Genomic DNA, 144179 nt, shown 5'->3' on the forward strand with positions numbered 1-144179 from the left:
ACATGGTGTGGGCATATTATACTGTCTTACAAGGTAGTCATTCTCAGCAAAGATAAAGATTAAAATTCCAGACTTACAAAACATAAGGCAATCCCTATTAAAGAGAGAGAGTTGTAAGCAATCACTTTTTACCGTATGGTTCAGTACGGTTCTTAAGAAGGAAGAGGGTACTTATCACCATATTGAAAAACTAATGAAGGACATGCCTGAATTCCTCAGCCCAGGAAAGGTGTGCCTCTCCTCGGGAATTAATAAGGGCCAGAGGATTCCTGACAGATCCAAAACAGCACACAGGAAGACTCCTACTAAATGCTTCCTGACAGTTGGCAAAGTAATGTCTCTGCTTTTTAATATGCTGTCTAGGTTGGTCATAACTTTTCTTCCAAGGAGCAAGCGTCTTTTCATTTCAAGGCTGCAATCACCATCTTCAGTGATTTTGGAGCCCAAGAAAATAAAGTCTGTCATAGTTTTCATTGTTTCCCCATCTATTTGCCATGAAATGATGGGACCAGATGCCATGATCTTAGTTTTCTGAATGTTGAGTTTTAAGCCAACTTTTTCACTCTCCTCTCTCATTTTTATCAAGCGGTTCTTTAGTTCTTCTTCACTTTCTGCCATAAGGGTGGTGTCATCTGCATATCTGAGGTTATTGATATTTCTCCCTGTAATCTTGATTCCAGCTTGTGCTTCTTCCAGCCCAGCGTTTCTCATGATGTAGTCTGCATATAAGTTAAATAAGCAGGGTGAGTGACTATAAAAGTTGGCTATAAATACTAAAGTCTGAAAGCCTGGGATCAATTCTAGCAGTCCATCTGTCCTCCCACTGACCTCTAGTTCTTTATGGAATGATATTCCATGTACACTTATACATGTTGAAGTCCATCCATCCATCTGTTAGGGGAAGCACACTGATTGAAACCACCCACCCTGGCCAGGCACCATAGTAACCATTTGCATGAGTTGTTTTATGACAGGAGATCCTGATAAGGCATATGGAACTAGTAAGCCACCACCAGCCGGAAGAGTTCGGGAAAGGTCGAGAGGAGACCCTGCTTGTCCGTCCACTTCCCAGAATCCCTCTTGCTAGCATCCATCTTGGCTGAGTGATGCATGCACCACCAGGAAAGACTCTGAATTAGAATGATTGGACAAAGACCACCCGGAAACCAATCCCATCACCATAAAACCCAAGACTGCGAGCCACGCGGCAGAGCAATTCTCCTGGGTTCCCTTACCCTCCTGCTCTCCACCTGGGTGCCCTTCCCAATAAAATCTCTTACTTTGTCAGCACATGTGTCTCCTTGGACAATTCATTTCCTAGTGTTAGACAAGAGCCCAGTTCCGGGCCCTGGAAGGGGTCCCCCTTCCTGCAACAGTCACACTTTATTAAACATGAAAAAGTCAGTTGAAATAAATTCTAGTCTTGCTTAGAGGCCATCACTAGTGATATTCTGGTATATTTATTTCCAGACATTTTCAGCTCTCTCAGAAACACACACATACACATTCACTTTTACAAAAATGGAAATATACTACACATACTATTTTAGAGTTTGCTTTCCCATTTCATATATGATGGCCATCTTTCATTAAATATATATTTGCATTATTATTTAATAGCTACAGAGAATCTAATGTATTGACAAAACAATTTTAAAAAAACAACTTCTCATTGATAGACATTGAAATCATTTCCTTCCCAGCATTCTCCTTATTCTAAACAGTGCTAGATGCATATCCTTGTAAGACACCCATGTGCACTTGTCTGATTATTTCTGTTGGATATAGTTTGGGTTTTAGTCTCCTTTTCTGTAAAACAAGAAGTTGAATTGGGTGATCTCTAAGGTTCTTTTTAAGAATCTATATTCTGAAAGATATCTTAAGTTATAATGTGATTTCTTGCTTTCCCATAAACATTTCTTACACAAATCAGGTAAGCAAAAATTTACACTATTTTTAAAAGTAAGATAATTAAAATTGATTCTATTAAAAGAAAAGAAACCTCAACATTTAGAAATCACTAGAGATTCCCTTATTAATATGTTTTAGTGCTGAATTATGATAGTCATCGGTTATCTTTTTGCCTAGTTTAAACTTGGTATTACCATGTAAATTTTAAAAATATATTAATTTATTTATCTAGCAGCACCAGGCCTTACTTGTGTCATGTAGGATCTTCGAACTTTGATGAGGCATGCAAACTCTTAGCTGTGTCTTGTGGGATCCAGTTCCCCATCTCGTATGGTGTTTTATCCTGCTGGGATGCTCAGTTATTTTAAACTCTTTGCTACCCCATGGACTGTAACCTGCCAGGCTCCCCTGTCCATGGGATTTTCCCAGGCAAGAATACTGGAATAGGTTGCCATTTCCTCCGCCAGAGGATCTTTCTGACCCAGGGATTGAACCCAGGTCTCCTGCATTGGCAAACAGATTCTTTACCACTGCACCACCTAGGAAGCCCTGATCAAGGATCAAACCAAGACCAGAGCATTGGGAGTGGAGTCTTAGCCACTGGACCACCAGGAAAGTCCCTATTGCCATGTAAATTTATTTAAATAAACTTATTCACCAGTGGAGCCTCTCTGAACCGTCTGCCAAAGAATAATGCTCATTATATATACTTTCAAGGTTTAACAGTTCAAACTTTCTCTTCTATAAATATAATTCTAGCTTTTCCTGGAGAAGAGAGAGATTGAATTGATAAAATACCTGGTATCATAGTCAATGAGAGTTATCATTATTATTACTATTTTGCCTACATTAAGGGAGATTCTACAAAACAACTCGCCTTTACTCTTCATTGTTCATATTCAGAAAGAGGAATCAAAGACTAAGGGACTGCTCCAGAGTAGGAGAAACTAAAGAAACCCATGGCAAGCAGAGGCTATGGATGATCCTAGACTGGATCCTGGATTCAGATTGGGAGGGGTGGAGTTCTGTACATGACATTGTTTGGCTAACTGGAAAAATTGGGAGTGGAGTCTTAGCTACTGGACCACCAGGAAAGTCCCTATTGCCATGTAAATTTATTTAAATAAACTTATTCACCAGTGGAGCCTCTCTGAACCGTCTGCCAAAGAATAATGTTCATTATATATACTTTCTGTATGCCAAAATTTTGAGCTGTGGTGTTGGAGAAGACTCTTGAGAGTCCCTTGGACTGCAAGAAGATGCAACCAGTTCATCCTCAAGGAAATCAGTTCTGAATATTCATTAGAAGGACTGATGCTGAAGCTGAAACTCTAATACTTTGGCCACCTGATGCAAAGAACTGACTCATTGGAAAAGACCCTGATGCTGGGAAAGATTGAAGGCAGGAGGAGAAAGGGACAACAGAGGATGAGATAACTGGATGGCATCACCGACTCAATGGACATGAGTTTGAACACACTCCGGGAGTTGGTGATGGACAGGGAAACCTGGCATGCTGGAGTCCATGGGGTTGCAAAGAGTTGGACACGACTGATCAACTGAACTGAACTAAAGTGATGCCAAAATTTCTGAATTTGATCATTATGATGTTGTTCTGTTAAAAAATGTCTCTATTTCTGTGAGATATACAATGAAGTAGTTAGGGGTGAAAGGGTGTGACACATGCCATTTATTTCAAATGGTTTAGAAAAAATACAGGTACTCTGTAGATAGAGAGATGAACAAATGTGGCAAAGTGTTAATAATTGAAAAACATAAATGAAGAAAACACAGGGGTGGTTCCTAGCATTCTTGCAACTCCTGTAAGTTTGAAATTAAAAATGAAAAGCAAGCAAGAAAAAAACAACCCTTTAGAGGATGATTTTTTTTTCTTTTATGAGAAATCTTTTTCACATTCAATGTATTAAGCTCCCACTTGTAATCTGGAGTTCTGCAGGGTGGGATGTGTCCAAAGACAGTTATAACTGTAAAATTTTAGTCAAATATGAGGTCAGGCTTTTTCCTCCATTCAGGTGTCACAGTTTTTATATACTGAAAGGGAGCCAAGGAAAAGATAAAAGCACAAAAAAACTCTTTAAAAAGATATTTACATGTAAAAGGAGTACGTGTCACTTTTCCTCAACAGTTTTTCTTTTACTATGAAAATGTAAGTCCATAGAAAAATAGAATAAGTGAAATAAACACCTGTAAATTCATAAGCTAGAGTGAACAATTGTAGCTATAGTGTCACATGTGCTTCATTATTATTTTTGCTAATTTTTTAAGAGATGTCTTAACATTTAATGCCTAACCTTCAGTGAGAGACTCTAAAAATTAGAAAAATTTTCTTTGTAACTACAGCACCACTAACACACCTAACAAAGTTAGCAATAAATATCACCTAATCTCTAGTCTATATTGAGATTTTCTCATTTACTCCCAAATGTGTCTTTCACTGATTTGTTCAAATCAGAATCCAGTCATTACACTTGTTTATTATTTAAGTCTCTTTTAATCTATAACTGTTTCTTTTCTTGCTCTGTGTTGTAATCTCTTTCCTCTTGTGTCCAGCAAATATAATCTTGGGGGGAGTGTTAATTAAGAAGTGAATAAGGCTGCCTTTGTATACAATATGGGCTAATCATAGAGACTTAATTAAAAAAAAAAACAGTGATGTTTTGTTTCTTAGAGACAAACTGATTAGAGACAAACTGATTACTGATTTGAGCAGTCTAATATTTGAACCTCACTTTTCTCATCTATATAATGAGGATGATAATCCTTGTCATGTCTATTACATAGATGTGTCATGAGGATCAAACAAGACAGAGTTTGTGAAAGCGCTCTTTTCACAAGTATGTGCATGTAAGTCAGGATTATTATTATTATTTTATCCAGCATAATGACTTTTTAACTTGACAGTTAGCAGGAGACATTAATTCTAAATGCTGCCACAGGCAGAGGAGAACAAAAGAAGAAAAGTCCTATTATGACCAAGTAATCCCTCTGTCTCCTTATCCCTTCAGAATCCAAACCCCAAATCTAAATCCATGAAAATAACTCTTCAAACCATAGTTTCAAATATGTAATGTGGGCACCCCAAGCTCCCCTCCAAACAGCCTGAGCCTTGTAGGAGCAGCCAGCAGAAGTGGCCCGGGGCCGGAAGAGAGATGCAATTGAAACGTGTCTGCACAAACCGCCTCTCTCACCTACTCCTTTTCCGCCCTGCGTGCGTCAGCACCCCGCAGTGCAAGCCGGAGCCGCAGCGCTGCTAACAATGTTATTTCCTGTGTGAACTGAAAAGTGCAAAAGAATGGAAGGATGGCTGGTCGCCCTGTCACACGGTAACACCTAGCGTTTGGCTTTAGGAAACATTCTTGGTTCACTGCTCTGTCTCCTAAAGCCTGAGCCAGAGTGAGTGGCATGCTCTCCCGAGCTTGGAAGATGTATGCTGCCTTTGGCCCCCACCACTGGGTGGGCATTCACTGCTTCTTATTTTAAACTCTTTTCTCCTGTCTGTCCAGGTTGAATCCCTCTTTGTTCATCCCGTACTAAGATTAGGAGCTCTTGGGATCTCTGTGATGGAAGGAACGTCAAGGTCTTTGATGCCAGCACCCACCCAATTAATAGTCAAAGGTCCATCATACGATTGCTTGTGTATACTTAGGTTGGAAGAGCAAGACTCCCTGAGTTCAAACTCCTGGCACCTACTAGGTGTATACTCACACAAATTACTGAGTTGCTCTTAGTTATTCCATCTTTAAAGTGTGGATAATAACAGCATTTACGTAGGGTTCTTATATGAAGATCACCAGAATTTATCTCTCTCTATACATCTCTGTCTCTATCTATCTATACCTGTAAAACATGCATAGCAGTCCCTGGCTCATAGGAAGCATTACATGTGTTAACAATCTACATGAAGCTGTCCAGCCTCTGCACAAACACCTCCAAGGATGGAGACCTCCCTACTTTATGAAGCAAGTCATTTAATTGTTGGTCTATTCCAACTATCATGTAAAAGCTTCTTATATTGTGGGGGGAGGAAGAGAAAGGTAGTGCCAAAAACGTACTAGGTCCTGTGGAATTATTTATCCTCATTTTACTGCTTTATATATAACTAAACCAAAGTACAGAGGATTTAAGAAATTTGCCCAAGCAATGATCCTGTCAGAATTTGAACTTGGGCCTCTTAGAGGCTCCAATATCTTTAATTATTGGAAGGTAACTGCCTTTTTCCCACTGAGACTCTGGTTTTTCACAGAGGTTGGCACATAGTGAGTTCTCAAATGATAGGAATTATCATTGTTAATTTCCATTAATACTTTATATGTTTGAACCATTCTTTCCCTCTTTTTTTTTTTTTCTTGCTGAGATAGGCTGCTTACAACATCTACTTTACTAGGTTGGTTTGTTTGCCACCCCTTTTGTTTCAACTGAAATAGGGTTGATTTACCATGTTGTACCTTCTTTACTGGGCTTCCTGGTGGTGGCTCAGCGGTAAAGAATCTGCCTGTAATGCAGGAGACCCAATGTTCTATCTTTGGGTGGGGAAGATAGCCTGGAGAAGGGAATGGCAACCCACTCCAGTACTCTTGTGGAGAATCCCATGGACTGAGGAGCCTGGAGAGCTACAGTCCATAGGGTCGCAAAGAGTTGGACATGACTGAAGTGACTGAGCATGCACGCCTTCCTTCCTAAGTTTTACCTATATGAAATATCAGTAGCATAGTCCTGCCCCAGTCACCGGTGTCCACAGAGAGAATGACTCACCAGAAAGAGAAGTATTTGACAAGAATCCCTTTACAAGTTAGTTTCTTCTGTTGTACAGAAAGTTTTAAAGTCAAAGGTCAGTCCCTAAGTGGTTCTGAGAAGAACTTCTTTTTTTTTATTTGCACTAGGGTCATCTTTCTTCCTGAAGACTCAGCTAGAATAATTAGATGTGCTGTGCTATGCTTAGTTGCTCAGTTGTGTCCGACTCTTTTCGATCCCATGGACTGGGACCTGCCAGGCTCTTCTGTCCATGGGGATTCTCCAGGCAAGAATACTGGACTAGTTTGCCAAGCCCTCCTCCAAGGGATATTCCCAGCCCCAGGAATCAAACCCAGGTCTCCCGCATTGCAGGCAGATTCTTTACTGTCTGAGGCACCAGAGAAGCCCAAGAATACTGGAGTGGGTAGCCTATCCCTTCTCCAGGGGAACTTCCCGACCCAGGAATTGAACTGGAGTCTCCTGCATTGCAGGCGAATTCTTTACCAGCTGAACTATCAGGGAAACCCAGGATAGTTAGATACCAATAGGTTATTCTAACTCTCCATCAGATGCTTAGCTGTAGCTTCTTACATGTGACTAGAATGTAGTGCTTCTGAGGTAGCCTGTTTCAGTCTGGATACACTTATTATTTCATTCATTTATTTATTCATAAATATTTATTGAGAGCTGTTGCCAACCAGCTAGGGACTAAGGATACAATGGAAAGTCAGAATAGCCGTTTCTTCATAAGACTGGACCAGATTCTGCATCCCTTGACTTTCTACCTGTTGATACCACTTTCCCCTCCAGTTAATTTCTGGTCCTTACAGTAACCCTTCATATACTTGAAGATAGTTTTCCAGTTGCTTGTGTAACTAAGACTTTTTTCCTCCATGTTTCCTTGTAAAGATAGTAATTTCTTTAATATTGGAAGGTGATCTAAAGGTGATGAAGAAAAGTGGGTCTTATTTACTTTGTCCAAGCCTCAGTTTCCTTATTTGTGAAATGAAGATAAGTATCCACAAGAGGTGACTGAAATTTTGAGATACTGTGTTATCTGAAATAGAGTGTGTGTGTATATTAGTACATATTAATAGCATTAAATAACTGTATGCCTATATGCAGGTACTCTTCTAGATGCTTCACATTTATTATCTCATTTACTGTCGTAACAGCTCTGTGGGGTGGATGTGATTATTCCCATTTTACAGGCAAGGAAACAGGCACAGAGAGCTTCAATACCTTGCCCAAACAGCTAGTCAGTGGTGCTGCGAAGGATCTGAAACGGTATCACTCCAGACCTTTGTTTAAGCGTCCTTGGTTGGTAGCTGTTTTTAAATTGGGAGGGGCTGGGAGAGAGACAAGAGTCAAATGGTCCAGAAGATGAAGTGGAGCTGAGACTGAACTGATCTTTTGCTTGTGGTATCATCTACTGTTTTAAGTAACTGCTTAGAGTTTGAAATTTAGTCTTGGGTTTAGCCTCAGAGGAGGCTCCCTCCTTCCCTGAATGCAGATCCCTGTCCATTCAGCCCCCTGTTCACATGTGCTGGTTCTTCTGTGCCCCATTGTGTGGTTCTTGGCAGCAAATGGTACTTTTCTTTCCTCAACACATCATTTGTTAGTTTCTGACACTGGTTAAACTGCAGCTTACAAACATATTTTTTCACTTAAGTGTGGTTTTTTGGTAATGTTTGGTTTTTAGCTATTTACTGTTTCTAATTCAGTCTACTAAACTGGGAAATCATAGTTTCAACTCAAATAACAAACAAAAGGATAATCTCCTTAACACTTATAGAGCTCTTACAAATTAATGACAATAAGAGAAACAGCCAAGGAGAAAAATAAGCAAAGGATATGAACATAAAAGTCACAGACAAGGACGTACAAATGGCTCTCATATATGTGAAAAGACACTAATCCATGGTTGAAGTGAAGCGAAGTGAAAGTCGCTCAGCCATGTCCGACTCTTTGGGACCCCGTGGACCCAGGGAATTCTCTAGGCCAGAATATTGGAGTGGGTAGCCTTTCCCTTCTCCAGGGGATCTTCCCAAATCCATGGTTATTATTAGGTAAATATGTATTAAAGTTATAATATTGTTCCTATGGCAAAGATGGGTGCATATTTCTACATCTATATTTATATCTACATATCTATATAGTGATACTGCCAGTGAGGTAATAGGAAAAAAGCTACTCTCATACATTGCTCCTGGAAAAATGCATTGGCATAGCTTCTATAAAATAGTCTGACAATTACCTATAAAATCATAAATGCACATACTCTTGTTGAAGTCAGAGTTTCTTAGCCTGGGCATTATTGATCTTTGGGAACAGAGAATTCTTATTCTGGACATTGCAGGATATTTAGCAGCAGGCCTGGTCTCTACTCATCTACTAGATGCCTGTAGTACCTCGCCTTCCAGTGTGGCAATGAAAATTGCTTCCCAGATTTCTACTGGGGGACAAGATTTCCCTTTGTCAAGAACCACTGGTTGAGGGCTTTTTATTTTATTTATTTTTGGCTGTGCTGGGTCTTGGTTGCTGCTTGGGGGCTCTCTCTAGTTGCTGAGAGTGGGGGCTAATCTCTTTCTGTGGCGCACAGGCTCCAGGGCTCGTGGGCTTCAGCAGTTGCTGTGTGGGGGAACGGTAGTAGCAAATTGCAGGCTCTGGAGTTCGGGCTCAGTAGTTGTGGCACACAGGCTTAGCTGTCCTGTAGCATGTGAGATCTTCTTGGGCCAGGGCTCAAATCCTGCCTGCATTGGCAGGTGGATTCTTAATGACTGGACCACTACAGAAGTCCGAGATATTTTTTTTATTACTGCATAACAACAAACTTAATGTCTTAAAATAACAACTAGTTGATTTGCTAATGATTCTGAAGTTTAGATTGGGCTCAGTTGGGCTGTTCCTCTGCTGTTCTTGCCAGTGGTCACTCATATGGCTGTGTTTATTTGGTGAGGTAGGTGGGGCTGACCTCAGCTGGGATACTGAGGTGGCTGGGTCTTTGTCTATAAGATCATCTCTCGTCCTTTTACCCCACACATGGTCTCTCAGGATAATGAGAAGTGGAAAGCAGAGCACTCTTTCTATGTGACTTATCCAGCAGGGTAAACAGATTTTTACATAGTAGCCCAAGGATTCCAGGGACAGAAAGGTAAAAGCTGTCAGGTCTTCTTAAAACTGTTGCTAATGTTCAACTAAGCAATTTTCTACATTTCTATATAAAGTGAAGAATCTGTTCAGAAAATCCTTAGACCTTAATGATTTCTTTTGATTTAGTTGGTATCTGGATAAAGCCAGTCCAAGCAGAAATTATGCAAAAATTTCCCCTGAGTTCATAAAATTCTAAGCTTAGATTCCCTGGTCCTCAGGGCTAAGCCTGCTCTGGTTCTTCCTTTTTCAGCATTGTAACTCATCTTCCTTCTGAAGTTTCTGTTCTTAGGGTTAACATCCTTAGATCTTGATTTAACTATTACTTCCTGCGTTCAGTTGGCCGTTTAACAGCTCAGAGGTTAGAGATGCTCACCCTACACGCAGTTGAAAATTCTGATATAACTTTGCAGTTGGCCCTCAGTACCCCAAGGTTCTGCATCCATGGATTCAACCAACCTTGAATCATGTAGTACTGTTGTTGTTTAGTTGCTCAGTTGTATCTGACCCTTTTGGCACCCCACAGACTGTAGCCCACCAGGCTCCTTTGTCTATGGGATTTCCCAGGTAAGAATACTGGAATGAATTGCCATTTCCTTCTCCAGGGATCTTCCTGATCCAGGGATTGAACCTGCATCTCCTGCATTGCTGGAAGATTCTTTACTGCTAAGCTTCTGAAGAAGCCCATGTAGTACTGTCAGTTCAGTTCAGTTCAGTCGCTCAGTCGTGTCCGGCTCTTTGCGACCCCGGCTCTTTGCGACCCCATGAATCACAGCACGCCAGGCCTCCCTGTCCATCACCAACTCCCGGAGTTTACTCAAACTCATGTCCATCGAGTCAGTGATGCCATCCAGCCATCTCATCCTCTGTTGTCCCCTTCTCCTCCTGCCCCATATCCCTCCCAGCATCAGGGTCTTTTCCAATGAGTCAGCTCTTCGCATGAGGTGACCAAAGTATTGGAGTTTCAGCTTCAGCGTCAGTCCTTTCAATTAACAGCCAGGACTGATCTCCTTTAGGATGGACTGATGGATCTCCTTGCAGTCCAAGGGACTCTCAAGAGTCTTCTCCAACACCACAGTTCAAAAACATCAATTTTTCGGCACTCAGCTTTCTTTACAGTCCAACTCTCACATCCATACATGACCACTGGAAAAACCATAGCCTTGACTAGATGGACCTTTGCTGGCAAAGTAATGTCTCTGCTTTTTAATATGCTGTCTAGGTTGGTCATAACTTTCCTTCCAAGGAGTAAGGATCTTTTCATTTCATGGCTGCAATCACTGTCTGCAGTGATTTTGGAGTCCCCAAAAATAAAGTCTGACACTGCTTCCACTGTTTCTGCATCTATTTCCCATGAGATGATGGGACCAGATGCCATGATCTTAGTTTTCTGAATGTTGAGCTTTAAGCCAACTTTTTCACTCTCCTCTTTCACTTTCATCAAGAGGCTGTTTAGTTCTTCTTCACTTTCTGCCATAAGGGTGGTGTCATCTGCATATCTGAGGTTATTGATGTTTCTCCCGGCAATCTTGATTCTAGCTTGTGCTTCTTCCAGCCCAGCATTTCTCATGATGTACTCTGCATATAAGTTAAATAAGCAGGGTGACAATATAAAGCCTTGACATACTCCTTTTCCTATTTGGAACCAGTCTGTTGGTCCGTGTCCAGTTCTAATTGTTGCTTCCTGATCTGCATACAAATTTCTCAGGAGGCAGGTCACGTGTTCTGGTATTCCCATCTCTTTCAGAATTTTCCACAGTTTATTTTGATCCACACAGTCAAAGGCTTTGGCATAGTCAATAAAGCAGAAATAGATGTTTTTCTCAAACTCTCTTGCTTTTTCAATGATCCAGCAGATGCTGGCAATATGATCTCTGGGTCCTCTGCCTTTTCTAAAACCAGCTTGAACATCTGGAAGTTCATGGTTCACGTATTGCTGAAGCCTGGCTTGGAGGATTTTGAGTATTATTTTACTAGCGTGTGAGATGAGTGCAATTGTGTGGTAGTTTGAGCATTCTTTGGGATTGCCTTTCTTAGAGATTGGAATGAAAACTGACCATTTCCAGTCCTGTGGCCACTGCTGAGTTTTCCAAATTTGTTGGCATATTGAGTGCAGCACTTTCACAGCATCATCTTTCAGGATTTGAAATGTAGTACTGTAGTATGTATTTATTGAAAAAAAAAATCCACCTATAACTGAATCCACACAGTTCAAACCTGTGTTGTTCCAGGGTTCACTGTATTCTGTGACTATATTATCTTAAGTATTAATACCTTCCCCCTACCTCACCTCCAACAACTTGCACAAGCACTTTTGAAGCCTCTGCTGACATCATTCTTCCATGTTGCATTGGCCAAAGCAACCCACATGGCCAAGTTCAGAGTTATTATGGAAGTGGACCTTGCAAGGACATGAATACCAGGAGATGTGGTTCATTGAGGACTATTGATGTAACTTCTATCCCACTCATTGTTCATAATTTTGTTTATCTCCTTTAGAGAATTTATCATAACCTATATTATCATTTGCTTATTGACTTGTCTGTTTCATAACCTATATTATTTGCTTATTGACTTGTCTGTTTCTTTGTATTAGTGAGAGAAATCCATACTGAAGTGCTTTGGTATTGCTATCTTGTTCACTTCCAAAGTCTATCACTATTTGCCACACAGGCCAACAATAGGCATTAATATTTGTTGAATAAATAACTGAATTTTCTAAGCTATGTTCAGCTGATTTTACAAAAGACCCTGTGGTGATATGACCATGGAGATGGTTGAAATTCTTTATTCTATTTTGAAGCACATTGTACATTTTAGCAGTGTTTTTCTGAAAATAATGCCTCAGTTTAAAGATATGTGGTAAATTTTTACATCTGAATGGAACATAAAATCAGATTTTTCAACTTCTGTCATTTTGGCCATTTTTCCTTGTACTCTTAGAAATTGGGAAACAGTTGATTACTTTTGTTAGTTTAGAATAATAAATATTTCAAGTAATCTTGATTATCTTTCAGAACAGTCTCATATTCGTTTCTTTAGAGAGGAATGTAGACATGTTGCAAAAGGGATTTGTGGAGTTGAGCTGGACTGATAGTAACTTGTGGCAAGTTGTTAATTGTGGATTTTCAAATCACTGGTGATTTCAAGTTTCCTGAAGAGGGCTTTTTTTTATCCAGGTAAAACTACAGGGATTTGTTTTTTTTTCTTGTACTTTATTTAGCCTTTAATAATAACTATGGGAAACACAGAGAGCTTTTACACAATATACTTTGGGGAATTTGGCAGCTATAAATTTATGAAGATAAGGTGCTCTTAATCTTGCTTTTTCTTTCTAATTCTACTCCTTTGAAGAATTCACAGGATTCTTAATCTTTCAGTGTAGAGTGAGTTTATGCATCTTTGCTGGTTGCCTGGAAGGGAAGAACAGGAAAGAAGGGATAAAACCCAAGAGACAATGTATGATTTCAGGGTATTGGTATTATTTCACATTAAAATCTATATACATAACCAACTTTCTCAATTCTTACACAAATTCACTATTTAAGATCTATCAGTATACATCTATATATGAATATAATTAAAAGGTGCTATATTTCTCATGTATATTTTTTGAGTTTACTTATATCATACAATCCTCATACAGCAAACATAAGGTAGTGGTAGCAATACTGTATATATTTTAGACATTATATAAGAAAATTTTAATCCAAAACAACAGTAGCAACTCTTTTTTAAAAAAAAATTTATTTCTTTATTTGGGTGGGCCAGGTCTTAGTTAGGGCATGTAAGATCTTTTGATTTTTGTGGTGGTGTGCAGGATCTTTGGTTGTGGCCTTTAGTTTTGGGATCTTAGTACGGCATATGGGATCTAGTTCCCTGACCAGGAATCAAACCCAGGTCCCCTGCATTGGGAGTGTGGAGTCTTAGCCACCTGACCACCAGGGAAGTGGCAACCCTTACAGATTTAGCAACTTCATTCTAGTTGAGTGACCTCAGGCTACTCATCTCCTTTCTTAGGGACAGTGTCCTCAATTGTGAAATAAGACAATTGGGGAAATGTTCCTTCTAGTTCTTGGGTTTGGGTGCCAGCAGCAAAGCATTATCACTTATATAAAGATGCCTGTAAAGGCCTTAAAATAGAAAAATACTAATGGTATATAACGTAAGAGGATTTTGTACAAAATCTGAAGGAATCAGGATGGGATATCACTTTTTTCCAGAGTAAAAAGTCATGTTATTTAATAGAAAAAAGAAAAGATAATTAATTCCTACTTAGTTAACAGAATTTAGAGGCTTAAAAGAAAATAAATATATTTTTTTTCCTGTCTCTGAAATGACTGTGTCAGAATTTTAGCTATATCTGAATTGCTTACATCATATTGATACTTTAAAGTAAGTATCTAGGGGAATTCCCTGGCAGTCCAGTGGTTAGGACTCTGCAGGGGACTCGGATGCAATCCCTGGTCGGGGAACTAAGATCCTACATACTGCAAGGTGTGGCCAAAAAAAAAAGAGGGGGAAATAAAGCAGGTATCCAGAGAGTTGAACTGAAAGTATATACAGTTCTCATAACAAGCTGATGAAGTGTGAGAATGAGGTTGGCTCGATGGAAGGACATAAAGAAAGAAAAGATGGTTTTGTAGACACTCGGCTGTATTAGAGCAGAGAAAGGTTACACTAATATTCTGTAATGTTATTGCACTGGGTCACTGGGGGGAAAGTTCCTCTAAGACTTTTAGTTACTGTGAGGATGGCAAACAGCATATCAATGCCTTCCTAGTAAAGCATGAGTCATCTGGAGAATCATTTCCATACCTTCCACCAAAATGTAACTGGGAACAAGTATGGACAGAAAAACATGGTTTAAAAAAGATCTGTTCAGACTCTCATAGAATGAACGGCTGTTTGTAGGAATTAGTTTCTACAGCCTTGGGGAAAACAGAAAGGGAAAGAGTGGGTGATAGTCAAGGGAGGTTCTGTCTTAAAAGGGTTTGGAGCTGGAAAATGCAGAGCAAGAAGAGGCACTGAAATGCTGAGCATGAAGCTGTGCAGACTGTTTCCAAATCATGGTGTTTGGTTCTCTGCTCTCCTGCCCTCTCTGGAAGGGCTCTGTGAACTTTGTCATCCACTCAGGGAGCAGTGTCACTCAACAACTGATGCCCTGAGGATTTAAAAATGAATAAAGATCAACCTCAAATCTCTGAATCTTCAGGTCGCCAATTTAGCAGCTGTGAGGGAATGGCTGGGATGGGAATAGCTGGGAGGGAGTCCTGTGTAATAATCGCAGTGCATTGTGGTAATGGTTGTAGCAGATGAGTGTGCAGAGCCAGTGGAGCTGAGAGGAGGCCCTCACTGGTGACCCTAGAATGTTCTCAGAGAGGGTGACACTTGCCACAACTCAGGAGAGGGAAAAGGATAGCAGCGAGTATAGTAAACGGTTGGGCCAGTCAAGGTACTAGCTTCCCAGGTGGCTCAGTTGGTAAAGAATCTGCCTGCAATGCAGAAGACCTCCTGCAGGAAACCTGGGTTCAATCCCTGGGTCAGGAAGATCCCCTGGAGAAGGAAATGCCTGGAAAACCCCATGGAAGTCAAGGTACAGAATAGGAGGACTGGCATTCCAGAGATATGTGAAGAGGGAAGCCAGAGAGATTTGCAACAAAAAGACGTATTTGGAGTCTGACAGCTATTTCTCATCATTTAAAAGAAAGTTGTAGTGTCCTTTAGGTCTGCAGTCCCAATCTTTTTGGCACCATGGGGTAGGAGGGATGTTTTGGGGTTGATTCAAGTGCATTACATTTATTGTGTGCATTCAGTTTCCTAACCCCAGGTTGTGATGTAAGATTCCAATTTAGCAAATCATGGAGGGCTAAAGAAGAAATGACCAAAGACACCCATAAAGCAATTTGCTGAAAACTTGTGAGGTGTGCAGCTAAACTCTTTAGAGCATTACCAGATTTTAATTCTCATAATGATTCTATGGGCTAGGTACTATTCAGTCACTAAGTCATGTCCTTGCGATCCTGTGGATTGCAGCATGCCAGGCTTCCCTGTCCTTCACTATCTCCTGGAGTTTGCCCATGCTCATGTCCATTGAGTTGGTGATGCCATCCAACCATATTGTCCTCTGTCTATTCCCATTTTTAAATAAAGAAACTGAGGCACAGAGGCATCATGTTCAGTTGAGCTATGCACCCTGCTTCTAACCCAGACAATCTGACTGCAGGGCCTCAAGGCTTAGCCAGTGTGCTATCCTTCCTCATGACTGTGAGCACTGCCACCACCAGGAATCAAAAAATATCGGATGAGCATCATCCCACTCATCCTGGGGCTTTTCCTCCTCACATGGGAAGGAGAGCACAATGGTGAGAATGAGGGTGTCACCATCATGTGAGTGGGTGACTCGGGGTTCACCAGCCAGATCTGCCTTCAAGGGAGGACACGCTGTTGAGCTCTGGGTGCCGTCCACTGGCCCTTTCAGGGACTGCCCCAGCTGCTGAGTCACCTTCCTGAGGCCACACTACTCCCCAGGATGTACCAGATCCAATGACTAATTCAGAAGGCTGTATAAGGCTCCAGCCATGTAGGTCCAATACCTCCTCTGAGTCAGGCTAGCTGCAGGGCCTCAAAGGGAGGTCTGCTGAGCCTGTTGTTGTGTTTACGTTGACACTCCACTTCTCATTCTGTTCCATCCTGCTTCCTGTTCCACCCTCCACAGGTGTCAACCCCATGGGCATTCTTTCCTGACCGTGCTACCCTGTCTCAGAGCCTGCTTCCCTGGGGACCCAGTCGGTGATAACATCAGTTCCATTCTGTGACCCCTCACTTTGTCTCCTTTGTAATGTCCTTTCACATTAGTTTCAAAACCATCCTTTGTTTTTTTAAGGACCTTTAATTTTTCATATTTCAGATAAATATCCAAGAACAAAAGTTAATAAAATTCTCAAAGATAGGTTACACAAAGATTTAACCTGCTCCCCCCCCTTTTTTGTTTTTGTTAATTGAGTTTATTTAGAGCAGCATTTGGCTCAGAACACAAAGCAGAAAATGCCATGAGTCCCCCTATATCCTTTGCCTTCCTTTCACATGCACAGCCTCCCCTACTGTCAACATCCATTTTCTTTGGTTTTGGCAATATATATATATAGGTTATAGAGGGGCTTCCCAGGTGATACTAGTGGTAAAGAACCTGCCTGCAATTGCAGGAGAGATGTAAGAGATGTGGGTTCGCTCCCTGGATCTGGAAGATCCCCCGGAGGAGGGCATGGTAACCCATTCCACTATTCTTGCCTGGAGAATACCATGGACAGAGGAGTCTGGTGGGCTACGGTCCATAGTGTCCCAAAGAATTGGACACAACTGAGCAAGCATGCACACATAGGTTATAGAAATAAGATCTTTTTAAAACCAAAGCTTTCATTACAATAGCTTATGTAAACTTTTAATTAGTATTTTTGATTTTTGAGTTGTTGGCTGGCTTTATTCCAATAAGCTCTTGCTGTGTGAACTTGGCAGGCTACTTACACTTTGAGTCTCAGTATCTTCATCTCTAAAATTGGGAGGATTATATGAGATGTCCCAACTTTAAACAAAGTACTCAGCACATAATAAAGATTCAGAAAATGGGCATTTTAATGTAAAGTTGGCACTGGCTATATTTGTTCCCTATGGCTGCTGTAATATATTACTACAAATGTGGGGGCTTAAGACAACAAAAGTTTATTCTCTGAGGTTCCTGGAGGCCAGAAGTCTGAAATCAAAGTGAGAGCAGGACTGCTATCCCTCTGGAGGCTCCAGGGGAGAATCTTTCCTTGTCTCTTCCAGCTTCTGGTTACTGCTGACATTCCTTGACTGCATCACTACAATCCCTGCCTTCCTGGTCAACATTGCCTTTTCCTCTCTGCCTTCCTTTTGTAAGAATACATGTAATTGCAGCTAGGGCTTACCCTGAAAACCCAGGATAATCTCTTTAACTCAGGATCCTTAATATGTATAGACTCTTTCTATATAAGGGGACATTGCCAGGTTCTAATAATTAGAATCTGATTTTTTGGGGGACCATTTTTTAGCCTACCACACAGGGTGACACAGATCCTGTCCTGTCTTTACAAGGCATGGTTCTGGACATTTTACCTTTCAGTTCAGTTAAGTCACTCAGTCATGTCCGACTCTTTGCAACACCCATGGACTGCAGCATGCCAGGCTTCCCTGTCCATCACCGACTCCCAGAGTTTACTCAAACTCATGTTCATCCAGTCAGTGATGCTATCCAACCATCACATCTTCTGTTTTTCCCCTACTCCTCCCGCCTTCAATCTTTCCCAGCATCAGGATCTTTTCAAATGAGTCAGTTCTTCGCATCACGTGGCCAAAGTATTGGAGTTTTAGCTTCAGCATCAGTCCTTCCAATGAATATTCAGGACTGATTTCCTATAGGATAGACTGGTTGGATCTTTTTGTAGTCCAAGGGACTCTCAAGAGTCTTCTCCAATATCACAGTTCAAAAGCATCAATTCTTTGGCGCTCAGCTTTCTTTATAGTCCAACTCTCACATCCATACACTGGAAAAACCATAGACAACTAAAATTGTCGTTTGTTACCCCAGTTCGTCCTTGGAAAACATCTGCCTTATTTTAAGAACCTTCCTCCCTCTGGCTTCCTCGGTAGCTCAGCTGGTAAAGAATCTTCCTGCAATGTGGGAGACCTGGATTCAATTCCTGGGTTGGGAAGATCCTCTGGAGAAGGGAACGGCTACCCACTCCAGGGAGTCGGGCAGGACTGAGCGACTTTGACTTTCACTTTCCCTCTGACAGAAAGGCCCGTGGCCATCAAATTTGGATGGTTTCTTTAAGGCCTCAGCATTAGACCGTGTTGCTATTTTAGAGACATCTTTACAAGGTTTTGTTTAATTCCAGGATGCCCTCTAGCACTTTTCCTCAAACTTGCACATTCCCGGCACCTCTAATTCAGTAGGTGGTGCTAGGTCCTGGAATCCAAAACTTTCAGTGCCTCTCGGGAATTTTATCAGCCAAAATTTAGAAAGATTAATTCCAACAAAGTCCTGAACCAAAACCCTCGAAATAGGGAATTCCCTTTCCCGCCTGCTGGATGTGTCATAGCTACATGACTGAGTTTTTATTAAAAGGGCGGAGGAAAAAAAAGGCAAGCCTGAAAACCAAACAATCCTATCTGTACAGTATCCACTGAAAGAGTTCCCTAGAGGGAAAACTTCCAGTTCCGAATTAAGTGGCGGATGACGACAGCCTGGATTTGGCAGTCCTACTGCTGTCATTAGCCCGGGACCTCGTGGGTCTGACTGATCAAGCGCTGGCCACGCCCTCAGCGGGAGCCAAGGCTTTCCTCGACCGGAGCAGCCCCAGGTGTGGTGGCCTCAGGGTATCCCAGCCTTGTTATGGGTGTCCATAAGATAGGGACAGCGTTGGGGTGGGCCAGGGAGTGGTTTTCAGCGCCACTCCCGCAAGCGACAGCCGCTCCAGAGTGGTGCAGGCAAGGGAAGTGGGGGAGACGTAGGTATATTTATACTGAGCTGGATGCCGAGATCACTCTCTGCGGCCGGAGGAGCTGTCCCGAGTTCTCCCGAAAAGGCTAAGAAACCAGCGCCAGTGATTGGCCAGGTGGGGGCAGCCTTGGTGCAGTGGCGGAGCGCACAGAAAATTTTCGGGAGTTGTGAAGTCCCTTCGGGGATGCTAGGCGCAGTTTGGCTCAGCCAGGAGCGATGAAGGAGCCTTGTTCGGTTCAGCCTTAAGAGGCTGCGGCGCAAAGTCAGGCTCAGCCGGGAGGTGATAGGGGTAAAATGTCCAGGTCAGCCGTGGAGTGATGGATGGCTAAGTGTCGGGTTCAGCTGGGAGTGTCGGGGTGCCGTTGTCAGGCTCAATGGGGATGTGATGGAGGTGCAGAGTCAAGCTCAGCTGAGAGGCGATGGGGGCTCAGGTTAGGCTTAACCCTGGAGGTGATGCGTGCCGCAGCGGGGGGCGCTGGTTGGGAGGGTTGCTCTGGCAACCGGGCGGTCAGGCGCTGTTCCTGGGCGCCGCAGCGAGAGGCGCTAAGTGCTGTGTCCGCAGCTGGAGCGAAGCTGGAACAGCGGGCGGAGCCCTCCGCAGCCACCACCTCCTCCGGCCGCAGGCTCCTCCTCTCCCCCCCGCCTTCTTCTTCTAGCCCGCCCGCGCGCCCAATCCGTAGCTTTCGGCCCCGCAGAGCCGGGCTGCTTGTCTGGCCGGCGGAGGCAGAGCGCGACTTGAGCGAGCCGCGGCGCCCGCCGACCAGGGACGAACCCGACTCCCGGGACCCCGCTCTGTCCCCGAGCGGCCGCCTTCTCTCTGTTGTCGCGGGGACGCTGCGGCCCGAGCCACGATTCTCCTCCTCTTCCTCCCGAAGGGGAAGGGACGGCGAAAGCGGAGCGGCTGAGCTGGAGAGAGCGAGCCGAGGCCCTTGCCCCGGAGGCTCGGGACTGGAGGAGGAGGAGGCGGAGGCGGAGGGAAGTGCGCGTCATTCCCGGGAGGAGAGTATTTCACCTCTAGGCAGAGGCTGCGGCTGCCAGTTGCGTAAAAGCAGCAGCAGCGGCGGCGGCGGCGGCGGGCTCCGGGGCTGGAGGGGCTCCCTGGCCATGGAGGCAAGATCCGGACCTGGGGACGCCAGGAGCTCTGCTCAGTCTCTTTGGACTGCTGTGTAGGCACCTGAATTAGCCAGCGCTAAGCGGGAGAGGGGAAGGTAAGAAGCAACTGGGTCACCAGCCCCCTCTCCTGCCTGGTCTCCCTTGCTCCCCGCTGGGGGCCACTGCCAGGGCGCGGACGGGGGTGCTCCGGTCCTTCCTGGCTCCCCGGAGTCGCATCTGGGCCTTTATGTTGAAGCGGCAAACATCCTCCCGCCCCCCAACAGCACCCTCCCGCCCTGCCCCCGCGCCCCGCCTTTCCCCTCTTTGGATCAAGAGTAACAAGGCTCCCCAGAGTAAGTCCTCTCCATAAGAAAGGGTCTTTGGGAACCGAGTCTTGATTTCTTTCTCTGCCTCTCTCTCTTCATTACTTTTACGGGGAAGGAAACAATGGACCTTTGAAAGTCGGTGTAAACTGCCTTAAACTTTTTGGAGAGCGCTGGTTTGGGGGAGTAAACCCCACAGGAAGCCGACTACAGTGAAAGGTTGGTGGAATGTGCATTGCAGACTTGCGGCTTCAGTGCGCGCGCGCGTACTCGTTTGGGGTGATCTTTGTCTCTATTCCCGTTGGGTTGGTTCCCACCCCCATTGTCCCCCACCCCAGTTTCTGTTAGTTATGGTGGGGCGACTCTTTAAGATCTCCGTGTAGCTTTCTTTAAAGCTGAGGAAAGGCTTAGCACTGGATCCCCCACTTCTGGCTTTCCTCTGCAAAGTTGGGAGGTCTTGGCAAAAGAAGGGGTTCTGGTTCTGCGAGGACCCCTGAGTGCTGCAGTTAATGCTGATTGCTACACTCCTTGCAATAAAATTAAGGTTCTGACGTCCCTGGATGCTCTCTGCTGAGGGTTGATTTGTGTCACCAGAGTTCCCGTGGAGCGGAAGCCACTCACTTAAATTCTCCGCATTAGGTTAGGAAAACAGACTTTGATATATGTCTCCTTTCATCAGCACTAGGGGTTACGGATAGAGTGCTTCATAATTCTAAGAACTTTCATTCTGCACAGGAGCCACTCACTGGTTTGTATTCACTCCCCTTCAAGTGTGATTGTGATGTGATAGTGCATGATTTCTTGTGTTGAGAGTGTGCAGATGCTGCCTTCTGTAGCTCTTCCCAGAACAAAGTGAGAATGATTTAGAGGAAGGGGGATGAAGGGAAGTTTCACCTGAGCTGAGGGAGGACTGAATCCTCGAAACAGCCTGCTTACCTGTTGGAAACGTCTCTGTTTTTAAAACCAATACATTTAAAATATTAGCTTTATGGTTCTTTGGTTGGCTAGAATGGAGCTATTAATGTTTGCTTGACCCTTGAAGGAAGCTTGCCATTTTCAGAATTGGTCAGGCATCACACTTTGGTTCTGTCTTTGGTTAGCTACTCAAAGTTCCAAAAGAGTTTGCATTTCTGGGCGAAATAGAAGATAGTGCACTTCTGCTTAGTATGGGCTTCCCTTAGTAAGGGCTTCCCTTGTGGCTCAGCTGGTAAAGAATCCACCTGTAATGTGGGAGACCTGGGTTCGATCCCTGGGTTGGGAAGAGCCCCTGGAGAAGGGAAAGGCTACCCACTCCAGTATTTTGGCCTGGAGAATTCCGTGGACTGTATATAGTCCATGGGGTCGCAAAGAGTCAGACATAACTGAGCGACTTTCACTCACTCACTCATTTTCTTAGTAAATGTTGGGTAGCGCCTTCTGGTGCTTTATCCTGTGCAATAAAATCACACCTCTCAACTTTTTGCCTGTCTGCGCTGCAGGGTGTGTGTGTGTGTGTGTGTGTGTGTGTGTGTGTGTGTGTAATTTAAAGTCTTGTAGTTTTTTCAGTTCAGTCCCCTTGATGCTGTTTTACCTGAATGTGTTTAGAGGCCCAGAAAAGTAATGTTAAAAGTGAATTCTGAGTCATCACCTGTTTCTCTTTAACAGTCTGTGAATGAGCAGGCAGGCTGAGGACTGGGCACTGTGTATGTGAACAGGAAATTTGAATCAATAAATTCTTACATGGTACTTGTTTAGATTTCCTTTGTCACAGCTAGTTGTCTGAGTCAAGTCTCTTTTCTTGATCTGGCTGATAACCAACCCTTCAAATTTTCAAAAGTCTCAGGTTTCACAACAGGAAATAAGAATGGGACACCACCTTATTCATGTTCCAATAGACATAATCTAGCCTGTTCTCAAACAGTTATGTTTGAAATGAAAAGGAAGCAAGGCAAGAGAGTGAGGTAGGCTTGTGGGCAATTTCTGAAGTTGAAAAGTTACTACTTCTACCTAGGTGCCTCTGGGCAGGTTTCTGCAATTGAGAATGATGAACCAGATGTTGGGTAAGAAAACTTAAATTTTCGTGATCAAATTAACAGTTTTAGACTCACAGGAGATGCTGTATGTAAATGCATACCTTGTAAAGTGCTGTAAAATATTTACAAGTATTGCATCACCCACCATCCACCACCCACCATCCCTTCAACTAACAATTGTTAACCACCTATTGTGTGTCAGGCTGTCTGGAAGCAATCTGATTGCCCACTCTTTTGGCCGAGTATTCTTTTTGGTAGAGAGAGGGAGTTAGATGAAATGGTTGAAATTTGAGAGGTCACAAGGAGCAAAGATAGTCTGTGGTGGCCTCCATCTGTAAAGAAAGATAAAACAGTCTCTGCTATTGAAGAAATGAGTCTATTCAGGGGCAAAAGGAAGTGAACAATTAGAAGGCCCAGTAAGTGGAGAATCATGCATAGAGTGCTTTAGGAACCCAGAGGAGGATCCGATCAGGAATGGGAGGGGGAAGCAATTTAGTGAAAAAATAAAATTTGCCAAATCAGACAAAATAGTAGGGGCTGGAAACTGATGTTAGAGTACCATTTTGAAATATAAAGATTGGAGGACTTGAAGTCAGAACTGAGTTGAAAACTAGGCTCTGAAAGTTGATCGTTTGCTTATCGGGCAAATCCCCTGATTCTTCACATAATCGTTTCTTCATCTGTAAAAGGACTTTATGGAATTCTTTGAGGATTAACTTTGATTTAATTTGGTATATATATAATAAAGTACCGTATCAGTCAGTTCAGTTCAGTCGCTCCAGTGCTATTTGGTACGTTCAAAATATGTTCTTTTTGTAACAGCTGTAAATAGATCCAGTTTATATCTTAGTGTAATTGGTCTCAGTCACAGATGTCTGTTTTATTGGCCCTTTCCTGAGGGATCTGAATCCCATCTTGAGTGTAAGTCTTCAGCTGTTGTCGTATGGTGAAGCTCACTTGTTCCCACCATCTTCATCTCAGCCCTGGGAAATCTTTTCATTGCGTTTGGGTTGTGAACACTAATTAGACATATAGGCTATCTAGTACAGTCCATCAAATGAGAGGGGCTTGTCTGGGTGTGTACTGTAACTTCCGTGCTCTCCTCCCTGCCTCCCAAGCCAGGCTTGTTCTTCTGCTTTTCTTGATCCTAACAAAAAGCTATGCATCTGTGTTTCTGAGACCATGAAAATCACCCTTAATAGTTTTCTCCATTTGTAAAGAGGTATAATTTTCAGCTACCCTGTTAAAGAAAGGCTGTGCTCTCAATAGCAACAGCTGCTGTCTAGGTGAAACTTGAATCTGTAAACAGTACATGCTTTAATACATGTGCCTTAATTCTCCACTTGAAATAGACTTAAGCTCATCTGACATTTTAATAAATTGCCTTTGATAGAAATCCATACTCAGATATTTAAAACTGCCATGTTACATGTGACTTTTTAGGGGGAAGGGTGGCATGACTATAAATCAGTTTTCAGGACAGTTACATGCTGAGTCTTGACATGCAGTTTAATGGGCTTCAAAAATAATATTAAAATGAGGAAGTTGAGACCCACAGAGGCTAACTAATTAGGTAAGGTCATGTAGTAAATTAATGGCTGAGTGGGGACAAGAACCCCTTTGTCCCTATTTTCAGCCAGCATTTTTTCTTTTTCTCCAATATACTCTAATATGCTCCTGTTTGGTTTTGTTAGAACTTAGTTATTTTAATGTTTTAATAGTGAAATAACTTGCATTTGGGCTTAGAAACCCATTGCGCCCAAGTTTAAAGCAGACACTATACCTTCTGTTTCATTTGCGAAAATCTAGATGTGGTATGGTGCACAGAGGGGGTGAAGCTACTTGTAATAAATTTGTCAAATAAGGAACTAAGTGTAAAAGTAATGTTAACTTTACTTGTATTTTCCATAAATAGTATACCAGCTTAAAGTATTGTTGAAGTGCACATTTTTAAAAAGAAGCAAGTTCCTGGGAACATTATTCAGATTTGTGTTTGAATCATATGATAAAAACATGTTAGAAATAGGTTTGCATGTTCTTTTGTTTTCCCTGTACTTGCTTTGAGAAGACTTTAATGCTGCTTGTTAGAAATTATGTTCGGCAAATATCTGATTACATTCCCAAGATGTACAAGGCACTGGTAAGTTGCTGTGAATGATACAGAGATGTATGAGGCATAGGGTCTTTATTAAAATGTCTCTTTATAAAAAGTGAAACAGACTCGAAGCTGTGTATGACCTGAAACATAGAATTCCTATCTCCCAACAAATGAGTCCTTTGATCTAGTAGACAAATCTGCTCTGAAATTATTATTAGACCACTCAGGCTTATAACAAGATATTTCTTTTCATTACATGATGACAAGTGATTAATCTTTTACATTTATTTTATCAGTGCTTCATCTTCATTTGGACTACAAATAAAAACTTGGCAGAATTTGATGAGATTTTATATTATGACAAGTTTGCCTAGGAGAGCTTGGGGTGATCTTAGCTTTGCTTTGCTTACTCGCTCAGTCATGTCCAACTCTTTGCGACCCCATGGACTGTAGCCCGCCAGGCTCTTCCTGACTTTAACATTGCATTTAGAAGTGTGACTGAAAGGAACATTGTTGTTGCCTGAAAAGGTTGCAGTTTGAGACAATCTATATGGAGCAACCAAGAAAAGAATTGTCCTCATTGACTCTGAGTTTGATGTAACTATTAGAACATATGCGTTTTCTCCACAAACTAGATGTCCTAGTCATGTCTGAATACTAAGTGTCTCTGAAGAATAAAATTATTATTGATTTGGGGGCTCCTGCCTAATTACTGGTTTGTAACTTAAGACTGCAAGCCTTCTCTTATCATGATGGTCTCTGTTTATAGCGACTCATTTTCCTGAAGAATAAATGAGCTTTTCTTTTTTAAACACACAACGAAGTTAGAAAATTCATTTTAATATTTTAGGGATTGGAAAAATTAAGTGTAGCATAAGGACAAATAAATGCCTGATTCCTGTTTCAGAAGGAATGAAAAAAGTGAGTCATTAAAAAAAAATGTGGCTAAAAAAAAAAAAACCCACACATATAACATCATTTTTGCTTCTCCGGTGGCTCAGTGGTAAAGAATCTGCCTGCAATGCAAGAGACCTATCTCTGGGTTAGGAGGACCCTCTGGAGGAGGGCATGGCAAGTATTCCTGCCTGGAGAATCCCATGGACAGCGGAGCCTGGTGGGCTACAATCCATGGGGCCGCAAAGAGTCAGACACAACTGAACATACACACATGAGGATTTTAGAAATATTATATTTCATTAATGCAAAGGTATGGCTTTAATTGTTTAATTGGTGCTTAGTCATAGCCATCCCCTAACCATCCAGTTCATACAATGAAGTGCCAGTAATGCTGAGAAGCTAGCAGTTTGGCAGGCACAGGGCTGAGTATGAAGATATAGGTGAAAAGGCCAAATGAGAGGTGAATCGTCTTCTCTGCATGTTTAATGACATCTTTCAATGGATGTTAGTTGCTCTTTTCCCAAGTGCCTGCTGATTTAGACACTGTCCTTACGATATGGCCACCCTTGACAATATATGGTCAGTTCTTGGATAACCTTCCCCCAGCTGCCTGGTCGCCATGTCATCTGAGCTTGGCCTAGCCTTAAAGTATTTCTTCTTGCTTCTGGTCTGTGTTTGTGGCACGTGAGCTCATCACTCAGCCCCTGTTGGCCTTCTGCTGGCTGTAGTCTGTCCCTGTTCAGCCGTGCAGAGTCCAGTCTCTGCTCTAGTTCTGAGTAATTGCTCGTTCAGTGGAGGTCCTACCTTTTGACTGTCTGATACTCTTGAATTCGATGAATGTCAAAGAGACAGTGGAGGAGGTGTAATATGGTCCCTATAGTTTTCACAAGCCCTAGGAGGACAGGGGCTGTAATTCTTTTGTATTAATATTTTGGCCAGAACTCACCTGTGGATGACACCCACCAGTCAGCCTTTCAGAGAATACGAAAGACCTCATGAGTTCGTTGTTTTCTCCCTATATTGGTTATTGCCAGACAATGTGTTGTCATTTTAGGGGCAAAATTCAGTGGTAAATTTTAGTTCACACATACAAAGGAAGCTATTAGTAGTAGTCTGATGGTGTACATTTGGTACATACATACAAAGGAAGCTATTAGTAGTAGTCTGATGGTGTACATTTGGATAAGTTTGGAATTAAATAAAACCGGGCTATCACCTCTTTAGACACACCAGCCCAGTGTCTTTGCCTCAATGTGTATTGTTATTACTTGTTTACCTGTGTCAACCCCAACCCCCACCTCCAACACTAGACTATGAGCTCCTTTAAGGTAGAGCTGCGTATATTTTTTGTATTACTGGGTCCTAACCTTCACAAAATCTTTGTCTCATAAGTGATGCCCAAGTCCGTACACATTCTCTGTTTGATAAGGCTTTTCTCTTAGATATACTGTGTTAAAAATAGACTATGTTGTATAGGTAAAAAGATTACACATTTGGATTATGGTCCTAGCCCTATCGTTAGGAGAAAATTTGCTTTGTTACTGAATTGAATAGCCTGGATCACTTCAGTCTGGTCATCGCATTATTCATCTGGAATATTTCTTAGTTTGAAAGGCATGTCAAAACATACTTGTTACATATTTCCTACTGTCATTGCATTTTGATGTCTGTATGTCACGGGATTGTAAACTTTTGGTACAGTTGTGCTTATTTATCAAACACATCTCTATTGTCTTTTCTTTTTTCCCACCTTTCAACATTCTACCACCACGACTTTCTTGAATTTCTCTTCTGGAAGAGCATCTTAAAGCTTCGTCCCTGCAGCCCACAGGCAGCTCTGTCCTTTGCTGTGATCTTAATGAAATCGGCCTCCCTCGGGTCAGGCCTAGGCTTTGGTTCTTTCTCTCAGAGGCCAGCTGCGAGGCTGATGACGTGCCCGCGCCTGCCATTGTGTGCCTCTGCACGGCCATCCTTCACTGTCAGCAGGTTGGGAGTCTCCACAAGAGTGCAGGGGGATGGTCTAAAGACTTGAGAGGGAGGAGGAGAAAAGAGAACAGCTTTTCAGGAGAAAGAATTAAGGAGAAAGAGGAATCTGAGAAACAATACGCAGAAGGAAGGAGACAGAAGTGAGGAGCGGAGGACTGGTAGGTAAAATGACCCTCTCATTCTGTCTTCAATTTTCCAAGTTGAGAAACAGTCATTCTCTAGTTTTATCCTTTTAGTTTTTTTTCTTTTTTTACATCCAACCAGAGGCCTACGTACTTTTTTTTTTTTAAATTTTATTTTTGATTAGGCGAGGAATGCTCAGTGTTCCTCAGTTGTCACCCTTTCTTCCGCCTTGGTATGTAAATCTGTATTTTTTGCTCCCTTTTCTTCTCTTTTGTTTCCTGGGATAACGTTCTCCAGCCTTTTCACTCTTATCAGCCATCTTGGCTTTAGGGTCAAGCCTTGCTTTTCATGGATAGGCTAACAGATTTGAAAAAAGACAGGATTAATGAGTATATTTGGTGGCAGACAGATCAGACATCTGCCTCCTATGTTTTGCATAAATGAGAGGGGTGAAATAGTGAATTAAACTATTTCTTAAAGGTCACTCACTTAACTTAGCTTTAGAGTGGGAAAGTGTTCACTGGGTTTACTTTGGGCATTAGATAGTATAAATACTCTTTGTTTTGAGAGATCTATATTTTAACAAGAGATTCCGATAGAATTTGCCAAGGATATGGACATTTCAGTGGAATTGTAACTAATTAGCTAATCTGAAATCCTTAGGTACAGGCCCCATAAGCATGTATTGTTTTCTTGTTTTCCATGTAAGCAAACTCGTGGTATTTGTAGTTAATTTTTCTTTGCCAGGGATTTACTGTTTCCTGATTACAGTTTTCTAACAAAGAGAGTATAGGTTAAATGAAAAGTAAGTTTCTAAGCAGGGGAAAAAAATGTCTTCTAACTTTAAGTAATAATTATTCCAATGCAAATGCTTAGTGGCAAAACATTTTTTAAAGTAAATTTAGTCTTTTTAGGACTATCCATTTGAAATATTCCATATGATTTCTCTGTATTGTAGTTTAATAGAGTTAATGTATATTAAGAGAGTTATTTCCCTTTGAGGGGAGAGATGTGAGCAATATAGGATGCCAAACTAGAAGGCAAGAGTCTATGGATATTTATACATAATAGTAGGTTAACTTTTGAGTATATGATTCATCATATGTATCTATATTGACCAAGTGGAGAAAGAATAGGATTAAAGAACCTCAGTCCCTTATCCTTTCACTTCATAGGAAGCTGTTTATCATTAAGGTTTAGTGCATTCCCCTTCTACTTCTGAACATTGATTCGGATAATTAGCAAAGTGAACAGGAACCAGTGCAGGTAAACTAACTGTGCACAGTGTCTTGTTTCTTGGGAATGTACCGGATGATAGTGACTCATCATGATTTTGGGAGTTGAAGGAAAAAGACAGAAGGGCTGTGACAAGTGCTGGGCAGTAAGGGAGAATGTGAATGTGACAGAGTGAAGGCACTGTTCTGTTTAGACATCTCAGGGTATTCAGTTCTTTTAGATTCTGCTTACATAAAACCAAGCAGGTCTCTGAATGAAAGTGAACTTAATTTTTTCCCAACTTCTGTCTGTTTTCTCTCAAATAGTTGTAGGAATAGACCAGCATTTATGCTGAATTCCTTTGCAGTGTTTGTTGTAGAAAACTGTATTTTATCTTGTGTGCTCTGATAATTGACTATAAAATAAAGTATATTCTGCTAAACTATGTAGAAGAGAATTCCCCCTTCTGAAACTTTCTTTGCTTTATTCTTTGCATTTGAAAATCTTTATATGAGAATATTGATAACACTTAAATATTTGACAGTTTGTGAAATTAAAGATCCTGAAAGTCAGCTTTGCTAAGTTTGTTTCTTACTGAATAGTTTTTGTATGATTGAAGTATTGAGCTCGTTGTTTATCAGTGACATAACCCGAATCTAAAACAAAACTAGATAAAATATCCTACTTCTCCCACACAAAGCCCAAACCTGAAAATCACCTTGATATTATTCTTTTTTGTCCTTTTCCTATAAATAGGAGATTGGAAGTTAGAACTATTAATCGAAAGCCCAAAGCCATTAGAAGACAGTTAAGAATTTTATTAGGTCATGATTTGTTGTTCAGTCGCCCAGTCGTGTCCAACTCTCTGCGACCCCATGGACTGCAGGACACCAGGCCTCCCTGTCCCTCCCCATCTCCGGGAGTTTGCCCAAGTTCATGTCCATTCCATCGGTGTTGCTATCCAGCCATCTCATCCTCTGTCGCCCTCTTCTTCTTTTCCATTATCAGGGTCATTCCCCATCATTACTAGTAATTATAAACAAAGTTATCATTTGTTTTCATGATAATTTATGAACACCTCTTTTTCCTGGTGTGTTTTACTTTTTGCTGTGACTGAGCGTATCAGTCAATGTGTTACAAAGACGTACTAAGATATTAATAAAAGGAAAAGTTTCCTTAACCAGGTTTTGGCCAGTTGTACTGAAACTGTTTGAAAGTAGACACACTTGTAAAACTGACCTTTAGCTTGGATACTGTTTCACCAGTTATGTCCTTACTCCAAGAAAGTTATGCTTGAGGAGATCATGCCAGCTTCTCGACTGTTCCTACAAACCTGAATTTTCCATTCAAAAATAAGCTTTCATATCAAGTGTAGGCAGGATTTAGGAGAGCTTAAATCAGTCAAAATGCTGCATTTTCATTAGGAGTTGAGTATGTTGGGGCTAAGAGCTTCCCAAGTGGTGCTAGTGATTCAGAACACACCTGCCAACGCAGGAGACTTAGAGACTTGTGTTTGACCCCTGGGTGGGGAAGATCACTGGGAGGAGGGCATGGCAACCCACTGCAGCGTCCTTGTCTGGAGAATCCCAGGGACAGAGGAGCCTGGTGGGCTGCAGTCCGTAAGGTTCCCAGAGTAGACACGACTAAAGCGACTGAGCACACATGCACGTATGATGGGGCCCATATGTATGGCATAGCAGTGGGCTTTCGGTCTCTCTCAGCATTGGGTTGGAGGGGCTGGATGATTTTGCTGACTATGGGGCAACTGTACTCAACCACTGAGTGATGAGCACTTGTGGTAGGCAGTTGGTTTTATGTATTAACAGCTCAGCAGTAGAAAGAAAATGAAAACTCAACCTTTATAAAGGAGTTTTCAATTAATTGCTGCTATCTGTATTGAGAAGATTTTTCCTCTGATAAAAGCTTTACTTGCTGTCAGCATAACAATATAAAGTGAAATGGAACGGTTCCTTTTTCCTAAGTACCTACTGCATTTTATAGTGTGTGGTTAAAATTTACAAAATATTGTGAAAGGTTGAGCTTGTCTAGATGGTTTGCTGCTCTTTATCTTTAGAATTCCTATTTGCATTTGTTAATAATACCTTTTAGTCACACACTGGGTTGCATATTAGGGTTGCATTTTATAAAAATTAATGTGCTGACTTTTTTGCTTGAAATGTTCTCAGCTTTCTCTAAATTAGGGCAACTAATACAGAGATTAGACAGATTTCCTAGAGCCTCAAGGATGTTGAAAAAGGAGTCCATGGGAAATTCGTCTGTGTGTATGTGTGTGTGCAAGAGAGAGAGAGAGAGAGAGAGGAAAACTTTTAAGTTCTAAGTTCAGTAAGCACTTAACTGAGTCCCTACTGTATAAGCTTCCATGAGAATGCCAAGAGTAAGATATTGTACCTGCTCTTAAGAGGCTTCTGGTCAACTGCAGGAGAGGGATATGTACTTACATCAGTTGAAACGTAAGCTAGAAAGCAAGGTGATTCAATAAGAGTTTTAAACAGAGTACCGGGAAGAACAGGCAGGGAGCTTATTGTGGCATCCTGAGAAGGTGTCATGGATGAAATAGCACAATGTTTGAAAATTTTATAGGGGAATATTTCAATTTTCTTAACATCATGCACTTTTTTAATAAATCATATAAACCCAAAACTATGATCTCCTTTAATGTTATTGAAATTTCAAAATAAATTAATTACTTTCTGAGATTATTTTAACTTATAACTAAATACATTAATTGAATGCTCTTACCAACTGCATAAGCCCCTCCCGCAGTTTCTGTTTGAGGGTATACTTTTTGTACAAGAGAAGAATTTTATTTAAAATAATAGCAAAATTTTAAGATTTTTGTGTGTGTGTGTGTGTGAGGGCAACTGAGAATTTGACAGAAGTACTAGGTTTTAAAATGCTTCCCTTTTTTCTCAGCGTTTATAAATCTTTAAGTTGATATGATTTTTTTCATATTTTTAATAATTTCTTTCATTATCTACTTTAAGTTTTGCCTAAATCCCCTGTGCAGATTTTTAATTGCGTAATTTTATTTTTAATTAATTATTACCAAGCTTTTTGGGCTACTAGGTTTTTTAATCATCCAGGAAATAAATAGTCACAAGATAATTCTTTCAAGGAACATCTAAATACCAAAAATTATGCTCCAAAACCTTTTTAGAGTGTATTTCCAAATTTGGTATGAATGACTTGGATTATTACTCACTATGGATTGTCTGCATTTAGAAGTTTAGCACAGTCTGTAATAACTCTTAAAAGCTTGGTGTGTTCCTTCTGTATTCTGTGTGCTTTCCACTAGAAATACAGTCCTTTTCAAAGTGACAGGTGGTATAAACAAATGAACAGTGTATTAAGTAGAAACTTCAGTCTGTAGTAAAAATTTTAAAATGACACCTAATGCTCACTTTGAATAAAGCTTGAAAGACGGGGAAACTCTTCATCCTCTTTCCTCTGTTAGGTCTTTTCTTTGTTTTGGGGACCCCATACTTAAACTAATGCAACCAAAGATAACAGCCTTATGGATTGAACAGTATTTTACAATATTTCCTTGGTCAATTTCACTCTCACAGTATTTTACCTCTCACAATATTTTACAATATTTCCTTGGTCAATTTCACTCTTCCTTCAAGCAAGTGATTTAAAAATTGGATTTAGGACTCTATGTATAATATTGTTTAAAATTTTATACTATTTCACTTGTATATTTATATATATATATATTATATATAATATATATAAATATATTTATATTTAATATATTTGTTTTATTTAATTTTTTTTTTACAAATACTCTTAAAATAGATACTTGAAATAATTTTTAAAAGTAAATAAATAAAATTGAATTTAGGAATTGCATTTCTTGGGGATGCTGTGTATCTTTTGTCTTTATCACCCATAGTTCCTACCACAGTTCTCTAATGACAGCAAGAGCTCACAATTGTTTATTGAATGAGTGAAATGTCATTTTTTCCCATGAATTATTGAAATCTATAACTAGCAATTAATTTATTTTATTTTTTAATATATTTTAAAGTAATAAATTTATAATACACTCCTAAACTAAACTCGTAAATGTAAAGTGGAATCCTGAAGCAGTGTATTTGTCTTATATATTCTAAAATCATAATAGAGAGGATAATCTGCATATAATATGATTATTTTCTTGTAAATTTACTCTTAAATATAGTTGCAATAATTTATTATTTAGGAAAATAATGATTGTATTTATTACTATGTATTTTCATGTTTTTCAGTAAAATAGAGCTAATGGGCTCAGAATATATAGAAAAAATATATATTGTTTTAGAGAAAATTTATGACAAAAACACATCATGATTATTTTTGACTTATTGATCATGTCAGTTTGTGACTGACACCGTGTGAAATTTCATGTTAGGATACCATTTTGTGAATGTGAAGACAAAAATTTTTCCAAGTGGGATGGTGATTTCATTGAGCCTCTCACTGCCTTTGTTGTTGTTGTTAGGGGTACATCTGGAGACATTATCTCCTACAAAAGGGGCCTCCAGCCTGTTAAGTAATAATAGCCTTTCTCACCCTGAAACAATGAAGTTTCAGATGATTGCAGCTTCAAATAAAAGATTCCCACTCCCTTTCAGAGGAGATTATAGTCTGATTCCCCTCTCACCCTGGTGAGCCTGGCACTCAAGAATATCTAGTTTAGTCCTTTCTTTGTTAATAGACGATCATAAACGGGTCTTTGTCATACTGTCTCATTTATTCCAGCAGGATATATCCATTATTTTGTTCTGCTGCTTGGCACATGCAGCAGTTTCTTCAATAGCACCTGGAATCCTGTTGTTTTCCCTTTGTTATGGACTTAAGCTTCATCTAAATAATTACTTTTGTTCAGAAATCAAACTCCACAAACCAAGTGCTTTCGACAGACACACTGACTCTCAGAATGTTCTTTGCCCTCTGTAAAATCAGCATTAATTCCTGATTAGATTCCCTTTCTGTCCCCATTAATTTCCAGGTCGTTTGGGTCCTGGGAACACTTATTTGTGGCTTCTTTAATTGGTCACATTTTGTGTTTAGTGGATTTGCTGTAGTTTAGAGCAGTTTAAAGGTACCCTTTTTTGTTGTTTTGGCAGGAGATGAGGGGGATTAATTGTAAGAGTATTGAATGAAGTCAGGTGACTCTGAGATGCTACAGTTGTTAAGGAGGGGAAATAGTGAACATCATGGTTCTTATTTATCCACAGCTGTTGCAGTGAGAACATTAAATGACAATGCTTCTTTCCCTTTTTTCCCTCCCTTCCTTCTTCCATTCTTTCTCTTTTTCTCCCTCCTAGCCCCCTTCTCTTTCATTTGGCAAAATTGAAGTCAGGTTTCATTTAAAACTTATTCTTTTATTCAAAAACTAAGTGCTTAATATAAAGAATATAGAAAGTAAAAAGGACTGCCGTTTTGTGTTTGGGTCAGGTTCTCTTAGATTAGAAAGAATCATATACAGTCTGGTAAACTTCTGCATGAAGAAGTTCTGAGAATATTAAAGTACCCTTTCAGACTCAACACAGTTCTCGTTATACCCTTGCAGAATTGATTCTTTGAAATTACTGTCTCTCAAGTGTTTTGGAAGACACCTTAGTGTAACTGTTAGTCATCATTCTTGGGTTCAAATCCTGGTTCTCTGTAAACTAGCTAATTAACTTTTCTAGTCCTCAGTTTTCTGGTGTGTAAAATGGGGATAATGGTACCTACTCATAGATTTGTTGCATTAAATGTGTTAGATGAGTTAACACATGTAAGGTGTTTAGAACAGGACCAGGTAGTAAGTGCTCTAGCAGTGTTAGCTATTTTTTAAAACAATCTTAAACATGATATTTGAATGCCTGCTATTTTTTAAAAGAAAATTTCAGTATTTAAAAAGATAGTATAGACTTTCTCATTAAATGAATTCACAGTCTTATTAAGTGATACCATGGTTAAAAATAAGTTATATTACCAAGATAACTAGGTGTGATAACTCTAGTGATGCCAAGATAACTCTAGATGTGATCATTCACCTAGAGCCAGACATCCTGCAGTGTAAAGTCAAGTGGGCCTCAGGAAGCATCACTATGAACAAAACTAGTGGAGGCGATGGAATTCCACCAGAGCTACTCCAAATCCTAAAAGATGATGCTGTTAAAGTGCTGCATTCAGTATGCCAGCAAATTTGGAAAACCCAGCAGTGGCCACAGGACTGGAAAAGGTCAGTTTTCATTTCATTCTCAAAGAAAGACAATGCCAAAGAATGCTTAAACTACTGCACAATTGCACTCATCTCACACACTAGCAAAATAATGCTCAAAATTCTCCAAGTCAGGCTTCATCAGTGAACCGTGAACTTCCAAATGTCCAAGCTGGATTTAGAAAAGGCAGGGACATGAGAGATCAAGTTGTCAACATCCACTGGATCATAGAAAAAGCAAGTGAATTCCAGAAAAACATCTGCTTCATTGACTATGCTAAAGCCTTTGACTGTGTAGATCACGACAAACTATGGAACATTCTTCAAGAGATGGGAATACCAGACCACCTTACCTGCCTCCTGGGAAATGTGTATGCAGCTCAAGAAGTAATAGTTATAATGGAACATGGAACAACAACTGGTTCCAAATTATGAAGGGAATATGTCAAGGCTGTATATTGTCACCCTACTTATTTAACTTCTATTCTGTATACATCATGTGAAATGCTGGGCTGGGTGAAGCACAAGCTGGAATCAAGATTGCAGGGAGAAATATCAATAACCTCAGATATGTAGATGACACCACCCTTATGGCAGAAAGAGAAGAGGAACTAAAGAGCCTCTTGAAAGTGAAAGAGGAGAGTGAAAAAGCTGACTTAAAACTGAACATTCAGGAAATTCATGATATCTGGTCCCATTACTTCATGGCAAGTAGATGGGGAAACAGTGGAAACAGTGACAGACTTTATTTTCTTGGGCTCCAAAATCACTGCAGATGGTGACTGCAGCCATGAAATTAAAAGACACTTGCTCCTTGGAAGAAAAGTTATGACCAACCCAGACAGCATATTAACAAGCCAACAAATGCCCGTCTGGTCAAAGCTTTGGTTTTTCCAGTAGTCATGTATGGATGTGAGAGCTGGACTATAAAGCAAGCTGAGCACCAAAGAATTGATGCTTTTTGAATTGTGATGTTGGAGAAGACTCTTGAGTGTCCCTTGGATTGCAAGGAGATCCAACCAGTCCATCCTAAAGGAAATCAGTCCTGAGTATTCATTGGAAGGACTGATGCTGAAGCTGAAACTCCATTACTTTGGCCATTACTGAAGCTGAAACTGAAACTCCATTACTGATGCGAAGAACTGACTCGTTTGAAAAGACCCTGATGCTGGGAAAGATTGAAGGCAGGAGGAGAAGGGGATGACAGAGGATGAGATGGTTGGATGGCATCATCGAGTCAATGGACATGAGTTTGAGCAAACTCTAGGAGTTGGTGATGGACAGGGAAGCCTGGTGTGCTGCAGTCCATGAGGTCGCAAAGAGCTGGACACGACTCAGCGACTGAACTGAACTGAACTGAAACATGTATGCTTGCCTGTTGAAACTTGTTAGGACCACCTTGTGGTCCTCATATGACAGATGGACTTCAACTTCAATTTGAAGAGCTTTACAATAGTTATACTCACGGGTGAACACCTGATTCAGTGTCACCAAGGTACATTTTAAAAATATAAACTCCAGGGCCCTCTTTCCACCCACTGAGCCAGAATGAGTGGGGTGGAAAACCTAGGAATCTACCTATTTCACAAGCTTCCCTTGGGAATCTTATGCACAGTTGAGAAAAGCTGCCCTGCAACAGTGGTTCTCAACCAAGGTGCCCATTAGAATCACTGTATCATTTAAAAGATGCAGTTGCTTGCCTCCTGACTATTTTTGGGGTGTGGCATTGGGCATTAAGTTATCAAGTGATTATAGTGTGTAGGGTGGAGAAGCAGTGGCATTAGAAGAGGATCACTGAAGGTGATTGTTGACACAGTTTAATATATCAGGATGTAAGCTGATGATATTTTCAAAAAAGTCATTATAGTGGTGACTGGGGAGAAGGAGGGAAATGTTTTTGCTTCATGGGTACAGAGTTTCTGTTTGGGATGATGAAAATGCCCTGGAAATAGATGATTGTGATGGTTGTACAACATTGTGAATGTGCTTAATGCCACTGGATTATACATTTATAAATGTTTAAAATGGTAAGTTTCATGTTATACATATTTTACCACACTAAAAAAAAGGCATTGCAGTTCTCACATTTCTGAGCCTAAAGTTTTTTTTGTTTGTTTCTTTTCACAGTGCCAGTGTATCATGCATGCCACTAATTCCAGGGGACACTCCCCTGCTTTCCTGCAACCTCAGAATGGAAACAGCCATCGTTCATCTGGCTATGTTCCAGGGAAGGTTGTCCCACTGCGTCCCCCTCCTCCTCCAAAGAGCCAAGCTTCAGCCAAACTTACCTCCATCCGACAGGAAGCCCAGGCCAGCTTTGCTTTTTCATCTGAGGAACAGCAAGTCCAGAGAGAGCGCCGAAAGCAGAAGAGGCACAAAAATACTTTCATTTGCTTTGCTATTACTAGTTTTTCATTTTTTGTTGCACTTGCCGTCATTTTAGGAATATCCTCAAAATATGCTCCAGATGGTGAGTACATATAGGAGAAGAAAGAAGGGAAGGAAATAGAATAAATTCTGAAAAATCTTTTGTTATCTTAACTTGGCTCTAGCTAACTTATATATAATGTAGATAATAGGAGCTATAACCTCTTATGAATGAGAGCAATTGTTAAAGGAATCCATTGAAAATGATAAAAGATTGCTCTTCCTTTCCATTTGCCACTTTGCCCTAGGACTCACAGACCTTCTTGGAACATTTCTTTTCAACATGGTAATTTTAAGAGTCTTTACTGAAATCTTGTGGTGGCACAATTTCATCTTTTGTAGTAGGTATGATTTTCAGATTGCCACAAGTTTTTAGTAATAAGAATTACTAAATGCAGTGATAAAAAGTACATTTAATTGGGGGAAGAAAGTGAAAGTGATAGGATTTGTGTTCTGCCGTTTGAAACCAGTTGAGGGGACAGTTCCAAAAGAGAAGCTCCCAGTATTTTTGAGTAATAATGTGTATCCTTAAAGGAAAATATCCATTAGTAGGTGTAAGTTCTGGTACACTTGTTTTCATAGTTAAACTTCATTTAGGAGGATTTTAATTTTTTAAATGGTTTTTGCTTTTCGAGTTGGTGACATCGCAGTACTTTGAATGATATTGTCAGTCAGCCTCAGTATAGCACTGCTAAAATGTTTGTGTGTTTAGTCGTGCCTGACTCTTTACACCCCTATGGACTGTAGCCCGCCAGGCTTCTCTGTCCATGAGATTTCCCAGGCAAGAATACTGGAGTGGGTTGACATTTCCTCCTTCAGGGGATCTTCCCAACCCAGGGATCGAACCTGCATCTCCAGCGTCTCCTTCATTGGCAGGCGAATTCTTTGCCTCTGAGCCACCTGGAAAACCCCAGTACCAATGAAGACTGGCCTCAAAATACACCCCATCCCTCTCTCAAAATCAAAGGGCTCAGAGCTGTGGAGAAAGCAGACCAGGCCACCATATTGGTCTGCATTATTTTATCATCTGCAACAGATTTTTGCTGAATTAGTGCCTTCTTAAATGGATATAACATTTGAGAAGTATTTTACTGGTTATAGGCGTCCCTGGAATGAATCAGATGGTAAAGAATCTGCTTGCATTGCAGGAGATCTGGGTTTGATCCCTGGGTTGGGAAGATCCCCTGGAGAAGTGAATGGCTACCCACTCCAGTATTCTTGCCTGGAGAATTCCATGGCCAGAGGATCTTGGCGGGATCCAGTCCATGGGGTTGCAAAGAGTTGAACATGACTGAGTCCCTAACACACTTTCACTTACTGGTTGTAAGACTTGGAAACATTAGTCTATTTAGTTTTCATGGATGATTTAGGGGTCTTAGAGACTTAAAGGTTTAGGGGGAGATAATGTCAATACTTGTAAAAAAGTAGACCTGAAGAAAGAGAGATGTTCATTTGACTTTTTTTTTTAATGTATATGTGTTTGTTTTGTTTTTTTTAATGTAGTTGCTTTATAATGTGTTAGTTTCTGCCATACAGCAAAGTGAATCAGCCATACGTATACACGTATCCCCTCTTCCTTGGATTTCCTTCCCATTAGGTCACCATAGAGCTTTAAGTAGAGCTCCTTGTGCTATACAGTTGGTTCTCATTAGTTATCTATTTTATACATAGTAATTATGTAGGTCAATCCCAATCTCCCAGTCCATCCCACCCTACCTTCCTTCCTTGGTATGTCTTTATTTCTGCTTTGCAAATAAGTTTCATCTATGCCATTTTTTTTAGATTTTATGTTTTGTGTTAGTATAAAATATTTGTTTTTCTCTTTCTGACTTATACTTCATTCTGACAGAGTGATGTTGAGGTGTCTGTCAACAGCTTTGTTGGCCAAGCCAGTGGACCACGTAAAGAACTTGCAACATTACTTTTTGTTGCATATACCATTGACTTTCTCTCCTCTTTTCTCCAGAGAAATAACCAAGTTCACTGCTGTTGATTCATTCTTTCCAAGCAATCTGCAGTAAATGGATGCTAGATTATGGAAAATCAGAGCTAAAATCTGTGGCTTTAATTGACATTTTCATATTCCAGCTAAGACAGTGAATTGGTGATGTGGTTCCTTGAATCAACATTTTTTAGTTTCACATTTTGGCAGTAAAGGGCAGAATATCAGTGGAAAGACCTGGTATGCTAAAATATTTCAGAATCAGCCCTACTGTGGTTACTGCTGTTACATAACTTTAAAAATGAATCCCACTACTCAACAAGTGGGTAGCCAAGAAGGTTGGGCTGGCTAACCTATTTTTTGATGCTTTCTGCAGACTACATGTTTTCTCATTAAATGTACTTTACTAGAAAAAAACAGATTAGAATTTTGGGTGATAAAAATTTTTTTGTGAAGCATGCTTCCCTAGGAAATAACTATAAACAATTAAGAGGAATTATATAATTATTATAGTAGGTTTTAGATCTTTTGAGGTTAGATTCCTTCTGGATTTTCTTCTCTAACTGGGTCCATTGCTTGTTTCTTGGGACCTACATTTGCTTGTGATATCATGGAGAACTCCAGTTAAATGTTTTATGGGTAGAGAAGGTGGTACAAGAAAAGCTCAAGAAATCCTCAATATTAAGTCTGAATGAATTCAAGACGTTTCTTGTTTTTTTGATAGAAAGAAAAGTTTGACTATTCTTCGCATATTAGTGATGATCATTGATTTATCAGAATTAAATATCAATGATTATGAAGCTGCTAGGCAAAAATTAATTCCATGAAGTAATTGCCAAGGTCTTACCTAGTAGGACTAATTTTAATGGTAGTGGTTACTATCACCTCAAAAAGAAAGCATAAACCAACATGAATGCTTAGAAATAGATGTTTGCATTAGTGGTGTGCAAGTTCAAAATGAGGAATCATAGTTTACTTCCTATAAAAAACTATATCTTTGTGATGTACGCAGTATCTCTCCTTTTTCTCACATTATCCTGTAGTATGTACCTTCCACTTCATACAAGTGTACCCTGTCCTTTCTAATCTTTGCTTAGTTTAAATGTAGGTGACATCTGATTATTCTAAATGAGCAACCGAATGGACTTGGACCATAAGGGATGTTTACATCGTTAATATTCATATCTCCCCTTCATGCTCCTCTTTTTTAAATCCTGTCCACTCTTTGGGGGTCTAGGTCTGCTCCGTTGAAGCTGTCTGAGTTACTCTAGCGCCACCTCTCCTTTCTCTGAGCTTTTTTGCATCTAAAGAATCTACCGTATTTTTCAGTATTAGTTCATACAAAACTAGATTATATACTCTTAAGGGCTGTGAGCTCATTATAAATTTTATATATTATAAACTTTATGAATTTTACACTATCTAGTCCAGAGTGGACAAATTTGTCCTCAATAACTACTTGGTCATTAATTGGTCAAAATTGGTGTGATAATGGAGAGAGTAGCATGGAAACATATACACTAACATATGGAAAATAGCCAGTGGGAATTTGTTGTATGATTCAGGAAACTCAAACCAGGACTCTGTGACAATCTAGAGGAGTGGGATAGGGTAAGAGGTGGGAGGCAGGCTCCAGAGGAAGAGGACATATGTATATCTGTGACTGATCCTTGTTGATGTATGGGAGAAATCAACACAATATTGTAATTATCCTGACATTAAAAATAAATTTTAAAAAATTGGTGTGATATTTTTTCCTCTCTCCCAAATTTTATATATATATAAATGAAAGGTCTCATGCATTAAATAGCTTTGGCAATGCAAAATACTTTTTGTATTTTCATCATCATCTATTCAAGAGGCAAATTCTAGCAAAGGAGCACTGCAAGGAAAGTAAACCTCATTTTTTGTTGTTGTTGTTGTTAAACCTCATTTCTTAAAGGGGAACTTTCATATCACTCAACTTGCTGAGTTGTCTTGGGTTTGGCTTCTCTAATCTGTAGTTTCCTCATCTCTGAAAATGAGAAGTCATGGTTTTGGCTATTTGCCACTTGCAGTTTTGTTGGGAAAATGTACATGTCTGAAGATACCGCTATTTATCAGCAGCTGCCTTTGTGATGAAGGAAGTGCCGTTATCACCTACTTTATGATTCTCCATGCATAGGAAGGAACCTGGGAAGACCTAATATGCATATTGCTTAGCAATTTTCCTTTTTTTTTTTTCATTTTTTTATCTATCAGTATGTTGTGAACTTATTTTCTTTTCTAAACACAATTCAGAGTTTTGCCTCTTACTGTTGATTTGTTTCCAGAGTAGATAGTTCAGGGGAACTCTGTTTTTACTGGACTCTGACCCAAACTAGATGAGAGCAACTTGCTTTTGTGGTGAAACCTTTTTTATGTTTTGAGGAAGTAAAGGATTTGACATAGCTCTGCTTGGTGGGATGGGATAGGAATTCCATCCTTATGGAAAGAAATTAAAATATGTCAGCCCATTACTTGCAAGTTGCAATAAACAACAGTAGTACTTGAATTTGGCTAAAGGTATTTTTGTGTCTTGTTGGTTTAATGGGGTATTGATGTTGCTTTGTTTTATAGAGAATTGCCCAGATCAAAACCCCCGTCTCAGGAACTGGGATCCAGGACAAGATTCTGCAAAACAAGTTGTTATCAAGGAAGGAGATATGTTTCGTCTGACCTCAGATGCCACAGTGAATTCTATAGTTATTCAGGATGGAGGTAACGGTCCCTGTCTATGGGAACAGCAACATTTCATGTTCTTTATGTAGAAAACTATTGTTGGCATTTAGAATGTGGTGTCACTCTAATCGTGGAGACAGGAACGTTTCCTAAGTTAGAACCGTAGAATTCAACAGCTAGAAGGGCCTTAGAAATCACTGAAGTCAAGACCGTTGATTTATTCAGAAAGAAAGAGCTCCGGAAGGTCATCTCTCATAGTTAAATCTTTGTTACAACTATGGAGAGTGATGAGAGAATTAATGTAGGTTAATATAGGTAAAAATGAGATTCAGATTTGTAGAGTCTTAGATATTTTTCTAGAAATGATTTACCTTTAAAGTGAATGGATTGAAATTCTTACACATGGGCATGTTTAGGGTGTTGAGATATGAATTCTCCATTGCTTTAATATGTTTTGAAAACATTCAGTTTTCTAAGCAGACTTACAGTAAATTCTTTTTCCCAACTTAACTGCAAAAGTGCTTTTTTTCCCTCTTAAGATGAAAGCTATTTCTCTGTACCTTAGAAAGATATTTCAGAAACTGGCTTACTTAGTGTTATTCCCTACAGGACTGCTTGTGTTTGGGGATGATAAAGATGGATCCAGAAATATTACTTTGAGGACTCGTTACATCCTGATCAAGGATGGTGGGGCGCTTCATATTGGAGCAGAAAAATGCCGCTATAAATCCAAAGCGACAATTGCCTTGTATGGCAAGTCAGATGAAGGTGAAAGTATGCCAACATTTGGCAAAAAATTTATTGGTGTGGAAGCCGGTGGGACACTGGAATTACATGGGACACAGAAGGCATCATGGACATTGTTGGTGAGAACTCTGAATGCTTCAGGCTTGACCTTTGGCTCCTATGCCTTTAAAAAGGACTTTTCCAGGGGCCTCAATGTGAGGGTCATTGATCAAGACACAGCCAAAATTTTGGAAATTGAGAGATTTGATACCCATGAATCCCAAAATGAAAGTAGGCGTCTTCAGAAATTCCTGAGAGACCAGGATCCAGGGCGGATTGTTGCCATAGCTGTTGGAGATTCAGCTGTTAAAAGCCTTTTACAAGGAACCATACAGATGATCCAGGACCGGCTGGGAAGTAAGCTGATCCAAGGGCTGGGCTACAGGTGGGCATGCATATCTTTTTTATTTTTTTTTTAGCATGAAGATATATTTTACAGTTTTGTATTTATTTATTTTTGACTGTGCTGGGTCTTCCTTGCTGCCAGGCTTTCTCTCGCGGCGAGCCGAGGCTGCTCTCTGGCTGCGGTGCTCGGATTCTCCTCGCGGCGGCTCCTCTTGTCGCGGAGCACGGACTCTAGGGCCCTAGGCTCAGTAGTTGTGGCTTGAGGGCCCAGCGGCCCCTCGGCTGGTGGGATCCTCCTGGACCAGGGATCAAACCCACGTTCCCTTCATTGGCAGGTGGACTCCCAGCCACTGGACTGCAGGGAGGCCCCACACCTATCCTTTTTTTACTTTCCTTCCCGCTGCGTATTAGAATCTCTGTCTGTGTGAGAGGAGAGTGTGATGGAGAAAGTCAGGTGTCAGAATGGCCACTACAATTTGGAAGTCTGGTTGCCTCTTGCTTTGAATTGGAGGACAGAATACTGGTTACAAAGCTCTTTTCTAAGCTTTGGTTTATGAAACACTTTGTGAACCTTAGCATTGGACTTGTGAAAAATTAAGAACGGGAGTATGGTTCTGAAAAACAATCAGTTTAAGGAAATTGACTTCCTTCTTATAGCATCTTCTGAAGATCATATGAAACTCAGGCTAATTGAGGCACCTTATGAGTTGAAAGGTTAGGGCCCCGTTCTGGGCTAAGGAGTAAAAGTTGTCTTAAAAATACGAGGAGGGGTGGAACACGCACAGGTTTCTTTTTCTTTTCTTTCTCTCTCTCTCTTTTTGTTTTTCTTTTGTTTTTTGAATCCTTTAATTTGAATCTTGTTTGATTGGCACTGTCCTATGAGACCCTGGCCCGAGTTGGAGGGCCTGGAAGTTCATCCACATAGTAGGATTCATTCCTACAATTTATTCCTATGTTCTTGTGCCATATTCTGGTTAATCATGATTTCCTAATGCGGTTCTGGGGAAGTAGCTGGCTCAACATTCACAAAGAAAACAGAAGTTTTCTGCTTACTGTTCACAATAAAGCCAGGGGATATCTGCAGTGAAAAGTTAGAGAACTTCAAAACTGGCATGTTGAAATGATCTAGTTTCTCTTTTTTTCCTTTGATGGTTGATTTATCTAGTTATTATTTTTTCCTTTGGTCAGTGTTAGAATGGAATATTATATATAGAAATTGTAGAGAAAGTTAAGACAAAAATTAGTGAAGAAAAAGGGTCTGCAGTGGTTTTAAACCTCTTTTTGCTCACACGGGGAATATTTGTTGTTGTTGTTCAGTCGCTAAGTCATGTCCCGCTCTTTGCGATCCCATGAACTGCAGCATGCTGGCTTCCCTGTCCTTCACTATCTCCTAGTTTACTCAAACTCATGTCCATTGAGCCAGGGATGTCATCCAACCATCTCATCCTCTGTCGCCCCCTTCTATTCTTGCCCCCCATCTTTCCCTTCAACAGTCTTTTCCCAGGAGTCGACTCTCTGCATCAGGTGGCCAAAGTACTGGAGTTTCTTTTCATGCTTATGTGCAGGTATTTCTATAATTGATAGACCTAGGAGTGAAAGCATGGTCTGCTCAGATACCTACTCTATTTCATAATCATCCGATAGTACCAGAGATAATAACTTTTGTTTCTTTAAGTCATTATTGTTCTAGATTTGTATGATCATTAGCTCTGAATGTTTTGTTTGACTTTTGGGGTAATCTTCTCCCTACTGTTTTCAAATTCCTTTTAAAATATTGCTACTGATTTGACGGAGAAATTAGAATTGCAATCCTTTGCCAGTGTTCCTTTCCATTTATATTATCTCTAGGGTACATAAACATGCCCCTTTGAAGATAATGTCTGGCACGTTGAAATTTTCCTCAAGTGGAGGAGGGAAGTAGGAGTGTTTTGGAGATAGTGTCAGTAGAATAGAACATTGTTTTATAGTTGCTGAGGCAGTTCTGGTAAATAAAGGAAGCCTCTGATAGTCCTCCTCTCCTTCCCTCACATAGGAGATAATAAACTAAAACATTCTTCATTTGATTCTTTCTGCTGTATCAAAGAATATAAATAGAGCTATAAAACAGTCAGCCAAAGAGTAGCTAATCCACACAGGGGCGGGTGTGGGATTTGTAAGGATGTAGGCATGCATTGGTTAACTTTCATCTGTGAATATCCAGCCATCTGTCTAGCATAGATTATATTTGGCATTTTTTCCCCCCTACAGTAGGAAGCTGACATTTTTCTTTTCATGTTTTAAACCAGGAGTCTTAAGGCTAATTTTCTGATGTTTTGTCTTTATTCTTTCTTTCTTTTTTTTTCAAATTGACTTTGGTCACAAGCTTGAGCAGAGTCCCTGGAATGTTTATCACAGTATCACAGAAATAAAATGGTGTTTTTCAAGTGTATTGCTTTCAACAACTAGATATAAAGCATGTAAAATTAAAAACCTGTTGAATAGTGATTCTACAGCTTTAATATTAAACTAATAACCCAGCGGTTCTCAGCTTTGTTTGCACACCTGAGATCATGTACCTGATGGCCCACGGTACATCATTTACATCAGGATCTCTGAAGCGTAGGACATACCCCGCTCCCCACTGGCAATTATGCAGTCAAAGATAACGCCTACTGCTGTAACCTCTGACCTGTGACTCAGGTTCGCAGTGTGGTTCCCAGACCGGCAGCATCAGCATCACCTGGGAACTTGTCAGTGATTCTATGGCCGCACATGCAACAGTCAGAAGGTGCGGCCCAGCAGTCTGGTTTAACAAGCCTTACATTTAATTCTGATACCAATGAGTTTGAGAACCCCTGCCCTAACTTGGTGGTTCTCCAGTGTGGCTGCACAGTCAGAGCATCTGGGGAACTTTAAAACAGACTAATGCTAGGCCCCGCCTGTAGAGATGTTGGTTGCGTTGGTGTGGGCTGAGTCTAAGCTTGGATATGTTTCTAAAGCTCCCATATGATTCTATTATGTAGTTAGATTTGAGAGCAGAGATAAGAGTGAAAAAGAGACCAGGCAATAATCATTTAAAAAGAAATGGGGGCTTCCCTGGTGGCTCAGATGGTAAAGAATTTGCTTGCAATGCAGGAGACCTGGGTTCAGTCCCTGGGTTGGGAAGATCCCCTAGAGAAGGGAGTTGCAATCCATTCCAGTATTCTTGCCTGGAGAATTCCATGGACAGAGGAGCCTGGTGGGCTACAGTCCTTGGGGTCACAGAGAGTCGTACACAACTGAGTGACTAACACACACTGGTGATCCAGTGGTTAAGAATCTGTCCTCTAATGCAAGGGATGCTGGTTTCATATCTGGTTGGAAACTGACACCCCACATGTTGAGTGGCCAGAAGATTAGAAAAAATAATAATAAAAAGTAATGTGAATGAAACGAGTGTGCATCGGGGAAGTCAATGATTAATTGAAATCATAGTAATCAGCGTTTCACCTGTTACAGAACTGGACAAACAGGGATTTAAAATCCAGGTGCATTTCCTTCTGTGATGTCAGTTTTTTCAGTCAAGTTTGGACTTGCAACCTCATGTGGAAAAAGAGTTGGAGGGATTGACAAAAATGAAATAGAGTTAATAGCACCTGTCATAACATCTGTGTTGGGGATTTGGGTCAGTACCATGACAAATAATCAGTTGCACCTGCTCTTTTTCCTTCTAGGCAAGCTTGGGCTTTGGTTGGTGTCATTGATGATGGCAGTACTTGCAATGAATCTGTAAGAAACTATGAGAATCATAGTAGTGGAGGGAAGGCTCTCGCCCAAAGAGAATTTTATACTGTGGATGGTCAGAAGTTCTCTGTGACAGCTTATAGTGAATGGATTGAAGGTAGGCAAGCACAGTTTATACTCTTGTTAATACATTGGTAAGTATTGTGATAAATGTTTTTTAAAGTGACATTGTATTCAAATGACAGTCTTATTTCTATTTCTCAACTGGTTGAAGATGAAACCTATAGTTTCCCAACTATAGTTGATCTTCTAGGCTGAAACAACACTCTTTTTTCTGGATTAGAAAATGATCTAGTTTAGGCATCCTCAGTTGGACATTGTTTGTAATTCTTGAGTCATTAGGTGTGGTTAATAGATTTGTTTCCTAGATTTAGTATCAGTCGAACCAATCTGGATGTGATAGGGTGAGCTGTCTTTGATTATGTTCTGTGACAGTGAACTGGTTTTGTACTTTGGTTCTTATTGTTATATAGCTGTATCGACAAATATTACCTTTGAACACATGCTGTGTAAACAAATTACTCGGTTGCTTAGCAATGTTTCGTTGATAATTCAGCTACTACATTTATTTTATAGACAAACTGGAAAACAGAGAAAAGTACAAAGTTAAAATTAATGTTTCACCCTATCATTCAGAGTTAATTAGCATTTAAAATCTATGTTCCCTCCCCTAGTGTTCATTTTGTTTTAACCTGCTTGCCTTTCCTTAAATAATATATTTTAAAGTTATCTTAGGTCTTTACTTTTCTTCAGCATATTTTGAAAATTAGAATCCACTTTTCAGAAGAACTATCATGTCTAACAATGATACTCTCACCTTTTTTTTTTTTTTTTAAAGGAAATTCGCTGAAGAATTTCTGTATTTTGCTGCTAGATTTTTTTGGCTCCAGGTGAATTGGCAGCCTCCTGTCTGTGCTTGCCCACCACCTTTCTTTTCCAACCCAGTATTATCCCAAAATTAATGTGAAATGAGTAGTTAAAAGGTGGTTTATTACATCTGTAATTACCCAGAAAAGCTTATTTTAGGCTGGGCACATACCTCTGTTTTTAGCAGCACTGTAGCAAAGTATTCACTGAAATGGATTTCTGGAGACAGAATGCCTGGGTTCATGTCCCAGCTGTTTTACTTACTGTATGATGACGGCATATGACTTTAACTTCCTAACCCTTAGTTTCCTCATCTGAAAATGGGGATAATAATGGAAACTACCACATAGGGCTGCTGTGAATATCAAACATGAAGAATATGAAGTTTTTAGCACAGACTATATAGTAAGCACTCAATAAAGGTTAGCTGTTTTAACAGTAATGCAAACATGACTTGGGATATAACTGTATTTTTTATCCTTGTAATTAAAAAAGGAGTCTTTTGCTTTAAAACAAACAGATAAACAGAGTTCCTGGAATGGAATTCACATGCTCCATTTAAGCAGCCTTCTGAGTTTGAGGTGAGGAGATAGTATCTATTATGGATGAGGAAACTGGAATCCAGCCTAAGTTTTCTGCCTCCAAGACTATTGTTGTTTCAACCACATCATGATTGCCTCTGGCAAAAAGCCAAGGTAGATGAGAAGTATTTCTGAGCAGGAATTTGGACTTGCATGAAGAGTTTAGTGGAACTTCTTTCAGTAAGACTCCAGGCAGAGGATGACAGACTTGGAGTCAACATTCCCTTTGTGAGAAATTTTGCTTACATTTTCACATTACCAATGACTGCTCATTTCTGAGAAAGGATACATTCTAGCTGTCTATTGTAGGATATCTCCTGGTTTCTGCAAGAGGTAGAAATTCACTCCAGGAAGCTAGGGTGGTGAACCTATTTCCTTTCCTACTTCCAGTTCATTAGTGCCAGTAGGAGATATCTCAGGAAGGATTTTCTTCTACATCCAGAAAAAAGTGAAGAATTGTTGAATAATACAGATTTTTCTCTATGTAACCTTGGTGTTTTTTTTTTTTAACAGAAGCAAATTCTAATGATCTTTTAAGTTAAAATTTATTTATCTAGAAAATTTTTTTAAAAGCATTATCTTTAGTCTTAACCTGCCTGTTTTAGTTCTTAGGAAGGAAGAATGATATAGAGGTTAGGAAAATTGGACTCTGGAATTAAATTAGCATTCATTGTGGGGTCTTTTTTTAGCTATTAGTCAGACTCCCTGACCTTTGCTTCTTTTATCTCTAATGCATTTAATAGTTCCTCTATCTCAAAGCTGTTTTGATGAAAGGTTATTATGTATGTGAAATCCCAACAATTGTTAGCCATCATTGATAGTTATTATCTTTATTTAGACAAAATATTCCATTATGGGCTTTAGTATTTATGTGAAAGAAACATAAAGAAAAGACACTTTACATTCATTAGGTTCCTTCCTTTTTTTTTCCTGTTTTGTTTTAGTGCTTTGTAGAAACAGGAAAGCATGGTAGATCAGTCTAGTGGAGCAGATTTCAGAACTTGCTCAGGTTAGGTATTATCAGGTATCCCTAAGACTGTAAGGATATTTGTATTATTCTTTGTATCTTGCCTAAATATCTTGCATTTTGATTCCTGTAACTTAAGTAAATGAGTTTTTTTTTATTCCTATCATTGACTATTTTTTTTTAATTAAAAAAAAATTTATTTGACTCCACCAACTCTTAGTTGTGGCATATGGAACTTTAGTTATGGCATGCAGGATGTGGTGTCCCGACCAGGGATCGAATCTGGGTCCCCAAGCACTGCGAACTTGGAGTCTTAGCCACTGGACCACCAGGGAAGTCCCTCACTGACTTTTAGGGTCAGTATCTTCCAGTAGCCCCAGAGTAGTTTGTCAATTAATTGGAAAGGTGATACTGAAATACAGATAGTAAACAGATATCTTTGAAATATGGTGTCTCCCCACATTTCCATATTTTCTATAGCTTCCATCTATTCCATATTCATTTGCATTAAATCAGGTTTTGGACCATGACAGATTGTATCAAGGACACTTTGAGAAGTAGGAAACAGTGTAGAAGCTTCTGCACTTCTTGGTTGCATGTTAAAGAGTGCAAGTTATAGAGATGTTGGATCAGCTTTTCAGTTTCCATCTGCCTAGTTGGGAACGAACTCTGAATTTCAGAAGGAGGTCTCAGGAAAGATCAGTAATTAGTAGTTCCTGGATTGCAAGTCTGATGTTATCCCAGGAAGGGTGCTTAGTTGGACTGGGCACCATCCTGTGGCCTTTGGGTCACTTTGCAGATGATAGTGGGGCACTTATCCCTTCAGTAGACGTTTATGAGTCTGCACTGTGAGACGGAGCTGTGAATACATGGTGGCTGTGCTTTGCTCTCTTCACTGATGAAGCTTCCAGGGAGGTGAGCTGTCTTCCCATTGGAATGATACTAGTCATACCAGAGAGAAATAACAGAATAGGAATACTGGAGAGAATGGTTACTTCCAAGAGGATGTTTGGGAAGTCCAGAAAGGTTTGTCTGAGCTTTATAAGATGAATAGTATCTTGGTTGGTAAATTAAGAGTGGATGGACACTGTAGACAGAGACTAAATGATGAGCAAAGGTCTAGAAATGAGAAATCACCTAAGGCCAGCTTTTATTCTTAATGTTAAGATTATGTGTGTTCATGTTCTATCTTTTCCTGTGCATGAGTCAGATTGAAGGATTGCTGACTTACATTTATCTTTTGATTTATGAATCAGTGAAGGGGTTGATTTTAGAGAAAAAAAAATCACTTTCTTTCTTGCTTTTTGGTCTAGGTATTTCTTTTTCAGGTTTCCGGGTAGAGGCCATAGATGGAGTAAAACTGCACCTGCTGGATGATGTTAGTAGCTGGGAACCCGGAGATCAGATTGTGGTCGCAAGCACAGACTATTCCATGTACCAAGCAGAGGAGTTTACTCTTCTCCCCTGTCCTGAGTGCAGCCGCTTCCAGGTCAAAGTCAAAGGTATCAGACTGCTAAGAAGGCTTCTTGGGAAACACTCTTCTTGAGATATGATTCTTGGGATTCTTTGTTTTTCCTTCAGTCATCATCGTCATCAATACTGAAGGTCTTAGCAGTGGGGTTCTTTGAACACGAGAGTCCCCGGAGGATGTTAGAGAAAAGTAGTCGTTTAGCAATAATGTTGCTGTTAATGATGTATTTTAGACAAATCAGTGTTTTTATACCAGTTTCTATATTTTAAAAAAAAGAGATGAAAACTAGACGGATTGAATTTTTTTTCAATATGCTTTCCAACTTTTTTTTATTACATTTCTGCTATTAGATAATAGTAAACTAGGTTTATTTTTTAAATAGAAGTGTCTCTTTTTTATGTAAAAAAAAAGAAACTCATGGTCTTTGAGTGTCTGCTTTCTTGGCCAGTAGTAGATCTCACAAATATTTAAACTGAAACCTTTTTGGTATTTTCATAAAACTACATTTCCTGTCATAATCTTGATGAATGTATTTTTTGAGAGAGAGCAATATACAATGAGATCCTTACTGTAAACTCTGTTTAGAAAGAATGACTGACATTTACCGGTTACTTATTTTGAGGCTGGTGATAGGCAAAGCTTCTTCCTTCATTGCCTCAGTTATGGGATTCATTGTGCATTCATTCATTATGTTGCTTTCCTTACTTCTGTAATAAAAATTATGCTTTATACATTTATAATAGAAAACAAAAGAATTTAGAGTAACTAATAAGTACTCACTCAATGGGTAATTTAGAATTTTCAAGGTTAAAGGAAACTTTTTTGCTTCAAAAAAAAATGAAATTGACTCACTTGGCAGTTTTATCCTGCTTCACTCAGTGTTGTACTTTTCCTTCTTGACCATACAGGCCATAAGCAGAAAGCTGAAAAGTAAAAAATCATCATACCATCTGGCATTAATTTTGTTTGGAAATTCCCATTGTTGTCAACAAGTATACATGATAATGAATCTCCATTATTTGGGTTATTTGTTTTCCTTCCTGAGTTTATATAGTTCAGTTCAGTTCAGTCAAAGATCAGATAAAAGCTCGTGGGTAAAATGTTTCTAAGTTTTTAGTAAAGGTGGGGATTTAAAAGTGTATAATAATATTAAAATAAGAAGTGGAAAGAAAAGATAGTTATTTCTGGACTGTTAATATCCAAGTGCAGATTACTTTAGCTTTGAAGGAGGAGGAAGAAAAACTTGACACCCTATTATTAACATCTACAAAACCATTAGTTTTCCTAGTTATGGCATGTACTTGGGTATTCATGTGTCCTCAGGGGACTAGAACAAGAGCCCATGGACAGGAAGCAGAGAGAGACAGCATGGACTCTTAGTTAGGTTCCAGATTATTGGTGCTGTTCAAGAGAAGACTGAACTATTGGCTTGGCCAAAAAGTTCGTTTGAGTTTTTATGTAACATCTTCTGGAAAAACCCAAATGGAACTTTTTGGCCGACCCAGTACTTTAGGGAGGAGTAAGCTCTCCGTGTGTGGGTTTGATAGTTGGGAGTGGGGGTTAAGGGCACTGAGTGTGGGTGATTAGAGTAGGAAATCCATAAAATCTCTGCTTCCTGGGATTCTTTCATTCTGAGGGATTGAAGAATGGAAACAAACAAATTTAATAATGTCTTGAAGTTACAAGATAAAGATTACTGTCTTTTTGATGTAAGTTTTATGTTTTCTTTGTTCTAATGTTATTTTTGCCTTGCTCTTATCAACCAGAAACACCTCAGTTCCTGCACATGGGTGAGATTATAGATGGTGTAGACATGAGAGCTGAGGTTGGAATTCTTACCCAGAATATTGTCATCCGAGGAGAAATGGAAGACTCATGCTATGCTGAAAATCAGTGTCAGTTCTTTGATTATGATACCTTTGGAGGACATGTCATGGTAGGCAAAAGGATTTAATGAATTCTCTGAAACTCTGACTGCTAAGTACATGTTTGACAAAGCTTTCAAGTTTTGGAATGACATCTTTATGGCTATTGAAATCACATTTTATTTCTCTTTCCAATGACAAGAGATTTTAGATGATTAAAAGATAACATTATATCTTCATTTAGTTGAATTGGACTCTTAGTTAAACCATTTAAGAATTGTCCTGTGAAGAATGAAATCAATTTACATTAAGAAGAATCAGTTATACAGACAAAAAGACCAAATAATCTCAGTATTATGCATGCAATCTCTGAAAGGATCAGTTTTTTTTGGTACCATGATATTATGAAAGGGTAAGCAGTAGTGATATACATATTCAAGATATGTTTCTGTAAAGATATTTTTTATATGCAGATTTTTTATTCTGTAAAAGTACTGAGCACTTATTATATACTAAATGTTGCTCTGTGTACTAATATATTGGACTCCTGGGCTGCATTTTGGCTACATGTGTCTTAAAATCAATTTTTGTGTGTTGAGTAGGATATTATTTTTGGCTGCATTTCTGTTACACTGATTTCTGATATGTTGCTCAGTGTTCTGACTTTGTTTTTAGTAGTATGATTGAAAATCCAGAGTTTATAAATATTGAGACTGCTGAAGTTGTGGATCATAGAAGCATTTTTTAAAAAAGAACGGAAGTAAACAACATTATATGCTAACTAAATCATTGAGGGAGGATTTAGAAATAATTATTTACCACAGTGGAGATTACAGAAGTGAAAGAACTGGACTAGATAGGAAATGACCAAAATATTTGAACAAACCCACACATATGTACAAAAATCATTTTTGTAGCCTTCCTGGTTACCTTTCCTTGATTCCTAATAAGAGGCTATTTTTTATTACTCTTTAAAGTATTCATTTATGTAAAGAAGCATTTGCTAAATTCTGAGCTGGAGGTCCAAGAAAACAGGATGTGAAAAATACTTTCATGTCTGGTCTCCTTCAGATATTTTCTATTAAAACAATATTTTGGGGGAATTTCCTTGGTGATCCAGTGGTTGAAAGTCTGCCTTCGAATGCAGGGGACTCAGGTTCAATCCCTGGTCAGGAAACTAAGATCCCACATACCACAGGGCAACTAGAGAGCCCATGCACCCAACAAATATCCTGCACGCTGCAACTAAGACCTGACACAGCCAAATAAATATTTAAAAAAAAAAAAAACAATGTACAATGTATTTTGTTACTTTGCTTCTGAGCTACTTTGCCTTAAGCTACTTTGCTTGTGTGTTTGTTTGATTTTTGGTTATCTCGTAGATAAAGAAGAATTTTACTTCGGTCCATCTTTCTCACGTGGAATTGAAACACATGGGTCAGCAGCACCTGGGGCGGTATCCTGTTCATTTTCATCTATGTGGAGATGTGGATTCCAAAGGAGGGTACAGACATGCAGCATTTGTGGATGGCCTGTCCATTCATCACAGCTTCTCGAGGTGCATCACTGTGCATGGGACAAATGGCTTGCTGGTAAGTAGCCTCGTATGGTGTTGATACATTTTATGAAAGCAGTCATCTCTCCTTCATTCCCATGACTTATCAATTTTATATAAGTAAGCTGTTGGACCACAGGTCTTACTCTATCCAGCCTTCCTGAGAATTCTGCTCTTTTTCTCTGTTCTCAAGAGATCAGTGAACCCTGACATTTGTCTTTGCCCCATCAGCTGAGATGAAAGCTTTTTGCTTTTGTACTCGGCTTGCCTCATGAATGGCACTTGTCAACCACAGCCAGTCTTGTTACCAGTGACATTATACACTTGTATTTTGGCAGATAAAAGACACCGTCGGATTTGACACACTGGGTCATTGTTTCTTTCTGGAAGATGGTATTGAACAGAGAAATACTTTGTTCCACAATCTGGGACTCCTCACCAAACCAGGCACACTTCTTCCCACGGATAGGAATAACTCCATGTGCATCACCATGAGGGAAAAAGTTTTTGGAAATTATATCCCTGTGCCTGCCACTGACTGTATGTGAGTAATTGGTGGAGTGAAAAGCTTACGTGTGATGGCCAAGGCCTGTTGGCTTTTGGGGGATATGTTTAGTGGGAGGTTTTTAGAAGATGCGATTTTTCCTGATGAATATTTAAATCATCTTAAAAAAAAATGCCTTTCAGGGCTGTTTCAACTTTCTGGATTGCTCATCCCAACAATAATCTGATTAATAATGCAGCTGCAGGCTCACAGGTAAATAACACTAAAGTGCATCAGTGTTTTTTTGCGTTCTTGTTTGTAAGTGTTCTGGTTTATATGTATATGCAACATAGTATGTGGTCGTCTAACTCTAGCACCTTGCTTTCTGGTACTGCTTATTTCAGCCTGCTCTCAGAGCAGGCTGTGGTTGAGATGGTTCTTCTGTTTCTTCTACATCATTTGTGCCAGTTAGTATTTATGAGTGTACAAAGACAGATGCTAAATGGAAGAAAAGAGGGGGCTAGTATGTCGGGTTTGGAGAAGGAAATGGCAACCCACTCCAGGACTCTTGCCTGGGAGATCCCATGGACCGAGGAGCCTGGTAGGCTGCAGTCCATGGGGTCGCTAAGAGTCGGACACGACTGAGCGACTTCACTTTCACTTTTCACTTTCATGCATTGGAGAAGGAAATGGCAGCCCACTCCAGTGTCCTTGCCTGGAGAATCCCAGGGACGGGGGAGCCTGGTGGGCTGCCGTCTATGGGGTCGCACAGAGTTGGACACGACTGAAGTGACTTAGCAGCAGCAGTATATCGGGTTATCATGTCATCTCCAGAGTATTTTTAGTGTATTATGTACAATCCTTCTGGCTTCTCCTATTTCAGTCATATGTTCATGAGTAAAAAAAGCCTTATGAGAATGGGCTATTCCTGTAGAATATTATGACAGTGGTCATTCTGGTCAAAGGGGCATATCCTTTTTGTTAAATGCAGGGATTTTATACACTTGGAAATTCCACCTCCTTAGTAAAGCAAAGACTCCACTGTGTGCTTTTATTTTTTTAATTAATTTATTTTTGGCTGCACTGGGTCTTCGTTGCTTTTCTACGGCTTTCTCTAGTTGCAGCAAGCGGGGCTGCTCTTCCTCGTGGTGAGTGGCTGCTCATTGTGGTGGGGCACACTCTCTCGTTGTGGAGCACAGGCTCTAGACACACGGGTTTCCGTAGTTGTACCATGTGGGCTTGGCAGTTACTGCTTGTGGGACTCTAGGGCACAGACTCAGTAGTTGTGGCACACAGGCTTAATTGCTCTGAGATGTGTGGGATCTTCCTGAATGAGGGGTCGAACCTGTGACCTCTGCACTGGCGGGAGGATTCTTATCCACTGCGCCACCCTGGGAGTTCAGCTGTGTGCCATGTACTAGTTATGTGCCTTAAATTGTTTCACATACACATACACAGGGATAATTTAAGAGAATAAATGAACTGTTTTTGGATGACAGAAATGTCTCCTGGATAAGCTCGGAGAAATTTACATTTGTAATTGAGTGTTTTTATAATACAGCTGCTAATTTATAATGTACAAATGAATCTTTAAAACATAATACTATTGTGATTATATCTGTGCTGAAAACTAGAGCACAGAAATATGAGCTTTGCAGCAAAACCTGAGTATTCATATACATACATCATGGCTATTAACATTTTAAATGGAAAGGAATACCTATCATTGTTTTCCAGAATAAAGTAAAAAATTACCTGAAGGGAGTATTTCTTCAAGATAGCCAGAAAATAGGTATCACTGGGTGATGGTAGAATTTACATCTGTGGTTTTTCTTAAAAACATAAAGCATAAGATTCTTACTTGACAGGGCAGAGCCCTGGACATTCAATCATTTCAGTCTTCTATTCATTCATTTTTCATCAAATATTTGTTGAGCCCATATAGGATTTGTAGTGAGAGTTTTTAGTTGGAAGATGAGATTTTGGGTAGAGGTGGCCAAGGGTTTGATGTGCAGTCTTACCCCAGGATCATCTGATCTACATTACATGACAAATGAGCACAGAGCAGAGACTCGGCTATTTTCAGAAGTCTTGGGTTGCAGATCAAAGCAAATTGCAGAGTCCCTGAAAAATGTAAGTTGAGGTTGCCAGACATCCTTATGAGGGCTCATTTGAGAAAAGAAGATAGCAGGTGTCTATCTTTTTCCATCTCTTACATGTTCTTCTCCCTTTTCATTCTGTGAGTTCTTTTTTTCTCTCTAGAAAAACTGCTCCAGTAAAGCTCATGTTTTGGCAAGGGTTTTCCTCCCAAAGTAAATCAAACCATTTCTTCTTGTACCTTTCCACTGCCTTTTACAAAGCTCGCTTTACCTGTCTTGACGCCACAGTGTTTTAACAGGAAACAGCTGCTACCTCCTTATCCCCCTTTTTCCAGCCCCCAGCCCCAAACTCCGCTGTGTCTTGGGAGGGTTCGCTGTCCTTAGTTTATCAGGCTGTGGTGTGGAGCCTTCTTCATAGCCCTCTGAGTCCGTTTTGTGCCCCAAAGCATAGAGGTGGCAGACACATTCTTCAGAGGAGTTTGTTTTTACTGAGACCTATCTGTAAAGTTTTATCATGGGAAAATGCCAAATACTGCCTTCATTTTGCTGATAGGTTTTCCACAATTCGTCTCTCTTTGTTCCTAAAGGACTTTGTTAAAACTAGTATAGTACTTATTAGCTATACTTTAGTTGTTTCTCTGTTTCTCGTTAGACTATGAATTCTTTGAGAACAGGCTATTGTATACCTGGCTCTAAATGGATGTCTGCTAAATTTGAATCGATACTATACTTTTGGACTATATATTTGAGTTTTAGCAAGCTGCTTAATCAATGTTCCTTGATGTGAAGTTGTCCTTCACATTGGGCTGATTTTTAATTAAATTGTAAAATAAAAAGTTGTCACAGAGGTTAAGAACATTTCATTTCTATTTTTATATCCCATTTTGAGTGTCAGAAAATTTCAAACTCTTCTGCTGCCCCAGTTAAGGTAAGTAACACTGAGACTGAACAGACAGGACCCAGACTGAGACAGCATCCTGATTCATGCATGTGGTGGTTTTTTCTCTTTGGCAAAAATTTGCCTCAGGATAGGAAGGGCATTGGAGTTGTTTGAAAGAAGTCAGTGATCTCTGTATGTTGATGGATAGTTGTTTAATAGGTATGACTCATCTATTGATCAGGTTTGGAGGTAAATAGAAAAAAAAACCTCATATTGCTAAAAGGCTATCCTGTCCTGGTCATGTGAAAGGAAGGGAGGCTTGTTTGGTTCTAGTTCTGCATGACTTTTTAAAGCTAATGATAGGAAAGTTATTTTGAATAAAATTTTGGTATCAGCCAGTTCTATCTTTTGTCCCATCTTAAAAGCAAAATTAAATTTGCTTTTTAAAAAATCAAACCTGATACACTGCTTTGAGAGTGCTACATGAGTGCACAACTTTTTAGAGTCAACTCTGAACCTGAAACAATGAATAATTAGTGTTAAAAAGAATAAACTTGTTTGTGACATGCTTAGTTTTTGTGAGGGTGTTTCACAGAGTGGTTTTATAAAAGGATGCCTTTAATGACCTTGCCCTTTTAATTATAGGATGCTGGAATATGGTATTTATTCCACAAGGAACCTACGGGGGAATCCAGTGGATTGCAGCTCTTAGCAAAACCAGAACTCACTCCACTGGGAATATTTTATAACAACAGGGTCCATTCAAGTTTTAAGGTAGGTTCTTAAGTTTTAACAATCAGTATGTATAATTTACAGGGGAAAGGATGGACTACTGTGATTACAACTGAGAGATGTTAATACTAGTTAGAACTTGTCATCAGAGAATGTAATTTGTGATTAAAAAAGCTGACTCCTAATCCTGCCACATTCAGGATGTATAGACAGCTTTCTGTTTATATACACACAGAAATATATGCTGTGGCACACACATGTACATGCAATCTGAATAATTACAATAGTGGACTTGAGCCATGAGTCCTCATCCTCTTTCCTTCTGCTCACTTTCCTTCCAATCTTTAATATCATTGCATGTTTCTAAGGATGTACACATTAGTGTATTATATGCTTTTGGGACTTAAAAAGCATATTTTCTCTCTTCTTTCAGTGTTGATGGAATGTCCTATTGGACATTTAATATAGTTATGTAAACAGTGAAATATTGTTTAAGAGTATTTGACCTAATTTAAAATGATATGTAGGTCAAATAGATGAAAGGCCATTTAGAAACTCTAATTTTCATGATAATTGACACTTAACCTCCTTGGTGATAAAACACATCTGGTTCCTTTTGTACTCTTGAGGCATCTTGATATTTTTATCATGTGATACAGTGCCCAGATTCTTTCCTCTGATGTGATCCACATCAAAGTTCAATTAATAATTTCCCTTTATGAAACTCAGAGGATCCTTTAAAAACCTAAGTGTGATATAATTTGAAGAACTTAGAATCACTTGATGAAGACTTGAGAGGAAAAAACTTTACACAGAATTGTGATATTTATGAAATGAATAATTGATTAAGAGTGGTAATAATTGAAAACAGCACTTCAAAGTAGAAGTCCTCAAAATTTTTAAATTATTAGTGGTATTACAAAAAACACCTCATTCTAATTAATTTTTTAATATCATATACCATGAGGAAATTTAGTATTCTACTATGTCAATTTAAAATAAAAGATATTAGATCTGAATAAAGGGTGGATTATTAGATTTTAAATTTAAATTTGTTAAATTTGAGACTATAGTATTCTTTCTTAAAATGCAATTGATTACATAACCTTTATTAAAATCCCATTGTCTTGATTCTTAAGCATACTGACTCTGCATCATCTGGCACTTGCTTCTCTTTAGTCTTCTTTCTTACCTTGCCTTCCTCCATATATTTCCCGATAGTCCATCTAAGATTTTTTCCCCCTCAGATATGTCACGCTTTCTCTCATCCCCAGAAGTTTTGTACAAATGACTCCCTGGAGTGATTTCCTCTGGGCTCTTTAGATGTTTCCCACCTCCTCCCTGCCCTTTAATCTCTGACCTGGTCTTCTGTGTGGCTGGTTTCTTCAAGTGTCAGCTTTCGGATGTCACTTCTTTTAGGAGACATTCCCTGAATTCTCTCTCCTGCCTTCATAGAATGTCTCATCTTGGTGCCTTTCTTATGTGCTGCCAAAGCATCATCTATTTCCTTCATTATATGCTTACTATATTGTTTTGTAATTGTTTATTTAATTGCATATCTTCCTCCTCATTTATGGAGTAACAGCAAAGACCATGGTTTTCTGGGTGACATATAATTCTTGGTGACCCCCAAGATGGGCACTAAACAAAGGTTTGACCAAATGAGTAGAATTATTAAAAAAAAAAAAAACAATAAAGTAGCCATTTTTGTAATACCTTTGTTTGGCTGTTTACTTCTTCTCTCTCCATTTTTGGTAGATGTGATAAGCTAAAACTTATTTTCATGTATCCTATATGTCATTATAACTTGGGATTTATATTCATTTCAGTCCATTATTATGTTTTCCAGGCTGGCTTATTTATTGACAAAGGTGTCAAAACAACCAATGCTAGTGCTGCTGACCCAAGGGAGTACCTCTGTTTGGATAACAGTGCAAGGTAGAACTGGTCCTTTTAAGTCACACTTGAGCCATATCTTGCCAAAGTAAAACTTTCTGAGTTGAGCCATTGCCCTCTCCTCCAGTAACATAGTTAAACTGAAGTTTTCAAGGTTTGTAGGAGGGTTTTGAAAAAACATTTATTTTGCTGTTCTAGGTACTGTGGCTGGGATTTTTATCTTAGTGAGATGCCAAAGAAATTGATGCAGCTTCTCCTTTTGACAGTTGCAAATTGATGTTAGAAAGAGTTGTAGAAAGAGAAATAAAAAGAAGGGAGATATGTTGAAAAAGGGTCCAAATTTGGCCTACAGTAGAATATGATTCATCGAAAAACAAGCTAAGATGTTTTAATATAATCCCCGAAAACCAAGGAATATGTAATTTATTGTTAGTGGTCAAAATGGAATGTTGCATTAAATCTATTTCAAAGGGAAAAGTCTCAAACTTGATCAAGCTAGTTCTGGTTCAGTGGTTTGTAGTCTCAGATTCACATCATAGCTGGGCTCTTTGTTACTCTCCTTTATAACCACAAAATGTGATTGGAATATGGATCAGCATTTCAACAAAGTTTTTTTTTATTTAAAAAACATCCTGTAAATGAGCCAAAATAAATAAAATGTGTCCAGTGGAAACAAAATTTTCCGGAAGGTGGCAACTTAAGGTCATATTCAGTAGAAACTGTGTATGACCTTAAGTTGCCATTTCTTCTGGGAAATTTTGTTTCTATTGGAGACATTTAATTTATGTTGCCTCATATACTACTCATATTTTCCAGGTGGCTCAGTGGTAAAGAATCTGCCTGCCAATGCAGGAGACGTAGGAGACGGGGGTTTGATTCCTGAGTCAAAAAGATCCCCTGGAAGAGGAAATGGCAACCTATTGCAGTATTCTTTCCTGGGAAATCCCATGGACAGATGAGCCTGGTGGGCTACAGTCTATGGGGTTGCAAGAGTCAGACATAACTGAATGATTGAGCATGAGCGTGATATGAGTCAAAATAAATAAAATGTCTCCAATGGAAACAAAATTTTCTGGAAAAGATGGCAACTTAAGGTCACATTTAGTAGAAGCTGTGTGTGTGTTATTTTTCTATACTTCAGATGGATTGACCAACTAAAGGATTTGAAAAGGTGCTAGGTTTAATAGACTCTGTTTGCAGTCATTTAAGAAAAGGATGCCAGGTGCTGTTGTTCACAAAGAAAGAAAGTAGGAGCCACACTGTAGGTTGGTGAAGCAGAATCCTTGTGACACAGTATAAAAGGTCAAGAGAAAACATGAATGTCACTCAGTCATGTTCGACTTTTTGTAACCCCATGGATGGGGGAGCCCAGCAGGCTCCCCCGTCCATGGAATTCTCCAAGCAAGAATACTGAAGTGGATTGCCATTCCCTTCTCCAGAGGATCTTCCCAACCCAGGGATTGAACCCAGGTCTCTTGCAATGCAGGCAAATTCTTTACCATTTGAGCCACCATGGGTGGCACTTAAAGAAAAGGATGCCAGGTGTTGTTCACAAGGGAATAAAGTAGGAGCCACACTTTAGGTCAGTGAAGCAGAATCCTTGTGACACAGTAAAAGTGGGGAAATAAGTTAGTAAAACTACTCATCATGAAAGATCAAGTTAAGCCTGAAAAATATTAAAGCAATGCTCAGATAATGTTTGAGAAGTGGAGAAATTGTCAGTATTGTTTAAATAAAACTCAGGGTGCTAGACACTTAATAGCTGAGCAAGATATGATGTAGAAAAAGAGGAGATAAACTTGGGATGAAAAAGGAGCATATAGATGGCAATAAATTATGAACCAAAAAGAGACTATTAACTGACAAAACAGAGGAATCTTGCTAGAAGATCACTTCTGTTTTTTAAGAGTTTGTTATAACTAGTAGAACTAGTAATGTGTGCTTTGCTAAGGTATTAATAGTATTAGCCAAAAAAATCTTTACATAAAACACAATCGACTCTCTTATCTGCCTTAAAAATTATATGTGTGTATATGAATGGAAGAATGAAGAAAATATATTTCAGAATCTATTGATGTTTTCATTATACTTGACAATAAAACAAATCTATTCATAATGGCCTAAGAAGCTCTCTACCCTGTGTATGCATGTCTGATATCTTGATAGTCATAATCTTTTCTGGGCTCTCTATACTTTTCTCACTAGTTTATAAAGCTTACATGTTGGTAAGGAGTTAGATTCCATTTGGAAGTTGTCATTGAAAAGAACTGATTGTAGAAGAGTAACAAGACATTTGGCAGCTAGTATATACATTTAATTTTGTATAAACTGATGAATAAAATATGCCCACATGCATTCATGCAGGCCAGACATGACTAAAAATGATGACACTCAAACACAAATGAATAATAAGTCAGCTCATGAATTAAACATCCAGTTCATGGGATTCAGAAGGTATTTAATGTGTTCATCAAAGGGGAAGCTGACTTAATAGTTAATCAGATGAGTCTTTGCTTGTATCTTCAAGATGTGAAATTACAGGAATCCAAAGATAGAATATTTTAACTCCAGAAAGCTCTCAGGTTAAGACAGGGAAGTTTCATCTAAGAGAGTAAAAGAACATGAAAACCAACTAGTACATTTAAAGCAGAAGACAAGTGAGAGTCTGGAAGTGTGCTGAAGGCTCATAAATTGAAGGGGATGGAAAATTAGCTGCATTTTCTACATAGTGGGAAGGAGGATGAAAAATAAAGGGTATTTAAGCAAGTGGTCAACAATTTATATGGATAGGAATTTCAGAAAAAGTGAGATGGCTACAGCAGAAAATTAGATGTTGCTTTATTGTATTTTTTTTTGGCTTTCTTTTAGCACATTGTGTAGTTTGTTTCCAGAACTGTTCCATCTGCTTGATATTATGTGATGACTGTAAAGCTGTTTGGCAGCAGCTACAATGCCAGAAGAGTGGGTGACGGCTCAGTCTTTTTACACCATAGGTCAGAGCTATTTAGTGTAAGGGGTCACATCCACAATCTAAAGGGTGGGTGGAGTGCTTTCTAGAGTGGTGTCCTTATTATCTGTTCTCCATGATTCTGTCACCAAGGAGCAGCTAGTGACCAGTTAAAAAGTGAAATTCGATTATATCATGTTCTGATTCCATGTTTCTGACAACTTTCCATCACACTTATTGATCCACCTACTTTATTCAGGTATAATTGACATGTAAAAAGCTGTGCATATGTAATGTCAAGAACTCAGTAAGTTTGGAAATAAACAAACATCCATGAACCATCAAGGGCAAAGTTTCCTTCTGTCTCCTTTATGGACATCATTTTATGAAGTAAAACATTAGTTTTTTGTCAAAAGGTGTATAGACTAGCTCTCCAGAATTTATTTATCATATAAAACTAAAGCCTTTATGCCTTTTGATCATCACCTCCGCATTTCCTCCTCCCTCCAGCCCCTGGCACTGCCATTCTACTTTTCCCATTGCGTTTAGAATAAAGAACCACATCCTTGCCTGAAACATGCCTTCCTCTCTGTCCTCTTCGTCTTGCTTTGAACTTAGCAGCCAACCTGCTTGTTGTTCTTGGACATGCCAAGCTCGCTCATGCCTTTGCACTTGCTGCTTTCTGGGCATAGCTGCTTCTCCCATCGTAACATCTGTCTTTGGTGAGCACTACCATGTCCCAGCGACTTTCACAGTAGCATTTGTGCAAATGATACTTCATGATTATATGATTGAAGCATCTCAACTTGCTGAATGGGTTTTTGTAAAGCTGTCTAGGTTTTCTCTGTCCACCTCCCAGCTTTGTAAGATTATGATGGAAGTGATCTTATTTTAAGTTAGGAGGCCTTCTGAAATTATTTGAGCTGTTACACTTAACAGTTTTTGACACCAGTTTTTTTTTTCTTGATCTTTTCATTAAGATCCTTGAAAATGTTTTAGGAAGAGAAAGAAAAAATAAAATTCAGTCTTTATAACTAATAAGTTGATGAAATACAGTCTACTTTTAAAAGTGCTGATATTTTTTATGTTTTTATTATAATAGATTTACAGTATATTAGTGTCAAATGTACAACTATTGGGTATTTTTATAGATTATACTTCACTTAAAGTTACTATGAAATAATGGCTTCATTTCCCTGTGCTGTATGGTATATATATCCTTGTTGCTTGGGTTGCCATTTCCTCCTCCAGAGGATCTTCCCCACCCAGGGATTGAACCTATGTTGCTTATGTCACCTGCCTTGGCATGCGGGTTCTTTACCACTAGCACCACATGGGAAGCCCTGTTTATTTTATACATAGTAGTTTATATCTCTTAATACCACTATCTGCTCCCTCTTCCCTTCTCTCCACACTGGTAACTACTCATAACTACTCCTTTGTTCCCTGTATCTGTGAATCTGTTTCTTTTTTGTTACATACATTTGTTTCATTTTTTAGATTACACATATAAGTGATAATGTGGAGCATTTATTTGTCTTTCTTTGTCTGACTTATTTCACTAAACAATACCTTCTAGGTCCATCCACATCACAGATGGCAAAATTTCATTTTTTATGGCTGAGTAATATTCTATAAATATAATCTCTTTTAAATTTAGGCATTTTACAGATATTGAACCCAGATTTCGCTCTATATCTGAAACATTTCACCAGCATACAACTCAAATAATACTCTGGTTCACAGATATGTATGTTGAAATATATGATTAATTTACTCAGTAAGTTTATTTTAATATCATGTAACTTAAGAATTTGTGAAAACATGCTATATTTCTTAGTTTGAGGTTTTTGTTTATTTTTGAAATGCTTTTAGTGCTTGGAATGTTCTGTAATGTCCATTCTATAAGATAAATTAATGAAAAACAAACTGAAATATGAAATCAGTTCTCTGCAAATTTGTGATTTTTTTTTCCAGTATTTTAAATGCAGATATTAAGTTGTATCTTGGTGTTTTTGTCTTGTTTTGATCAAACTTGAATCTTGCTTTTTGACACTTAAGCTTACAATTTTATTTTTTTTTCTTATAATTTTAAATAGCTGTTTCCCATTCATTACTCTTTAAAAGTCTCTTTTTTTTTCTCCCAACCCTAAGGTTTCGGCCTCACGAGGATGCAGACCCTGAGAAGCCACGTGTTGCTGCTTTGATTGACAGGCTCATTGCTTTTAAAAACAATGACAACGGAGCTTGGGTTAGAGGCGGAGACATTGTGGTTCAGAATTCAGCGTGGGTATTCTCTCTGAAGTTATTATCTGATGGCTATTTATTTTTTAAGGCTATTTTTAAAAACTCAGTAGACCAAAAAGCACAGTGGTGGTTTCTGGAATCATAGTATCATTACTAATAGACAGGACAAGCTCTGAGGAAGTATGTTAACCGACTGCAAATGTTTGGAATCGTCTCATTCTGCTGCTGTTATTGGAACTGAACTTGTCTGGTGACATGAGAGCTTTTTGATGAGATTAAACAGAAACTGGGACTTTATATAACAAACATGGTCTATGTCAGAGAACTAAATAAAGATTTTGAAACTACCTGCATTTTTTTCCCTTCCTCTTGGAAACTGTTTCATGATGCTCTTCCACTGCCATCCAAAACAAAAGTTGAATTCCACCTTAATAAGTCTGTTGACTTATGTTTTAACATGACTTGAGGCAGTAAGCCTCTCACTTCTTTTCCATTTGTATACTTTTAGGAGAAGCCTGAGGTATGTCGAGCTAAGATTTGGTGTTCAGGAGTTTAGAAAAATGTTTTTTTCTGGCTGATACTGACGTTAGTTGCTTGGTTTTTATCATGAAACAAACTGACACTGTATAAAGTCTGTAGAAATAATTTGGAATTAATATTGAAAAGTTTTGAAGAGAATGCTATGATCTAATTGATAAAAATTAGTCACTCCTTGGTATTCATGGGGGATCAGTTTCAGGACCCCAGTGGGTACTAAAATCTTGACGCTCAAGATCCTTATATAAAATGTTATAGTATTCAGTATTTGCATATAACCTATATCATCCTTCTATATACCATAAATCATCTCTAGAGTACTCATACTCAAGACTGTAAATGCTACCTAAATAGTTGTAAATACAGTGTAAATGCTATGTAAATAGTTGCCAGCACTGGACAAAGTTTTGCTTTTTGGAGTTTTCTGGAATTTTATCCACAGTTGGTTGAATCTGTGGATGCAGAACACACAGATGTGGGAGCCAAACTAATGATAAAAATTGTAAATGCAGGTTTTTAACACATCTTCTCTTTGGGTTTCCCTGGCGGCTCAGACGGTAAAGAATCTGCCTGCAATGCAGGAGACCCGGGTTTGGTCCCTGGACTGGGGAGATCCCCTGAGAAAAGGGATGGCTACCCACTTCAGTATTCTTGCCTGGAAAATTCCATGGACAGAGGAGCCTGGTGGGCTACAGTCCATGAGGTTGCAAAGAGTCGGACACGACTGAGTGACTAACACTTTCACTTTTCATGTGCTCTTTACTCTGTGCCAGATGCCGTTCTAAATAGTTGAAATGAATTAGCATTTTAATGCTTTCAGATACCCTAGGAGGAAGCTTATAGTGTCATTTCAACCTTTAGGTGAGAAAACTGAGGCACACACAGTGATTTGCCCAAGGTCACACAGCTAGTAATTGGCAAACCTGAGATTCAAACCAGGTTCTTTTATTGTGGAGACTATGCTTTTAGTTATTGGAAAGTGAAATTTTTGTGTGGTCTTGGAGAGTAAATACTATTGGAACTTCTTGAATGTTATGACAATTAAATACTGAGGGAATTACCTCTTCTTACATGATGTGATAAATTAAAATGTTCCTTCATTCTCTTTAGATTTGCAGACAATGGAATAGGACTGACCTTTGCCAGGTTTGTAATTACTTAAAAAATATTTATCTGTTTATTTTAAAGTTGTAAGGTAAAATAACCTTGATTTTTTTTTTTTTTTGATAGCACAGGAATGCTGTATCATTTATTAACATTAAAAAAATAGCACTCACTTCTTGATGCCACTAGAGGGCCAAAAATACATTTTTATTGATTAATTGAATTCACACCAAAGTAGGAGGTTGCTCTGGCTGGAATTGCACAGAAGGGTAGGCCCATCGTATTTTTTGCTTAGAAGAAATCCCTTGAACTTTCGATTAAAGATCTTAAAAAGTAGGGGAATAAAGAGGAAGGGAGTAAAAGTTGGAAGCAAATTAAATATTTTCTTTCTTAAAAGTTGGTCTCCTTTCACAGTGGTCCTTAAGAACTGAACTTTTTATGTTACATATTTTCCCCCAGATAACAGTTACTCTCTTGCCCATCTTAAACATGTATGTCATCTCATTGTTGTGTTCAGAGCAAGTTTAGTCTCCTCATTTGCAATATTGTTGCTTGAGACTAAAATAATTAGTTGTTGCTGCTAAATTAAATCTCATTTGTTTGTCTAATTTGCAAACCACATATTAATTTATAAGAGGTATACTCACAATTTAGAGGCACCTTTTGATGACTCACTAATATGTATTTAAGAAGCTGCTGGCTATGTTGAAAACTTTTAGGTTTTTGAAGTTATAGCTTGCCTTTCTGTGTGATTAATGATTATTCTTATTTTTAACAGTGATGGAAGCTTCCCAAGTGATGAAGGTTCCAGCCAAGAGGTATCTGAATCTCTCTTTGTTGGGGAGAGCAGGAATTACGGCTTTCAGGGTGGTCAGAACAAGTATGTAGGCACTGGAGGGATAGACCTGAAGCCTCGGACATTACCTAGGAACAGGTGAGCATTGTTTTATCAGAGGAATGTTACCTTTAAACAGTAAATGAAGCTCTAACCCTTACAGAAGTTTCCATAATGATCCTGAATGGATTCCCACTGTGACAATTTTCCCACCATATTTACTATTATTAAAATGATTCATGTTATTATTGCTATTTCTATTGTATGTATTATCCTCTGGGATTCTGGAGCATTAACTATTAAACATTATATATAGATGTTGTTATCAGTTTTATGGGGCTTCCCTCAGTGGTGAAGAAGCCACCTGCAATGTGAGAGCCCTGGGTTTGATCCCTGGATCAGGAAGATCCCCTGAAGAAGGGAATAGCTACCCACTCCAGTATTCCTTCCTGGGAAATTCCATGGACAGAGAAGCCTGACCGGCTACAGTCCACGGGGTCACAAGAGTCGGACATGACGTAGCACCACCACATCAGTTTTATAACGAAGGAAACTATCCTGTTTATCCTTCTTGGATAAGGTCTTATGTAAGCTGGTAGTTTTTTTTTTTTTTTTTTCCCCTTTCTTGAGCCACAGAAAGTCACCAAACCATAAACTATGGACATCAAATCAGTTTTTCCTTAATATGGTGATGTTGGTTTTAAGGAATAGCCACTGGAAAAAAGAAATTACTTACTGAAAAGAGGCCTAGAAAATGAGTTGATAGATGCCAAAGCTAACTCAGAACCTAACTAGTTTTATAATAATGTTTCAGATGTTGAAAGGGTATGGGGTAGACTTTTGGCATGTTTTCTGTTAAAATAATCACAGTCATTAAAATAGTACTTAGCACTATAAGGATTCTTTAGAACTTTTGGGAAACTATTACCTAATTAATCTGTACCTCAGCTCTGAGACACAGTTTAGAGTTGTTGTCATTTTACTTGTAAGAAAACCAGGTAGAGAAAAATGAGTGTTCTAAAGTCCTTACATCAGAGCTAATGTCAGATTTCATTAAGCATCAGTCCCCTTAAAGCTATCCACTGTGTCTGGATATTGGGCTAGGACAGGTCAGCGGGGTAAGGCGATCAGACAGGTGACTTTGGGGGACAGGTGGTGAATATTGCCAAAGGGCTTAAGTAACTTCTAGCAAAGGGCAGCCTATCCTTGGCCTGTCTCCCCGGTGCTTATTCTTGGGAAATACTAAATGTCTTTACTACATGCTACACTATGTGTAGAACTTCTTTTAGTCAGACCGTGGAAGCCACTAGGAGAGGAACTTCATGGATTTTTAATAGTTAACATTTACTAAATGTTTGTTATGTATCAGGCCCTGTTCTGAATATTTTATTATTCACTTAATCCTTGTAAGCCTGGTGAGGTAGGTGTTGTCATCGTCCTGCTTTATAAATGAGCAACTTACTAAAAGTAGCTAATGTGGAACTCAAAACCTGTCAGTTTGGCTTCAGTGCTCTGCTCTTCGCAATTAAGGCAAAGCTGCCTCTTCTAATATGTAAATTAAAGGAAAAAAAAAAGCTGTATTAGTTGGGTAAGGGCTGCAGTAAAAGGGTGGGCAATTCAATTTCATTATTTTTATTTTACATTGGCCTCCAGTTTTATTTCAAAATACTGTTGCTTCTGTGCTAGGGAGGAATTTTTGAAACAAAGATTGCTGGTTGGTCAATGGGCCTAATTTTTATTTTACTGTATCTTTGCAGCCTTTTCTGTGGCAGAGGACCATTTTGTAATATATTCTTGGATACACAAAGATAGGCATAGATTTTTAACCAGATTATTTGACTTTCTTGCTAGTATATATGATTTTTTATTGTGAAACACTACCAAGTTGTAAACTAATTAGTTGCTATAGAAGTCCTCTGCAATGCCATTAAAAAACTTAATAGGGGAAAAACCTAAGAGATCCAGAATATTATGGGTTTTGTACATTAATTATGGTTAATAACATATGATTATTAAGTTAAGGAGCTTATGTTTGGACAGAAAGGAGTAAAATGAATAAAATGAATTTCTCAATCCAGCTATAGTAAGCCTTGCAGACTTGTACTTTTGTACTTTTAGGTATATCATTTCTCCTTATTATTGTCATTTAGGGACTTGAAAGGAGGTCTCTCTCATTAAGCACAGATTTATCTTCTTGTGCTAGAGATTTCAGAACTAAAGCTAAATGGTATGAGTTATCAAAGAAAAGATCTCAACGGAGTTGATTCAAGGAAGCAGAGTCACTTCTTGGAGAGGCCTTTGCTGTATCCAAAATAGCATGTCTGTCCTACTCAAGTCTATTACTATATCTTTCCTTTTCTCATGCTCTTATCTGAAATTACCCATTGTGTTTTTGTTTGCCTTTCTCACTGCACTATAGGTTTCATTAGATTGGAGATCTTGCTTCATTAGCACTATATCCTAGAATTGTACTTATTATATATGCGATATTTAACAGTATTTATCAAACAGATATGTAAGTGAAATGCTGTTAAACAGATGGGCCCATACGCATTAAACAAAATTTTGTATTTCAACAGGACATTTCCAATTAGAGGCTTTCAGATCTATGATGGGCCCATACATCTCACCAGGTGCACTTTCAAAAAATATGTGCCAACTTTAGATAGATATACCAGTGCTATTGGCTTCCTCATGAAGAATTCCTGGCAGATAACCCCCAGAAATAACATCTCCCTCGTGAGGTTTGGTCCACATGTAAGTACGTTCTTATGGTTCCTATACAGTGACTATGGTACCAAGTGGAGGGGTGGCATGTTTCCAGAGAAAGAAACACAAAGATAGGATTTGCACTGAGTTTTAGGATTGGGAGGTGAATTCTATGCAAGAGTAACTCCTGATTTCAGGTACTCTGTCCTGCTGAGTTTAGGGTGAGAACCGAAGTCCCATGTGACCTAGAGTATTTTTGATATTCTGGTGATATCCTCAAAGGGAAAATGACTTAATGTGATGATACAGTGGTGGGAATTGTAGAATTTCATAGGAATAAGAGGACGTATGATTTTGAGGAATTCACTATAATAATCCATAAAGAGATTTGGGTTTTACCTGGTATTTACTTTTCTGAGGTCTGTTCTTCAGGGGAGCTGGAGAACAAAAGATTGGGAAAGAAGAGAAATAGTGGGGTGATAGGAAACAAATGGGTTATTTCTGATATAAACTATTGGAATATTTCTATGAAGATTGCAAAAAAGACTTAGAAATAATTGTTTACAATACAGTAGGCCACAGAAATCATTTTCTCAGTAGTTTCACCAGTACCCTCCTTACCATCAATACATGGGCCAATCTGATTATATACCCCCAGCCTCTTCATCTTGCCACTTCTAAGATGACAGTGGTGTAGAGATTGAGTCTCAGACCATCTTGCTTTCTGCTTCCAGGCGCCACAATTGTAAAGTGACTCATAGTTTTGTCATTAATGTCCATAGGCAAACTCTGTGGTTCTTCAGTTTAAAAGAGAACTTAGGTTAGTTTACCAAAGTCTGTAACTGGTTTTTGTGAATAGCCGAGGCATGAAACAGAGGCACAGGTGCAAATTGATTGACTGGTTCTCTTCTAGACTGTATAACTCCAGGGGAAGAGAAAGAGCTACACTGTGGCCAGGGTTGCATGTAAACAGGGTGGGTCTTGGATTGCCTCTCCATTGTGGAGGTTGGCAGCTCACTTACAGCCTGTATGTTCTCTCCAGCCATAGAGTTTAGTGATCACTGACATGGTCATATTGGAAAAACAGTTTTTAGATGTTAAATTTGTTGCAGAGTTAGAGTTCTCGCAGCCTAAGAGAATCCGTGCTGTTTAAGGCCGGTGTTTCATCAGCCTGGAATTTTCTAATGTGCTGATGCTCTGGAACCATTTGTGAAGGGTATGTTCCGCAAATTTGTTCTTCCTAAAAAGATGGACAATATGTCCAAGACTTTAAGATTTAACCGTGGGAGGTATAAATGAAGAGAGAAAAGAGTCTAGAACTAAGAACTTAGAACAATTTGTCCCACACATCACTGACTTTCCATTGAGTTGCTTATCATTTAGATGTTCAGTTGCTTTTAACACTTGCCAGGGCAATGAGTGCATAAAAGCATTGTAAGGTGTATCTGCATGGTTTGAATAACATTAGCCTGGAGGGCTATAGTCTATAGGGTTGCAAAGAGTCAGACACAACTGAAGCAACTTAGCATGCACCCAGATTATAAATCATGTAACCTGTAGCCTGCTTTGTAGCTAGCTATGTACTATGTGTTTGATAAAGACATTGAATTGATGTTACCCAACATGAAAATTACTAAGCTGGACTTAGTCTTTGTTGAGTAGAGAAAAAAAAAAAACAGACACGTTTCAACAGGTTCTAATGAGTCCAGTGGTCAGGCAACCATACCAAGACAACGTTTATATAGTTTCAGTTTGGAACTGTACTTATTTTTTGGTGGCAGGAGTCATTCACAAGTTAACTAAAACATTTGAAATAAAATGAAATGATTAGCTCAGAAGATCGAACTTGTAATATATTTTAATTTAATTGAGGTATAATTTGCATACAGGGAGATGCAGAGATCTTGAGTGAAAAGTTTTTAAGTTTTAACAAATACATATGACTACATAGTTCCTCTTTCCACAACTATTCTGGTTTCTGTTACCATGAATCCATTTTATCTGGGGAACACGTAATCGTTTTTAAGTTGAAAAAAGGGAAAACATCAAAGATGAAGTTGAATGCTTACTGCCTGAACTAAGGCTTCAGGAAGTTTTTTTTCCCCATTCATGTCATAATTAATCAAAAATGTTGGTTGACAACTGTGCTGTGGCTCAGAACTGCATAGTCTTAAAGGAATTGTAATGAGTTGTAATTAGTATGAAGTTGGGTTCTTGTCGGGGACGCCGGGTAACATGGCTGGAGCCCTCACGGTAGGATGTTCTTGTTTTTCACCGCTCTCAGGTCTCTCTTAATGTATTCTTTGGAAAGCCTGGCCCGTGGTTTGAAGACTGTGAGCTCGATGGTGATAAGAACTCCATATTCCACGACATTGATGGCTCTGTGACAGGATACAGGGATGCTTATGTGGGAAGAATGGACAACTACCTGATCCGCCATCCAAGCTGTATAAACGTTACCAAATGGAATGCAGTGGTGTGCAGTGGGAGCTACGCCCAGGTAGGCCAGAATGCCTTGTGATACCTGATTTTCCCCCAGCTCCTGACAGCACTGTTTCTGTGAGGAGTACTTTTTAGGTCTTCGGGCTGATGGATACTTCTCAAAGCATGATTTTTTTTTAAAGCAGTAAAAAAAAAGAAAAATTTCATTAAAAATCATAGACTCATAGAATTTTATTTAAAGTTCCCCCACTACAAACCGATTTAAAAGTGGAAAAGGGAGCCCAAGAGAAGTAGGATTAATTTGCACTTGGTTAAATATGGCTGGAAGATGGCTGGGGTGAGAAACCACATTTCCTGAGTCTTCGGCCAGGTTTTCTGGCTGTGCTGTACAGCTGTGCCCCCTGAGAAGGCGTTTCATTCTTTGCTTGTAGGGTTACTGAGTGCTAAGTTGCTTCAGTTGTGTCCAACTCTTTGCAAGCCTGTGGACTGTAGCCTATCAGGCTCCTCTGTTCATGGGATTCTTCAGGAAAGAATATTGGAGTGGGTTGCCATTGTCTCCTCCAGGGGATCTTCCCAACCCAGGGATTGAACCCCTGTCTGTTAGAGCTCCTGTATTGGCAGGTGGGTTCTTTACCACAAGTGCTACCTGGGAATCCCTTCAGGGTTATTATCTCTATTTATTACTAAATTAGGGAATCTGACTTGTGAGGCAGAATGTCAGTAGGTTACATGGAAAGTAATATATTCTCAGAAACAGAGTTGAGAATTGGAAATGAGTGGACAAGGAAGGAATCCAAGGAAATTCTGCAAATCATTATATATCTATGAAAATATGAAGGAGATGCTATAGATTGGGAAACACTTCTTTGAAAACATTAAGCTAGTGTGCATTTATTAACTGATGTCAAGTATAAGAGGATGGAATACTTTGGGAGGTATTATGTTCAGAAAATAGAAGCTGGCACTAGACCACACGGCTTTGAATCCTGTTATTTTCTTAAATACGAGATGTGTCAGTTAATTAACTGCTCTGTGCCTCTGCACAGTGAGGGTAATATTAGATTCTTTCATGTGTGGCTGTTGTGAAGATAGAATGCGTGAGTACTGATAATGCATTTCACCCATGGCCTGGCACATAGTGAAGTGCTTGCTGCAATTAGTATTATTTGAAGAACAGGGCTCTAAGCTGCAAAGATGATTTTAAGAGTGATATTTTGGATGGATAGAAGATTGCAGAATGAAGGTACCAGTTGCCCAGAATTTTCAAGAGAGCAGGATTTTGTTTCCATATTTTAGATAATTACATGGTCATATTTAATAATAAATGTTGAGGGACATAAAAGAATAAAGGATAAGGATAACTGGGACATGAAGAGGAGAATTGGAGGAAGAGCATGGTATCCTCCAAGGCAGACTGGGCTCTGATAGCCTCAAAGGCAAGAAAGAAGCCTCCCTTGCTGATGTGCTGCTGAATTCTCTTATTTGCAGGATGGGTTTTTCCTGGGGAACGACCAGTTTGGTGATGGAGCATGTTTGCTGAACTCTGGCTACTTTACCCAGCAAGTGTGTTTGTGGCTCCTGCTTTTCAATTTCTTGAGCCTCTGGAGTCTTATGGTTTCTGCCATTTAATAAGCCTTCTGTAGTGGGAGCTTCTTGAAGCAGATTTCTTTATTACTCTTCAGACTTTGAATAATGATTGTTTAAGAATGCTATGATTCTTAAATTATATATAAAAAAAAACAGCTTCAAAAAGATTCTCATCAATAGACAAGACAAAGGGCTTAAGAGGGGTAAGGATTAGAGAGATTCTTCTGGCTTATATTTACACTGGGACGTGTGTGTAAAAAGTTAGATTTCTGAAATACCCAAGGCTCTGGCTGTCCTAGCATCTTGTTGGTCTTCTGGCTTATTTTAATGGAATACTAGCTTCTTTGTTGTGGGATTTCTCATCCCCATGGGAGCAAGAGGAATCATACTTGCCTGAGTTCCAGGAAAGACCAGGAAAGGATGGAGAATTAATTATAGTAAAAAATAAAGAAGAAAAGAATGTGGTTAAAAATGTGATTTATTTTTTCATTCATTTTATTCTTAACCAGAATTGCCCTCTGAAATTAAGTAGACTCATTAATGCCTAAGAAGATGTAGAAATTCAAGAATTAAAATAAAACAAAAATAAGAAGCTTTTAAATTCTTTAATAGCTACAGTTGTAGTTAAATTGCTAGCCATGTGTATTCAAAAGTACATGTATCTGTTTGTCTTTCTTAATGTGGTATGTACTCACTAATGAAGACTTTATATTTTATTTTAAATGTCTCTGTAATCTGGATTTTATATACTTGAGAATGTGAACCTGATACTTCTGTCTTACAAATCAAAGTAGTAATTCTATTTTTTTTTTTTTTTTTTGGTTGTTGTTTGTTTAATCTTGCCCATGAAGTTCTGGGAATGGTAAGATAGAAATTTTCTCCTGAGGATTTGAAATTTGGGCTGGGAGCCCAGATCTACAGCTATTTGTTGTTCCTTGGATGATATATAATACTGTACATTTTTAGCAAAAATTAGAAACAACTGGATCTCAAGATAGAATAATCATTATTTAGCTATTTGTAAATATTTTTAATGGCATGTCTGCTTTTTGCTGACCCAAGGATAAAGGTACTCAAGAAGAAAGGTGGTAGGTATCATAAGGAGCATGCTGTACTGTCCTGTGCTTACCGCTCAGTTGTGTCCGACTCTTTGTGACCCCATGGACTGTAGCCCACCAGGCACCTCTGTCCATGGGGATTCTCCAGGCAAGAGGAATGGAGCGGGTTGCCATGCCCTTCTCCAGGAGATCTTTCCAACCCAGGGATCGACCCTGGGTCTTCCACATTGCAGGCAGATTCTTTACCGACTGAGCCACCAGGGAAGCCCACGAATACTAGAGTGGGTAGTCTGTCCCTTCTCCAGGGGGTCTTCCCGACCCAGAAACTGAACCAGGGTCTCCTGCATTGCAGGCGAATTCTTTACCAGCTGAGCTACCAGGGAAGCCCTCATATGGAGCATATGCCACCTCAAATCCTTAGATTTAGAAGAAGGCAGGTTTTAGATATGTGTTTGGGGTGGGGTGTGTATTCTATTATACTTTATATGTAACCTTTATATAACCTCTTATTGGGTGGGCCAAAAAGTTCATTTGGGTTTTTCTGTTGCGATGTAATGAAAAAACCCTGAAAGAAGTTTTTGGTCAACCCAATGTAATGAAGTACAGGTCACATATAAACATTTAAATAAACAGTAGGTAAATATAATATATTAAACACATATATTTAAATGAAGACAATCAGTCTCAAACTATATATTTCCTATCTGTATTTTAATCTTTACATGGTGTAAGTAGGGACAAGTTGTATAGAAATAGTCAAACACAAATGAGAGTTCAGACTTTCTGGCTCAAAGAATTTATAATTAAGGAATCACTATGGACAAAACTGTGGAATAGAGAAAGAGAAAACAGAGAAGTTTGTGGATTAAACGCAGCATTCTGCAGATGTTTCGATACTTCTGGGGAATTCTGTTACAGGATGCTGACTTGTTTTAGGAAATTGTTCTGAGGTTTGTTCCTTGGAGAATGCATTTGGGGAAGATTTTGTTTTGGTGTAGCATGGGGCCCAAATGCCACTGGAATAAACTCAGGGCTTTCAAATTTGCCTCAGTTTAATATGTTTTTCCAGTTTTTGCAGAACACTTTATAACTGTTTTTTTTAATGGGTGAAAAATGACTTCTTGGGCTGATGCAGGTCATGGAAAATCGAAAGCCAAAGCTCTAAGATATTTTAAATTTCCACCTCTTATTTCAGAGGAAAACCTTTCAGATTTAACTAGAGGGTATCAGTTTTCACATTAATTTACTAATTTTTTATATGTGTGTACTTCAGGTTGAGGGATTTCTTTGACAAGCTATGTAAACCACAAAAGTTTTATATTCTGATGAATAAGCTGGCCTGTTGTGGAAGAGATGATGAAGATCTTGGCTAGCAGAACACATAGTCTGTTTTTACCATTTCAGTTTAAGTAGGCTTCATTGTAAGTGGAGCTTAGGATGAAGTTGGCTACTACTCATTTTTGTCTGGCACAGATCATAGAATCTCTCTTTTGAAAGTGGAGACACTTGACTTTTGCCAGAAATGTTTTTCTTAGCTATTTAAATTTTCATTCTCTTTTCTTTAATTCTTAATTATTTTTTGAAGGTCTATGTGCAGACATGGAGCACTCCGAATCTGACTATGACCATCACACGAGATGAGTATCCAGACTACCCTATGGTGCTCCGAGGAATTAACCAGAAGGCAGCTTTCTCGCAATACCAGCCCGTGATCATGCTGGAGAAGGGCTACACCATCCACTGGAATGGGCCAGCACCCAAGACTGCTTTTCTATACCTCATAAACTTCAACAAGTATGCTTCTGTTACTGTTATTTCAAATAGTTGAGCAAATAGTAATTTAGTAGAGAAAAATAATAACCTATCTCCTTTGTAGCAAGTAAAGAATGCCGTGTTGATGTACTCTGTTCCCCTTGTGGAAGGCTATATATGTTATATTGATGGAATTAAGGGATTGTATCCTTAGCTTGAATCCTCTCCTTTTAAAAGCATGTATTTTTCTCTATGGCCAAGGTATTATGTGCAGAAAGCCACTTAACAGTAGGATTTTTTTTTTTTTTTTTTTTTTTTTGCTGTGCCACGTGGCTTGTATGTGGAAATATGGGATCTTAGTTCCCCGGCCAGGGACCGAACCTGGGCCCTCAGCAGTGAGAGAGCCAATCTTAACCACTGGCCTGGCCGAGAATTCCCCAACAGTAGGTTTTAATACTGTATGCTGAATACTTTAATCCTCCATAGCTGGGATAGGAAGACATTTTTTTTTTTTTCCATTTATTTTTATTAGTTGGAGGCTAATTACTTTACATCATTACAGTAGTTTTTGTCATACATTGAAATGAATTAGCCATGGATTTACATGTATTCCCCATCCCGGTCCCCCCTCCCACCTCCCTCTCCACCCGATCCCTCTGGGTCTTCCCAGTGCGCCAGGCCCGAGCACTTGTCTCATGCACCCAACCTGGGCTGGTGATCTGTTTCATCCTAGATAATATACATGTCTCAATGCTGTTCTCTTGAAACATCCCACCCTCGCCTTCTCCCAGAGTCCACAAGTCTGTTCTATACATCTGAGTCTCTTTTTCTGTTTTGCATATAGGGTTGTCGTTACCATCTTTCTAAATTCCATATATATGTGTTAGTATACTGTAATGGTCTTTATCTTACTGGCTTACTTCGCTCTGTATAATGGGCTCCAGTTTCGTCCATCTCATTAGAACTGATTCAAATGAATTCTTTTTAATGGCTGAGTAATATTCCATGGTGTATATGTACCACAGCTTAGGAAGACATTTTTATCTGGTGTTCCAACTGAGCACTTGGTTACCTAGAAAGTAAAAAGGTTTTTGAGGCCAAGTTTAGACTTGACAGAAGAGAGGGGTATGATTGATTATTCATGTCAGCAGTGGGCACGGAGTGGAAAATTGTGGCATGAATGCCAGGTATTTTGCACCTCTGCCTGTATGTGAAGTCATCTTTCTGTTTCCTCTTGACTTCTCAATTGTCTGCTCTCATAATATTACTTTTAATCAAGACCTCTGTTTTTACATTAATTTACTTACATGTTTACTGTGTGCCAATTGATACAAGGATGACCGAGAGAAATACTTGTCCTTTAGGAGCTCACAGTATAGAGGTAGAACAAAATTTAAATAAATAAGCCAGTAGTGTTTTTTAATGGACGAAGGATACAAGCAATTATTCTGCATAAGGGAGCTGGGTCAGGCTGCACTGAGGAAGTGACAGTAAGTGATCATTTTGTTACAAAAGCAGCAGAGTCCAAAAAAGGTCTAGTTCTGCTCAAAGACTGATGTATTGATTGCCGTGGGAGCCTAGGTCAGGGAAGTGACAGAGATGAGACTAGAAACCAGAGCTGGGACTAGATATGTGCGGTGGTTAAACCATGGGACGGCATGAAACTGCTCAGATATGTCCCTGAAAAATTGAAATGGTTTGTTCACCTGATTGGTCATAAACCTTGACTTGTCAGAACTCTCTTAAAGTACTAACTGAAATGAACAGAGGTGGACATAGATCATATAGGAATTCGCCTCTAAGTAGGCCACTTTCAAGAATGGCTGAACATATGGTAGATGATCTTATTCTGAGATGTTAGGCCTCTGGCATATGCTCTAAACTGAACCATTACTGTTTTCCTGTAATACTTGTTGCTGTCAAAGGGCACCTTCACTTACTGAGTCAACCAAGTCAGAAAAAGAAAACAAACTCAGGACTCATCTTTGGCTCTTTCTTCTCTCTCGTTTCTCCATCCTATTAGTGGCCAAGCCCGGTTGGTCCTGTCTCCTTAATATTGTTCAAATGTCTTCACTCTTGCCACCCTCACTGCTTATGACTAAGTCATTATCATCTCACCTAGATCCCTGCAGCAGCTTCCTACTCGGTCTTCCCACCTCCCCCGACTTCCAGTCCTTGGCCCACATTGTGTCCAGGGTGTAGTCCACTTTAAAAGTCAGTCTGATCATATCACTCCCGTCTATGAGTGATCTAGAAGTCAATGAAAGAACAAACAATTGTCAGAGAGGGTGGGGGAGACATGCCAAAGAGTGATCAGCAGTCCAAAAAGTTATAGCTGGTAGGTTGTGAACCTGAGGGTGAGATATTACAGTCAAAAGGTAAACAGTGTTCTGTACTTACCAGGCATAATTTTTTGAATAAATACTGAGCAAGTAAAAAACATTTTAAAGTGAAAAAAGAGCTGAGTCAGAAGTTTCAAAACTCCATATGGGCTTGAAATTCAGTCAGACTTTCCTTGTTTAATCATCTAAAAGTTTGTAAAAATTGTATCATGGGCAGAGGCAAGAGGAGGGGATGGTAAGTTTTTTTCCCCATGTTTAAGATAATTATAGAGAGATCATGGATTTTGTCATAGTAGCACTTTTGAAAATAACAGTTAAAAAAAAAAAGAAAATAACAGTTTAAAAGTTATAAATCTATACTTATTGCACAAACTAAGAAAATGCAGAAAAACAAAGAGAAAATTACAATAACCTATAATTCTTCTAATCAAAGTAAGGCATTGTAAATGTGTATAGGGTTCTGGTCTCTCTCCACCCTCAAAGGTTCTCTGAGCATATCTTATACCAAAATGTATTTAACTATTCCATTCCCCCATGAATGTTTAGATTGTTTTTCTCCTGTCCCTCCTCCCATTTTGGTATTACAAATGATACTGAATAGAATACTTTTCTTATTTATTTTTGGTCTGTGTTTCTAATTCTTTAGTGGGATTACTGGATGAAATTTGTGTGAACAGTTTTAAACCCTCATTACGTATTGTTTTAAAATTCTTTAGAATGATTAAAAAGTTCCGGAAATGAAGAGTGGTGATGGTTGTACAACCTTGTGAATGTATGTAATGCCACTGAACTGTAAAGTTAAAAATGTCTAACATGGCAGATTTTGTATTTTACCACAATTTAAAGAAAATCAGAAAAAAGCAAATGATAAAAAAGGGAGAAATATTTTTAATGGTTTTTGAAGAGTATTAATTTTATATCCAAGAACATTAGGTAAGAAAAAACACTATTGCAATTTGGTAATATTATCAAAGACTTTAAAAATGCATATACCTTTATCTCTAGCAATTTTAGGTCTTCCCCGGTGGCTCAGGGGGAAAGAATCTGCCTGCCAAGACGGAAATGTGGGTTTGATCCCTGGGTTGGGAAGATCCTCTGGAGAAGGAAATGGCAACCCACTCCAGTATTCTTGCCTGCAAAATCCCACGGACTGAGGAGCTTGGTGGGTCACGGATACAACTTAGTGACTGAACAACAACAGCAGCAACTGGCAATTTTCCACTAGGAATTTATCCTAGTGTTATTATAAAAGATAAAGATATATTTATGAATAAAAAAATCCTTTGGAAAACTTTTAGCAGTGTACATTTCCACAATCAGGCTATTAGTGTTTATTCCATCTTAGTGTACCCATTCCCAACAGTCTCATTTAATTTTATTATCTGCTTACAGTATCTGGTACATTTTATCCAATGTCTGTTCACATTCTTTGAAGTCTTGTTGCAAACAAGATTTTTGTAAGTCATATCATTGTTGTAAATATGCGATGAGAGAAATCTGGGTAACATGGAAAAGTGGATAACTTAAATGTGTTAGGGTTCAGGACTTTGATTGTTTGTGGCTCCCTACACAGTAGAAATTTAAGGAGGAGAAGATCATGGCTAAAATTTACATTTGCTGTAATACTCAAAAGATGTTGGCTAAATGTGGACTTGTGTTTTTATTGTCTCTCATTTGTAGGAATGACTGGATTCGAGTTGGTCTCTGCTATCCATCAAACACAAGTTTTCAGGTTACCTTTGGCTTTTTACAGCGGCATAATGGCTCGTTATCCAAAATGGAGGAGTATGAGCCTGTGCATTCGTTGGAGGAATTGCAGAAGAAGCAGGCTGAGAGGAAATTCTATTTTGACTCCAGCACCGGGTAATTCAGGGCAACCAGTGAACGAACATTTTTGCTGTTTTTCCTTAATGGTGAAATTACTAGTTGTTCAGTGTAACTAAGAATAGGCTGTGTGATGTGACGGCTAGTTAGAAAAGCAGCTGATGTGGGTAATTCTCTGCTCATCACCATTAGAGGTTTAAGGAGAACTAGAATGACTCATAATTACAGTTGGCAGTAGGAATCGAGTGAGATGTTTGCCGTATACCTATTAAGGCAATTTAGAGAGAGAAATTTTCCTTGTCAATAAAGAACCAGTAGGCCCAATTGAAAATTAAAATAATGTTTTCCATAACAACTCTAAAGATGATTATTTCCTTATGATATAGTTCATATTTTAATGAAAGCTCATTTTTCTGTTCCTTTAAGGCTATCTCTCAAGTTGACCTTGGGTTTAAAAAAAAAAAAAAAACAATAAAAAACACTGTGTAACCATGGCATATTTGCTTTCAACTTTCTCTAGGCTGCATCTTTCCACTTTTTAATTCTAATCCTGTTCACCTGGGGTCCTGTTGGCTTTGTCTGCTTTTATCCAGTTACAGTCTCTCAGCCTTTGGGTTATGGTAGGCTTGATCTCCTGTACTCTTCCAGAAAGTAGCATGCTCCTCCAATATCCATTCTTTAAGCTGACATTTCTATTCCACGCCATTGTCTAGGTACTATAAAGATACTCATGTAAATAAGATGCATTTCTTCTGCAAATTCACTGTCCATTGAAGGATGTGGGCATGTAAAGCAAGTAATTAAAGGGTGAAAGGTTTAAATGCTGTAAGTCCTATAGTAAATGCTGTAAGTGCCTTTTGAGATAATCCTTGAGTTCAGCCTTAGGTGGTCAGTGACAACCCACGAGGGTGACGCTGGGGCTAACTCTTGAGGAGTGAGTAGGAGGAGACGAGTAAGTGTTCCAAGAACAGTGTGGATAAATGCATGGAGGCATGAAAAACATGGCATGGCATGTTTGGGGAAAGACAACATTTTGGACTAAAGAGAAGGGTGGCAGGACTGACTGTGGGGAAATGAGGTTGGTCACTTGATTTTCTTGTTAGCCTTTGGGTAAGAAGCAACTCATTTGCCCTCCAGGGCTGGTGCAGCAGCCAGTGTGATTAGCTTCTGATTAACCTGTAAAAACCTAGTTGGACTTTTATTCTATAGATGACAGAACAGCCACATTCCCAGTTGATTTTCTGCAAAAATAAATGTAAGGCCCAAATTTTTAAGGACAGTCTGGTGATCACAAATTAATGATTGATATGCACAATGACAGGAAATATTGCTTCATCTGGGTATTTCTAGAACCTTCCAGCCTTCGAGGTTCAAATTCTTTTTACTTCTGTTCATTTTGATGATTTTAATTATATATCAAAAGGCACCTGCCTAATTAGATCCCTGTCATTCCTTATGTATATGTTAAAATTACTAGATGTTGAAACAGTGGCTGATTTTCACCTCATAATCTCAACTTTGTATTGTTTGTTGACCTCATTTTATTTTATTTTTATTTATTTATTTTTTGACCTCATTTTAAAATGTGAACTAGTGAACTCCAGTAATCAATCACAGTTGATCAAGTCATTTTTGGAATCTTGACTTCCTTTGGTTTAGAAGGCCTAGGTTTGCTGACAAGACATTGGACTGCTGCCTGGAAGTTGCTTTTCCATTCATTTTGGAGGAGAATTCAGAATGGGTGGGACTGATCATTTTACTTGATTTTGGCCAAAGTATAGACAGAAGGACTCCAGGCCCATCTGCTCTTAGTATACATCGCAGGAATTGATTTGAGACTATATCTTGGCCTTAAACAAACAAGTCTCAAAGTTGCTGTTTTTATTATTCCAGTTTTGTGCATTAAAACAAAATAATGTATAAACTAAAAGAAAAAGAAAGAAAGAATAAACCACCTTAATTTACCAAATCCTAAACTCAACGTAAGTATTAAGTTTTCCAAGGAGTTTTTGAGCCAAGCCAAATTCCATCTTCCCAAATTACCTATTGAGGTTATTCAAACCAGAAATTTACTTTGATACTGTCCTTAATGACTGAATCAGATTTTCATGATATTTTCTAAAGTGGTATTGTGTTTGACTTAGAACCCTATGAGGACAGAAAGGAAAGAGAAACAACTTTATTACTTTTATAAGTTATTTTTCTTTTAAGAAAAAAATTACTTTATTGGAGGAATATCCCCGCTGGCCGTGAGTTAATTTGAGAAACTTTTGTAAGTTTTTGAAAGTCAAAATCTAATACCCTTTGGACTGGTCTGTTTTGTGCAGGTTGCTGTTTCTGTATCTTAAAGCCAAAAGCCACAGGGATGGTCACAGTTACTGTTCATCTCAGGGATGTGAACGAGTCAAGATCCAGGCAGCAACAGACTCAAAAGACATCAGTAACTGCATGGCCAAAGCGTATCCCCAGTATTACAGAAAGCCATCAGCCCTCAGGTCGATGCCATCCATGCTCAAGGGACTCTGTCAAGGCTGTGGAACCCATCAGGTAAAACAAGGAATAAAAGTGAGCTTTGGTCCAAGAGAAAAAGTCAAAAGGTTCTGTGCAGTCAGCACATTTTTTTTTCTCCCTGAAACATCTGTGCTGCCCATTTATTTTATTTTTTTAAGTTTATTTTTAATTGGAGGATAATTGTTCTACAATTGGTTTCTGCCATACATCGGCGTGAATCAGCCACAGGTATACACATGTCTCCTCCTTCCTGGGCCTCCCTGCCACCTTCCACCCCATTCTCATCCCTCTAGGTTGTCACAGAGCACCTGATTTGAGTTACCTACATTGTGTAGCAAATTCCCACTGGCTATCTAATGTATGGTAATTTATGTTGCCATCCTACTGTCTATTTGTCCTCCTCCCCCCACAGTGTCCACAAATCTGTCTTCTATGTCTGCATCTCTGTTGTTGTCTGCAGATGGATTCATCAATACCATCTTTCCAGATTCCATATATATGCGTTAATATACAATATTTGTTTTTCTCTTTCTGACTTCATTCTGTATAATGGGCTGTAGAACTGACTCAAATGCATTCCTTTTTATGACTAATATTCCATTGTGTATATGTACCACAGCTTCTTTATCCATTCATGTCAATGGACATGTAGGCTGCTTCCATGTCCTAGTTACTGTAAATAGTGCTGCAATGAACATTGTGGTACATGTGTCTTTTTCAGTTATGGTTTCCTCAGGGTATATGCCCAGTAGCGGAATTGTTGGGTCATGTGGTAGTTTTATTTCTAGTTTTGTAAGGAACCTGCATACTGTTCTTCATAGTGGCTGTATCAGTTTACATTCTCACCAGCAGTGCCAGCACCAGAGCTTCCTTCCCGCCTGCAATGCGGGAGACCTGGGTTTGATCCTTGGATAGGGAAGATCCCCTGGAGGAGGGCATGGCAACCCACTCCAGTCTTCTTGCCTGGAGAATCCCCATGGACAGAGAAGCCTGGCGGGCTACAGTCCATGGGGTTGCAAAGAGTCGGACACGACTGAGTGACTAAGCGCAGCACAATAATGCAAGAGGACTCCCTTTTTTCCACACCCTCTCCAGCATTTATTGTTTGTAAATTTTTTGATGATGTTTGCTGCCAGTTTATAAATATTGAATAGTTTCTTCTGAATTTTGGCCCACTCTAGAATTTGGTCATCATAAGAAGCAAACCAGTCCAAATTTATAATAAAGTCAAACAAAATTTATTTAAACATCAGTTTGCCCTGGGTCATTGTCGATTTATTGGTTGTCATCTTTTCTTTCTCAGCTGTGATTCCATTACATTATCACTATTATGTATACATGTCAGTGATGTGGAAATATAATCTGTTTTCTTGGCAGTGTGAAATTTGTCTTCAGAAAAGGCACTCATGAAAATTGTTTCCTTTAAGATGAAAAACCATTAATTTGAAGCAAATGCTATTATGTTTACCTATAATTAAAAGTACAAACTGACTTTGGCTAGAAGTGAAATGCTTCCTGTGACATATTCGTAATGAGACAGTCTTCTAGATCTTGAGAAAACATGGCAGTGGAAGTGGATCCAAAGTATAAGCTAAAATCAGGCATGGAAAATCCCATAGGAAGTCACACTGATTCCAGGAGAAAAAGAAGTACCGAATCAATATTGCCCTAATTAATATTTAACCTGTATATAAACAAATATGGGTCAAGAGGAATGGTTCTCAACTTGTGGTCCCCAGACCAGCAACATCAGCTTCATCTGGGAACTGGTGAAAAAATCCTAACTCTTGGGTCCCAACCAGTCCTATCCAATCAGAAACTTCAGGAGTGGGGCTTATAGTCTTTGCTTCAACAGGCCCTATAGGTGATTCTGATAAATGTTCACATTTTAGTTTCACGGGCCTGGAGGATTTTTTAAAAAAGTTCTTACTGCCACAGAAATGCATACTGTAATAAGATTGAGAAAACCTCTAAATATTTCTTTTTTATTTCTTATTTCTAATTTTTCTTGTTTCTGTCCATTGGTGGCAGTAAGAACAGGGAAAGGAAGGGGGATTTATGCTTCCTGTTGTGATATATGATGATTATTTTTCTGATGACAACTCACTATCACAGTCTTGGTCTCTTATACCCGTGAGTCACCTCACTACTCCAGTTCAACTAAACTAACCAACAGACCAAAAAATAAACCAGGTACATAAATAAGCTTATATGAATCTTTGCCTGTCCTATGTAATGTTTTGACTGTTAAAGTGAAATTGTCAGATAATCTTTGTGGAGAAGTAAATTTTCCAGCCTAATTCTCAAGTTGAATTTGTTAAGAAAGTCCTTCGTTACTGAGAAGACTTCAAATAATTTATACTTATTATAAGAAATACTAGAATTTGCAAAGATGATTTAATCATCTTCAAAACTATTCTAGGCCTGTCTTGTTAAGTGGTTCCATGTATTGGTGTTTAGCATTCTCTAATTCACTTGAAACAAATATTCAGCTTCTGGATGCTTAACATCATGATTATCTGCTCTTACCATGATTATTGGTTCTTGTTGGCATTGAATTATAAGAATAATATATATATATACATATATATATTTTTTTTTTTTTTTTTTCTTTGACCACACCACATGGCTTGTGGGATCTTAGTTCCCTGACTAGGAATTGAACTCAGTCCTTGGTAGTAAAAGTGCTAAGTCCTACCCACTGGACTTCCAGGGAATTCTTCAGTACAAATACTTTCAAGTGTTAAATTGTGTGAAGAGTTGAGTGTTTTTGATTGAGAAGATAGCCTTTAGGGAGGAGGTAGATGGTGGGATTTTGAGGGTGGAAGTGGTTTGAAGTAGAAGGGAAAATGGAAGGGTGTTCTTGGGGAAGGAACAGCATCTGAAAAGGCAAGTGGCAGAAGAGTGGGAAACTGAGGGAACTGCCCTGCATGTTGAATGTGGATAGAATAGTGGGAAATAGAATAGAATAGTGGCTCTATTTGTGGAACATTTTGCAGGTCAGATAGAGTAATTTAAATAAAATTGGTGGTGTACAAGGCCCCTAAAAGTTTTTAAACAGAGTCATCCTTGTCATCTACACTTCTTTCCTCAGTTCTGGAGTGACTGAATCACAGTTGAGGATAAAATAGCCTTCGAAAAGATTTGTGACTTCTTTGCATGAAATGTTTACAAAGATTTAGATATAAAACATATTAATATAGTCATTTAGAGAGCTGATCTTATTAACAAGATTGCAATGACTTGAAACTGGGATTGCTCTAGAAAATGAGGAATGTACTATTTTCCTATTAAAGCTTATATCAAAAAATAAAATTCCGGGTCATGAAATATGTACAGAAAGTTCAGAGAAAAAAAACAAAAAAACCATTCACTGGCTTTGATATAGTTGAGTTTATTTTGAAGGGTCTTTTTGGAAGGTTGACATAGATATGGAACTTCTTCCCCATGTAGGCGGTGTTTACAAGTGATCCTCATACAAACTACCTCCCTGTGCAGTTCCGGTCACCCAGTCAAGCAGAGACTCAGCGTGGAGACGTGTCTGTTATTTCTGTGAGTACCATCTGCTGTGTACACTGCCTCAGCTTCTCACTTTTTCATTCTATCCTGGTAACATGAATTATCTCTGACAACATTCACTTGTTTCTAGTCACATTTTTATTATTGGTAGTGAGCTATACAACAGAGGCATAAATACTCCTAAACATATGTATTTTTAAATAAATGAAATTTATTGAAAATTTTTTTCTCAGTTAAGTTTATTGATTACTTTTAGGCAAATGTTAAAATTATTCAGGTGACCCAGATTCCTTTTCTATAGGAGAAAGGTATTTTTGGTTTAAAAAATTGTCATTGGTAATCAATATGTAGACAATTGTGTTTAACCTCAGTTTTTGAAACTTAAAAGAAGCTCCCCAGTTATTTGCTTAAAATATGGAAGGTGAAAGTTTTAAAATCTCCTCAGCCTCTTGTTTTGAGATAGCTTGGCTCCCAGTTTTTCAGATGAGGAAAGTGACAATGCAAAGTGTTAGTTGTCTTTAAGTAGGTTAATGGAAGTATAAGCATTAGCCTGAGTGTCAATATTGGAATTTGGCCTAAGAGCCAAGTTCACCAGCAAGGTTAATCAGCTCTAGGAGTGAAAGTGAAAGTCACTCAGTCGTATCCGACTCTTCGGGACCCCATGGACTATACAGTCCATGGAATTCTCCAGAATCTTCCCAATCCAGGGATCGAACCCAGGTCTCCCGCATTGCAGGCAGATTCTTTACCAGCTGAGCCACCAGGGGAGCCCAAGAATACTGGAGTGGGTAGCCTATCCCTTCTCCAACAGATCTTCGCAACCCAGGAATTGAAACAGTGTCTCCTTCATTGTAGGCGGATTCTTTACCAACTGAGCTATCAGGGAAGCCTACTGTTGGCATGTGGCCTGTCCAAAACTGAGTTGACCGGAGTGCATCTATATAAAGGGCTCTTTGGGTAGGAGGTATCTAGCCAACTGATGCCCATCCAGGGCCACATCTCATGTGGTCTCTTTGGGAGCTTTTTTTTTATTTAAGTGGTGGACAACACATTTACAAATTCACATATATGTGAACAAACTTAAATCTTTTTTTTTTCCCTCTCTCAATGTCTTTCATTGTGTTAAAGTACACATAACATAAAATTCACCATCCTAACCATTTTTAAGTATATAATTCAGTGGTATGAAATACATTCATAATATTGTGTGGCCATCACTATTATCCACCTCCAGAACTTAACTCTGAATTAAGAATTTTTTAATAATTCTGAATTAAAAATATGCCTACGTAAGGTGGGGAGGGAATGCAAAATTACTAATCAACAGGCATAAAGTTTCAGTTGAGTAAAATACATAAACTCTCAAAATCTGCTTTAGAGCATTTTCCCTGTAATCAGTAATAATATATTGTTTACTTAAAATGTTTAAGAGGATGGATTTCATGTTAGTGTTCTTACCACAATTAGAAAGAAAGGAAGGAAGGAAGGAAAAGAAAGACCCCTACTTAAATATAACTCCAAGGTTTCTCACATATATATACCTATTGCTCTGTGTTAGCATGTTTTCATTTTGTAGTATGTTCATGATGTAGTTTTATTGGTAGGAAGTTTGTTAGCTCAACATCTCAATGAAGTCAGCAGTGTGAGGAACCCATCCCAGCCTCCTTGTGTGGGATCTGGTAGGTGTCAGTTGCAAAGGGATGCAATTGGGTGCTGAGTCTCTGCTCTACTAGCTTACTAGGTAATTAAACAAGATATTGTATTGCCCAGACAATCTCAGATAGGGGATTCCTCTGGGTCTGCAGACATTGTTTGACTCCATTGCTGGAGTCACTGTGTGCCTGGGGCCGTAAAAAGGGTCACAGAGGACTGTGTTTTGTCATGTTTACCTCTAATACTTTTTACATTTATTACCTGAAAAGTCTTTGCTGGATGTCGCCTTGCTTTAGTTTTTATGGAAAATTTTGTGTTTCTTTTAAGCAGCAGGTTTTTGGAGGTACTTTTCAAGTGGACAGTTTGTGTTAAAGATCATGTTTTTTTTTTTTAATCAAATGTGTCTCAGTTCTAAGTATTCAGATTTTGAAAAATGAGTCACTTTCAGCCTTTCTAAATATAGAATGGCACTATATATTAAGCACTTCTAGAATTATTCTCTGGACTAGAGCAGTTTAAATACAGGCAAAAAGCCATTTTGAATTCCTGTGAGATCATTAGTGATTAGAAATAAAATTTAAGTATAACTTCTCCAAATGAGGACAGGTGTAATGAAGAGAGTATCTCTTTGTTAATTTTTAACATAGTTTATAGTTTTACACATTTTAAAGAGAAACAGTGCCTATGGCCTAGTGTTAAATCATTTTTCAGTCAAGAGTTTTTTCTTTCCTTTTTTTGGTTGAGGAATTTATGAGATTTGGATATATCTGGAATTCCTTTTTCTTGCAAATGTCTCGAGCCATTAATTTAAGGAGAACGACTGGAACTTTCAGTTCACAGTAATTGTTTGAACAAGATATCACTACCCTGTGGCTTAAATCCTGGTAAAATTTCCTGGTTTCCATTTTGATTTTAAAGGAGAGCTATATATGGAACAAAGCAGATGAAACTATCTGCCTCTGCTGATGTTTCAAGCCTAAACTCTAATGGGGCAGGAGTTTATGTGGGTTAAGGAATTCTATTTCTCTCTCTCCTTACCTACCTATATGACTAGATACCTATTGTATGTAGTTATGTATTTTTGTCCTGAACCAATGTAACAACATCTGAGCTGTAGTATAGAGGCTGTCACCTACCTGATCGCTGAGTTGGAAACTGACCCCAGTGAGAGAGTGTGTGTATTCTGAACCTGCAGAATCACCTTGCTCAGCTGAGTGCAGGCTGCCATGTCTTGCTTAGAGCATCTTATCCAATCAGTAAAGACCAGTCAAGGTAAAAGCCTATGGAAACACAGACTCAATTTCAAATGTTGGCAGAGGAAGAGTGATGGAACATGCCGTTTGCATTTTGGAATAATTATTTTTGATTCATGGGTTTAGAAGACAGAGCAAAAGGGGCTGGAAAGATACTGAAATGGGGATGACCGCAGAGGACGATCTTGTATTCTCAGATCAACGGCACCGACTTTCCCTTCCGAAGTGTGGGCATCCTCCTCCTGGTTGTGGATGCCTGCAGTGTTCCCTTCCGGTTGACAGAAAAAAAGGTTTTCTCTTTCACTGATGTCAGTCGCATGGAAGAATATTTAAAAACAAGCATCCCTCCAAGGTAGGTGAAACTTGCCTGGTATAAGGGATAAGGTACCTTAAAGATGACACCTGGCTAATTCTAGGCTTTGGCTTGTCTACTTTCTTTTTTACTCTGGGTATTTAGGATTCTTGAAGGATACTCATTCCTTCCAAGTTTCAGGTTGATGCTTGTGTGATCTAAGTTGCTTATCATTGATAAGTGAGGACTTGGATGTTAGAAGAGTTTGCAGATGATGGGAAGGCTCTTGGAAGGAGAAAAGCTCACTGTTTTGAATCATTCCTATCCTACCTCTTAGTATTAAGCTGATCTGCATTGTACCCAACTCTCTCAGAAGGTTCATTATCATTTTAAAACAATTTTATTGAGTTTCACCTTTGTAACAGTCTATCCTGCTGATGATCCCTTGGACAGCATTGTGCTATGACTCTGGTATAGGAAGTTGTCACCTGGGTCACTTGGAATTGACTGGAAAGGACTAAATTGATTTTTTAAGTGGATGAGTGTGTGATCTCTTTTTTTAAGAGCCCTAGCATCATTCATTTTTCTTTGTTAGTGTCAGAACAAAGGTGCACAGGCGAGAAACTTTGCTGTATTTGTGTTGGGCAGACCCTGACTGGAGGCAAGAAGATAAATTCAGTCCCCTTTCTGCCCACTCTGCTTTGCTACAGACATTGATTTACACACAGGCTTTCATTTAATGAAGCCCCAAAGGGAGGAACATAGGTTTCCCAGGGAGCAAAGTCCTATGTAGCTTTTGAATCATCATGAACTGATTTGGTCACTTAGGCTCCTTAAACTTTAAAGAACCGGATCTCAACAAGTCCCTGAGAGTTGTTATATTCTTTGAGTGTAACATTCTTTGTGTACATACAGCTCTATCTTCTGGTTTAATACATTTGTAGGTATTTACTTTGCAAGGCCTCAATTTTCTTTATGTATCTAAAGATGTTTTTCCTAATGTTGGAAAATAAACACACTCAGTCACTTCACCTAAAACAATCTGGAACATAGAGCTCACCACAGATGTCGTCATGCAAGGCACCCAATATATTAAGAAAAGAAATGCTTTATTAAAGGATATATGACAAGAGTAAAAGGAAAGGCTCTCCCTGCTTCTGGATGGAAAAGTTAATACTGTAAAGAAGTTACTCTATCTAACTTAAAATTTAAATCTAATACATTTCTGTTAGTGCCCCAGTAGGTTACTTTTCTATTGTATTTGACAGTTGATGATGAAGTTCATCTGGAAAAATAAATAAGGGAGTCATAGAACATTTTAAAACTAATTACAGTAATACAAGGGACTTATCAGATATTAAAATAAACCATAAAGTGAAAGTCACTCAATCATGTCCAACTCTTTGTGACCCCATGGACTATACACTCCATGGAATTCTCCAGGCCAGAATACTGGAGTGGGTAACTGTTCCCTTCTCCAGGGGATCTTCCCAACCCAGGGATCAAACCCACATTGCAGGTGAATTCTTTACCAGCTGAGCCACCAGGAAAGTCTAAGCCATCAAGCCATAGTAATTAAACTGTGCAGTGGTGGCAAAGGAGAGAGAGATCAGAAGAGACAGTCCACAAACAGATCTGATTGTATGTATTGATATAATAAAAGTAGCAATTTAAACCAAGCCATGGGAAACATTTTCTTTCTTTTTTTTTAAGGATTGGCATTTATCCATTTAGTTAGTAAATGGATAGTAGAACATAAGTAGGTGTATAGAACGTCTGAAACAAACACTACCAACCTCTTCTGTTAAAATAGTTTGCTCCATGAAAGAGCTGTGTCCCAAGGCATCCACTAGGTCAACTGATGTAAATGACTTTATATCATTGTTTTCCCTATATTTAGAGACCTTCTTGTAATAGAAACGTTAAGTTCTAGGTGCAGAATTGAAGTAGACCCTTGTAACAGCAAGGATGAAAAGGCATGTGAAGTGCTTTTTGTTTTTTGAGTTCTGCTTTTATCTAGTATTTACTTCAGAAAGGTACTCAGTAAACACATGCTGAATTATTGAAATTTGCTCTGATTTTCTAACTTTTACAGGTCAGTTGTCCTGTTGAGCACAAGAGGACAGATAAAGCAGTTGAATATTTCGGATTCATTAGTACCTCTGGGATTAGCCAAGCCAGCCAATCTTTATAACAAAGGTTTGTATCTGTATTCTTCCATAAAGTTTTTATGAGAGCAGCAACATATGAATTTTTATGGTGGAGTGTTGCTACCAGCCTGCTTTCATGAGCTTGTTAGGCTGGGGTGGGTATTATGAAGGTAATTTCTAAATCAGGAGACAGTGTTAGAGGAAGTGTGTTGGGATGTAGTTTGCTATTTGGGGCAGGAGGTGAGTGGTAAGAGTTCATTTTCTGACATAAGGAAGTATAGTTTTTTTGTTGCTTTTTGTTTTGCTCATCTCCACCTCACCTTTCACATTATCTTGCCTGAAACTAGTAGAGATACACATTGAACTTTTTTTTTTTTTTTAAGGGAGTACCATATTTTTGGGATTCAATGGAAACTTTAAACCATCATGGACTAAGCTGTATACCAGCCCTGCTAGACAGGGCCTCGGGCTGCTTGAACAATTCATACCTTTGCAGCTGGACGAATACGGTTGTCACAGAGCTGGCACTATCCGCCGAAGAGACCTGGAGCTGTTGAAGCAAACTTCAAAGGCACATTAGAGACTTAACTGTAACTTAAGTGCTGGGGGATAAAAATGTGAACTAACTTATTTAATTTATGGCATTTTAAAATGACACTGTTAACCCAATGGAACCATTTTCCTGTTTGAAGCAGAAAGGGGAGAAAAGTAAGAGTTTAAAGTGATTGCTTGAATACCAGCTCACGCACCTTCTAGTTGTACAAAATGTTAAAGAATTTATTTGTATTTGTTAGGCTGGTATATTTCAGAGATCAGTTCTCTTATCCCTCACGTCCCACTCCTGTGTTTTGTAGTGACCATAAACAGTGCTTCACCTTTTGTACAAAATGGGATGTTGTGAGGGAAGGGGAGCTTCTGAGAGTCAGCCTGAGTCCTTGAAAGGACCAGCTCTTGTAGCACCTTGGATACTTGAAGTCTAATGTTCACTTGTGTCGTTGACTTTGGGTCAGCAGTTGACCTGGGTGGCTGGCATGTTCAGGAATGCCTTGGGCCCTGATTCCAGGCAGCCTTTGAGGATTTTGTATGATACTGAATGATGGAGTTTTAAGTGGCAACTCAGGCCCAGCTCATGCCCTATTTTGCTTGGACATGTGCTATTTTTATTCATTTGTATATTGATTCCTTCTAAGGATTCAACTTTCAAACAGCAAGTATTATTGGGAAAAAAGGGCTTTTATGGGTTCGACATCCCTTTAATCTGTGACCATTGGGCAAAAATTGGACCTGCACCATGGTCTGATGTTGGTGGGACCATTTTTGCAGCTTTAATCCTTAGCCTGTTTGACTGTATATTTGTATTTAAAATGCAGAGCTGAGCTAAATATTTACATTTTTTAAGAAAAGAAGCAGGCCATTTTCCTGAACTATAAACTTGTGTCATAATTCAACTTGCACAAAGGAAGTCTGTTCTTGGAGTTGCTCCTGCACCCGTTTTTTAAATTTGTTTTTGTGTGTGGATTTTTTTAAAAGAGCTTCTCTGCTCACCAACCTGGCAGGACAATTGCAAACAACTTAATGGTACCCCGAAATATTGTACTCAGGGAGAGGAAAAACAGGAGAACCTTTTAAGGGCCAGAATCAAGGAGAGAATATTCAGAAACAAACCTCTTTTTAGCCTTAGAGGAGTCCATCACTCTTAAGGAAGTCGTTAGGAGCCCACTGAAAAAAAGGCACTGTGATGCCCTATTTTTCTTCCTACTGGGTGTGTGCGTCTCCCGCCAGTGAGGACTGCCTGTGGCTAAAGGAGATGGGTGCCACAGCCAGGATGTCATTACACCAAGAGGAAAGAGGTGTTGAAATGCTTTTATCTTTTCCTAAACCCACAATGCATGATGTGTAACGTGGGGATGGCCACAGCAAGGAATATGTTCAGGCTGACTTTGGCATTGAGTACAGACAAATTCACTCTTCTCTATCAAGAGCAACAGCTAACAGCCTGAAACTGCAGAGCAGCTCTGTGACTTTATCTCCATTACTTTACAAAATATGCTACCTCAAAGTGCTACCGATAAACCTTTCTAAATGTAAGTACTCTTGTTAAGAGTACATGTCTTAATCAAAGTTTAGGTTTTGGGGTGTTCTTTTTTGTACATTGATGAATGAAATCTTACCTATTAAATATATTATTGGATCATGGTTCCTCAAGGTGATTAAAGTTTGTGTGTGTGTATTTTTTTTATGACAAATATCTTTTATGTGTGATTTTTAGAGTTTGGCTCTTTAAAGATTTGAAGAGGATATGTAAGTTCTAAAGCACTCAGTTTTTCTGATTTATGTGCTAATGGTCAGGGCCCAATTTAAATAAAAATATGTGTGCATGTATTTTGTCATGTATGTGTGTGACTATCTAGCAAGCAGTCTATTTTTTTTTTTTTTTCATTCCATATCCCATCTGTAAAGAAGCTATGGGCAGAAATAACAAAGAAATTTTCATCCACTAGGTAGATTATGTAAGACTAAGTAAGTTCAGAAGGCTGGTGCAAAGGTTTTCTTAACTTTGGCTGCACATTGGAGAAAGCTAGGGAGCTTTAAAACTTATGATGGTCTGGTCTGTTCCCTCTATTTCAGCTCCTGTTTCACATTTAATTGGTGTGGGGTGCAGCTTGGCCATTGGAATTTTTTTAAAAGCTCTCTGGGTTATACTAATAACATGTAGCCAGGATTAGGTATCACTGCACTAATATAATAGGCCCACTGTTTAGCTTCAGTCTATAATTTTTTGTGTGATAAAAAGAAAATTATAATTATCTATTTTTATTTGTGATTCTTATATTGCTTATGGAACTCCCAGCCCTAAACAAAACATTTTGCTATTGTCTGAACTTTCAGATAGCGTTTTTAGTCCTTAGTTTTCTCAAATTGTTAAATTGGTTATCAGAGCTGATATACACATTTCAGGCAATTGGGAGCTTGCAGTCTGTTTTATTTCTACTGGGAAAATGTGTTCAAAGGTGATTTATAAGTTCGTAAGCATTTTCCATCAGGTGAGGCAGTTGGTTGAGCTCCAGAAATGTGGCCGTCCACAAATTGGCCAGCTGATGAGAAACACAGGACCTTCTCATATGTCGACAGACTTGGGTTTTAAGTCTTTCCTGTGAGATTTCTCCCTCTCCACCTGAATCAGCATGCTGTATATTATCTTCAGAGGCTGGAAGAGAGTGTTTGTGAGAAGATGAAAGACAGGCTCATGGTCTTGTAGAACAGGACTCCAAAGCAGCCACTAAACTGATGTTTAGGTCTGAGGGTTGGGAGGAGGATTTATGACTCCTCTGTTCTCCAGCTTCATCAGAAGAGAACATATCCCTGTGCCATTAGATGGAATATTTGGTTTGGAGGAGGGGTGGGCAATGAGGTGATGGATAGAGGCTTGAATGCTTCAGATAACTTCAGTTTTCATTCCTTAAGGGAAGAGGTAATGTTTGGATAAGTCCAGTTGAAAGGCATTTCAGTAAGCAGGTATGCACTTAATTTAAGTGTGTGTTTTTTTTAAGTTGGTTGTAGTAGGTTAAGTACTTAAATTCCATTTTGACAGTGTTTGTTGATTTCATGATGCGTAGTTGGAGTTTACCCTCCGGAATTCTTGTTCGCTTTCAGATACTTGTGAAATCAAGTTTAATAACCTGATAAATTCCCCTAGAAGTGAATACCATGAATGGGAGTAATTGGGTAACATTTGTATATTTATGGTTAGTCTTAACTTAGTAATAATCCAGACTTTTAGAAATATGAGTGCACACTCTGGACTGGAGCTCATTTTCAACAAAAGGGAGGGAAAAAAGTTAAGAAAAGACATCGCCAGCCCCTTGCTCACAAATAACAAAATCCTGTTTATTTCTTGCTGAACTCTTGGCATCATTTGTAAGACTGAAAGTTTTACTGACATTTATCTTCAATAAAGATAGAGAAGCTGATAAAAGGGATGCTAGTTAGGCCTTGGTGTTGTAAGGAAAGGCACACAACACTTTGCTTTTGTGTGATAAAATTACAGAATGACTGATTGAAATATGAAGATTTCTGAATGAGGAACTGTGCCCCACAGGGCCTCCAAAAATATCAGCCATAGCAATATATGAAAATGTTATTCCTGAAAATCCAACAAATAGGGGGTCAGAAAACAACTCCATAGATTCATTTAAAGTTTTTTTTTCTAAGATGAACGTTGTAATTCGTCTGGTTTTGCAAGGTAATAACAGATTTAAGATTCATCTTCAGAGAAGCTTAGACTTTTTCATCAAAATTGGTAAGTCAAGAACTGCAAAACTAACCTGTTGAACAAACCTGTCCCCTTGACTGGTTTTGTACTAATTTTGAGCTAAGAATGGTTTCATATCTTCAAATATAACACGTTAGAAAAAGTCAAAAGAAATATTTTATGATGTGAAATTATGTATAGATTATATTTTGGTGACCATTAATAAAGTCTTATTGGAGGACAGTCATGCTCATTTTGTTACATATTAACTGTAGCTTGCATATGGCAATGGCTTATTTGAGTAGTTGCCACAGAGACCATGGCCTGCAAAGCTGAAAATATTTATAGGCATGCCTTATTTTATTGTGCTTCACTTTATTGCATTTCCCATGTATGGGTTTTTAACAAATTGAAGGTGTGTGGCAGTACTGCATGGAGCAAGTCTATTGGTACCATTTTTCTAGTAGCATTTACTCACTTGGGTCTCACATTTTGGTAATTCTTGTAACATTTCTAACTTTTTCTAACAAATTATATTTGTTATGATCAGTGATCTTTGATGTTACCACTGCAAAAGAATTACAGGACTCACTGAAGGCTCATGTTGATTAGCATTTTTTAGCAATAAAGTTTTTAAATTAATAAATGAACATAGTTTTAGACAATGCTGTTGCCCACTTAATATACTACAGTATAGTGTAAACTTTTATATGCACTAGTAAAAAAATTTGTGTGACTTGCTTTATGGTGATACTGTTTTATCACAGTGATCTGGAACCAGACTGGAAGTATCTCTGAGGTATGTCTGAACTGTTTTCCTTTACTGAAAGAGTTTGCTGACCCTTGATCTTGGTGTAGAGTATACTGGTGTTCATTGTACTGTTCTTGGAATCTTCCTAAGGCTTGAGAATTTTTAAAACAAAATTAAGGGAAAAATCATCAGAATCACCTGAGGTACTTGATGAACCTGCAAAATCCCAAGCTCCAACTCAGACTGGAGAATTGGCATTTCTGGGAATTGCAGCTGGAAATATAATTGTATAATAAGCTCCTCAGAGGATTTCTCTGGTGGTCCAGTGATTGAGACTGAGCTTCCAGTGCAGGGGGCACTGGTTCAATCCCTAGTTGAGGAACTGGAAACCCCACATGCCGCGCAGCGCAGCCAAAAAATTAAATATAATAGTAACAATAAAAACGAGCTCCCCAGGTGTTTCTTATGAGCACTAACATTTGAGAACCCCATAACAAGTAGTAAGCCCCTGTTATCATCGCTTTCTCTCTTTTTTCCTTTAATAGAGGATACAGCTGAACAAATGTTTCTTTTTTTTTTTTTAACTCTGACAGCTCCATCTACACTGTCTTCCCCACAATGTTTGGTGACTAATACAGGGCAGAACTGGTGCACAACAGTATGTGGTTGTTTCTGGGGCAGAGGTTTGGAGCCTGTGATAAGTCTGAAATTCTCACTGTTAAAATTATTTCTTTGACTGAAATGACTTCTAGAAAGAAATCCTAGCCATCCTTGAAAGTTCTTTTTATTATTTTAAGGAGTCTAAAGGGAAATGTACAATAAGTCACAATCAGGCTGCATGACTAACAAAAATATAAGTTTCTTTGCTTTTGGATGGAACTGTATGCATCCTAGTTATCCCACATTTATCAAAGTGCTGATTGGCAATTGCAGGTCTATTTTTTTTAAAGGTAGAATGAATTATTTCATATAAGCAAGTTGCTTTGTACACAAAAGCCTCTTAATACATGAGCTTCATGGAGAGGTTTTGGAAAAGGTTGGATGGATTTGAGGGGTCCTTACCAGGAGGGAGGGTAACACACTCTCTGGGAAGGCATGGAAGGTTTATGTTGTTCCACCTTCTCCCACCAGCTTTCATTAATCATAACACCCAGTTCCTGAGGGAGGAAGGCTTTGGTCAGATAGGTTTCTTATGTGGGAGAATTTAAAATCTTCAAACTTGGGAAACAAGGGGCATCATTAGTTCCAATATGGGTGAGAGAAGAAGGGAGTTCTGACAGGAGAAAGACCACGCCAGAACTTGTTGCCTCTTTCAAAATTATGCATGTGAGTAGTCTTCTTCTCAGGAAAATAGCTCAGTGAATAATGGATTCCAGACAGTCAAGTGCCTGATAGGGTTCATTGTTGAAGGTATGGTGGGTGTTTTATCTGATGCCACTAAGGCTCTTACCAGCAGTGTTTCTTCAAACTGTTTCCCAATCCTGATCCTCAACCTTTTCATCTATTAAATGGAATGACTAATAGTTTTGAAAAATTACAGAGGGGATCAAATAAGAATAGTCAACAAACCTGGGTTGTTGTATTTCCAAAGAAAGTCAGATTTCCAGACAAATTTGTTATCTGAAAACTGGGTTCGTCATGAAGGGGCTTGGCTGCAGACAGAGTCCAAGCTCTAGTTGACTGAAGACAGAAAAGGTCAACATGGTTGTCCTATTTGTTGTTGGTCAGTCAGTAAGTTGTGTCCGACTTGGCAACCCTACGAACTGCAGCAAGTCAGGCTTCCCTGACTTCACAGTCTGCCAGAATTTGCTCAAACTCGAGTCCATTGAGTCAGTGATGCCACGCAGCTATCTCATCTGCTGCCACCTTCTCCTTCTGCTGCCAATATTTCCCAGTATCAGGGTCTTTCCAGGGCTCTTCACATCAGGTGTCCAAAGTATTGAAACTTTAGCTTCAGCATCTGTCCTTCCAGTGAATATTCAAGGTTGATTTCCTTTAGGATTGACTGGTTTAATCTTCTTGTAGTCCAAGGGACTCTCAAGAGTCTTTTCCAGCACCACAATTCAGAAGCATCAATTCTTCAGTGCTCAGCCTTCTTTATGGTCCAACTCTCACATTCGTATATGACTACTGGGAAAACCAGAGCTTTGAGTATAAAAATCTTTGTTGGCAAAGTGATGTCTCTGCTTTTAAATACACTGTCTAGGTTTGTCATAGCTTTCCTTCCAAGGAGCAGGCTCTTTTAATTTCATGGCTGCAGTCACCATCTACAGTAATTATGGAGCCCAAAAAAATAAAATCTGTCCTTGGTCCCACTTTAACCCCTTCTATCTGCCATGAAGTGGTGGGACTGGATGCCATGATCTTAGTTTTCTGAATGTTGAGTTTTAAGTTAGCTTTTTCACTCTCCTCTCTCACCCTCATCAAGAGGCTCTTTAGTTCCTCTTCACTTTCTGCCATTAGAGTGGCATCATCTGCATATCTGAGGTTGTTGATATTTCTCTCAGAAATCTTGATTCCAGCTTGTAATTCATCTAGCCCGGCATTTTCGATGATGTACTCTGCATGTAAGTTAAATGAGCAAGGTGACAACATACAACCTTGACATACTGCTTTCCCAATTTTGAACCAGTCTGTTGTTTCATGTTCAGTTCTAACTGTTACTTCTTGACCTGCATTCAGGTTTCTCAGGAGACAGGTAAGGTGGTCTGTTATTCCCATCTGTTAAAGAATTTTCCACAGTTTGTTGTGATCCACGCAGTCAAAGGCTTTAGCGTAGTCAATGAAGAAGAAGTAGGTTTTTTCTGGAATTCCCATGCTTGCTCCATGATTCAACCAGTGTTGACAATGATCTCTGGGTTCTCTGCCTTTTCTAAATCCAGCTTGTAAATCTGTAAATTCTTGGTTCATATACTGCTGAAGTCTGTCTTGAAGGATTTTGAGCACTACCTTGCTTGCATGTGAAATGAGTGCAACTGTGCTATAGTTTGAACATTCTTTGACATTGCCCTTCTGTGGGATTGTAATGAAAACTGACTTTTTCCAATCCTGTGGCCATTGCTTAGTTTTCCAAATTTGTTGACATATTGAGTGCAGCACTCATGTATTCTAATTTAGTCTGTTATGTTTTTTGTTTTTTGTTTTTTTTTTTTTCTTTTTTTGAGGACTAAGGATTAGGGAATCTGTATTTTTTAAATTAGTTTTTATTGGAATATTGTTGATTTGCAGTGTTGTGTTAGTTTCTGCTGTTGGGAATCTGGAATCTGTATTTTTTAAACAAACTTCAGAGAGAATGTGAGATTTGGGAACCACTGAGAACTCATTATGAAAGGCCCTGCCCTAGTTTTAACACACTTCCTGGACTCAGTCCTGTGTATCTAGAAAAGAGGCCCTCAGGGCAGGCAGTGCTTGTTTAGTGAATTGGTTTGAGCATCCAGAATGAGGTTTGCATTTAGGCCCTTCCTTGGACTGGCATCATAACTCAGCAAACCAGCTGTGTTCAGACTCCAGCTATGAAATGTGGAAAGACAACTATAAAGTGAAAATATGTGGCTGCACCCTGTTCTGTAGCTGGTGTGTGCAGTTTCCTGCTCTCCACTCTCATGAGTGAAAACTGTCATTGATGGTTTGCCTCTTCTAATCCCTTTTAGCATAAACTAACATGGAATGCAAAAAACTCATTTCTGATTCTCTTTCAATACTTTATCCACATTTCACTCCTTCTTATCAAGTAGGAAAAATGCTACTGTGCAGTGAAATGGTTCAGAGGGAAGGTTTATGCGATGAACTGAAGCTGTTAGAGGACTTGGAAAGTGAGTGCCTTTGGCAACAAATCTTACGATGTTTATGGTACCCCATTTCTTTCTAGCACAACTTCACCTCCATCTCCTCTTCACTGCCCGGGGTCCACTGCTATGGCCTTGTCACACTGGGTGAGACCATGTTCCCAACCCTCTTTGTACCTTCGATTCCCTATCATTGCTCACATGTTCCGTGTCCAGCCCTCAGCATCCTTAGCCCTTTGTAAACTAGTTCAAAGTCAGACTGGTTCACATGTCTAAAACAAATTCCCTCTCAGGCATAAAAGCCATTTTCATATCTGCCCACAGTGACTATAATGCTAAAAGTAGGGTGTGTTGCTTGAAGTTTTATTTGATTTGGTTGGTTTTTTGTCTTTTTTTCTCCTCTGATTTGGTTGGTTTATAAGACAATTTTGCCCTCCTACATACTTTACCTGCACATGAGGCTGATTCCATTGAAGCCTGGAGGAAGTTTACAAATCTGGAAAATTTACAAACCAGATAATCATTCACTAGGTACTGGGGTCACTACCATCTACAGGATATGAATAGTTGTATTTGAATAGAGTCCCTTCCGACGAGCTTCAGGAAGGTTATGGATAATACTGTGATTTTCCTCCTGCTTAAGCAATGTTCTCAAAACATGGAAACTAGATGAGTAACTCTACCTGGCTCTGAAACATATAATCTATTTGGATTGCAGGCCCAGGGTCTTGGCCACAAAAAAGTGTATTTATTCCAACATCTTCCTGGAAGCTGTGCTCTGTGAGCCCTGGAAAATCCCCTTTGTTTATGGTATCCTACATTTCTGTAAATCACTTTATTTCAATAGCTGAGAGGAAGAGATTTGGTAATTATAGCTTTCCTTTGTTGCAGCTCTATATTGAAAACATATGCCAACAAGGTTAGGTAAGAATCCAAGTAGATAGATGATATGTAAACAAGATTAGGAATCATGAGGATTAGGAGCTTCCTGTGCAGTTTTATCCAGAAGAAAAAGGTCAATTATAATACAAACCCCAAATTAGTTTTTTTTTTCTTTTTGCTGGAGGGTATATGGTTTTATTAAACCAATAATCTATGCTTTCTGTCTCTTGCTTACAATTCCTTGAAATGAGTTAGTTTATTTCATTTATAAATTTTTAACATGGTGTCTACAAATATTACATCTAAAAATCAAGTACAACTGTTGGGGAGTCAACTTCTAATTTATCAACTTAACAGCTATATTGCAGCTACCTATCAGATTAAAATAACGAGAGTTTCTTTAAATTTTATTTAGTTCTTTATTTTATCCGTTTACAGAAGGTAAATGATAAATATGAAGCATAACGGTAACCGATGAAAGACTTGGAAGTAAAGGGTGAGGAGGGAGAAGAATGACTCTACCCTGGTTTTCTTTAACTTTTTACTTAAGCTCTCTCTGTAGTTAATAAGCAGTCAGAGCCCGTTGAATCTATCTAGTCATTGAACTTGTGAGTCTGCTTAGCGAGATAATACTATTTTAAACAAATCCTGCTTTCCTTGTTAGTGTGTGTGTTTTGCTCTCATATGTCTGAAAGTTTATTCATTGAACCAATATCATTATTTTGGTGAGAGCTACAAAAATATTACACTGGTGACTGTGATGCTAAAGGAAAAATATTCAAGACACTTGTAAAAGATGGTAAGGCAGACTTTCTTGAAAGGGGCTGTTGCAATGGAGTTTTGCAGCAGGGGAGAGAGATGGAGTCCAACTCCAAATGTAACAAGGACATGTGAAGAATTATACCCAAGGAGCAGGGTGGGGACTGGTGGATGTAAAATGGCTAAGAAAAAGCAGCAGGGGCTGGGGAATTCTGGCTTGACAGGAGTTTTGCTGAAGGTGGGCAAAGGTGATGAAATGAAGCTGGGCCCAGGTGATGAAATATTAAAGAGTGGGGAGGGGGGATGAGAAATTTGATTAGATATTAAGGATGGGGAGTTTTCAGTAAATTGGAGTTTTGCTAAAACTGGATTAAAAAGGCCAAGGACAGAGCCCAAGGTCAGAAAAAAGACCCAGAGGAGCCTGATTCAAGTTGGTCATGGAAAGAGCCGTTGTCAGCGGTTCAAGAGTGAAGGTAAGTCTACTGTTAATCACCATGGGGAAGTTTGTTATTTACATGTACTCACCTGCTTGGTATTAAATTGAAAGCTAGATAAAGAGGGTTTAGACTTTCTCTCTGATTAGATTTCTGTGAGTCAAACTGCCTTGAATGATGAATTTTCAGATACCACAAGGAAAAAGAACAGGTTTTAAAGATGGAGGAATCCTGGTTATGGATTCTGCCATTATCTATTGTTTCCCAAAGTACAGGATTGTCCCTTTTTTTTTTTTTTTGGCTATTCAATAACTTTATCGGACCATCAGCAATTAGTTCTCATCCACATTGACTGTCTGTAGATTTTTGAAGGTGGTGACAGGCATGTAGGTAACCAGAGTGTAGAGTTTATTTGGCGAGTCTTCATCTTCATTACGTTTTCTGGCTAACCGCACACGGATCCGGTATGGGACATTCCTGATTCCTTTGGCCCAGACGGCTTTGTTGAGCCTGGTGTCGATGCGCACGTCCGGACTTCCATCTCCTTCATGGCAAACTTCTGGATTTCTTTGAGTGCCCTAGGGGCACGCTTCTTGGAACCCACTCCATGGATGCGCTTGTGAATGTTGATGGTGTATTCTCTTGTCACCACCTCGTTGATGGCGGACCGGCCCTTCTTCTTCTCGCCTCCCTTCTTTGCGGGAGCCATCCTACAGGGCCGTGGTTGGAAAGGGGGGTTTGTCCTTCTTAAAATGCAGTTTGTGGGCCGTTTCCATCAGAACCTTGCAGTTAACTGTTAAAACTGTGGATTCATAGGTTCCATTCTAAATGGGTTGAATTAGAATCTTTGGTTAAACCCAGAAGTCTGCATTTAAACAAGCAACCTAACCAGTGAAGTGAACCAAAGAACCGAGAAACAGATTTGTAACAAAGATGGCATTACAACCAATAAATAAAAGATACACTATCCAATACATGCCAGAAAGGTTGATTTTCCACATAGAAAAAAATGCAGTTAGATTCCTACCTCATAGTATGAAGAAAAGTAAAGTCCGTGTAATTGGAATATTCAAATGTAGAAAGTAGTACTATTAAAACTTCTGAAGTGAAGTGAAAGTTGCTCAGTCGTGTCCAACTCTTTGCAACCCCATGGACTGTCCATGGAATTCTCCAGGCCAGAATACTAGAGTGGGTAGCTTTTCCCTTCTCCGGGGATCTTCCCAACCCAGGGATCGAACCCAGGTCTCCTGCATTGCAGGATTCTTTACCAGCTGAGCCACAAGGGAAACCCATTAAAACTTCTAGAGAGTGGGAATTCCCTGGAAGTCCAGTGGTTAGGACTCACTGCTTTCACAGACATGGGCTGGGATTCAATCCACAGCCACCCAGTGCAGCCAATAAATAAATATATAAAACATTTAGAGAAAATATAGAAGAATATAATTTTGATATTGGAATGACCTTAAATACATGAAAGATACAAAACATGAAAAAATAATTCTACTAAATTACAATCTAATAATTTTGTGTGACAAAAGATAAAATAAGCAGTCAAGAGAAATACCACAAACTTGGATAGGGTATTTCTAACAAGTGTAACAAATAAGAATTAGTATAAAAAACCTAAGAACTTCTCTAAATCGTTAAGAAAAATAAAAGCAAGCCAAGGGAGGTTTTTAATCATATCCAACTCAGAACAGGACATCTGAAGCAAATACATATATGAAAAGATGTCTAACTGTATGATTATTTAGGGGGAATTCAATTAAAAAGTGAAATATTATTCAAAGGATTCATGAATATGCAGAAAAAATGAATTTTTTAGATAACACTGTTGGCTGGAAAGTATATAGGTACAAACACTCTGGAAATCAAATTGGCAATATCTAATAGCTTTGTGTGTATGCTATCCTAATTATATATATGTCTTGAATTTTTTGTTCATGTGTGCAAAAGAGGTATGTAGAGATACTTACTGCTGTTTTTATATGGGTCAAAAATTGGAATAATGTGAACACTCAATCATTGACAGACTGCATAAATACATTATATCAATAGTATACTCACACATGAGACTACCATACTCCAGTCAAAATGAATGAATTATGTCTTAGTGCATCAATATAGATACAACCTAATGCTGGGTAGACAAGGTACAAATTGATACATATGAAATGATAGCATTTATGGATACAAACATATTGTTAAAGTTGCATGACCCAATTTCCTCTTACAAGAGGTTTTCTTCATATTCTTGCTAACTTGGGAAATTCATTATCTTGTATTTTGATATCAGAATATTCAGGCTAAAATTACTTTGTCATTCATATGGTATTATCACATTCAATCTTTTGTATTTTACAAGCTCTTTTAAAATGAACTGTTAATTTTAGAATAGTTTTAGATTTATTGAGAAATTGTGAAGAGAGTTCCCAAAAACCCCACATCTAGTTTTTCCCATTATTAACATTGATATCTTACATTATTAGTATATCTGCTATAATAATAAAGTTCATATTTTATTCAGATTATCTTAGTTTTTAACTAATACCTTTATTTGTTCTAGAATGCCATTTAGGATACTATGTTAAATTTATTAGTCATGTCCCTTTAGGCTCCTATAGGTTGTAGAGTTTCTCAGACATTTTTCTGTTAATGACTTCGACAGTTTTGAGCTGTACTGGTCAGGTATTTTGTAGGATCCCTCATTGGAGTCTGATATTTTCTTCATGATTAGATTGGGTTTTGGAAAAGAAAAGCATAGAGATAAAGTACCATTCTAATCACATTCTATCAAGAGTGCCTATTATTAACACTACTTATCACCTTAAATGTGATCTCTATCACCTGGTAGAAGTCGTTTGTCAGGTTTCTCAGCTGTAAAGTTGCCTCTCTGTCCCCTCTTTCTGTACTGTACTTTTTGGATGGAAGTCACTATGTGCAGCTCACACTAATCTCCTTTTTAAAAAGAGAAATTGTAGCTCAGAATGATAAAGTAATTTGCCCTACATCATAGAGTTACTTATACCTAGTCCAAGGGCCACAGTAAGAGGCTTACTTCATGTACAGTAATTTAATTTAAAATTAATCAGTGTGATTCAATTAATTTTATTTCACTTATATTTTACATTTAATTTACACATTAAGTTTAAGAGAGTGCGCTTAGCACATGAAAAATATTGTCTCCTTGCCCCCAACAATCCTTCTACTCAAAATATATAGGTTTATTAAGTGACATGTTTTGTGCATGTGCGCATGCACGCACAGACACATACACACAGCTGAACTCAAAATGAATACAGGAAAATTTATACAGGTTGGAAACTGGAAAGGAACTAGTATCAAACAGTAGGAGCTAAAGTTCCATGGGAACCAGAAATTTAAACCAGAAACTTAGTCTGCCCCTAACAATTGCCATCCAGACAGGAAATTCCAGGGTCCTGAATCTTTGAAATATGGTCCAGAAGATAAGAGGTACATGCCCAGATGGGTATATCTTCTTCAACTCCTGGATTCCTTAGCTCTTAAAGATAGACACACAGGATGAAGGACTGAGGGACCCTTTAAAGTGCTAGGTCACACATCAGGGCCATATACCCAGGTCTGAGGGTGTTATTCTTAATAGTCGGGGGACCATACTCCAGGAAAGAGAAACATGATTGCAAAGTGAAGCTAGGGGGTACAAGAAGTGATGATGAACAAAGGAAGCAGTAAAACATAGAACATAATTTTAAAAAATACTTTCCACAGAGTAACAGGCATAACAATATTTGTGTTTGAAAACAGACTAGAAATAAAATACCACATACTAACTTGAAAGCTATGAGGTAGAGGAAGGTACTATGTGCTAAGGTCCTTGTCTTTTTTAGGAGAGAAAAGAGAGATTGATTGGCTTTGTCATCATATTGTAAATGCTTCTTAAAAATCAAGCACAAAATGCATAACTCCCAAACTGAAAAGCAAACAGAAAAGTTTGAGAAATCTATTTAATGAAAGATAGCACCACCCCCACAAAAAAAAAGAGAGAAAAGAAAACCAATAAAAATAAATAGCAAAAAATAAAATATAGAGTAAAATGGTAGAAATTCAAATGTATCAATAATTACAGAAACTAGCTTCAGATTAAATTCACTTTTCTAATAATGGATTAAAAAATCTAGTTTAAAAATAAAATATAAGCTGTGTATAGGCATGCCTTACATAAAATATTATGGAATAATTAAAAATGAGAAGAGAAAATAACACTAAATTATATATAAAAAGTTGATGTAACAATATTAATATTGAATACTATTAATAGAATACTGCAAAAAATTAAGCAGGAATATATATAACAGAAAAAGAAGGAAACATAATGTTAGGAGGTAGCATTAAGGGACAAAAATAAATATCTCAGAAAAGTTGATAGATCAAGGAAGCCAAATTAAGGAACCAGTCCCCATGCTGAATCATGGGAGTAGGAAATAGGCACTCATTTGCCATCAAATTCGGGAACTGTGGTTCAGTTTTCAATTTGCTTTACAGTGTATGCCACATATTTCCCCTGTATTTCTTAAGTACATATTTTCAGTTCTCCAAACTTACCATGTGTTCTCTCGAGCTTCATACAGACTTTTCTCTCCACCCAGCACATCTTTCTCCTCCCCACTCCTTTTCTTGGCTAACTACCTCTGATCTCATTTAACCGTTCTATCCTCTGAGAATATCCTCACTGTGCCAGGGGCTCCCTCACACCTCACATTTCTCCTACAGTGGCTCATGCACACCTGAATTGTGACTGCCTGTTACTTTTCTTTCTCCTCTGCTACGTAGTAAGTGTTCTGAGGCTAAAGCTATACTCTTTTCTCTTACTGCAGTACACTGCCTGGCATGTGATTTGCTTCTTGAGTAAATAAATCAGTGAAGGAATGAGATAAGTAAAAATGAAATCTGATTGCAGCTGGAGAGATTAATTCTACCTAAGGAGACCACTTCAAAGAAGAAGAGAACTTTAAGAAAAAATTTGGAAAGTGAACTCAAGGTTGTTCCAGGTAAAGGGAACAGTGAAAAAAAGGCCTGGAGGATAGAGAGCAGGGAACAGCTGGGAATTTTGAGTAGTGAAATTTAGTGTGAAAGTGCAAGTCACTCAGTCGTGTCCAACTTTTTGTGACCCCATGGACTATACAGTCCATGGAATTCTTCAGGCCAGAATACTGGAGTGAATAGCCTTTTCCTTCTCCAAGGGATCTTCCCAACCCAGGTCTCCTGCATTGCGGGTGGATTTTTTACCAACTGAGCCATAGGGAAGTCCAAGAATACTGGAGTGGGTAGCCTAACCCTTCTCCAGCAGATCTTCCTGACCCAGGAATTGAACTGGGATCTCCTGCATTACCAACTGAGCTATCAGGGAAGCCCTGAAATTTAGGGTAGCTGGAGCATATATGGCAGTGAAGGAGGGAGAATGAGGCTGAAAATTGAGATTGGGATCACCCTATAGAGCCTGGAATGCCATGCTAAGGAGTGTAAACTTGAGTCTTTAGGTGAGATAGATCCATTAAAAATATTTAAACAGAAGAAATGATTGTGGTAGTTATTTGAGCAACTCACCAAATAGTTTCAGTTCTTCCCACTTCTAAGCCTCTATTAGGATTATACTTCCTTGTCTGCCTTTGAAACATGACCACATAACTCACTTTTACCAATGCTAATATATGCCGTGTCTGCAGAAACTGTAAGAGACACTATCTGGTCTGCCATTGAGTCTTGGCCTTAGCTCTTCTAGAAGCATGAACTTTGGTCCTTGAGTGAGAATGACATAAAGAAGACCCCTGGCTATTTGTCTCAGACATCAATAAGGCACAAGGTTTTGTTGTTATAAGACACTGAGATACAATGCTTACTGCTTATTTCTTCTACTATAGGTTCTTTTTTTTCTTTTGCCTAATTTTGTTTCATATCTGACAGATTAGTTGGACTTAAGGCTGGGAGAAAAATTAGGAGACCATTCTGTTATGACATTGGCCGTAGGGAAAGTGATGAATGGGCTGTGAGCACAAGGACAGGGACTGCAAGGATTTTACTCATTTATGAATTTCTGGTGCCTGGCACAGTTCCTAGAACAAAAGAGGAGTAGGGGGAGAATTCTTGTTCTCATGTTTTCATAAGGATTGTTTAGTATTGCCCCAAACTATCTGTCCAAGTCATTTTGACTTGTAAATGTAATCTTGTATTGAAACAGAATCTTGGTCCCATCACTTCATGGCAAATACATGGGGAAACAATGGAAACAGTGACAGATTTTATTTTGGGGGGTTCCAAAATCACTGCAGATGGTGACTGCAGCCATGAAATTAAAAGACACTAGCTCCTTGGAAGAAAAGTTATGACCAGCCTAGACAGCATATTAAAAAGAGAGGCATTACTTTGCCAACAAAGGTCTGTCTAGTCAAAGCTATGGTTTTTCCAGTAGTCGTGTATGGATATGAGAGTTGGACTATAAAGAAAGCTGAGTGCCAAAGAATTGATGCTTTTGAACTGTGGTGTTGGAGAAGACTCTTGAGAGTCCCTTGGACTGCAAGGAGATCCAACCAGTCCATCCTCAAGAAATCAGTCCTGAATATTCATTGGAAGGACTGATGTTGAAGCTGAAGCTCCAATACTATGGCCACCTGATGTGAAGAACTGACTCATTGGAAAAGACCCTGATGCTGGGAAAGACTGAAGGCAGGAGGAGAAGTGGATGACAAAGGATGAGATGCTTGGATGGCATCACCGACTCAATGGACATGAGTTTGAGTAAACTCCAGGAGCTGGCAATGGACAGGCAGGCCTGGAGTGCTGCATTCCATGGGGTCACAAAGAGTCGGACATCACTGAGTGACTGGACTAAACTGAGGTAGATTAAATAAGGATCTTGTGCTGTGTGTTTTGCTTCAGTCCTGTCAGACTCTTTGTGACCCTGTGGACTGTAGCCCACCAGGCTCCTCTGTCCATGGGATTCTCCAGGCAGAGTGCTGGAGTGTTTCCATGCCTTCCTCCAGGGGATCTTCCCCACCCAGGGATTGAACCCTTGTCTCTTATGTCTTTGAGAGTATCCTAGATTTAGGATAGGCTATGAATCCAATGGCTGGTACCCTTCTAAGAGAAAGGGGAGGGAGGGTTGGGGCGGGGGGAAGCCTTGTGAAGATGGACGCAGAGACTTAGAGTTATGCAATTACTAGTGGAGGAATGCAAAGGACGCCAAAAATCATCAACAAATAGAAAATAGGTAAGGAATGGATTCTCTTATCAGAGTCTCCAGAAGGTACCAGTGCTGCTGACACTTTAATTTTGGATTTCTGGCCTCTAGAACTCTGAGTGTACATTTCTGTTTGTCGTTTTTGTAAAACTTGTAGGTTTATTTCACTGGGCGGGGTGCGGGCGAGTCAGAACTTCTGCTTGCGGGTCATCCTCCTCCTGAGCGCATTCCCCGGCCTGGCGTGGGCCTCGTGAGCAGAGTGGGGTCGCCTCCTGCGCAGGCGCCCTGGTCTTCACTCCGCGCTCGCACCTGTGCGACCAGCCGCTCTGCGCCCCCGCCCTGCGCGCCACCTCCGTCCCGCGACCTGCTTCGAGAGCATTCCTGAGTGCCGGCTCCTCGCCTTTGTTCTCTTTCCGTTCCCTGTGAATCACCATGGCCGGGGAGAAGAGGTCCTTCTCACCAAGGAGAAGCGTTGCTGAGGAGGGAGGTGAGGCGCCGGAGGAGTTTCTGGCGCTGGGGCTGATCCCCGGGCCTGGGGTGTGGAGCCTGGAGGTCCGGTCTTGTCGGGGTCGTGGTGTCACGCCTTGGCCAGGAACTGAGAGGCCGAAGGGGTAAGGAAACAGATGCGGAACTTGAAGCGTGGAAATAGGTGGGGAACTTGGGGCGCGCCTTGAAGGTAGTGGCCCTTGTGGTAGGTGTTGGGCCCGAAAATGGCCACCTCACAGCTATACAGGTGTACCTGGACCTCCCTCGTCTCCTCCTGCAGCCCCTTGAGCCGGGCAACCCGCGGCTGGGTCTTAAGGCGAACACAGGGCTTAGGGTCAGGGCGTGTGGGGGCCCTGGGGCCAGCGGAGCTGGGGCTTGGGCTTGAGGAGTGCCCGAGCCAGAGCTGGGCCTGGGCATGCTCCTTCTGGCTGCCCCCCCGACCTGAGCGCCTGGCTTGCTCTGGCACTGCGCCACTGGCTCACCTGCGTCTGGTTGCCAGATATACTGTTGTTTGAAGTCACTAAATCGGTGATAATTTTTAATAGTAGCCTTAGAAAATTAGTATCAAACTTATGCTCCACTTCTCAACAGCGTTGGAATAACATTTTCAGTTACATTCTCTTTCTACATCCCATGCTTCACCCTCCGCACAGGAGTAAGTGGTTAACCTGATTTGTGAGGTTGGGGAGTTCACTTGTTTCACCTCATGCTCTTCCAGGCTTTTTTAGGCTAGCCTGTGGGATGTGTATGTTCTCTTATTCATCTCTACCATTAATTAAGCAAACCTGATCGATGATGATCTGAACCTGTTTGTAGAAGATCGCTAGGCATGAAAAAAGTGAAAATCGCTCAGTTGTGTCCGACTCTCTGTGAGTCTATGGACTGTAGCCCGCCAGGCTCCTCTGTCCATGGAATTCTCCAGGGAAAAATACTAGAGTAGGTTGACATGCCCTGCCACAGCAGATATTCTTGACCCAGGAATTGGACCCTGGGTTTTCTGCACTGCAGTCAGATTCTTTACTGTCTGAGCCACTAAAAGGCAATATACAGTTCTCCGTGTAGTTGGCTAGTTAGGCACATGTATGCTTTGAGGCTGCTGCTTCAGATGATTTGCACGATTGGATGTGTGGTTCGGCCCTGAGGGCTTGAGAAACTGGAGGTCTTAAAGATGAAGGTTCTGTATTTGTACTGTGCAACAAATTACTTTAAACTCTTACTGAGGTTTACTTGTTACTCAGCCATGATGAAAAAGATAATATTTAATCAACTTTAGGATTCCATCGATTGCAAGACTTACGACTGTCTTATGTACTACCAAGAAAGAAGAAAACTGCATATGAATCAGCCCAGAAGCCAATTATTGCTTTGAAATGTCTCTCAGCTTTTCTGAGAGTCTGGCAATTTCTCTTGCCTCCGGTGGCATCCACTGACTTGTGATAGTAAGTTCTTTGTATATATCTCAGTAATGAAATATAACATTATTTACTTGCAAACATCTTTTTTTCTCAGTTCCTATGAAGTATCTAGTTATTCCCTTATAAGAAAATTTGACAGTGTGGTCATTCTTCCTAAAAGGAATATTTTCTGTTCAGTTTCCATGTCTTTCTACATACACAGTAGACTTTGTTTCACTCATATCAAATGTATATCCTTCTGCTGTGTTTCTGTGCCTTTCTGCATTCTCCAAACATTTTGTTTAAATGCTGAATCATAGCAAAAGATTTTTGAAAATGTTTAACAACAGTTAAATTCAGCACTGTAGTGCCAGATTGCACAAAGCTCAGTAGAGGTGATGACATTCATATGAACAGCTATGACCAATGAGGCATATACCAGCAATGACAGCTCAGTCATGGTGCTGCCTGGCTGGTAGGGATTGTAAATGCAACACTTTGGGTTGTAAGAAAATTCAATTTCAGTGTATTAGATTTGGAAAAAACAAAGTGTGCCTTAGAATTGCTGAAATATGTAAATTAAGTTTTTTTATAGAAATAGGTAATCAAAATCTACAAATAAACTTTGAACTTAATTATATCCACTTTTTTTTTCCTGCAGTAGGGAACTAGAAGTAGATAAACCTATAATTGATTAAATCAGTGTTTCAGTATTGTATTTTATTTGAAAATGACCTAGATAATCAGTGAATTTCTATCAGTTCACTTGATAGAACTCTACCAAGTGAAACTCTACCAAGTTCCACCTTGGTGAAACTCTAAGGTTCCAAGTTACCAGAAAACTTTAGAAACTGTTTTTAAGTAAGCATATTTTATAAAATCTCATCACTGTTAAAAAATTCATTTATAAACTTTTACTCCACTTACATCTGTTGATTTACCTGTTTCTAACAGTTATGTTTAGATTAGTCATGAAAATTCCACTAGATGATAAAGAGCTAACTATTATCTTGCTGGCAAATTTTTAACAGAGATAGTGAAATGCACTCAGTTGTGTCCAACTCTTTGCGACTCCATGGACTATACAGTTCATGGAGTTTTCCAGGGCAGTATACTGGAGTGGGTAGCCTTTCCCTTCTCCAGGGGATCTTCCCAACCCAGGGATTGAACCCAGGGTCCTGCATTGCAGGCAGATTCTTCACCAGCTCAGCCACAAGGGAAGCCCTTAACAGAGATAACTGATTTGTAAATGCAGGAATAATAAAAGTTACATGTCTGCATTAAATTTAATGCTGGTAATTCTGAAGACATGCCTGTTTTAATCAAACCAGCAAATTTAAACTAGCTTATATTTACTGAAGATTATCCTAAGTCATGAGGAGGGCATAGCAACCCTCTCCAGTATTCTTGCCTGGAGAATCCCATGGACAAAGGAGCCTGGTGGGCTCCCATAGGGTTGCAAAGAGTCAGACATGACTGAAGCGACTTAGCATGCACACACGTATGCATGAATGCCAAGCACGGAAAACAGGCATCTCATACTCAAAAGACTGATGGCTTTCAGGCAAGGGTTTTTAAAGTTATCATTAGGAGTAAGGGTTGAAACGTGTGTGATCAACTCATGGACATTCTTCTGGTTGGTTGGTAGTGAGGTTTCAGGTGATATTTCAGAAATCTTAATCATCAGCCTTCTGGTTTCAGCCAGTCTAGGGTCTGTGTACTTGTGGTCAGCATGTAGTCACCATCCTCCATCTGCATGGGGGCTTAGTTTCTGCAAAATTACTCAAAAATATGTGTCAGGCTTAAGTATATCCCTTGAGGAGGAAGTAAGTGTCCTACGACTCTGTTTTATTGCTGAACTGTTGTTTAAGCTTATCATTACTTTTCTTGCTTGACTGCTTTTCCTTTGTTTCTGCATTCCCTCACTTTTTAAATCATTAGCTGTTTGAATTTGCTCTTTGGAACTCACGGAAGGCCAGATATGAAGCTGGGGGCATGGAGGAGCTTTCCTTGGAAGGGCTCTGCAGAGTCCTGCTTGGTTTCAGTCTGATTTCTAAGTCAGACCCAGACTGGAAAAAGAAATAATCAAAGTTTAAAAGCTCATAATGCAGAAAGTGTGGAGTTAGGAACTGAGAAGGACTTACATAACAAGTCCAGAGGCAGCGAGAAAGCAGTGAGCTGAAGGGCTCAACAAATGTCTTCACCTCATTGTCAATACCTAGACACTATGGGTTGGGGAGCTTCTTTAGTCCCCTTTTCTGACATCAGCACTGTTATAAGATAAACTGAAGCATATTAAAAATTTTAAGAGTTTATTTGAAAAAATATTTAAATCAAGCAGGGCCAAACCAGAAGTGGCTAGAAGTGCTCCACTGACAGGATCTGGGGAGAGGCTTTCATAGAGAAAATGTGGAAACAAAGTAAGGAGTTTATTGATTGACTGTAACTTAAAGCCTGTTGACGATTTGTGATTTGTTGTCTTTAGCATTTTGATCTTGTAAACTTAAGGCAAATATAGGCTTAGATTTTGGTTTGCTTGTGTAGCACACCACAGCATTAGCGCCACCTTGGCCTAATGGTCTTCTTGTTAAATGAATTTAATAGCAGGCATGGTTCTAAATGCTGTAGGCATTCTTTATTGTCTGTTCTCCATTTACAAGAACAACCCCTCTCCCCATCTTTATATTCTGTCTTCCTTTAGTCACACACCTGTCATTTCATTTTGCTTTGCTTCATTTTTGTCTCTTGCTGGGTCAGGGTTGGTTGGTTCTATGGAAATGGCTAGTGCCTGATTTCCCACACTTTAGAGCTCTGGCGTGAGTTAAATCTACAGATGTTTCTGAGTGGTGACAACCGCCATGGGTACATTTATTTGAGAACTGGGTAAACTGAGTAATGCCAGCTTAAAGGGAATCCTAGAAATTTGCTTTTATGTAGATCAGACATTTGAACCCAGTGAAGAATGGTTCCCACTTTTTCTAGCTCTTAAAAATCCTGTAAGGCTCAAATTTCACTTGTGCAATCTGAGAACATTTTTGCTCTCATCTGGTGGGACTGGGGTTGGGGGAGTGGAAGTCAGTTGTTCAAAAGGAGGCTCTTTTTGTTCATCCTGACTCTCAAATCTGTTTCATAGGAAATTTTCCATACGGATTCTAGAAAGAGAAACAAATGGCTTAGGCAGAGAGCAACATTTGCTTTATTAAACATTCCAGTGGCTGGGTATGTGGCCAGCAGGACAGCCAAACCTAAGCAATTTCAAGGAGTATAGCTCTTTTTAAAATTGGAGCCCTATGTCTGGACACAGTGCTAATTGTTTGGCATCAGCCACTTGATATACAGTCCTGTGGGGACGTCAGTGTTTTCTTTTGACAAATTCAGGCTAACTTCTAGCATTTATTCAAGAAGGTTACAACTAGAAAAAATTGTGTAACAGAGCTTGAGAAAGTGATCATGGGCCACAGCCTCTCCTTTCACTCTATATTGTGTCCTCTTCCTTGCTTCTGTAGTTATCAGATGCTAAATACTTGAATTTTCTTGGGTTCTCTTTTTTTAGGAAGGGCAGAGTATAACCAGGGAAAGCATGTATATATCAGAATGCTGTAGTCTAAACAGCTGGCATGGGAAACAGGCATGGACATGGAGGCTGCTGGTAACTTGAACAAAGCCCAAACATGCCTGAGGTTAACTTGATTTAAAGGAATCAACAGAACCTGGAAAACAACCAAAATGTGAAACCTTTGTTTGGAAAGTTTGGCAGGCTAGCCAGATCTAAATAAAGCTCTTCCATCAGGATTTCAAAACAAAACATTGAAAAAAACAGAGGATGCCTCTTATCTTTCCTTGCTACTGGCCAGGTTTTGAGTTCAATGACAGGACTAGTGTGTTGGATGTGGAAAAATATGCAGTCAATTTCTTTGAGCAGTTCAAGAATCTGTCCCATCCTGAACATATGACCTTTCAAGGTAGAATTTATTTCCGTTGGCCTAAGACAAAAGTTAGTTAGTTAATATCTCATGTTTTCATTGTGCTTCAGTAGTTGCAGGGCTTACTGTAAGTTGGGACAGTGTCAAGTTGACACAGGAAGCTTGACTTAGAAATGTCATTCTGAATGTGTGCCTGCGCTCCTACCATTCCTAGATGCCATCTCTGGCTCAACCACCAAGAAACATTCTCAGTCTCCTCCTTTGTGCAATGGTAATACTAAAAATACTGATTAAAAAAAGTCAAGTGGAAAACCACATGTAAATGTAAATTATGAAGGTTTCAGGACTCTGTAGTGTCTGTGCGTGAAACACTATCATCTTCCACACACAAATTCATCTATTCAGTCATCAAACAATATTTATGGCCCCAGAATACACATGGTAGGCACTCAGTTTGTTGAGTGAAAGAATGTTTTGTGACCAAGCATCATGATGTTCCTTTATAGCAGGGGTTGGCAAACTATAGCCCAAGGCCTCTTTTGCCAAATGAAGTTTTATTGGAATACAGCTACACTCAGTGTTGACTATGGTTGCTTTTTGGCTATTACAGAAGAGGTGAGTGGTTGTGACAGAGGCCATCTGGCCTGCAAAGTCCCATATATTTACTAGGTGGCCTTTTACAGAGAAAATGTCCTGATTACTGCTCTACTGCTAAACTTTTCTACCTTCCCCTAAATAGTGTATCCATGAATATTCCTGGAGCTCTATTTCTCAAAGTATGTTCCAAGGAACACTAATTCAGTGAACTGTTCCTGGTTTAGGAAGTTCAGAAAATAGAAATTTATAATGTATGTTGTTAAGTCTGATAACTGAAAAAACCTGTATAGTTTTGATTCACTATATTTTTTGATTCACTATATTTGATTTATATATTTTAAATTCATTTGACCTTATTAATCTTTTTTCTCACCAATTAATGTTTTATAGAAGGAAGTCACCACACAGACACCTTAGGAAATGCTGATGAACAGAATTCATTTTGCATGGTAATTGTAGTAAATTGGAAGCGACTGCCCAGTGCATTGCATTGAGAAAGGGTCATGAGGTACTGCTAAGGCACAGTGGGGAAGAATACAGCAATTAATTACCTAGATCAACTATGGTGTGTATGCTGAGCATTTGCTAATACTTGTTTATACTCTACAGAAATTATACTTATGGTCTTTACAGTTTTTATACTGGTTCCAATTGCATGAGATGTGACTTCAAGGATGCTTTTCTTGTGTAACTTATAACTTAGTTATGAAGAAATTTCATGAGGAATTATAGTGAGAGTACTTTTCTTATCTTCCAAGAGAACTGCTCATAAAATTAAATTTGATGGGTCGTATAGATGCAAAGTTGATTATTATACATTATTCTGCTTCTGATATTCCCATTTCACTTGTGTTACCTTTTGTAGTTGTTCTCTAGTCCTAATATTATGTTCTTTTCCCATCTTTATTCTCTTTGCCTTCAGATTTTAAAGTTCCTATTGATATATGCTCAAGCTTAGAGGTTTTTTTCCTCAGACATGTCCAGTCAACTAATGAGCTTTTGAAGGCATTTTCCATTTCTGTTACAGTGTTTCTGATTGTTAGCATTCATTTTTGATTCTTTCTTATAATTTGCATCTCTCTGCTTATATTACACATTTATTCTTGCATGTTGTCAATTTTTTCCATTAGACTTGTTGGCATATTGATCATGATTGCTTTAAATTCCCTGTCTCATGATAATGGGTCTGTAATAAGTCTCATTCCTGCCATATCTGAGTATGGTTCTGATGCTTATTCTAGCTCTTCAAACTAATTTTTGCCTTTTAGTATGCCTTATGCTTTGTTGTTGTTGAAAGTCAATCATGATGGATTGGGTAAAAGGAATTCCAGTTAATAGGACTTTAGTGATGTAGTGGTAAAGTGCTGGGGGAAGGGGACGTGTTTTCTAGTCCCATGATTAAGTCTCAGATAATCACAATGGTGTGATCACTCACCTAAAGCCAGACATCCTGGAATGTGAAGTCAAGTGGGCCTTTCTTAGGAAATGTCACTGTGAACAAAGCTAGTGCAGGTGATGGAATTCCAGTTGAGCTATTTCAAGTCCTAAACGATGATGCTGTGAAAATGCTGCACTCAATATGCCAGCAAATTTGGAAAACTCACCAGTGGCCACAGGACTGGAAAAGGTCAGTTTTCATTCCAATCCCAAAGAAAGGCAATGCCAAAGAATGCTCAAACTACCACACAATTGCCCTTATCTCACATACTAGGAAAGTAATGCTCAAAATTCTCCAAGCCAGGCTTCAACAGTATATGAACCATGAACTTCCAGATGTTCAAGCTGGATTTAGAAAAGGCAGAGGAACCAGAGATCAAATTGCCAACATCCTTTGGATCATTGAAAAAGTGAGAGAGTTCCAGAAAAACATCTACTTCTGCTTCATTGACTATGCCAAAGCCTTTGACTGTGAGGATCACAATAAACTATCGAAAATTCTTCGAGAGATGGGAATATCAGACCACCTATCACCCTGCTTATTTAACTTATATGCAGAATATATCATGAGAAATGCTGGACTGGATGAAGCACAAGCTAGAATAAAGATTGCTGGGAGAAATATCAATAACCTCAGATATGCAGATAACACCATCTTTATGGCAGAAAGTGAAGAGGAACTGAAGAGCCTCTTGATGAAAGTGAAAGAGGAGAGTGAAAAAGTTGGCTTAAAACTCAACATTCAAAATCTAAAATCATGGCATCCAGTCCCATCACTTTGTAGCAAATAGATGGGGAAACAATGGAAATGGTGACAGACTTTATTTTTGGGGGCTCCAAAATCGCTGCAGATGGTGACTGCAGCCATGAAGTTAAAAGATGCTTGCTCCTTGGAAGAAAAGTCATGACCAACCTAGACAGCATATTAAAAAGCAGAGACATTATTTTGCCCACAAAGGTCTGTCTAGTCAAAGCTATGGTTTTTCCAGTAGTCACGTATGGATGTGAGAGTTGGACCATAAAGAAGGCTGAGCACCGAGGAATTGATGCATTTGAACTGTGATACTGGAAGACTCTTGAGAGTCCCTTGGATTGCAAGGCGATCCAACCAGTACATCCTCAAGGAAATCAGTCCTGGGTGTTTATTGGAAGGACTAATGCTGAAGGTGAAACTTCAATACTTTGGCCACCTGATGCAAAGAACTGACTCATTGGAAAAGACCTTGATGCTGGGAAAGACTGAAGGTGGGAGGAGAAGGGCACGACAGAGGATGAGATGGTTAGATGGGATCACTGACTCAATGGACTTGAGTTTGAAGAGCTTCGGGAGTTGATGATGGACAGGGAGGCCTGGAATGTTGCAGTCCATGGGGTTTCAAAGAGTCGGACATGATTGAGTGACTGAACTGAACTGAACTGATTAAGTCTCAGTCTTTTAGTGAGCCTGTGTCTCTGGGCTGTGAACTTCACAAGTGTTTCTCAGTCCCAAGCTTTACACCATGGGTGGGACAGGATGGCCAGAGTAGGCTGGAGTTGAGTATTCCCTTCTCCCAACTGGTTAGATTCTGATTAAATCTCATCAAATTAGGCTTTCGTCAAATAGTGTCTTTTAAGGGCTGACCTTGTTAAGAAAAAAATTCTCTAGGCTATTTCAGAATGATTCCTTTTCCCTTCCATGGAAACATGAAACACTTTTCCCCCCAGAATTCACCATGAGAACCTGGTAGGTAGAACTCACAAAAGTGTCAGGGGCTCCTGATGACTGAGTCCCCTTGGAGGTTTAGCTTTCAGACTTACCTACAGTGAACGTCCAGCAGTTTTTCAGGTACAGCTTAGGTTTTCCAACTGTGCTCTTGGTTCCTGTGGGGGGTTTTGCTCTGGTAAGTTGTGATTCTTTGTATCCACCTGTCTGTCTGTCCAATTTGGGGGCAGCAGTTTGCCCTATGACCTCACTTCTCTGATAAATCTGAGAAGAATTGTTGATGTTCACTTTGTTTAGCATTTTACTTGTTGTTAGGATGGTATGGAAACTTTCAAACATCACCTGCTGGACCAGAGACTGAAAGTCTGCCTCATTCTGTATGCTTTCCTGGATCCTAAAAGGATAACAAAGCGGATTCCTTGTCATACCTTGTATATCAAGAAGCCATTATGGATTTACTTTTTTAAGTTCCACTTTTGGTTGAAAATACAGCAGTTTTAAAAAAGAGAAAATGAAAATAATAGATATACTAATAAAAAAGGATAACATTTCCCTGTACTAGAAGCACAACAGAACAACAAAGCTATACTTGGGTTGAACCATGCTGCAGTATGTCTGAAAGCAGGCAGAAGCTTCTTGAAATGAGGCCCTTGAACAGGGTTCTCCTGGTTAAGAAAGGGAGCTGGAGAGCTCCTCGGGGCTGTTACTTTTATGAACTTAGTGCCTGGGAAATAGAGATTCTATACATATTCACAATGTGATAATGAGGCGAGCCCTGCACAGTAGTAAATCTTCAATATCTGCAATACCATCAGGGTCATGGGGAAGAGAGGCAGTTGCAGGGTGCCTCTAGACCTGGGAGACTGGCTGGAAAGGAAGGGGGAAAAGACATTTGACCAAAATGAGCTTGAACTACAAACTCTAAAACGTATGAAGAAATCTAGTCTTAAAAGGACAGCCAATAATTTGAGACAAATTCATTTTAAGTACAATTAAAAATAATAGATTATTATGAAAAAAAGTCTTTAGATACATGTATTTGGGATCCTCAGACTGGTAAATGAAGGAAAAACTTTCATAAAAAGAATAAGAAACAAAAACAGACAGAAAATGAAACAAAAAGATACATATGAATTATAAATCTTGTACATGACAAATAAAAGCAGTGGAATAAGACACGCAGTGTATTCTAGACTGATATGGTTGAAGGAAGTGATAGTGCTCCGGATGGTTATATTAGAAATTCCGCAAGAATGCAGCACAAAGACAGTAAGATTAAAAAAATGTGGAAAAGGAGGGAAGAGACTTTTGAAGACACAGATTGAAAGGCTTCAGCATACATCCAACAAGAAGTTCAAAAGAAAAACAGGATGGTGACAAATTACTCAGAGTAACTGAAGACATTTTAGAGTTAAAGAAATTCACAAATCTTCATGTTTTAAAGAACATGAAGAACAATGAAAAAAAAATAGAAATAAGTGCACATGTAGATGCAAGATGGTAACACTGCAGACTCCAAGCATAAAGAGAAGTCTTAAAAACCACAGGAGAAAAAAACAGAATTCCTGTTAATGAATACCTATAGATGAATAACAAACTTCTCATCTGCGGCAGATGCCAGATTACAGCAGATGTTTTCAAGGTGCTGATAGCAGATAACTGCTATCTAAATCCAGATAAACTATGACTCAAAAATTAGGACCTTATAAAGACAGTTTCAAACATCATTATAAAAATTTACCACTTAAAACCCTCAATGAGAGAACCATGAACACATATCCAAGGATCAAGATGCAAAAGAAGAGAAACTGATAGTCTTAGAATGCTGTTGTGTTTAATTAACCATTGACATTATTGATACACACACACACATACACTCAAACTTCTAGATAAGAATACCGAAAGTGGAGCAGAAGTGGTAGTCCATGTCTTCTCATTATGTAGGAAAAGAAGACTTTGGTAATTTAGGAGTTGGATAGAGATGGTAAGTGATTCTAGGCCAGTGTTTCTCAAACTTTGGTATCTGTCAGAATCACTTGGTGCACATAAGTTGTGGGTCCCATCCCCAGAGCTTATGATTCTTTAAGTCTGTGTTGGAACCTGAGAATTTGCATCCCTAGTAATTACCAAGTGATGCCGATGCTGCTGGCCTGGGGTCCACATCTTGAGAACCAATCCTCCAGACTTAATTAGAAAAATATTGTCACTGACTCTGTAGATCAAAAAATTGAATGACTGGTAATAGAATAGAAACTTTGTATAACACAAGTTAAAATGATATAACTAAGCCCATTGACATAAAGACAGTCTTTGCAACACATAAAACTGAAAAAGACTTTATGTCCAGTCTATATTAAGAATTTTTGCAAAAAAAAAGAAAAAATTTGAGAACATTTGCAAAGCATACGAAGGCAGTTCACACAGAAGGAAATCAGCATGGCTAAGTAAGCAAATGAAAAGTGCTTAGTCTCACCACTAACCAGGAAATACAAATTAATCCAGGATTTGTATCCAACAGATAGGTGAAAACTTAAAAGTCTGATGATTCTAAGTGTGAGTGGGGAAAGTAAAGAAACAGAACGGAAATCTGAGCTACAGATGGTGAGAGAGTGAATTGTTGCAATCCACAGAGAACAATTTGACTATATTTTGTAAGGGTTATAATCCTCACGTTATATCAAAATAAAGATACATTTTCTATTACCTGGCACTTCTGCTTACACGGAACCCAGAACTCTTGCATGTGTGTACAGAGGTATGTGAATGAATGTTATGGCAATATTGCTTTGCCAGGGAAGGAGGAAGGGAGACACAGCAGGCTTCTGCTCTTGAAAACTGTGTGTCCCAAGCAAAGATTTGGTGAGGAGTTTTAATAGCAATAGTTCAAGAGTGGGGTTGCTGTTAAGATTAGGGTCTGTGTAGGGCCTGCACTCCTTTAATCTGGTTTTAGATCAGGTAATCTCTTGATAAGCTACTCTGATCCTGCAATCTAGCCTCAGATAGACTTCTCTAGAATGAAGAATGCTACAAATATTCCATTGGGAGTTTTAGTTCTATAAAGAGCTTAAAGGATATTTTTATGTGCATCCCCTGAGGTGGAACCAGGACCCTGCCCCAAGGCTGCCCTATTGTTGTTCAGTGTCTCTGTGTGACCCCAGGGACTGCAGCACACCAGGATTCCTTGTCCTTCACCATCTCTCAAGAGTTTACTCAAACTCATGTCCATTGCGTTGGTGATACCATCCAGCCATCTCGTCCTCTGTTGTCCCCTTCTCCTCCTGCCTTCAATCTTTTCCGGCATCAGAGTCTTTTCCAATGAGTCAGCTCTTTGTATCAGGTGGCCAAAGTATTGGAGCTTCAGCATCAGTCCTTCCAATGAGTATTCAGGGTTGATTTCCTTTAGGATTGACTGGTTTGATCTCCTTGGAGTCCAAGGGACCCTCAAGAATCTTCTTTAGCATCACAGTTTGAAAGCGTCAATTCTTTGGCACCATTCTGTTTCTTAACTTTCCCCACTCACACTTAGAATTATCAGACTTTTACATTTTTGCTTATCTGTTGGATACAAATCCTATTTTTTGGTTACTTCTTCTTTACCTCTGTGTTCTCTTCCTTCCCTGATTAGCAGCAGTTTGAACCTGTGCTTTGTAACCCAGGGAAGGTTGTGGAGGCTGGAATCTGTTTCTGATAAACAAGAAATAGGGGACACGGAAAAGTGTCCATGCCCAAGAGCTCCACAGGGTCCTGCCTGGTTTCAGAGAGACCAAGAGAAGTTCTCTCTGGAGAAAGTGGTACCTGAACCAAGTATTAATGTGGTTTCCAACTCTTAATCTCTTTGACTTTTTGTTTTCCCCTCTCTTCGTTTTTGGTGTTTGTTTTCTGTCCTCCTTCCTTGACCCTTTATTATTTTCTCATTCTCCTCACTCTCTCTCTATATTTGTGGCCTTGACTGCCAGCTGTATCCTGTCTAGATCTGTTTCTTAAACTTCTAGATATATTGCACACTCTTTCCCCCTGCCAGCTTTATTGAGATATCATGGACATGTAACATTGTGTAAGTTTAAGGTGTACAATGTGATGACCTGATACTGGTATACATTTAAAAATATTTGCTGAATCATTCTTAAACACTTCTTCTAGTCTGGAAGTTTCACAGGCAATTCAATCTAAGACACTTAAAATGGATACTTTTTTAACTCCTTTAACTATATCCTTCCTCTAATGCTTCCTATCAGTGGATGCCATTATAATCTGTCTATATACCTAAGCTAAGCATTTAAGAGTTCATTCTACTGTGTCTATTTGGTCGCCAAGAGTTACTGATTTTGCTACTTCATATCTTTTGTAGCTGTCTACTGCTTGAAATCCATTGCTATTACCTTAGCTTGGGCCCTCCTCATTTTCTGCCTGTTGCATTCACCTACAAACAGGTCTCTCCATTTTCAGCCTTTCTTCTCTTTAAAGATTTAAAGATCTTTTCCTTATCACTACTACAGTGACCTCTCAAAGCACAAAGCTGGCCTCTTTACTCTTCTGATTAAGGCCCTTTGATCCCTATGGACATATGAACTGGTTGACCTGGCTCCTGAAAGAGGCATCATCTCTGGAATTCCCTCTGCTTGTTCATAATTTGCAACAAATTGAACTACATATGGTTTCCTGAATGGACCAGTCTCTCTCCTGCTTTGGTGCTTATGCATATGCTGTTCCCTCTGCCCGGGACTTCTTTGTCCTCTTTCTCAACTGACTATACCTCAGTCAACCAGTTATTACTTCCAAACTGCAAAAATTCTTCCCTGTGTCCTTCCCCAGTTTGGCTTCCTCTGACCCATAGGCTCTGTACCATTGTAGAATTTTTGGATCTAGCATTTATCACACCATGTATTTATTACCAGGTGTTCTGTCTGTATCTTTACTTGGTCTGTGAGGTCCCTGAGGCTAATGACTGTGTTTTTGTTCTCCGTGGCCTTGGATCCTAGGGTAGTTCCTGGCACATAGGCATAGGACATGTACTCAGCAAATGTGTATGGAATGAATAAGTGGATCCAGCTTTCCCAAAGAACTTTCCCCATGGCCATCATGGTGCTGAATGCTTCACACTGTTTATTATAAAAACAAAATAAGGAAGTAATAGAAATAAGATAAAAAATTTCTCAAGAAAGCTAGAAATAAATGTTAAACAAATGAATCTTGAATAGGGTTTTTAAAACAGTCAAAACTGACATGTAAAGCAAAGCCACACAGAAAAATTCCTTCCAGGCAAAGTGGCATAAAGGATCACAATATGTTTTTAAGGATCAGTTATAAAGTAGCAACATAGTGAAACAAGTTCAGAAATAGCGAGTTTGAAATTTACTTAATGGCATATGTTGTAAGAAAGTCAGAGGTGAAGCTTCTCAAAGACTGGAAAGATGCCCTTAATAATAACTCCCAGGTGGTCCAGTGGTAATAAAGAATCTGCCTACCAATGCAGAAGACACAGGAGATGTGGGTTCAACCCCTGGGTCTGGACCCCTGGGTTGGGAAGATCCCCTGGAGTAGGAAATGGCAACCCACTCCAGTATTCTTGCCTGGAAAATTCCATGGACAGAGGAGCCTGGCAGGCTATAGTCAATGGGGTCACAAAGAGTTGGACATGACTGAGTGGCTGAGCACATTTAATATTAATAATAATTTTAACTAACCTTAATGAGCATTATGGGTGCCAGATATCATACTGAGTATGTTACATTCATATTCTCAGTTAACATTTACATAACAGTATGAAGACTATATAGTTATTATGCCCAGGTTACTGATGAGAAAAACCAAGGCCTTTTTAATAAGCCAAATCTGCTGGATCCAACCCTAATGCTTTCTGCCTCCCAAGAAGGAGGTCTACTGCCTTGACAACAGACCTTGGCTCTCTAGGTGATGCACAGACAGGGCTTGTCCTCCATGGGGCCACACCAGCCACGACGTATTTCCCTCCTGTCCTCTTGGTTGCCTTTTGCACATTTCCCTAGTAGGGAGTCTCTGAGGAAAGGAATTCACAAGGTCACATGTAAATGGACCAGAGGCTATGGAGGGGAGTAAACATTTTTACTTAATACCACCTCCCATGGGAAGTTTCCCTGTGAGGTCTGTGGGGAGGATTGTTGAGAATGAGCTTCCCCTTCCAAATGGGGAAGTGGTAGGGTCAAGAGCCAAGATAGTTTGTCCAAAGTCCCCAAAGAAGTCAGGACTAAAGCAGCAGGCTGAGTTTCCACCACGGGACATTCAGATGGCTTAAATTTAAAGGGCTTAAGAGAAGGAAGTGTGTCCTCACCATTGAGTTATATATTGATTGCGGAAATCTGTCTTCAGTTGTTAGGAAGTTTCTCAAAGTCTCTGGTTCAGAGCTTAGCTCACAGTATACCCCCAGTGTATGTTCTTAATAAATTAGGAAGATTTTATGGACTATATAGTGTCTGATTTAACCTTCACAAATCCACATCGGTTAGATATCATTGAACTTTTAATAAAGATGAGAGTTTTGTGACTTTTAGCAAGACTAAATAACTTGTTCAGGGCCACTCTGAAAATAAGGACTGGAACTTGAGTTCCAAAGCAGCAGCCCTTGTGGTCACAGGTTGAAAGGTTTGCCTTTTGCTGTTTTGTATTGGCTCACAAGAGCCCATTGTTAATTCAGGACTTTCCAAGCTGATTACTCAGTTGTTAGTAGTTTGAAATTGCATGCTGTAAGTGCTTTTATTACAGAAATTTGCAAACACTGTAAGGGTTCTCTCCATTTGTGAATAGCCAGTTTACAGAACTTTTTAGTGTCTAAGCCTTCATTGCTCCCATGATGATCCCAAATAACAGTTTCCATTAAATGTTACATCACAACTCACTCAAGATCAGCCTTGCTTAAAGCTTCAGTGCATCTAACCAGAGAAACTGCCTTTAATGTGCTCTTTGTAGGGCTGGATCCTTATAAATAATAGATCCAGGGAATAACAGAGGTTAATATTAGTGAGAGGATTCTAAAAGATGCTATTTTCTCTATTTTATTTTTGTTGAAATTTTATTTTTGTTGAAATACTTGGAAACTTTCCTGTTATTTATTTAATGTTTAATTTCCTCCACTAGAATATGAACTCCATGAAGACAGACACTTCATTTTTGCTGCTCCTTGGTTAGACCATCATGTGAAAAAGGATCACAAAAATCTGTCCCTCAAACAGCAAATGTAGTTGAAACCAGCAGTAAGTTCACCAGCAGAAATCAAACAAGGAAGTAGTTATAATCCCACTCTCTGTGAAAATCTGGTAGCCAAAGAATCAGAAGATTCTAGCATGGCTAGGCTTAGCATTGCTTTTAGCCCACTCCCACCTTCTAGAAGAAGCACATGGAGGAGTGGTAGGTCTGCAAAATCCTGAAACTTCTTATAAATTTTTCCATGTTTGTGGAGAATAGACTGAAGAAGTGAGTAGGTAGCTTAGGAAAAAGTCAAGGGAAACCCTTAACTATCATTATCTTTTCTCAGTTTAGGAAAGAAGGGCTTCCAGAGCTTTAAATTTTCCAGGGCTTTAAATAAATTGAGCAGTAATCTCAAGACTTAGGGCATCCTTGACCCATAGGAATATTTTTAGGAGAAATAGAACCCACAACTTTGTGATGTCAGTTCTCAGAAGGATATTAAGAGAGTCTGAAGAAATAGAAGAGCTCATGTCTTTTAAGTTGCCCAGAGCCCCAGCAGAGCTTCCCTCATCCCTTTGTACCATAGACCATAGAAAAATGAATCTAATACAGTAATCACTTTTTAACCTTTATCTTAAAGGAGAAAACCATGCAACTCAGATGAGCTTCAAATAGTGTCACCAAGTTGGCTTGCATTCTGTTAGATCAAAGAAAGGTTTAGTTTGAGCTGTCTGTCTTAACCTTGTGTTAAAAAAAAAAATCCACAGTGCTAGATAGAGTGAAAATAGGGAAGGAAGAAAGAAAAGGAAGGAAGGAAGGAAGGAAGGAAGGGAAGAAAAAGGAAGGGAGGAAGGGAAGAAAAGGAAGGAAGGGAAGAAAAGGAAGGAAGGAAGTAAAGAAATACTGGGAAAAACACAGATGAATAGTTAAGTCCATATTCCTGTAATGGGTTTGGGTCGTAAAAGAATTATGAACAAAAATTCCTTATTAAGAACAGGGCTATTAGAAATAAGAATTCAAGGATAGAATGGTACAAAACAGCAGCCTGAAGTACAAAAGGAGATTTCAGAGCTAAGGGAACAAATTAAGAACTGAAACAATGTCATTACCAAACTTATACATAAACTAGAGACAACAAAGAACAGAGTACACACAGCTGAAGATCAAATTACTTACACAGAGAAAAAGCTGGAGATAATCACAGTAGAAAAATTTAAGAGTTGAAAGCAATTAGAACAAGGAGTCTCACCACAGCTGGTCCTCTGCTCATGTTTATGTTCATACTCTACCAGTTCTCTCTCATTGGGATCCCCAGTTCATTGACCTTATTACCTCTTTTCATTATTCGTCCACCTTTTTAGCGTCATTTCCTCTTTATCCACCTTCAGTTCAGTTCAGTTGCTCAGTCGTGTCCGACTCTTTGCGACCCCATGAATCACAGCACACCAGGCCTCCCTGTCCATCACAAACTCCCAGAGTTTACTCAAACTCATGTCCATAGAGTCAGTGATGCCATCCAACCATCTCATCCTCTGTCGTCCCCTTCTCCTCCTGCCCCCAATCCCTCCCAGAATCAGGGTCTTTTCCAGTGAGTCAGTTCTTCACATCAGGTGACCAAAGTATTGGAGTTTCAGCTTCAGCATCAGTCCTTCCAATGAACACCCAGGACTGATCTCCTTTAGGATGGACTGGTTGGATCTCCTTGCAGTCCAAGGGACTCTCAAGGGTCTTCTCCAACATCACAGTTCAATAGCATCAATTTTTTGGCACTCAGCTTTCTTCACAGTCCAACTCTCACATCCATACATGACCACTGGAGAAACCATAGCCTTGACTAGACAGACCTTTGTTGGCAAAGTAATGTCTCTGCTCTTTATGCTGTGTAGGTTGGTCATAACTTTCTTTCCAAGGAGTAAGCGTCTTTTAATTTCATGGCTGCAATCACCATCTGCAGTGATTTTGGAGCCCCCCAAATAAAGTCTTATACTGTTTCCACTGTTTCCCCATCTATTTGCCATGAAGTGATGGGACCAGATGCCATGATCTTAGTTTTCTGAATGTTGAGCTTTAAGCCAACTTTTTCACTCTCCTCTTTCACTTTCATCAAGAGTCTTTTTAGCTCCTCTTCACTTTCTGCCATAAGGGTGGTATCATCTTCATATCTGAGGTTATTTATATTTCTCCTGGCAATCTTGATTCCAGCTTGTGCTTCTTCCAGCCCAGCGTTTCTCATGATGTACTCTGCATCTAAGTTAAATAAGCAGGGTGACAATATACAGCCTTGATGTACTCCTTTTCCTATTTGGAACCAGTCTGTTGTTCCATGTCCAGTTATAACTGTTGCTTCCTGACCTGCATACAGGTTTCTCAAGAGATAGGTCAGGTGGTCTGGTATTCCCATCTCTTTCAGAATTTTCCACAGTATATTGTGATCCACACAGTCAAAGGCTTTGGAATAGTCAATGTAGCAGAAATAGATGTTTTTCTGGAACTCTCTTGCTTTTTCTTGCTTTTTTTTTTTTTTTTTTAAATCCAGCTTAGATATACTCAAAAATACATTCCTTGAAAATCTGAATAATGCTTTTTATTTTGCTTTTGGCAAATTCTCGCTGGAATGATAACTTTTCTGTTATTGATGATGCTTGGTTTAGAGCCAAAGATTTCCCATATTGAAAGTTTTGATTCAATGGTCTGTTGCTGCAGTCAACCCCTGGGAAACCTGAACTTAACTCTTTCTCCCCTTATTATATTAATTTGACAAAACAAACAAAAATTAAAATTCAAAACAGAAACCCTACCATGAATAAACCCAACTATCATCTACTCTGAGCACTTGAATGGGGGTTGGAATTACTAATACAGGTGGATTTACTAGTCCCACTTATAAGTTTGTGCCTATTATTTTCAAAAGAGCTCTTGATACTTCCTGGCTTTTCTTCTGTTTTCTTTTTACTCTATGATTCTTCAAAGTGACCTTTACACACTTCCGGTCCTCCTGCCTTTAGTATCCCTCTATTTCTACACTCTCTTAGGTGATGTTTTCTGTTAGCCTGACTGATGAAAGCAAACAGATGGCGACTTGACTTTCTCCTTCATATTTACTCAATCCTTGTCTTTCTAGATGTCTCAGCTGCAGAGTGGCCACTCCATCCTTCACAAAACACTTTCTGCTTTAGGACTTTGCTACTTCTCTTCATCTCTGCCTGTGGTTCTGTCTACTTTACTGGATTCTCCTCCTTCTGCTCATGGTGTGAGTGTATCTAAAGGCTGGTCCTAAGTCTGCTTTATCAACATCGATGCCATGTGCCATCCTCACATATGCTGATTTATTTGGGGGTAGGGAACTGGACCCAGGTATTTTTTAAAGCATTTCAGGTGGTTTTGTTGTAGAGTGAGGACAAAAGACCACTGTCTACACAAGGTGATTTCCCCCTTGGTGTTAATTCCATCCATATGTTGACTACTCCTAAATTCCTCTCTCCACTGAACTCCAGACTAGACATAAATAGCTCTGTCTACTGGATTTCTCATAGATATCTCAAATGTGACATTCCTGGACTGCTGCTTCCAATGCAACCTATTACTTCTTCGGTTTTTACCCCTCTCAGTAAGTGCCACTCATTTAACTTGTTGCTTGGGTAAAACAAAACCAACAAACCTACCAAATGAACAATCAGACACCCACTAGAATTTGTCCTTGGTTCCATTTTTTTCTCATTTGTTCACCTTGCTCTGGAAAGTCCCTTCTGCTCTACTTGTGACGTATCCCAAATCTGCTACTGTTCTGTATCTTCACTATTATTGCTCTAGTCCAAGCCACCACGGGGCTTGCCTGATGGCTCAGCGGGTAAAGACTCCTGCAGTGCAGGAGATACTGGACACACTTGTTTGGTCCCTGGGTCAGGAGGATCCCCTGGAGAAGGAAATGGGAACCCACTCTAGTATTATTGCCTGGGAAGTCCCATGGACAGAGGAGCCTGGCGGGCTATAGTCCATGGGGTCGCAAAGAGTCAGACACAACTGAGTGACTAAGCACACAGCACAAGCCACCAAGTAGTATTATTGCCTTGATTACTACAATAATCTCCTAACTGGACTTCCTATTTCTACTTTTTCACTCCACTATCTCTTTCTTTTTTCCTTTTCTAAAATTATTTACTTATTTACTTTTGGCTGTGTTGGGTCTTTGTTGCTGCCAGGGCTTTTCTCTAGTTGCAGTGAGTGGGGGCTGTTCTTCACTGTAGTTCATGGGCTTCTCATTGCGGTGGCTTCTCTGGTGGATCGCAGGCTCTAGAGTGCATGGGCTTAGTAGTTGTGGTGTGCAGGCTTAGTTGCTCTGTAGCATGTGGAATCTTCCCGGACCAGGGACTGAACCCATGTCTCCTGCATTGGCAGGCAGATTCTTTACCACTGAGCCACCAGGGAAGCCCCACCATCTCTTTCAATTCCTTCTCTACACAGGAGTCAAAAATTAGTCTTCTAAAAATGTAAATTAGTTCATGTCCCTCTTTCCTCCTTTGCTTATATTATCTAACATCTTTATGTTGAATGAGTATCAACCTCATATGTTGGCCTCATATTTCCTGCGTGAAATGAACCATATACTCTTGTCTCCTAATATCCACTAGTCACATTGGCTTTCTTTGTGTTACTCAAGCATGCTGCACTTATTTTGGCCTTAGGCATCTTCTGGTCTTTCTGTGCAGAATGTTTCCCCTTAAAGGACTTTTCTTACTGACACTTTTTAATTGTTCAAGGACTCAGCTCACATGTCACATCAAGTGAGATCTCCCTTGGGTAAACAGCCTTTTACCCACTTATTTTCCATGTGTCCTTATGTACATAGCACCAATCAACACATGATTTGAAAACTATTTTGGGCTTTTTTCTTATATGTTTTGTTCATTTTTTCTCTCCTCCTTTAGCAGGTAAGTTTCATGAGTGTAAGAATCTTACCTGTTTCTCACTCTCATCTCCCCAGTGTCTGGATGCCCCAAATGTATTTGTTGAATATATTCAGGAATGGAAAACCTATGGTAAAAATGATCAGTGTTGAGGATCAGTTCAGTTCAGTCGCTCAGTCCTGTCCAACTCTTTGCCATCCCATGAACCGCAGCACTCCAGGCCTCCCTGTCCATCACCAACTCCCGGAGTCTACCCAAACCCATGTCCATCGAGTCAGTGATGCCATACAGCCATCTCATCCTCTGTTGTCCCCTTCTCCTCCTTTCATGGTTGAGGATCAAATACATTTAAATAGAAAACTAGGGGTAAACACTTGGAGGATTATGACTGTAAAACAAATTTAAAGTGTTAAAAATCTTGATAAAATGGAAATCACAATATAACTCATAAAACTAAGAATGTGAATAGATGGGGAGACAGTGGAAACTGTGTCAGACTTTATTTTTTTGGGCTCCAAAATCACTGCGGATGGTGACTGCAGCCATGAAATTAAAAGACGCTTACTCCTTGGAAAGAAAGTTATGACCAACCTAAACAGCATATTAAAAAGCAGAACGTTACTTTGCCAACAAAGGTCTGTCTGGTCAAGGCTATGGTTTTTCCAGTGGTCATGTATGGATGTGAGAGTTGGACTGTCAAGAAAGCTGGGCGCCGAAAAACTGATGCTATTGAATTGTGGTGTTGGAGAAGACTCTTGAGAGTCCCTTGGACTGCAAGGAGATCCAACCAGTCCATCCTAAAGGAAATCAGTCCTGGGTGTTCATTGAAAGGACTGATGCTGAAGCTGAAACTCCAGTACTTTGGCCACCTCATGCGAAGAGTTGACTCAATGGAAAAGACCCTGATTCTGGGAGGGATTGGGGGCGGGAGGAGAAGGGGCCGACAGAGGATGAGATGGCTGGATGGCATCACTGACTCCATGGGCATGAGTTTGAGTGAACTCTGGGAGTTGTGATGGACAGGGAGGCCTGGTGTGCTGTGATTCATGGGGTTGCAAAGAGTCGGACACGACTGAGCGACTGAACTGAACTAAGAATGTGAAGGCTAATTTCCTTATTGTTCAAGTATAGAGTCAGTCTTTATTTCATTGCCTAAATATATCTTTTGTTAAATGCAAGAACAGTTAATTAAATATTACTTAAAAAACAGCATTTAGAATACTGTTCTGTTTTACATTTTCCCCCTACCTATCCATCCTCTTGTTGGTATACAGTAATAGAGAAAATGTTATTAAGCGAATGATTATTTTGGAATATGATTGTTTTGGGATATGAGAGTTCTGGTGATTTTTTTCCTTTATTATTTCATTCCTCCCCCCATTGCTTACATTAAAAAAATCATGCATTAATGAAGTCATTTTGAAAAGTAATGAGTGAAAGATGAAAAAGTATATACTACATGTGTAGAGAATACCATTTCCAAAGAAGCTCACTATGAAGGAGGTAATTGAAGTAGGATCAGCCAGGGATGTTTTCTCTAAAACTTTGCTAGTTTGCTCCTTATTTAACAAGAGAGATACTTGAATATATTTGAATGCAAATAAAATGGATTTAGAAGCAAGGATGTATGCATGTGGCATACAGAGATGATCTATGGACCAATGTCCCTTTCAGAGAAGAGGAGAGTGAGTGAGTTTCATAGGCCATTTGGAACTCGCCTTTATTAGGTAGGAGGTAGGTGATTTATCTGTTGTAAAAGGGAGAAAAAGGAGAAGGTGAGTGAAGAGATGCTGGATGGTGTGTATATTTAGAATTAGTGGTTGGAAGTTGAAGGGTTTGATAGCTAATTGCTGTATTGTCTCTATGAAATTGGAGACATGTCATCACTTGAGAATGGGTGTGGGGAGTTGAGAAAATTGGAAACGTATAAAATGAAGAAACTACTAGAGAAAAATAGGATTAACATTAGCTCAGTTGACTTTGCTGATTTTAAATGTAAAATGATAGCAATTTATTCAGCTGACTGATTTTTCTCTAGCTTTGCTCAGTTCTTTGGGTGCAGGAATGGGGACAGTGGGTGGTTGAATTCACTCAGGGTGGGTACTTTGAGAAAAGGGTTCTAGAGAAGTTTAGAAATTTACAGGAGAAGGCTTGTAGTGGAATCTGAGATGATGAAGAGAGAAGTGAGGAGGCTTTCTTACTGGTAAGGAGAAATTGGTTTGGCCTGTGGATTGAAAGATTATGATAGTTAAAAAGAAATATTGTCCCTGAGGCATTTGAGCTGCATGTCGTCCTTTCATGCACAATGGAAGTAGACTAGATGGAACATTCATATTAAGGTTTTAATTCTAGCCACTCTGAAGTACAGCTGTGTGGTTTGGCACAAGATACTTGAGACTCAGTTTCTTTATATGTAAATAAAAGGGTTGAACAAGATCACATCTCAAACTTCAGCATGTACCGAATTACTGGAGTATCTTGTTTAAAGGTAGATTCTGTTTTAGTAGATCTTTGGTGGGATCTGAGGTTTTGCATTTGTAAGAAGCAACCATGTGATTCCAACATTGTTGGTCCATGGATCACATTTTGAGTAGCAAGGAAGAGATATTTTATAGTCTTCAAAATTCTGTTTATAAAACTCTGACCTCCTTCTTTGCCTTCCTTTTCTGAACTTTGCCAATTCATTTTGAAACCAAGATTTGGACGCTTCTATAGTTTTAACTGAGCAGGAAGTAAATAGAGAACGATGCAAACTCTGCAGAATAACCCACGCCCAGCAACGGAAACAGAAAGGGTTGATGACGTCTTAAGCTTGTGTTTGCCTGGGTGGGGGGGTAAGTGATACGACCTTTTCCCAGGCATGGCGTGTCAAACAGGAATGTACTATCACTCAGGAAATGGTTCCAATACAAACAGGGACACCAGAGATAAGGGTTGTATTCAGACTGATCCCTGCAAATGACATGTTACAGACAAGACACTCAGGTCAATTTCCTTCCTTTGTCAGGTGAAAGTGTTTCACTATGTCAAGGTTCTTTTCCTTGGAACGTATGTTCCCAATCTAACACATACATAAACACACACAAAGCCAAGTAAGTCCTCTTTTACTCAGCCAATTTTAGGCTTCATCTTGTTTTAAAGCTAAAGACTTCGGGAAGCTCATCTGGTGCCGACTTAGAGAAACCCACTTAAGCTGTTCCCATATTGTATATTTCCCATATGAATTTCCATTTCAAAAAGTTCCAGTTACAAAGGTGTATTTTTCTGGTCTGAACATGTTTTTAATAAGCAACTAATTCATGTTTCAGTTATTAGAAAAATAATAAGGACTTTAGCAGGTTGAATCTGATATTTTAGCTCTAAAGAGAAAGTTTTCTATAAGAAGAAATAGGTGAAAGACTGGAACATAAGATTTTTGTAACAGCCATAGCTGTTTGAAGACAGTTTCCATTTAATGAGATAGGTGTTAGTGATGGTAGGAAATGCTGAATGTGAGTAATTGAGGAAGAGTCAGAGTCGACGTTTCCTTTTGGGATCAGTTTCAATAGAGGAGGAAATCATTCCGAGAAGTCATTTTTGGCTTATATTGCAAGTAAAACTGCCTATTGGCCAAATTTAGAAAGTATTGGGAAAGACACACTCAGGATCTAAATGTCAGCTTTTAGCTTTCATCCTGTGGGGCAACCTCTCACCACTGAGATTGAAAAAGGGACTGATGCCATGTGTAAAATAGATAACTGGTAGGAAGCTGCTGTATAACACAGGAAGCTCAGCTCAGTGCTTTGTGATGACCTAGAGGGGTGGGATGGAGGGGTAGGTGGAAGGGAGATTCATGAGGGAGGGGATATATGTATGTGTGTATATATATATTTATATATATAGGTTATTCACTTTGTTGTACAGCAGAAACTAACACAGCACTGTAAAGCAATTATACCCCAATTAAAAAAATAAAAAGAGAAGAAGTGATGTTATCTCATGATTCCTTCTTGGTTTCTGGAGGTGAGTTGGTCCTGTATTTGAGGATGGAAATAAAGGAGGAAGAACCATCTTATCTAATGTCTGTCTGTTAGGTTTTCTTTAGATATCCTGACTCCATTCAAGAAATGTCTTGGAATGTGTTTTGCATGGTGCTGAAATCTAAGCCAACTTTATATAGAAATGGTAGTTAGGTCTCAAAAGTAAAGGCGTTTATTGATATTAGTCCTTTGCAGTGGAGCAGACAATCTACTGGACTATGAAGAGAGCAGTCTCAAAAACCCTTTTCCACAAGAGAAGAATTTGTATTCTGTAAACACAAACTCCCTGCTGTCTTTTTTCTCCTATCTCTTAACACATCTTGGTACATATTATTGAATCCACAGGCTATGGATTTGAGGACAGCATTGACTAAGCTAAGTGTCATAAGGGGTCACTTTAATTATAAATCCATAGCTCATCAGTGGATTGAAATGAGGGAGAAAGAACTGGAATAACCTTGGTTGGATTGCATTAAGTTACCATTTTGGAAAGCCAAGAAATTCCAAAGGTTTTCAACAACAGGCCTTGAGGAGACTCTTTCCCAGGAGGCTGGCTGGGGGATGTGAGTAGCTTTTAAGAGATTGCAAATTACATTGAATAAAGAAGAGATTTTTTTTTTTCATGGAAGGAGTTTCTACTACATGTTGCAAATTAAATTCCAGATGTTCATCACTACAAAATCTCTACCAGATGTCCAAACTGGCTGGAGATATTTATTGCAAGTAAGGCACTCAGCACCTGTCCAAAGAGGACCCCCCCCCCCCCCTTACCTTTTCATGTGCACTAACGTGGTAATCATGCAGGAGTGACAAGATATTTAGACTCACTCAATAATTAAAGAGGCTAGGAAAATTTCTAAAACTGTTAATTACTCTAAATGGCAGTTAAGTAAATGACTATAGTATTCCCCTTGGGATATTTTTAAAGATTTATTAATCACACTGTTTCAAAATATGAGATCCACTTTGGCAAGTTAATTCAGAGTAGAAAAAGGACTTCAGATCAAATAATCCAACGCAAAGGAAAGATAGCGACATTTAGCAGCTCTGATTGCTGCTATAAGATAGCTCATTTGCATAAGTTATTTTTTGTAGAACTTCCAATTTTACAAGGCACAGGATTGCCCCTTCTTTTCTGTTACATGTATGTGGTATCCTCAGCACATGCCAGTCCCTGGGGCCAGGCCCTACCAGGCTGTTGGAGGTGGGTCCTTAAATAAGTCCCTTTTCTTCTGATCACATTTAAATCTGAATGTCGGTTTGAGTTCTGCAGTTTGAGATGTATGTTGGAAATAAAAGTTAAGATTATAATCCTTGTGACTTTGGAATGAATGCTTCCATTTCTACTAAATCAGTTGGATTTTAAGCCACACATAATGATGGCCTCTGGGACTTGTTGCTTTGTAGGGAGGTTGGGCAAAAGGAAAGAAGTAAGGTGGTTTGCTTTGAAGCTCACACTTCCATGCAGTTCATCACACATATCCTCCCTCCCTATTTACAGCCCATTTAGATGGCAAGACAGATTACCTCTTTTGCCTTCTGAGACCTGCCTTTAGAGTGAATGTAGCCAGAATTAATTTTTTCTCTTTGTTAAACAGATTTTCTTTTAGAGCAATATTCACACAAAATTCAGCAGAAAGCTAATATACACCTTTAGGCCCCCTGCTGTGTAGACTCCTCCTTATCAACATCCTGCATGGAAGAGGTACGTTTGTTACAGTCAATGAACATACATTGACACATCACTATCACCCAAAGTCTGCAGTTTACGCTAGGGTTCAGTGTTGGTGGTGTACATTCTGTGGGTTTGTACAGATGTATAATGACATGCATCCATCATTATCATGTCACACATAGTAGTTTCACTGCCCTAAAACTTCTCTGTGTTCCACCTATTTATTTCTCCCTCTCTCCTAATGCCTGGCAACCACTGATCTTTTACTGTCTCCATGATTTTACCTTTTTCAGAACGTCATACAGTATGTAGCCTTTTCAGATTGGCTTCTTTCACTTAGCAATTTGAAGTTAAGTTTCCTCCATATCTTTCCTGGCTGAATCTCTTTTTATTCATGTAAAGATTTCTTTGTGTTGGAGTGGGGAGAACAAAAACTCATAGTTTTGCCAGGAGTTGGGCTTCCAGTGTTGTGGTCATTCTATGAAAAGATCCTAGGGTAACACACCTTGGATTTTGATAACCCATCCATCAACCTGGAAAGTTTTCGTATCCCTATTTGTTTGCCTGTCTGTTTTTGCTATTGGGATATTCATAGGTGTTTGATGTTTTTCTGTCCTCTTTTATTGCCTCCCAACTCAATAAACACAAGAATCAAACAAGGCTTGAGATGGACGATTGTTAGGAGAGGATAATATTTATTCATTTCTACAAACAAAAGGTAGAGAGAGTGCTTTTATATAGACAAACTCAGAATAGTTTATCTTCGAATTCCAACTTCCTGTTTCAGCAGAGGGCACTCCGACCTTACCTACAGCCTAGTGTTTTTTCATCGACCAGTTTTGGAAAGCAGCTAGCTTATCATATCCATTCTTCAGTTTAACAGTCATTAGTGAGTGTTATTGTCAAAGTAGAAACCAGATACATCAAATACTCTGTCCTATCCTTCGTGATCTAAAATCCTTTGTTTCTCTCTCACCTAAAGCCCCTGCTGTTCTCTAATGAAATCCATGCATTTGCATGTAGCTTTTCTGACCAGTCTCTGAACTTCTTGGGATTGGGTCCCATATATTTCATCCTTGGGGTATAGCACAATGCCTGGCACAGATTACCCACTCAATAAATACCTAACAAATGAGGGGAAAAAAAGGTGGAGTCTGACCAAACTATTACAAACAAAGTGGTGATTGTACAGTGTATTTGATGTTTCTCTATAGTTTTCCTTGTTGAAGTCATACTCATGCTCCATGATGCCATGTATCAGAGGCAAAAAATAGCATCTGCCTTAGATCTGCACTGGAAGAGCCTACGGTGTCACCACATTCAATATGGCATTGTCTGATGCCCGTAAAGGCTTGATCATGGTAAATCATGTAGGTAATTAAAATAAATGCTAGTTCTCTCACTACACTTTGGTCTTATAAAAGCCCAAGACAGATCCAACTTGCTAATTTGCATGTATCCTTCCTTGGTCCTTAAATGTCCCTCTCTTCATATCTGAATCACAAAATTTTACCAAACATTCAAACCATCAGTTCAGATTCTACCTTTCTCATGAAGTTCTGTTTTAGGCCATCAGGAACCTTTCCACCTGGCTTCCTGTAGACAATTGAACCTTTGAAGAACCCTCATGACATTTACCCAGTTTTGGATAAACTCTTGTCTTATATTTTTTTCATGGATTTCCCTAATGGACAACACTTCACACATATCAGAATTCATTGCTACAGAAAATAACGTCCTGTGTGACATCACTGGGAGAGGACTCTCATAAGCTTGCTCCTGGTTTACTCTGAACTTTGCTTCATGTGCTTTTTCTCTGCTTTTACTTTGCATCTTTTTTTTTTCTGTGATAAATTATAGGCATGAGTCTAACTATGCTGAGTCCTCTAGGGACTGAGAGTGGTCTTGTTCCCTGACTCACATATGTTTGGAAGAAAGTGAAGTCGCACGGTCGTGTCCGACTCTCTGTGACCCCCGTGGACTGTAGCTTACCAGGCTTCTCCGTCCATGGGGTTTTCCAGGCAAGAGTACTGGAGTGGGTTGCCATTTCCTTCTCCAGGGGATCTTCCCGACCCAGGGATTGAACCCAGTTTACACCTGTGTAACTATCAATCAGATCAAGATGTAGAATATTTTTATCATTTCCAAAATTTTCCTCATGCTTCTTTCCAAATAAAAACCCTTACTTCCAAAAAAATCTCACCATTATTCTGACTTCTGTTGCCACAGGTTGGTTTTGCCTGTTCTTTAATTTCATATCAATAGGACGGGGGACTTCCCTGATGGTCCAGTAGTTAAGAAGCCACATTGCATTGCAGGGGACACGGATTTGATCCCTGGCTGGGAGACTAAGATCCCACATGCCACAGGGCAACTAAGCCCAACTGTGGCAACTAGGACTTGACAGAACCAAATAGGTAAGTAAAAAAAAAAAAAAATCAATAGAATCATAATAGTGTGATTCTCATGTTGGGCTTCTTTTGCTCGAAGTAATGTTTTTTGAAATTCATAAAAAATCCAGTATATCTAGAATATCCAATAGAGTATCCATTGTTGCATATATCAGCAGTTTATATATGTACCATAATTTAGTTTTTCTTCTGTTGACATTGTGTTGTTTCCAGATTTTGGCTATTAAAAATTATAGCTATGATGAACATTCTTGTATCAATCTTTGAGTAGAACACATGTGTTAATTTATCTTAGAAAATATCTAGGAGCCAGATTATTGGATAACAGGGCAGATGCAGTTTTACCTGTATTAGAAATTGCCAAGCAGTTTTCTAAAGCAGCCGTAATATTTTACATTCCCACCAGTCTGAATCCTTGATGGAACTTGGTATTATCAGTCTTTTCAATTTTAGCCATTCTCATGGGTATGTAGTGATATCTTGTGGTTTAAATTTGCCTCTCTGATGATGAGTGACATTGAGATATTTTTCATATTACTACTGGCCATTTGGATACCTTCTTTTGTGATGTGATTCATGTTATATTTTGAAATGATTTTTTTTTAAAACTTCTTATTCTGTCCTGAGTTATATGACTGCATTTCTGTTATTCTAATTCTGATTTATGTTGTTATTTTATATAATTTATCATTAACATTTTTTGATTAGTTAATATGAAAAATATTAAGTTACAGTTTTCATCTGTGAATATTTTTCTGGAGTGATTTAATTATCTATAGAGATGCTATCTCATACCTAATTTTCTATTTCTTATAAAAATATTGTATAGAATTCAACTATGATTCTTTTTTGTTGCTTATTTTTTGCATGAGATTAGTTTTCCTTCACTTTGAGAAAGAAGGGACATGTCAGGATAGCTTTTCTAGCTCCATTGCTGTGGAATTCTGTGTTTCTGTTGATTATTGTTCTTGTTCAGAAATATGACTCATACTTTTGGATATCTCCTGGTTTTGTTTCTCGTCTCTACTTTCTTTGGACCTTTGCTTTTTTCCCCTGTCTTGGTCAGTTTAGGTTCTGTTCCCAATGGTTCCTTCCTTATGTGGAGCTTTGCTCTGGAAAAGCATTTTGGCAAATTCATTTCCCACAGTTTTTAAGTCCCAGGTTAATTAATTAACTTCCGGCTCTTTGTACTCAACTGCCAGTACTCCTTACAGTTCACCTGCATGCAGTCCTCAAATTAGCTACCCATGCTTTCCAGTCAATATATGTTGGCAGTTTTGGAGTTATTTTCTTCTCAGATCTGTTAGATTCCTCCTTACTTCCCTTGGTTTCTTCCCCTATAGATGCTGATACTATCTGGGTATGTGATTTGTTCATACTTATTCCTGTTTGGGTTCATGAGAATAATTATTCCTTATTATTTTAGCTTATGTCTGTGCCTTTTTGGTTTGGTTCTGTTTTTATGGGGTGATTTAGGAAGATTAAAAAACTATTCTCTTTCACCACTATCTTCCTATATTCTGTTTTGAATTTAAGCCAGTGTGCATTTTTTTTTTTTCAGTATATTTATATTTTAGGTATTACTCAGCTTATGGAACAGGAAAAGACATCTTCAGAGCTTTAAGTGAACAGATGCTTAGTTTTCAACCCCTTAAAATCATGCCATGGTAAATTGATATCTGCTGGGCCTTTGCATCAGACTGTTTTGAGAAAGGGAGCTTGGGAAGAATATATAACACTATGTTTAGCTCTTTTTTCTTTTCTTTGTTTTTTATTTTTGTTGAACAGTTCCCCTACTTCCTCTACTTGTTTTCCTTTCTTGATTTGAATTCCTGGGAGTATATTTCACTGTTTTTTTTATGTAAGAGATGGCTTAGCAAAAGAAACTTCTTAAACTGTTTTCTCACTTCCCAAGGCAACTATTGACAAAGGTATGGATTTCAATCCAAACATACAATGGAACTCACGAGACTGTTTGAAATCTTTGCATAATGAAATTTCTCTGTGGGATTCTTGCTTTCTTTTTTGTCCCATTAGGACTCCTCCTATGCTGAGTTTAGTAATGAGCCTTCTGGTTCAGGATATTTTCCTTATTCCATGGTTAGTGACTATGCAAGTTGGGGTAACCACATAATCCAGTGGGTCTCTTAATTTTGTCTGCATGAGAATCACTTGGGGTTTTAGATCCCACAAACTGGAGATTCAGATACAATATTATAGAGTGAGTCTAGTAATCTCTACAGGATATACATCCCAGATGCTGATGCAGCTGATCCGTCCAGGGATCTCAGTTTGCAAAACAGTAGTAGAAGCCAGAACTATTTGCAGAGACCAAATCAAAAGTAACTGGTGAATATCTTATCCAAAATAGACAGTGAAGTCTCCGAAAGAAATGCTTTTTGTGAATGTTCATTCAGTCAGTTTTAGTTAACATCTTAAATGTTGTGTATGTGTCAGGGCCTTGGCTCATTCATTCTGAAATGAATAAGAGATGAATCTAGACTCTATGGCTAATATGAGAAAAAAGTGCAAAGGGAAAATTCCAATATAATGTTAAAAGGGCAAAAACGTTGAACCTTGGAACCTTCAAGGGAGTTATCCGTGGCTTTCCAAATTTGCCGTATAACTTCCACCCTCAAACCCCGCCTCAGTATATCTGTAATTAAGAATGAAGAGCAATAATCTCCTTTTTGTTAAATGACCTCCACAGGCTTCTGTTTCAATTTTGTTCAGTAAAATGATAACACATCATGAATCTTTTGGTCTATCAAAAATATTAAATTCACAATGGCCAACAGTTATCTGAGATCAAACTACTGTAAAATAGTGCTATTAAAGCTAATTTGTTAAAAATTCAGATTTTTTCCAGGTCCTCCCTCTAGATATTATTCAGTAGGTCATAAGTGGGGCCTATGAAGGCTCAGTTTTAATAATCTCTCAAGTAGTGCTATTCCCATTGGTCTAAGGACTACATTCT

At 39.1% G+C, this 144179-nt stretch overlaps 1 protein-coding gene and 1 pseudogene across 3 annotated transcripts; one reads left to right on the forward strand and one right to left on the reverse strand.

Moving 5' to 3' along the window:
• The first annotated feature begins 20030 nt into the window (after positions 1-20030).
• Positions 20031-95629, forward strand: CEMIP2 (cell migration inducing hyaluronidase 2). Of its 3 annotated transcripts, XM_070480354.1 has the most exons (25): positions 20031-20541; positions 20867-20967; positions 37421-37763; positions 42261-42401; positions 42972-43533; positions 47186-47352; positions 50984-51172; positions 52908-53077; positions 54389-54598; positions 54900-55105; positions 55249-55318; positions 58670-58798; positions 60606-60694; positions 65754-65885; positions 67494-67529; positions 68266-68421; positions 70902-71079; positions 73316-73531; positions 77704-77912; positions 81893-82075; positions 84364-84583; positions 88001-88099; positions 91170-91324; positions 93360-93463; positions 93798-95629. In XM_070480354.1, the coding sequence occupies exons 3-25, from the start codon at positions 37433-37435 to the stop codon at positions 93992-93994; spliced, it is 4149 nt and encodes a 1382-aa protein (XP_070336455.1). In that variant the 5' UTR covers positions 20031-20541; positions 20867-20967; positions 37421-37432; the 3' UTR covers positions 93995-95629. The 3 variants fall into 3 exon arrangements, with proteins under 3 accessions (XP_070336455.1, XP_070336454.1, XP_070336456.1); XM_070480353.1 differs by lacking the exon at positions 20867-20967; XM_070480355.1 differs by lacking the exons at positions 20031-20541; positions 20867-20967; positions 93360-93463; positions 93798-95629 and having other exon boundaries at positions 91099-91185.
• An 8965-nt stretch (positions 95630-104594) lies between these two features.
• Positions 104595-105021, reverse strand: LOC139039488 (large ribosomal subunit protein eL31-like; annotated as a pseudogene).
• Positions 105022-144179: the final 39158 nt, after the last annotated feature.

The sequence above is a fragment of the Odocoileus virginianus genome, chromosome 18 (assembly GCF_023699985.2).
Source record: "Odocoileus virginianus isolate 20LAN1187 ecotype Illinois chromosome 18, Ovbor_1.2, whole genome shotgun sequence".
Classification (NCBI taxonomy): domain Eukaryota; kingdom Metazoa; phylum Chordata; class Mammalia; order Artiodactyla; family Cervidae; genus Odocoileus; species Odocoileus virginianus.

Coding starts and splice junctions, on each gene's coding strand:
- CEMIP2 (XM_070480354.1), top strand. CDS start 37,433: ATGCATGCCACTAATTCCAGGGGACACTCCCCTGCTTTCCTGCAACCT. Junction 84,584..88,000: donor AAGGCTGTGGAACCCATCAG/GTAAAACAAGGA, acceptor TTCCCCATGTAG/GCGGTGTTTACAAGTGATCC. Junction 91,325..93,359: donor AAAACAAGCATCCCTCCAAG/GTAGGTGAAACT, acceptor TAACTTTTACAG/GTCAGTTGTCCTGTTGAGCA.